Source organism: Centruroides vittatus, unplaced genomic scaffold (genome assembly GCF_030686945.1).
Source record: "Centruroides vittatus isolate TY-2023 unplaced genomic scaffold, ASM3068694v2 contig_108, whole genome shotgun sequence".
Lineage (NCBI taxonomy): Eukaryota > Metazoa > Arthropoda > Arachnida > Scorpiones > Buthidae > Centruroides > Centruroides vittatus.
The window spans coordinates 491,269-635,447 of NW_027120695.1; the positions used below are offsets into that span (position 1 = coordinate 491,269).

General features: G+C 32.1%; 3 protein-coding genes across 3 annotated transcripts; 2 read left to right on the forward strand and 1 right to left on the reverse strand.

Annotated features, from left to right (window-relative positions):
* The first annotated feature begins 6,954 nt into the window (after positions 1 to 6,954).
* LOC136975021 (uncharacterized) lies at positions 6,955 to 47,435 on the forward strand. The gene is made up of 6 exons (XM_067270014.1): positions 6,955 to 8,189; positions 8,258 to 9,032; positions 10,524 to 10,592; positions 10,668 to 10,757; positions 47,200 to 47,268; positions 47,346 to 47,435. Exons 1-6 carry the CDS (start codon positions 6,955 to 6,957, stop codon positions 47,433 to 47,435), a joined length of 2,328 nt encoding a protein of 775 aa, XP_067126115.1.
* A 15,504-nt stretch (positions 47,436 to 62,939) lies between these two features.
* On the reverse strand, positions 62,940 to 67,420 carry LOC136975030 (choline O-acetyltransferase-like). The gene is made up of 15 exons (XM_067270023.1): positions 67,326 to 67,420; positions 67,026 to 67,214; positions 66,857 to 66,975; positions 66,733 to 66,786; positions 66,502 to 66,652; positions 65,717 to 65,894; positions 65,214 to 65,416; positions 65,003 to 65,104; positions 64,802 to 64,923; positions 63,922 to 64,044; positions 63,701 to 63,839; positions 63,573 to 63,632; positions 63,355 to 63,492; positions 63,066 to 63,283; positions 62,940 to 62,995 (listed from the first exon to the last, which is right to left on the reverse strand). The coding sequence occupies exons 1-15, from the start codon at positions 67,344 to 67,346 to the stop codon at positions 62,956 to 62,958; spliced, it is 1,857 nt and encodes a 618-aa protein (XP_067126124.1). The 5' UTR covers positions 67,347 to 67,420; the 3' UTR covers positions 62,940 to 62,955.
* A 42,068-nt stretch (positions 67,421 to 109,488) lies between these two features.
* On the forward strand, positions 109,489 to 127,417 carry LOC136975089 (patched domain-containing protein 3-like). Its single transcript, XM_067270092.1, has 4 exons — positions 109,489 to 109,500; positions 122,743 to 123,750; positions 123,822 to 124,139; positions 126,033 to 127,417. Exons 2-4 carry the CDS (start codon positions 122,748 to 122,750, stop codon positions 127,250 to 127,252), a joined length of 2,541 nt encoding a protein of 846 aa, XP_067126193.1. The 5' UTR covers positions 109,489 to 109,500; positions 122,743 to 122,747; the 3' UTR covers positions 127,253 to 127,417.
* Positions 127,418 to 144,179: the final 16,762 nt, after the last annotated feature.

The following is a 144,179-nucleotide window of genomic DNA, read 5'->3' on the forward strand; positions in this document are numbered from 1 at the left end:
TATTAGCTTTTTGCCATGAAGTTACGAAATTTATTGTGGCAAAATGGCTAGCTTTGAACATTATGATTCCGGAATAAAATAACTAAAGTAGAGCGTCGTTTATCCGAATCAATTAGAGACTGTGGTTGTTCGGATAACTGATTTTTCGGATAACCGAACCGATTATGTACGAAAAACATTTTAATCTGTCCGATGTTGAAATTTTTTTCGTTGCGTGTCGCTTCGTGTTGAATTTCCGTCGATTTTAAGCCTAACGAAAATTTTTATAATAATAATCGAGGCTATTGTATCATAAAAAATTATTTCTTTATTTTGTACAAACAAAATAAATATATTGAAAAATATAAAAACAAAAAAAAATATACTTTAGAAGTTAATCTAGTATCAAAAACGTTTAATTCAGCACGACACAGTCCGACTGGAAAGCTTTCAGTTGACCGGCTTTCGGATAAACGACGCTCTACTGTATTTTATTTCCCATCTTAATTCCTATAATAATTTTATCAAGTAAAATTTATAATGAATGTTATATTTTTTGTACAGTTTACCATTTAAGATATTAAAGCAATTTTTGGATAAGTATATGGACGATTTCACTGTTTGATACAATGGGTGGGCGACAGGTGCTGAATCCTGCCCACTGACATCAAAAGGACGAAAAAAAAGTTAATTAAAATTTATCTGTTTGAATTTCTAAACGTTATTTTTTAAAATATATTTGATGAGAAATATGGTTTATCGGATCATCGCAATGCACTTGTACACACGTTAATAAATGTAATTTTTATTCTTAAGTACATTATTTCTAAATCTTTGATATTATAACTTCTTTATTGATAGACTTAATTTTTTGAGTTAGCCCCTTCCTTTGGATGCTTTTGGCTCAGCCAATGAACGGTACTTGTACCAATTCGATGGAATTTTATTTTTAAATTATAGTTTCAATTTGCTTTAAAATGTAATTTTAAGTCACATTCACATTCACATAGATTCATCTTAGTATATTACAATGGATGTCTAACGAATTCTATTTATTATAAATTTCTTATGATGTAATTCTATGAAACGATTATATTAGCGATACATACGATCTAATAAATGATTTAACTTAAAACTATATTGAAAGAGAAGTTTGTTTACCGTTTAACTGCTACAATTAACGTGCAAGCATCAAGCGTAAGAACAAAAGCGCTATTAATACAATATTTTCAGTAACAATTAAAAACACAGATCTATTACAAAGTGCAAACAAAAGGCACAATCATAATAGTTATCGATATTAGAAGAGAACAGATTTATTATTACGGTGAACAGTATGAGTTTTTCACGGCACTTTATTTCTCTATAATTTTAAAAGACACAGCTATATAATCCGGGCGGTTTGAATCGTTTTTGTAAAATTTTAGCAGTAAAGTATCAAGATGAATAACAAAAGGATTTGTTTCTCCTTTCTTCTGCGCTCCAAATTTCAAAGCCACATGAGAGCCCGATAATCACAATATAATGTACTGTGCAGACCGTGCTCCACAATGTACGCGACATACACGACATGAAATGCGTTTTACCTAAATGCTTAGTCTGGAATTTTAAGTAAACATTGTTTTGGCCTCATATTAACGAACGGCTACACGAACACTAACCGATAGCTAAACACTTTGAACACTACAGTAAACGAATGGCTTGATGACTTGACATTTGTGAAAATACAACAGGTTTGATACCGCATTTGATATTAATGCATTTCTTACAATTATGTTTCGTACCATAGTACAAGCCTACTTCTCTGACAGACTGCATCAGTTGCTCGCAGATCAGCTTTGCAGTCACTGTTAAGATAACATAGCATGTTTACCTGGCTAAACCCCCCCTATAACTTTAAAATGAAAACAATATAATTGAATTTTATATGATAATTAGTACGTATTAATCAATCAGTTGCATTTATATACTTGCAGCAATTTTGTAAGATAAAAAAGTAAATAGTATGAATCCACAATCATACAATAGTATGCATCCACAATGGATGCTACAAATAAAAATATATATAATGTAATATAGTTATTAAATTAAATTTATTAGTAGTAGAGAAATGCCGGTTCTGCCCCAAAAATTTAAATCTTAAAAATTATATGAATTTAATCAAAATCAATACTAAAATTCATTAAATTTATACAAAAATTCATTAAATTTAAAAATCTTAAAATTTAACAAAATCAACAAATGTAAACGAAATTAATTTATTTGTTATAAAAAGAAAATATAAAAAAAAGGTCAAACAAACTCAATAATATGAGCTTTATATTTATTCCCACAATCTCTCATACCCCTGTATACAAATTTAAAATTACTCATCTCATCTAAATCTTCATTCTCTAATTTTTTATTAAAACGATCAGGAAGAAAAACTTGAAATTCATCCAATTTTCTATCTCTAAGAACTACTAAATTTTTCTCACCAAAGCGAGTGCATATTGTTTTAATATATTCAATTGGATATTCGTAATCAATTTCCAATTCATATAATTTCTTTGTTGGAATATTTTGAAGTTTTCCAATATTGTTTAGTTTCTTCAATGTCTCCATTTATATAGGAAAAAAATAATCAATATTAAAACGTCATCATGTGAAAAAATAAAATAAAATAAAAACTACATATCATATACAACAAATAAATATATTAAATGTAGTTCTTCCACAAGAATGCGGTTTCCATTGGCTGGATATCTACTGAGGGTTCCAACTGTCAACAAATCTCGTGCTTTAAATGGAATGACATTACCTTCTTCTTCTGCTAATGTATTATTTAAAAATATTCCAAAATCTAAACCAGCGCTCCCCTTTTTCCGTAAAATGATTTATTTTTCTAATGTATCCATTTTCTGGTTACAGATATTCATTAATTTTTCCTTTAAATTTTTCTAGCGGGAGATAAGCCCTTCCCCTCTCTAACAAAAATTTAAATTCAATAATACTTGTATGGGGCACTTTATTTATTTCATTCGTTATTTTAGTATCAACGTAATATTTATTAACAACTTCAAATTCATAAGTAGGTTCTGAAACGTTTATTACTTTCTTATTATTAACATCAAACACGTCATTTTTTAAAACGATTGCATTATTTTCAAAATATCGTTTATTCACAACATTTTTGTCTTCCGTTGGATCATCAACATTACCAATTCTTTTGTTTCTTGCATTGAATGCGCCATTAAACATTTGCAGAGATTTACTAGTTAATTCCTGAATTCTTTTACTTGTTTCTGTTATGTAATTATTAATACTTAAATTTAAATCATTAATATTTTTTTGTAAATTAGTTTTATCAGTTATATGATCTTCTTCTAATATTTTAAATTTATTAGCAATTTCTTTTGCAAAAGTTTGAAAATCATTATTTAATTCTTCAATATTTTTTTCTGAATTAGTTTTATCTGTTATGTGATCTTCTAATATTTTTAATTTATTAGTAAAATTATTATTTAATTCTTTGATAATTTTTAACTTATTATCAATATATTCCTTGGTTGTAGCTTTTTTTTTTATCTATTGGATGTTCGCAATATTTTAAGATCTTATTTTGCATATCATAATTTCCATCATACGTTAATTTGAAACCATTACCTGGAAGACCAGGAGGACCTTCTTTTACTTCATCATAATAATGACCAAAAGGAAACCACGCCATTTAATTACTTTAAAGTTTTAATAGTTTTAAAAGTCCTGTTGTACATATTCATAATTCCTTCTCTTTTTTCAACTAAAACGAAATAAAATCTATACGGTTTAGCAGGTGTTTCTCTCAATTGCCAAAAGAATTCAACTTTCAAATTATCTACATTATTATAAGAGGGGTGATTAGAAACATCGAAATGAATTATTGGATACAGTCTCCCATAGTTTGTATAACTTACTAAACAACCAGACTCTGTGTTATTAGTATTTAATCCTCCCGCTAAGAAATCAGAATAATATCTCGAATAATCTAATTCTCCCGGTTTAAAGCTAACATTATAATCTTCTGTTGGATATTTATCATTATTAATTCTTAACCAACATCTCATCATATCTAAGTTATCAAATATCATATTATTTTGATTCTGATCGTTTTCTTTTTCTTGATATTGTGGGATTACAAAAATATTTCTGATTTCATCTGTGGTTGTATTTACAATTATTGTTCCACTAGAACCATTTTGAACATTACTTTTAATTAATCTAACAGAACACCAATTAATTTCTATATCAGATGAGGGATTTAGAGATACACTATTAAAATTAACTTGAGGTTCTGGGTATAGTTTAATATGTGGTAACCAAAGTGAAATATCAGATATTATAACTTTATAATTCGGATTGATAACATCGGTATAGATCATATCATTATTTGAATTTCTCCAGAACACAAATCTAGCATCAATGTTTGATATTATTTTCCTAAAGTCATTGAAAAATCCAAACATCTGTTTAATTGGTATCCACAGTTTGATCTTGTTACTGTTTTTAGTTAATATCCATCTTTCTGTAAATCCTTCGTTATAATTTGCATTTTTCTTTAATCCTTTTAGAAAGGTATCCATTTTTTCTTTAGTTCCGAGAGATTGATCATCAGGTCCATCAAATATCAAAACTTGCTTATCTGGTGATTCTGAGGTGTCAATGAAAAACAGCATATTGGTTGCTTCGGAAGTAGAATAATCTTTTGTAAAGTTTATAAGACCATTAATGTGATGAACTAAAGAGGGTAATTCAATTTCTTCAATTAGTGTCTTACCAATGTGTAATTCAGATCTCGAGAATAAATTTCCAGTATTTACCAAAGTTACGTTATCACTACTAATCGAAGAACCATCCTGTTTTATAATTTTTAGTTCTGGGCAGATATATCCACTGGAATATAAAATCATATCATTTACATCTTTAATATTAAATTCATATTTCGCTGATTCCTTTTCATCAACAGTAACTTTATCTTCTCTATACTGTTTGTACTCAAAACTTTCGATTTCATTGTTGTAATAATTAGGAAGAGTTAAATCCCAAATCTTTTCCATTTATTAGTATAAAAATTTCTTGAATCCTGTTCCATATAATCTTTGTTTAGTTAAAATATTTCTTACTCTATCTTCCACAGTTGGAGATTTTTTAGATAAAATACTCTCAAGTTTATTTTTAAACTGCTTCGTCTTATCCTCAACAACAGATTTAGCCTGACTTCCTAATATTTGCAATAACTTCTTACCAGCCGTTTTAATTGCATCGATAAATATATTTCCACCATAATATTTTTTACTTCGAACTAACAGTCTATGTTTATTATAATTCATTTATTTAGTCTAAAATTAAACGAAAAACAACTCTCTGTTTATTAAGGTCAATTAAATTATCATCCTGATCGGTTATCCACATTCGAATTCTATAAATATAATGATTTCTATTAATGTCAGCAAATATGGGATTAATCTCTTCAATTTTTATCAAACTTCCAGGTGGATGAGAGGGTGTGAAAGAATAAAGAATATCACTCGTGAAATCGTTGTACTCTACTCCACTGATTACATCGCAATGAATATGAATATCATCGATTCCTTTTGAAATATTTGCTATGTATTTTCCTTTCTGTTCTTCTTCTTCATATATCTTTGGTTCGAAACCTAATATCTCGTGGAGTTTTCCTTTACTCAGATCAATTTTATATCCAGGTTCTAAATGAATTATAAATCTCGTTGTTGCAAAATGAATTCCAAACTTTATAGGAGGAGCAATTCCAAAGAATTTTACTAAAAAGTTATTTAGTTCTCGAAGAGTGTAATTTCCATTTTCTATCGTTACATCATACCACTTTGTTTTATCAAAATATCTAAAGGTGTTGTTATTAAATTTTTCATCGATATTATGCCAAGAAACCCACATAGACATTGATTTCAGAGCTAATTTTGAATTATTTACAGGTATTGGAGTTTTAAACTCGATTGTAAAGTCTTCTGATTTATCAGCATTTTTCGAATCTAAGACTATTAGTTTCATTTATATAAAACAAAATTCTCATTAAACTCGCTCGGTTCTTGTGTAAATGAGTATAGAACTTCAATGGGAGATTTACCTTTATTTCTTTCTACTATATATTTCATGCAATAGTAACCACATCTAACAGATGTAGGATTCTGAAGAAAACTAGAGTTATATCTTATTTCTTTTTTAGATGTTTTTAAATATTTTATGATTTCTTTCGGAATTATCTCTCTTTTCAATCTTACATTTTTTAACTTGAATTCTTTGATCCTTTTGGAGAATATAACGAAGGGATATTTGGGATCATTATAATTAAAAAAATTTGAATATATCAGTGAATGTTTATACTTATGAAGAGCACTGTATAAAGAAAGAAGGAGAAGAAAAAAAGAACAAAGGAAAAGAAAAGAACAAAGAAGAAGAAGAAAAAAATAAGAGCTATGAAATATATCCTCTAAGATTAACAAAAAATAAATTAGATAAGCATGTAAATCTGTTATATAAAAAAAATAAAGAAAAATCACATTACTGTTTGATTAATAGTCTATCTAGATTAGTCGGATCACAAATCACAAAGAGTGAAAAAAAGATTTATATATGTGAAAGATGTCTAACGTACTACAATTCTGCTGAACAATTAACAAATCATGAGATGGATTGTAAAGAAAAAAAGATGGGAAAGATTAAAATGATGGGAGGAACTATTTTATTTGAAAACTTTAAAAAATCAATGAGGATTCCATTTGTGATATATGCTGATTTTGAGTGTTTAACTAAGAAAATGGAAACATGTCAACCAGATCCCTCTAAGTCTTTTACAATGAAATATCAACATCATGAACCAATGAGTTTTTCTTATTACATAAAGTATGTACAGTACATGGAGAATATAAGGAACCAGTTGTATATAGAGGGCCTGATGCAGTAAAAAAGTTCGTAGAGATGTTGAAAAAAGAAGTTGAGGAAATCGAAAAGATATATAAAGACATTAAACCAATAAATATGACTGCGAAAGATGAAAAACATTTTCAAAATACAAATATCTGTCATATATGTGATGGAGAGATATACGGAGATAAAGATAAAGTTAGAGACCATGATCACTTAACATCTAAATACAGGGGACCAGCCCATAATCTATGTAATTTAAAATATCAAAACCCTAACTTTATACCAGTATTCATTCATAATCTAACTGGATATGACGCTCATTTATTTGTTAAAGAACTTGGATATGATGAAGAGTCAATTGATTTGATACCGAACAATGAGGAGAGATATTTGTCATTTAGTAAGAAAATTGGAAAAATGAAACTTACGTTTATAGATTCATTTAGATTTATGGCAAGTAGTATTGATAAACTCTCTAGTAATTTGAAAAAAGAACAGTTTAGAGAAACATCTAAGTTTTTTCCTAATCACCTATTAGATTTAGTTATAAGAAAAGGTGTTTTTCCTTATGACTATATGGATTCGTGGGAGAAATGTGAAATGGATAAACTCCCTCCAAAACAAGAGTTCTATAGTATATTAAATGAATGTGGTATAACGAATAAAGATTATGAACATGCTCAAAACGTTTGGAAAGCATTTAAGATTAGGAATATGGGTGAATATTCTGATTTATATGTGAAAACAGACGTTCTAATATTGTCTGATATATTTGAGAATTTTAGAGATGTTTGCATTAAAACATATAAATTAGACCCAGCATGGTATTACACAGCACCAGGATTATCATGGGACGCGATGTTAAAAACAACAAAAGTTAAATTAGGTCTAATATTTGATTATGATATGATTTTGATGATAGAAAAAGGAATAAGAGGTGGAATCTCTCAATGTTGTAATAGATACAGAAAGGCAAATAATAAGTATATGAAAGATTATGATAAAAACAAAGAATCTAATTATTTGATGTATTTAGATGCTAATAACTTATATGGATGGGCTATGAGTCAATATTTACCATATGGAGGATTTAGATGGTCTGATACAAATATAGATGTAACACAAATACAAGATGACTCAAAGTCTGGTTACATTTTAGAAGTTGATCTGGAATATCCAAAAGAATTACATGATTATCATTCTGATCTACCTTTAGCTCCAGAGAACAGAATACCAGATGGATCAAAACAATCCAAATTATTAACCACATTATATGATAAAAAGAAGTATGTGCTTCATTATAGAAATCTTAAACAATATTTAAAAATGGGGATGAAACTCAAAAAATACATAGAGTATTAGAATTCGAACAATCAGATTGGTTAAAGAAATACATAGATCTGAATACAGAAATGAGAACTAAAGCAACTAATGATTTTGAAAAGGACTTTTTTAAGCTAATGAACAACTCTGTGTTTGGAAAGACAATGGAAAATATAAGAAATCGTGTTGACATAAGATTATGTTGTAAGGCTAAACAAGTAGAAAAATTAATTGCTAAGCCAAACTTTAAACATCGAACCATTTTTACTGAAAACCTATGTGCTATTCACATGTATAAGATAAATATAGTCTTTAATAAACCTATCTATGTGGGAATGAGTATATTAGATCTTTCAAAGCATTTGATGTATGATTTTCATTATAATATAATGAAACCTAAATATGGTGATAATATAAAACTGTTATATCAAGACACTGATTCTTACATTTATGATATAAAAACTGATGATTTCTATCAGGATATGAAGGGAATGATTGATTACTTTGATACATCCGATTATCCTGAGAATAATCAATATGGTATACCAAGAGTTAATAAGAAGGTGTTAGGAAAAATGAAGGATGAAAATAATGGAAAAATAATGAGAGAATTTGTTGGTTTAAGAGCAAAGATGTATGCTTTAAAAGTAGATCAGGTTACAAAGAAATCAAAAGGAGTAAAGAAATGTGTTGTTAAAAATAGGATATTATTTGATGATTATAAAGACTGTTTGTTTAATAAAACAGAACATTCTAGAACAATGAATCTAATTAGAAGCAAGAAACATGAACTTTATTCAATAAAAGTAAATAAGAAGGCGTTATCACTACATGATGATAAGAGATATATATTGGAGGATGGAATTAATACATTAGCATTAGGACATAAATTTTTTTTTAAATAAATGGACAAAAGAATAAAGAGGGCTATTGATTGGGATAATTTTTCAAAACGAGAGAATTTATCAGAAGATTTAATAAGAGAGTTAAAAGATGAAGTTAATTGGGATTTGATTTCAATATTTCAAAAGTTATCAGAACGTTTTATAAGAGAATTTCAAGATAGAGTTAATTGGGATTCAATATCACAAACACAAAATTATCTGAATTTTTTATTAATGAATTTAAAGATAGAGTTAATTGGATAAAAATATCAGAACATCAAATTCTCTCTGAAAATTTTATAAAACAACATGCTGAAAAAGTTAATTGGCAACTCATTTCTATACATCAATCATTATCTTCGAAATTTATCATAGAATATGCAGATAAAGTAGATTGGGATGCGATATCACGATTTCAAAATTTAGATAATGACTTTATTAGGAAAAATGCTCTAAAATTAAATTTAAAATCACTTTTAAGATATCAAACCATATCGGAACAATTACTCGATGATTTAGATCGATTAAATGTATTAGACTGGAAAACAGTTGTTAAATATCAAGAATTATCGGAAGATTTTATCATAAAACATAAAAATAAAATTGATTGGTGTGATGTGATTTTAAAGAAAAGATTCTCAAACGAATTTATTGAAAATAATTATAAAAATATAGTTGTTTCATTGTTAGCAAGAATTTGTAGTAAATAATCTAATATTGGTATTAATTCAATATGGTGGGAGAGAAATGTTTTATTATATTTGGAAGGATGAAAGAGGTAAATTTATGCATATTGATAGATAATTTCCTATATTTAATTTTTTTTTAAATAATTTTTTTCCTATATAAATGGAGACATTGAAGAAACTAAACAATATTAGAAAACTTCAAAATATTCCAACAAAGAAATTATATGAATTGGAAATTGATTACGAATATCCAATTGAATATATTAAAACAATATGCACTCGCTTTGGTGAGAAAAATTTAGTAGTTCTTAGAGATAGAGAATTGGATGAATTTCAAGTTTTTCTTCCTGATCGTTTTAATAAAAAATTAGAGAATGAAGATTTAGATGAGATGAGTAATTTTAAATTTGTATACAAGGGTATGAGAGATTGTGGGAATAAATATAAAGCTCATATTATTGAGTTTGTTTGACTTTTTTTATATTTTCTTTTTATAACAAATAAATTAATTTTGTTTACATTTGTTGATTTTGTTAAATTTTAAGATTTTTAAATTTAATGAATTTTTGTATAAATTCAATGAATTTTAGTATTGATTTTGATTAAATTCATATAATTTTTAAGATTTAAATTTTTGGGGCAGAACCGGCATTTCTCTACTACTTTTATTATAATAAACATCATATATTTAGTTGTATATTTAATGTGTTATTTACTTTAACAGCATACAGATCCATATTCTAAAATATATGATATTTATTTGGAAAGTGAAGACGATGAAAATTTACTTACGGTAATTAAATTTCATATTATATAATTTGCACTAATATACGTAAATTCTAGTAATTAAAATAGTTTGTTCTTTCAGATATATAATCTTTTGCCCATGTGTGAACTCTCTCACATGAGCATCAATTGTCTAGGATGTTTTACTATAACTAGGGCAAGTAGCATATGGGTAAGAAAATTCACTAATAACTGTCCAAATCTTATCTAGTGGGACGCACGTTACTGTTATCAGAATCAACATGCCTAAAACACGAGTTAACAGTAGTTTTGAACCTATATGTTATCATAATGATTGTTTTGAATGTGCAAATCAACTTGAGCTTTTTATTGCGCTAAGGCAACACATCATCACGCGAAACACCCCTTATTGTCAGGTTATCTGGCAGAAAGGAGAGTAAGTAAAACATGTTTGATGATGACGTAATTATCTAGACTGCGTACATCGAGGAGTTATACACGGGCTTAAACCATCTCACATACCATACAGAAATATAAAATGAAAATGTATTTGTTATTTCTTTAAACGTTGTTTTAAAAAACGTATATGAGGTAACTTAGATTTATATTTTTGATTCGCTTCTAATCGCACAGTTTATGTCGCGCATGCATAGTGTTGAAATTGTTTATATCGCGCAGCAAAATCGCTCATATATACACACATTTACATATTTTTATATTTGTGGGTACCGAGGAGGGACGACGAGGTCACACCTCTGTCGAATTTCGGCTAACAAGTCGGAGGGACTTGCCCACGTGTCAGAGATGGCTTATTTGTCGGTAGGGATCCCGTACGGACGGGACTACTTTTTCATCCGGTCGAGTGTAAGAGGGAAGGTGGAGTCGTGGTAAGGCAATAAGCGAATATTCGAGCAAACAAGACACCATTTAACAGGATAACAACGATTTAATGGAAAACAAAATATACGTTACAAAAATCTGACATAAAAGCTTTTTATATGTCACATATAAAAAGCTATATATCCCTATCACGCGCGGAGAGAGAGAGTTCACATAAGTGGGTTCCATACCTCTTGGACAATCAGTAATTCAAATATGCTGTTCATCACGATGATCGAATATTCCGTTTAAAGGGAAGGGTCGGTGGCACTTGAGGCACAAAAGTCAAATATATTCCGTAGGCACAAAAGGTATGATCGCGACTCGATCTAAATCCATGATTGACTCCCCTGAGGGGGGAAGGAAGCATCTTATATAGCTTTTTGCTGGGAAAGTTGGTCACGTGCATGTGCTTAGGCCACAGGTGTTCCCGGGATTGGAAACAATATGACGAATTCGGGCGCTAACTATAAACTTAAGTTGCAAGATAATCCGTACTCAGCGTAAGAACAATGGATAGTTGACAGTTATACGGCCGGGGACGCATATTTTCTCGTCCAGGACCGTTTTTAGGCAGGATGTTCATAATAGGAAAATTTTCGATTCAATATAGAGAACAATTTATTATAATTCGGATTATATCCGGATATAAGAAAGTGGTAATTATTAATTCGGATATAATTTATTATAATTTTACGTCAAAGGGGATTTCCAGATCTCACATATTATTTAATATAGCCTAAGTTAGGAATTTGGGTTAATGTTATCTTAGGTAGCGAAAATGGCGGTTTGTCTCTGATTCCAGCAAGGAAACAGTGAGACGCACGTTCTAACCTAACCTAACCTATTCTAATAATTTGGTTGCTAATAATTTATGGTAATTCATTAGATTAGGTTAGGTCAAAACGTGCGTCCCACTGTTTCCTTGCTGGAATCAGAGACAAACCGCCATCTCGGTTACCTAAGGTAACATCAACCGGAATTTGAATTGTATATATACTCTGAATTGCACGTAGAAAGTTGAAGTATTGAATTATTTAATATTTAATCTATTTGTGATGTAACTTTACAGGATTATAGTTTTAAAAGTTATATACTTATTATCAATAATATTAGATAGTTAAATGAATTTTATTCGGTTTGCTCTCTATAAACACAATGTAGTGACACTTTCCAAAACACTGGGCAGATTATTCACCTTTTATTTAGTTGGGATGCTAATTACAAGATGCGTTTCGGGCTTTAGCCCCTTTTCAGCCAAGTAAACAATAAAATCAAACATAAAAAATTTGTACATACAAACACGCGAATTAAAATTCAATAATGCACAAGGAACTATGCACTATGTACATATAACACATTGAAAACGTACCTCAAAAGGTTGAGATGCAGCAATTATATATATACAAACAGCATACGTAGTGGATCTTATCTCGTTTTTAGGTCGGACAAAGAACAAACAGACCAACAGCTTCCTACAAGATTTTTTACCATTCGTCTAAATAAATGAACTTTACAGAAAGGTATATTAACATCTGTTATACCTGTAATTTGTATCTTGGCGTATCATTGAAGATGCTACAACTGTTACAGATAGGTCTCATGCACTACCAGCACAACCACGTAATCTGGTTTACAAATTTGCATATATACCAATAAACTATTTTAAAAATATTTTTCAGTAATCTATAAAAACTGTATAAACTGCGACTACGAAACATAAAACTTATTAATATTAGTTAATAGTACATTCCAATTTTTACAATCATTATGCAAATGTACATCTTTGAACGTGGATGATTAATATTACGATGGTGTTTAATATTCGCTAACATATCTATAACATCTGCATCCAATTTTCAATGGTTTTAACACTTGAAATTTTATTTATACAATTTTTATTTTTAATTTCTACGCTCTATTTTTAATTTTCTGTGGTATGTCCTTTTTTATGTAAGATCTTTCTATTAGATTTATCAATGTTGCAGTTATTTAGTACACAATGATCATGAGCACAAAATTTATTCGACGGCACTTTAAATCAGATATGTGTTTTTTGACCCGTATATTAACCTCTTAACAGTGAAGGACGAGAATAGTCGTCCAAGACGATCGAGTGGCAATGGTGAAGGACGACTATAGTCGTTAAAAAATTCTTATAAAATACCTGGACCATTTCGTGAAGTCGTAGAATTTTCACGAGTAGTTGGGTTCTCCAACTTTGTTTTGGAATATCCTTTAGTTCTCGAAAAATTACAATAAAAGAGAGAAAATTAAAATAAATATGAAATTTTAGACGGCCATCTATCGACATAAATCGAATTTAAATTTCCCGCCGTCATCCGATTGGTTAAAAAAATTAATATTCCTAATTGGCTCGCGTCAGAAAAAAGTAGGTGTGACTTCTGTAAATGACGCTATGGGGAGAGCACCGATGCAACCGGAAAAAGTAAACAGCCTACGTCATTAGTCTAACGGTCCTTGTCTGACCTAATTTTCGTAGAATCAACATTAGAGTAAGCTGTAGTAAAACGTAGTAGTTTATAGTAAAACGGTCTTCTCTAATATTCATAGTACTTTGTAAAGCTTGGATTTCAATTTAATAAGTATTATTTAATTCAGAAACATTATAAATACATCATTAAGTAGGAGAATAACGAAAAAAACTTATTTTTTAGTATAATACAATTTACAAAATCGAAAGTTCGTATATCGTAATATTATAAAAAACTACATCGAAACATACAAAGTCACCTAATTTACTTAAATTCAGTTCATTATACAACTGTCGATACTCTTGCCTTCCTCAGTTTCCTCAAACAAAATTCGAAAACTTCAATTAATCCTATAAATATTTAAGCGCCATTACTATTCGAATTAACTGTAATTACAAATATAAATGAAAAATATTTTCGACATAAACCCTAGGCAATAATTATCAAAACAAAATTCTTCAAGTATAAATTTTTCTGTATAAATGTCAGCGATCCAATGTGTGACCTATTTTCTCTAACGTAGTAAAACAAAGTAAGTTGCAGTACAACAATACACATAAACACAAATAAATTAGTAGCTCAATAATACATACTTTCATTTATATCCATATGTTATATCCAAAAGTCAGTTCTCCCAAATTGTCGAAGAATAAATTATTTTCAACTTTTCTATTTGTAAAGTAGCATATTCTAAAAAACAAGTTCTATATTCAGCGTAAAATTTCCACCTTTTATCCGTTAAAAACAACGCAAAATGTATGGATCCACGTAATAAAAAATTATCGCAGTGAACTTCGAAAAAACCAGAAACACAGATACACCAGACTGCACTGTACAAAATTTTGCCACGAACTGATTCATATTTTAATGCACCTGTGAATAATTTCATCACATGACGAAAAGTTTTTGAATAAAAGCTAAAAGTTTTTAAAAATTCTTTCACAAAAACCGATGAATTTAATTAATACACAATAACTAAATCTGCTTAATAAAGGTTAATAATTTTCCATTATAATTATGCAAATTAGATATAAAAAAGATCATCGCGCAAATTCTCCCGCGAACCATGGATGACTCTTACGTCATCTGGATTGAAGTTTCCTGCAAAATAGTGAAAATTTTTATATAATTATTTTACTAATCCAGCCAAATTTAAATAATATAAAATGTCTAGATTTGTTTAATAAAGATTAGTAATGTACTATCATTAATATGCAAATTAGATATGACAAAGATCACTGTGGAAAAATTCCCGCCAAGATAAAAATAGCTTTCGGTCACGTGATCACCAAGAAATACGAAGAAATATGCCTTAAATTTAATGTTTGTGTACAAATTAATACATTTTAACTAATGTCATGGTTTAAAATTTAATGTCCCTGTAAAAATTACTAAATTGTAACAAATTTCATCACAGACAACAGAATAATTTTCAGCTTATAAAAACTCTACAATAAATGATTATTTCTTCGAAAGACGTCGATATGCACGAATAAATAATAAATATACAATAATGCTTTTATCCATTTTAAGTGGATATTGTAAAAATTAAGCTATTTAATTTGTTTGGCTTTTATAATTTAGTTTCCGAATATTTTACTGTGAAATTCCATTTAGTAAACAGAAACAAAGACAAGCTATTAATTATAAACAGGACAATAGAATAATTTTTACGTAAATTGAGTGAAAATACAGAAAAAAAAAAACAAATTATATCAAAGATGGGGACAAACAAGCTTACATCCCCAGAACAGAGCTTATAATTTGTTGTCAATTAATATATACGATACAAATAACAATATACACCCATTCAGTGACAACGTGAACTGGGGTAACTGTTTAGACGGCACACAAATATGTGATATGGGTAATAACTTCCTCACCGCAGATTCTCACAAACTCCTTTCAGGAGAAAACATTTGAATTGAAATAATGCGACTTTCAGTTTACATCAAAAATTTATATATGGTTAATCGGATGACAATGTTATATTGGTTTTTTGGTTGAAGACATGTATAATATTAATACTGTGAAACGTCTATAAAAAGTCCTGAATTCTCCTTATTATTTTTGTAAACTTCACGACAGTCTTACTTAATAATTCTATGTGAGATTGTCATCTACCCATATTTCGAGATATCTTATATTGTTTACTCTATCTTGATCTCATCTATTTCTATTTGAATTTTTATTTACGAACAGAAGTATTTCGTTTTATTTTTATTTACTTTCGAGACATTAAACTCATATAATCAGTTAATCTGCATAGAACGTAATTCAATTCATGTCACGCTGTCTGGAGATAATCGTTGGAATGTATCAGAACAATGTCATCTGCGTATGCAATCATATTGTCGTTGGGCATAACTTCAGATAGGTCGTTCAAGTAAATATTGAAAATCAACGTGAACGTAAATCGTTTCCTTTAAGAAAGTTTTTCTTTTAAATGTATTTTATATTTTCAGTTGTTTTGCTGAGAAATATTTATCAGTGAAAATTAACAACATACATAGCAAATAATCAACCAATTCACACACGGAAAAATCATTTGTGTAATAGCAATTCCAGGTGATACAGGAAAATAAAGCATTTCGTAATAATTCGATTGAGAAATTATTTATTTTACGTCGTTTTATAGTTACTTTCTCACCTTTCTGTGTCTCTATCGGGACTAATAAAAGTAAAACAAGATGGTCTGAGAATAGGTATTGGTAAATCAAGAATTTGGCTTCACAAACGTTAGGTAGCCCTATATCTAATAACGAGTGAGTTTGACTTAAATGTACTGAGCTGTGATAAATCAGTTAAAATTGTAAGATTTTCTGCCAGACAAAAATTAATTAAATCACTGGTACTGATTGAGTCGTCTTTGAGTAAATAAATATTGAGATCTACAATTATTAACAGTTTGTGGTGATTTTTATTTGCAGTTATTTTTATACGAGATCACCGTTTGTTGAAGGTTGAAAAGCCAGTTGAAGTTTGTTCCCTGTGAGCGGTATAGAATCACCAAGTATTTGTTAGAGGTTATCGTTATAATGTCTACATAGTTTTCGTGAAAGTTTAATTTGAAATTAGCCTATAATTTATAATTCTGTTGATATATAAGACGATTCCTCTTTGTTCATTTGGGGGTAATTCGATTTTTTTTTTCTGTTGGTAATCGTGCATCTTCGGTGAAGGATTTCGTTCATCAATCCATTTTTCGATCATTGTTAGTATCCAAAGTTACAATTGTAATTTTATATTATGTTCGTAATTTCTAAATAATTATTATATCGAGTTCTGAAATGGCAGTGAAAAACGATCAGATTGTTTTTGTGAAATTTGTTACCTTGTCATGTCCAAACAAATTTTTCATTATGTGTATAAACTGACCATTTGTTGTATGGTTTTTATGCGGATTGATGAAGAATCAATATCGATATATATACATATATAGCAATCGCTAGTCCATGTATTTATTACTTTTATTCTCTTATTCAAGAATGTAGTTCTGTAGTTTTGTATTGTAAAAAACTTTCTGTTATCAGGATACAAATGTTCGATAATGTAAATGTTGTGTTTTTCATTTACTATACCACACTTTTTTGCAGTAATACATAGTTTCTTTCTTTTTTTTCTTTCTTGTTTTGTTTTATGGTAGAGTTTACAAAGTCCACTATTATTGGATGTGCCGGCTTAGTTGTGGCGATTTGATTTTTCCGATCTAAATTATGAAAACTGTTCGAAAAAAATGCAATAGACTTTTGTATTTCATTATTGATTTTATTAGTGTACTAGCAGATAGGCCGGGCGTTGCTCGGGCAAAAGTAACGATAGCGAAGATTACGATTATTACGTTATAGTCAACCTTACCCGTTTTCCCAGAATGCAAGGATTCAGTGCAGGGATTCTCTAATTATTCTGGAAACAGGGGGACCAATTTGGCCCCCCTGTTTCCAGAATAATTAGAGAATTTTTAGATGGGTCTGAAAATATGTTCGATTTTCCGCAAAAACGAGAAAAACTGCATCTGCGTTTTGCACGTCGCTTTCTCTTAACAATTCGATTGTTACGTAACACTTTCATTGCGACTTTACACTTCCATTGTTGATGGAAGTGTTAAGACTTAATCGTGTCCCTCTTCCCCGTTGGGAGGAATTTCGAAAAAAATTCCTTCTTAGTGTGCGTTTTCGTGATGTACCCTAACTGTGTACCAAATTTCAATCTTCAACTCCTAACCATTTGGGCTCTGCGCTGATGATGATAAGGATTATTATTATTATTATCATCATCAACTCGTCTCGATTATATATATAGATTCTATTTCTTTGTATATCGCTTTTAATTCAAAGAAAATTTCATAGAACTTTTCTTGTACAATAGTGTCAGGTGTCGTTGAGGTGAAAGTGTTTTATCAACTTTCACAGCCAGAAGATTTAAACAGTTCGTATTTGCTAGGTTTGAGTTAAAGTTATCCAGCTCAACCGAGTAGTTTTGCGTAACAATAAAATGTGCTGACATAAGACTTCGAAAACGTTTAAATATCATTTTCTAGTACTGTAGTAGTATCAATGACAGTCTTTACTGTTGTGGCTCTTATGGCCGCAGCTGAGCAATGACAGATCGCTAGCCAAGAAATGTAAAGATTATATTTGTGCCACTGAGAGTAAATTTCTATATGTTCAATGAACTTTAATCATACGCAGTCGAACTTATCCAAAAGATACCTATATCAATATTGGTGATTTTCCGTATTTACAACACAGGAATGTTCTCTCTCCAAAATTTTCAGGGGTTTTTGGATAAAATGAATATGTTGCTATTATGAATGAAAAAAGCCATCTGACCATAGTTAGGAGCAAGTCAGTACTTTTAATCAAGTCCTGTCTACAGGTCATATATAGATTTTTATGATCAAAAAAGTGCATTGCAAATAACAGATGTCAGTGTTTTATTTAGAAAGAATGCATTTCACAGTACTGAATTAACCACTGCATGGTAAATCTTGGAATGTATGGAGTTCCTTCCAAGAAAATATTATATATTGGTGGAACTAAATACCCCACCCTGCAATATCTTAATTTTTCGCTCTATCAAAGTTGAAATTCCTTCCATAAATTTATGAAAAATATCTGACCCTGTTGTAGTTCCTTTCAACGACCTCATGCATGCTAGTTCCTTGTAATCCTCTGTAATACAAAAGTTTTCGTCAACACCTCTTATAAATATTAGCAACTGTGCAGTATCATTTATATCAGAGCTTTCATCCATAGTAATTGAGCAGAATTTAAATTGGCCAATCTTTGATTCCAACTGTGATAATATGTTTTTATCTATTGCTTCGATTCTAGAAGTCACTGTTTTCGGAGATAAGCTTATTGTTTCAAAATCTTTTCTTTTGTCAGCACATAAAATATCGCAAACTTTGAGCATGCAGTGTTTAACAAACTCTCCATCAGAGAGAGCTTTGTTACTTTTAGCAATATTGTATGCTACAACATAACTTGCATGTGTAGCTGCTTGCTGAGAACTATTTCCTTTCTTAAAAATACTTTGCTGACCTGATAGTTTTTTTGCGTAAATCTTCTGCTTTTTGTTTCCTTTCTTCTTCGGTCATGGCTCCAACCTTGACATCGTTGTGCTTAGAGTTGAAGTGTCGTGAAATGTTATATTCTTTGTAGACTGCTACAGTTTCGTTGCAGATGAGACATAGTGGTTTATCCCTGAAAACTGTGAAAAAGTACTTTCAAGTCCATTTATGTTTGAAAACACGACACTCAGAATCAACTTTACGTTTCTTAGATAACGTCTTAGGGCTAAAATTTTTTACCATATGCAGAGAAAAACTAGCAAACCACAACGCTAAGACAGGTCTGAATCAAGAAACGTGTTTCGATATCTAGCCACGTTGCCAGTTTTAATCTTCGCTACAAAGTTGCCAGCAGCCGTTGCCTCTCACTCTCAACATAACATTCCAATATCTAGGATAAGTCAATAAATTTGTATGTCGACACTGATATAAAACGAAAGAGAGGAGAAAAGAGGAAAATATTTATTTTTCTTATAGCCTGTATTCTTTTTTATTCGTCAGATTAGGAATAATGTCACGCGGGCCGGATAAAACATTTCGGGGAGCCGCATCTGGCTCGCGGGCCGTAGTTTGCCCATCACTGGTCTGGGCTGTTTCCCTCTTACAAGACAGTCCATACTAAAAGTAAGTATGCCAATAATATGTTACATATTACAGCAAATGTCTAAATATTTATTCTGCAAAAGCATTCAATAATCATTGTATTATCTAGGTAATATTGTAGAATTACAGTCATTTATGAAATATTATTCGTTGTTGTTTAGAGTTGTATTCAGTTTTACACATTGCATGTGCTTATAATAGAAATATTTTCATATAAAATTTAACAAATACAATAACATTAACTAAATTAAATGATGACATAAACATACATTCTTAGTAGAAATAATAAATTTACTTTTTGATTGAAATCCTACACTTATATTCAATCACGGATCTTCATTATAGTTCGCATACAGTAAAACCTAACGTGACCACCTGTGTGAGATGTCCATTTCGATGTGTACTGTATTCTGTATTATTCAACTATTCTATTGTAACTATTTGTGATGTTTTCACTTACAAATAATCTTATAGATAGTATTTGTCTTTGAATATTAATATTAATTACTTACACGTAATATTTAACAGTGTTTAATAACAAATTTATTTATTTATTTTGTTAACATATAATTATGTATTTTTTACTTTGTTATTCAGTTATTTCATTTTAAATTGTATGACGTAATGCAGTTACGACTGAAGTCTGTATGACTACAAGGAATAACGTTTCTGGTTATGTCTCCTGTTTCATAATGAGAACACAGGAGGTATTTGATGAACAGAATTGTTATTTGATCAAAAGAGTGTAACGTAGTTTTATTTATTTATAGATGTAGGCCTAATAAGTTGTTTGTCATACTAAACAGAAACCTCTTTGTATTAACTATGGCAAGGACACAGTGTCACTAACTTAACGTTTTCAAAATTTTAAATTGCCACCGTTAAACTTTTGAAATGCATACTTGCGATTATACTTATACACTAGTTGTATATAAAAAATAGCGTAAAAAGAGTATCCTCTATAACATGTAAATTCAAAAGATAATTTCATGAACTCAATAAACTTCGGTTTAATATTTTTCAATAATATATTTTTCTCGATCAAGAAGTTTTTCTCTATAAAAAAGCAACTTTTTCTAATTTAAGAGTCCTTCTTACATTAAATTTAAAGGTATTCAATGAGATTAGATTTAGATAGTAAAGGGGCCAACTAAAAATATTTAAATATTTTTCACTATATTAAGTTACGATACTCTACCTCTTGTTTATGCCAAAGCTCTTTTGACATACTAAGTAACTGTAAAGTAACAATAAATATTATTTAATCATATCTTTATAGAAATTTTCCAATCCAAACACTTAATTAAAAGTCATTCAAAAAGAATTTTCATTAAGTATGGAAATTTTACAAATAAAATTACCTAAATGCCATTAAATTCTATACACACTTTACTTTGTGCAATAAGTTTATTATATAATCGAATATTTACAATGTTTTTATAATGTGACGATATATGCCAGACTATAGTATTTAATTATATACAACAATCTAACTTACATAATAAAAAAATTCTGGAGAAAAAGTTATATATTTATATTCAATATTTTACGAATATTCCAAGAAACTTCACGATAGTAAAAATTCTTTACAAACTATTAATAATTCACATATGCATTTGCACTTAGAGAGAATACAAAGAACACTGCTAGATTTTAATGTCAAAACAAATAACCATTGTTGTTAAAATGAAATAAAATATTACAATTCGAATACATACATTTATACATTTAAATACATACATCAGACAATTTAAATAGTTAATTACATAATATTTTTAAGGTAGCTTCACTTGTATGTACGATATTGTTTACTGATATACAAGACGTGGCAATATAAAAATTTCAGAACATCTCTAAATATTTAAGTTTATTAATTTAGTATAACCTATCGAAAACATCGAATGGTGTAAAATAGTTAAAAGAATTACTAAGATCTCTAATGCATGTAAACAGCGGTTGAGTAATTTTTTCTACGAACAAAACTAACATATAATTTCTCTTCACGACTGTTATATAATGTAGCGTATCCAGCAAAAAACCAACAGTCCCAAAACCCCTTACCGTAGTAAATAAATAAATGAAAAACTATCAAATGTGTACATAAAAAAAGTCGATATATGTGCACTTATACACGTGTACTTACAATACATAAGGATTTACTTTTATCTAAGAGATACATAGGTAAACATAGGCTTGCACTTTTTACTGTGGGCATTCTTAATTAATATCGGTTCTAGTTATACTATTCGTTATATGTATATGTTACAGTAAAAACCCGTTTTTAGTTAAAACGCGTTTTAACTAGTTGAAACTAGTTTTTACTGGATGTCATTGTTAAAACCCGTTTTGTCTAGTTAAAACTAAAATTTACTGCTGTACAAGTTTTGATTTTAGATAAAACTAGTTTTAACTTTTAACATTAGTTAAAACTATTTTTAGCTACATAAATATGTTTGGGGGGAAATAACGTGATGATTGGGATTAAAACATTTGTATTATTTAATACAATATTTATTGAAAATATTGGTCACACATCTGTGTTATTAATATTAATCAACCCTTTGTGCCCGAAAACACCGATCGATCGGTACCCTTGCTTTTTAAGCAAAACTTCGAGGGTACCGATTCATCGTTACTTTGGTAAATATCGATTTTTTAAAATTTATTAACAAGAGATATAATCTCGTTCGATACGAAGTGAATAAAGTATAATAATTCGATATAGTTGATAGCGGTATAAAATTTTGATTTCAAACAAATGTTTGATATAATGCGCGATAATTTCACAACGAATAAACGTACACGCATAAGTGTTATATCGAATTGCACAAAACAATATTCTACGTCTTTCTGGCTCCGTGCCAGGAAACAACTATGTAAGTAGACGATGTTAATTTTCACAAAATGTTACAAATTATCAAGTTTGTGTGTCAGTTCTGAAATATATTATTTTTTTTCTTGTAAATGTTTCTAATAAAGTGCATTGAAAAATATCGTATATAAAACTAAAGATATTAATAAATGTAATTGATTTTTTCATATAGATATAATGATAATTTGATTTTTGGTAAATTTTTAAAATAATATCGCCCGACTGACCTATATTGCCTTGAAGAAATCGCAAAATAAGCATAAACAAGATGTCGGGGGAAAAGGGTTAAAGCGATATGAAATTCAGCATACTCTATAGGAACGTGTTAGCTGAATAACCTTGGTCGAAACAGTTTTTACTAAGCCATTTTGGTAAAACCCATTTTGTCTAGTTAAAACTAGTCTTAACTTAAATTCATTTTTGACTAGCAGTAAATTCTAGTTATAACAATGACATCCACTAAAAACTAGTTTCAACTAGTTAAAACGAGTTTTTACTGTAACATATATATTTGAAACGTATAATCGCAAGTCTGTATTTCAAATACGTTTAATTCGCATTATTACAATTGATAGAATCTACACTCTATAAGTAAATGCATGATCGTTACATTTACCGTGGTCTGTACAACTCAGTCACAATCACTGAATAAGTGAAAGCAACACCGACAATTGTGAAAATTAGTTCACGTTTCATAGAAAACACATTACAACCCGAAAACGAGATCCATTCGTACAAGAATTTTCCAGAAAATTTTGATACAGATTTCTGCACCGAAATAGCAGAAGTCGATTCACCTTTAAATTCTAAAATATTCCCTATTTTACCAGCTGCGTCAGATACACGAGCTGCAGACAAGCATGCATAAGAATAGGAGATGAACGGAACTACAGTCCACACGAACATTCTCGAATAAGACATAAAATCAAAATTTCGTTTCGAAAGAAAGTAACATAAGTTAAAGGTGAGTTTCATGCCCATTGCAAGTGTCCAAGCAAACAACGTCGGCGAGTATAAGTCATTGAAGTTATAAACAATTTTCTTGATTTCTGTGAATGTATTCGATAGAATATCTATGTCTTTTGAAACTAATTCGTCATCATTTAACTTTATTGATAATTGTGTGAGTTCATTTTCTAACTCTTTACATATTGATACGAAGAAAAAGAACAGAAGATGTAACGGAACACAAATAAGAAAATTGTACATTGTTACTCTAAGTATGTTAATGATTATACAAGTATTTTCACTCAAATATATGCTAAGAAGTTCTATGCTTTTTAGAATTATACATACATCTTGTCGATTCAAAGAATAAATTGAGACGAATTCAAGAACTCCGCCATAAAGCCAAACTAGTACGAATAGAAACAAAATCATTTTATTTGTATTAAGTATATTTAGTTTTGTTGATTTTGATATATTAATTAGTTGACTTAAGTTAACGCAGATATTTTTTTTATTTCTTGAAAAACTATAGAAACTGAAAGAACACGTGAATGAATATAAAAGATATTCTGAATATTTTAAGAATTGCAGTAATGATGAATTGTTTTTTATACTAATTACGAAATGAAACACGTTGAACAGAATATATAAATTAGTCAGGATGATAACAATAATATTGATAACAGAGAAAGAGTTCTTTGATAATTTCCATCCATATAACTTCATGCTGAATAAAAGTAGTTTTGGAACATATTGAGATATTTCATTATCTTCCTCCTCTGAATTTGTATGAATTTCTATTATCTTTGTAGTTTTCATAATTTCTACAATAATTTGTCAAAAGTTATTATTAAAATAAATTAAATAAGAAAACAAATGGACTTACACGTTGAAACGTTTTTCTTTGTTTGATTGCCTTGTGTAAGAAATGCAGTCCTTTTAACAGCGTTAAATGGAATGAAATGAAGAAACATTACGTTGAGGTGTTGTTCAATTGATTTTCTATAAAAATTTCATTACGTTTTTCGGAAATTGTGGCGAGTAAATTGAGTTTCTGTTTGATTTCTTAAATGTCAAGTCAAAAGTAAACATTATAAAATATTAATGTAAACAGGCATGCAATTTAGTTTCACAAAAGTTACAATTGAAGTTTGGAATAATTAGAAACATTTTAGTTTGATGGTAAACAAAAGTTTTAATTATTTTTCTGTTAGTATTTTTAATCTTTGAATGTTACTGTCGTGTCGCATTGTAATTTCTCTGTATTTCTTCAGAGTTCGGCTAGTCTAATAATGGGAGTTGTTGTGTGAAGCCCGACATATCCGAAACAGACAGACAAGAAAAGAAATTAATAATTTTGATATTCGATAATCTCGACGTTCGGGTTATAGTTGACGGAATGTTTTGTCTAATAACGAAAATGTAGGTTTATATTTCACAATGTGCGCCGTTTTTTCTGAAAGTGTTACGATTCATTCTATAAAAATATTTTATGTTGTCAAATATTCTCAGTCGTTGATGATATGATAAGCGTGATACTTTACTTAAATAGCAAGAAATATTAAACATATCAATGTCGGTTATTTTTTTATTATACCAAAATTATTTTTCGGGTAAATTGACCGTTTTTTTTCGAAACTGTTTTTTTTTCATTTTCGTGCAATTTCTTTCTTGTGTACAGTTTTTCTGTAAAAATTAGTGTTTTTTCATATATTCTCTTATTCAAAATTTAGTTAAAATTGTCTACGAAACTCTTTATATCAGTGTTTGTAACAGTGGTTTTATTTATATTTTTTTAGACACAGATAACACAATTTCATACACTATTTGTGAAAAAAGAATCACAGTCGAAAATTAGAAAATATTTTGAAATTAACATTCAGTATTATTGGAAAAGTAGTGAATTGTTAATTTTATAACATTCAGTTATTCGTAGTCAAATTTTACCCCTGAAAACTAAAAAATCAGTGAGCAAGATTCTTCACATCAATAAACTGCTTTTGTACAAAAAATTGGAGTTTAAAAAGAATTTCTGTGGTTACTTTGTGGTTTATTAGTGTAGTTTCCTATAAAGATTATTCAGAGAAAGTTCTTCAGTCAAGATTTTTGGAAAATCCTTTTCTTTATCTCTTTCTGAGTACATGTACAATTTGCTTTCAATTTGCTTAATAGTTACACGTAAGGACTTCATTCAACACGGAAACTTTAATTATAATAAACATAAAGAATTATTGAGAGATGCTCTTCATAAGTCAAAAAGTGTTTTGACTGTAATTGCAATTTAAACCAACTGCTCCATAGTTAAATACGGTTTATTTGTAAATATCTTAAGGCAGATGTCGTGACGTAGGAGAAATTTTTAAATTTCATTTATGGACTGAGATATTTGTGACCAAAATTCTCCATGTCTACGGGCTGATGCCATTTGTAAGACTAAACCATTTGCACGACCTCTTAACATTAGATTTTGCAAACATAGTATGTTACGAAATGACATAGTCTTAGTAAAATAATGAAATTAATAACGTTACAAGACGCACATCGTGTAATTGATTTTCATGAAGACTCTACTTGTTTTAATGCAACTAGTGAGAGAATTTTGAGCATCATAATTAGCATGTAATCAGTCACCCATTGGTGTAAATTCCCTAACTCGTTTTCAATTCTGAAATGAACAGTCATTTCTTGCATTTTTGTATTTGTTAACATTACAAAACAATAGGAAAAAAATTGACTATTTGTTTATTGTGATATGTAATAATAATTATGTCAAAAACCAGTAATAAAATAAAAATATAAATGAATTTTCACATGTATAGGATATACTTTTCTAATATCAATAGAAATATATTCGCTTCAGCAGTTAAATTGCAAATACAGTAGACCCCCTATAACGTTCCGCGTTATATGAATCCGTGTTGTACGAGACCTTAAATATATGAGCCAATCACAGCTTGGTACGTGCGCAGTTTAGGGGCTACGGCTGTTGGAAAGGTTTTCTTCCATAAAATTAATCGATTCTAGAATAATTTGACTCAAAATTTTTAAATCACGTAAAACTTTTTGGGAATAATCCATATAAATTATGCTATAAACAAAAAATTGTTGGATTACTTACTGAGCGTGCACCGTTTGAAGACGCAATTGCCTAAGCTTGTTTTTGTCGCGGAGCGAATCATCGAACGGCGGATGCGTCCTGATAAGTTATTCTTTCTGCGAAGAATTCGCTGAACTTTGGAGACATCATTAATAGAAATATAATTTTTATGGGTGTTGAATAATACTGTAAATGTTTTTTTTTCACAAGAACTATATTAAAATTTATCAATACTTTCTCATCTAAACTCTCCGTATATACGCCTGGCGCTGGACAGCAGCAAGTAGTTTGGCTGCTCGTCCACTATTGGTTAAGAATCGACCAATCCTGTTTCGACACGAGTCGGCGATGACATGTTACCGCATTATACGAGTCTCTTTTAGCGTGTTATACGAACCCGATCGCAATTTTTTCGCCGTTATAGGAAACTGTTATGTGAAGCCGTGTTATAGGGGGGTTTACTGTAATATGCAAAATAACACAAAGGATTCAAATTTGAATTACAAAGGTTATACAAACATAAGTTCGAGTCCTTATTTCTTTATTTTCTTCCCTTTATTCCGATCAGGAACCACCATGCAATTTGCAACTTGAAGTCAAAAAAACTTCTAAAAGAAGTTTTAGAAGTTTTTTTGACTTCAAGTTGCAAATTGCATGGTGGTTCCTGATCGGAATAAAGGGAAGAAAATAAAGAAATAAGGACTCGAACTTATTTAATCGATATCAATATCGATTAAATACACCAAAAATTGTGTATCATCACGGACGGGCTGGCCACGTGGAGTTTTCCGGGTTTAGTCCACGTCTGTAATTCCTAAATAAGGGCCGGTTTCCCTTAAAAAGACCTTTTGGAAGGCATCCTCCCTAGGCAGATCGCCCAAGCGTTGCATTGCCATAACTAAACAAAAAAACTTTCAGGTCATGAAATTACCACGTGCAATGTTTACAAAATATTGTGTGATAACCGTCATTTTAAAAATATTACTCATTGTTATTTAGTTTGTTCTATGAATTTATTCATTGAACAAACTATACATATTGATATATCAGATATTTATAGTGTGACTTGATATATGTCTGACCACAACATTTTATTATATACAACAATCTGAAAGGTATAAAAATCTCAAAGAAAGCATATTATTTTTGTTATTTAGAATATATAACATGACATTTTCTGATATTGAAAGGTACTTATACACAATTAAGAATTCACATATTCATTTGCAATTGTAGAAAATAAAAAGAAAAATGCTGGAATTTCTTGTAAAAAGAGTAAGCAGTTTTATTAACTTGATATAAAATATTACAAAATGAATATATGAATATATAACTAAATATGTTTAAACACATACTCATGTAATTGATAATTCAAATAGTTTTTTACACAGCTTTTATTATGCTAATGATTTTAAAGTAGCTGCACACGTACGAATGATATTTTAATTAAAACAAAATATGACAAAATTCAAATTTTAGAAAGTTTGTATATTATTAAAAGTATATATAGATATAGCGAATGGTATACAATACTTAAAATAATTACTGATGTTTGAAATATTTTTTATAGAGTAAAATAACGCATAAATTCACATACAATACATTTATTATGTAGCATATCCAGCGCGAGGGCCAGGAGTAAAGGACCTTTTAAATACACAAATAAAAAAATATATATATCAAATACACACACAATAACAATCCGCGTATTTTTTCTTATACACGTGAATTTACAATATATAAGGATTTACTTTTATCTAAGCGATACATGGGTAAACGTAGGCTTGCACTTTTTACTTTGGGCATTCTTAATATCGGCTCTAGCTACACAACTGTTTATATGTAGGCTATATGTTGCAAACGTATAATCGCAAGCCTGTATTTCAAATACATTTAATTCGGATTATACAATCGATAGAATATACACGCTACAAATTAATATACGATCATTATATTTACCGTGGTCTGTATAACTCAGTCACAATCACTGTATATGTGAAAGCAACACCGACTATTGTGAAAATTAATTCACGCTTCATAGAAAATACATTACAACCCGAAAACGAGATCCATTCGTACAAGAATTTTCCAGAAAATTTTGATACAGATTTCTGCACCGAAATAGCAGAAGTCGATTCACCTTTAAATTCTAAAATATTCCCTATTTTACCAGCTGCGTCAGATACACGAGCTGCAGACAAGCAAGCATAAGAAAAGAAAATGAACGGAACTACAGTCCACACGAATATTCTCAAATAAGACATAAATTCATAATTTCGTTTCGAAAGAAAGTAACATAAGTTAAAGGTGAGTTTCATGCCCATTGCAAGTGTCCAAGCAAACAACGTCGGCGAGTATAAGTCATTGAAGTTATAAACAATTTTCTTGATTTCTGTGAATGTATTCGATAGAATATCTATGTCTTTTGAAACTAATTCGTCATCATTTAACTTTATTGATAATTGTGTGAGTTCATTTTCTAACTCTTTACATATTGATACGAAGAAAAAGAACAGAAGATGTAACGGAACACAAATAAGAAAATTGTACATTGTTACTCTAAGTATGTCAATGATTATACAAGTATTTTCACTCAAATATATGCTAAGAAGTTCTATGCTTTTTAGAATTATACATACATCTTGTCGATTCAAAGAATAAATTGAGACGAATTCAAGAACTCCGCCATAAAGCCAAACTAGTACGAATAGAAACAAAATCATTTTATTTGTATTAAGTATATTTAGTTTTGTTGATTTTGATATATTAATTAGTTGACTTAAGTTAACGCAGATATTTTTTTTATTTCTTGAAAAACTATAGAAACTGAAAGAACACGTGAATGAATATAAAAGGATTTCTGAATATTTTAAGGATTGCAGTAATGATGAATTGTTTTTTATACTAATCACGAAATCGAACACGTTGAACAGAATATATAAATTAGTCAGGATGATAACAATAATATTGATAACAGAAAAAGAGTTGTTTGATAATTTCCACCCATATAACTTCATGCTGAATGAAAGTAGTTTTGGAACATATTGAAATATTTCATTATCTTTTCCTTTCGAATTTGAATGAATTTCTATTATCCTTGTAGTTTTCATAATTTCTATAATGATTTGTCAAGAGTTATTATTAAAATAAAAGAAGTTAGATAATAAGTGGACTTACGTGTTGAAACTTTTTTTCTTTGTTTGATTGCCTTGTGTAAAAAATGCAGTCTTTTTAACAGCGTTATACCGAATGGAATGAAGAAATATTACGTTTAGGTGTTGTTAGATTGATTTTCGATAAAAATTTTATTTCGTTTCTTGGAAATTGTGGCGAGTAAATTGAGTTTCTGTTTGTTTTCTTAAATGTCAACTGAAAAGTAAACATTATAAAATATTATTCTAAACAGGGATGCAATTTAGTTTCACAAAAGTTACAATTGAAGTTTGGAATAATTAGAAACATTTTAGTTTGATGATAAACAGAAGTTTTAATTATTTTTTCTGTTAGTTTTTTTCAATAATTTTTGAATGTTGCTGTCCTGTAATTTAATGGAAGAAAAAGTAATAGTTTATTTATTTAATTGTAATTGTGATCCAGCCAAAACTTATATAGTATTAACCAAAAGGAAATTAAGAACAAGAATAAAAGAGCACATACGCGCAATGAAAGGTAATTATGCAATTCTGCAGTCGCAGAACACTGTAATGATTATGGATGCCAAATAAATATAAATACAATAAAAATTAAGAAGAAAGAATTTAATAATTACAGAAGACAATTATACGAACATATAAATATAACGAAAGAAAGAAATATAATAAATAATAGTTTACGTAGAATAATCCACCAATCCTGGAACATCAACTTGATGATGTTTACAAAAAACGAAGGGAAAAAATGGTTGATAGGATCACCTTATCTTAATTTAAGAATTTAATCTTTATCAATTGTTTCATTACTATTTAGTGTTTCCTTTAAAACTTTCTCTCATTGTAACTTGATGTAGGTCAACAATAGGCGTTACTGTTTTCCACAATATTTAATAATGTAAACACAATTAATGAGATTTCAGAACAATTCTACATTAGAAAATGAAAAAACTCTCTTTGTAAACATTGCGTGAATCGAGAAAAAGTTGACGTAACTCGAAAATGTTCTGAGAATTAATAAAATGTTTGGTGAAGGTCTTTTAATTTGGAAGAGACTATTTGAAGTCTAAGACTTATCTGTGTCATTATGAGATCTCACTATATTTAAAACATAATGAAATCTAGTGTGAAGAACTGGAATATACTTCACTGGAATATGTGTCTTTGTGGATTCAACTTATATAAACGAAAATTTCATCTTCAAGCTATTGTAAATATGTTTATTTGCAAAATACTTATAGCATTATCGATGTACAAAGTTATCTTTAGCATTAAGAAAAATCATAGTTTGTTGAATGCATGCTTTGCAGCAGTTTTGCCATTCAATCAACTTGTAGCAACGATAACATTTTATAATTTTCACTTCAGTAAAGAAAAAATGCTTAAACTTTCAGAAAATATTCTTAGAATATCTTGTAACAGTGGAGTTAGAAGAAAGAAATTATATTGTAATGTTGCTTTTGTATGGCTTCAATTTGTGATTCTCAACGTTTGCAACGTGTATAATATAAACAACAGGATTGATAATTACTACTTTAGTTATACTTGTTCGAACCAAATACTGATGTCATAATAGCAGATGTACAGTACTTACAATTCTAATGATGTTTATGTTAACGATATTCTTTTGTATGCCACAGAGTATTCTTTTTCTGTATTTTGCAACTATATGCAAAGAATTAGAAAATGCTTTTAGAATGTTGCGAGAATCTATGGTTAAAAAATGCGAGAAACCAGAAAATATTAATTATTATGTTAAGACGGTTATGCTTTTGATGAAAAATTTGAATGCTCTTCAGGGAATTTACTCTTTTCTTCTGTTTCTTTGTACACTCGATGTAGGGGTTAGTACTATTGTACCAATTCAAGTTTTTTTTTTTAATATACACAGCTATACCTTGACCCGTTATTTAATGGTAATAGCTCTTTGTTTCTTTCCTTTGTATTTTTTTATGATTGTCTGTTTTTCAACTTCTCGAGTTACAGCAGTAGCAAAGGAATTTATTTCTGAATTATTTTATCAATCAATGAATTATGACGAAAAAATTCAAGAATATGTTTTTCGATTCTATGTTAAAATAATGCATGAATTACCATTATTTTCTGCCTGGGAAATGTTTCCTGTAGATAAAAATCTTATACTAAATTGTTTGAGCGTGTTACTTATGTATATTATTGTCGTATATCAGTTTAGTATAATTAAAACAATTTATCAAATTAATACGCGACATCGTTTAATTCGCTGTATATTAAAAACTTTTTCGGATAAAATATAAATATTTTTCTGTAGTAATCAGTAACTACTTTCTGTGTTTTACTAATCGCAATTATTTATATCTATAAAATTTGCAAAAAATGGGTAATTTACACTGCCTCAATAAATAGATAAATACCTGAAAATTAAAATCACTGTTTGGCACCCGGTAGCTAGAACTCTTTTTTCTTGCAGCAGACAAAATTATAGGCATTATAATGTATTTTTGTATCTTTATACTGGACACCTCTTACAGCTATTTCTTTTTACTTTTCTATATTAGACACTTTCTGGTGGCAACTCCAAGTTAGACCCTAAATGACATCTAGTGAAAGCTTAGTGCATGTTTGCATGGCCAATAGTTGGCACATGGTGACTGTTATTGTAAACGGAAGTATTTGAAAGTAAAAGTTGAAATGATAAGATTAAGATTGCTGTGTTAATGAGTATCTTTAAGTTTGTATCCATTCATTGCGAAATCAAAGTAGATTTTCTTCCCAGAAGTGAATTTTATCGTAAATACTTTACGCAAATGCATTATGTCAATATGTTTCTATAAAAAGTCATATAGACATAATTGATGTTATACAGGGTGTTTTTTTAAACTGACGGTACTCAGAGACATTTGTACAGCAATCTAACAGCCGGACTGTCGTCAAATTTGAGAGAGTGACTAAGGACGACATGGGAAAGAGATTCCGCGAAGAAAAAAAGTAGTACCCAAATTCGCCGGTAAGGGTGGATTTGGCGCTGTTGTAGCGAAACAGCTAAGAATTTGTTGAAGGTTCACAGGGGACCGTTGCTGGTAGTTAGCAGCGCCTGGGGAGTGGCACGACAATTGGAAATGACGCCTTCGACGGTATGGCAAGTTCTGCGAAAAGTTCTCAAGTTCTATCCATACAAGATAAGCCATCTGCAAGAATTAAAATCAAACGACCCTGCTATACGGTTGACATTTGCTCTGACATTTCTTGCCAGGATAGAGGTGGACGATGCTTGGCCGTGGATAATTCTCTGGGGAGATGAGGGTCACTTTTACCTGAATTTAGGTAAAATGTCAGAGCAAATGTCAACGTGTAGCATGGTCGTTTGGTTTTAATTCTTGCAGGTGGCTTATCTTGTATGGATAGAACTTGAGAACTTTTTGCAGAACTTGCCATACCATCGAAGGCGTCATTTCCAATTGTCGTGCTGCTAACGTGTCCCAAACGCTGCTAACTACCAGCAACAGTCCTCCGTGAACCTTCAACAAGTACAGTGTTAACCTTCAACAAATTCTTAGCTGTTGCGCTACAACAGCGCCAAATCCACCCTACCGGCGAATTTGGGTACTACTTTTATCTTTGCGGAATCTCTTTCCCACGTCGTCCTTAGTCACTCTCTCAAATTTGGCGACAGTCCGGCTGTTAGATTGCTCTACAGAGGTCTCTGAGTACCGTCAGTTTAAAAAAAACACCCTGTATATGTGTAGACAAGAAATTACAACTGTACAATTTTGTTTAAGGATACTTAATTTTACTATGTAATATGTACTGTACATTATTAAATCCACATGCTTTTGCGGCCAATAAAATATATTCCAGTTAATTTTAAAGGTGAATCGACGTCTGATATTTCATTACAGAAATTTGTATCAAAATTTTTGCATAAAATGATCTCGTTTTCGGGTTTTAATGCATTTTTTATGATGCGTGAATTAATTTGTACAATTGTCAGTGTTGCTTTCACGTATACAATGATGGAAGCTCAGTTTTTTTTGACAACAATAAATATTACGAACATATATTTATCAATAAAGTGTATATTCTATGAATTGTTTTAATTCAGTTTAAATGTATTTTAAATACATTCTATATGCATTTGTTCAATTTTACGTTCGCAATATAATCAGTAGTGTAACTAGAACTGATATTAGGAATACCCGAATTATAAAGTGCAATATTACGTTAAGCTTTGTGTTACTGTAGATGAATATATTACAAACACATCCGCATAAGGAAAATTGTCATATTGAAATATTGATTGTGTAGGCTACCAGAAATAAAGCTGTTTTCTAATGGTAGAAGTATCATTTGATGTTTTCAGAAACATTGTAATAAGTCTCTGATATTTCTATAACATGGATAACGTAATCATTTCTTAAATTAAAATAAGGACAAGCAGTTTCGATACGAATACAAATGAGAGGACTTCTAATCTATCCCTTAAACTAGACTGGAATTTCCATAACAATAATATTAACTACCTGACGTTCACATACATCTAAGGTGAAGAGTTGAGAATCCTTGGAAATAGATAGATGTTGGAGAACTGGGAGACAGATGACTAAACCATTGGGCGTTCAGCAGGAGCGTTAAAATGAGTGTGTTGGCTAAAGCCTTCAACATTCAATGAGAATATAGAAACGAGACCAAGTTGGAAGGTAACCTTTAACTTTTTATGCTAAATCCCATCCAATGAAATCTTTAGAATATCACTGACGTCTGACGGAAGTCGAGCGGTCTTGCGGATATACGAGTTAGACATCGCGCTGAAATTATCGCTTTAGAAGAAACTAAACTGTTTTTCTCTGTGAGTCAAAAAAAAATGCTTTCTTTAACATTGATGGATAATTTTTCTATCAAAAACAATTATAAAATATTGTTTCAACAACTTCGTTAAAATACCTACCTTATCTCAAGATTCTCACATTATCATCTCCCATAAAATAAAAGAATTGACGCACAAGGGTGCTGTGTATCTAAGATGACTACAATGGTTTTTTGTGAAATCAACAGATGGCATGGGCAGATGAATTGTTAACTGTCTTAGCATCAATTTTTTGTGTATTACAAATGTGTTGAATGGGTTAATAACTCCAAAACAAAATACTGGTGTAGCGCTGATGCGAAGAAAGTTTTAAAAATATGTTAATAACTAATAGAATACGTTATTTATAATCATCGTAGCGTATGTAATCACTAATTATGTAAAATATACTCGTTGTTATAAAGACATTGAACGGGTTGTAACTACTTAAATAAAAATGTTGGTTTAATAGAATATCTGTAATGAATTATTCTATTTATAACATATTAAATTTCTACTATTAAATCTACAGGGTGAGTATAATAAAATACATATAATAATATATAAGTAGAATAAAGTACTGAATACTCAGGTCAATAAATGCACATATTTGTAATTAATGGTCCAAGTATGGCACTCAAGAAAGTTAGTAGTTTTAGGCTCTTAACACAAAAAAGTGAAAAATAATGTATATATTATGTTTATAACAATGTATATATTATATTATGTTTATAACCCGCAACTTCGCCCACGCGGATTTTGCAATTTGATAAAAAGTAACCCTCCCTCGGTACTTCAACGAAATTCTCAATCATTAGTTCTTACTAATTTGGTAAAATTACTGGTTTCTGTTTGTTTCACACAATGGACTGCTAATACACCTAAATTCAAGTTTCAAATATTATGGGATTCCGAGATACGATCAATCTGAGTTTAATTTTTTATTCGAAACAAAAATGATGTTATTTGAAAATTTCTAAAATATAAATACTTACAGAAAAATAGAGATTTAGTTACCCCAGTACCTTTTTTTAAACTACGTTTGTGCCTTTCGGGGCTAAGACTTTTTAAGCGTTAATATTCTCCTTCTCCTCCCGTGGGGAATTTCCAAAAATCCCTTCTTGGTGTGAATTTTCATGACGTTCCCTAATTGTGTACCAATTTTCACCTCTTTAGATTCAGCGGTTTGCTATGGGCGATGTTGAATCAATCAGTCAGGACATGTAATTTTATACATATGTTACCGCTAAAGCTCGAAAGCCGTTAATGTGTACATTACCTAGCTAATCTCTAGATTAACTAGGGTGATCCGTTAAAGTTGCAAAAATTGTTCCATTTCTCAAATTACCTAGGTAATGTGCAGAGTATTTAGGTAATCCGCGCATTACGTACCAGGCACTCGGTAAAGTGAAAATAAGATCTTTGCTGGAACACAATTGCTATGCAATTCAAAGTGTCACCAATCTTTACATTGCACTAATAAGTAAGCAAAATGTTACCATATGTTTTGCAAATACATTTCCCTAATTGTAATAATATTTTAAACCGTTTGATTTTTTTGTATTACAGTTTTTGGTTAAATTTCAGATACGTATACTGTCATGGCCGCACAGTGGGGACCCACGTTCTAACCTAACCTAACCTAACCTATTCTAATAAATTACGAATAATTTGTTAATTTCGGCCGAAACCACAAAAAACTGACTACGTAATCGACGAGTGTCGTTTATCCGGGTGTCGACTGTGTATATAGATTAATTCTCTGACATTTCAGATTCTTCACTCGTTTTAAACATTATTAAATGCCTCGTAGGTATATATGGAATAATAATCTTGTGTTAGTCAATATCAATTAAGGATTAATTTCCTCAGCTATACATTACAAAGTACTAAGCGTTAAATTTTGCAAATGTTTCAAAAATTCGTGTAACAGCTTATATTTCAAACATATAGCAAGGATATTCCTGATATATCCCGTTTACTTTTTCAGAATTAAACAAAATTAACGTACTCTATTGTTAAAAGTATGATGCACAGGGTCAAGCCGCTACTGATTTGAAATAAAGAGTATATATTTTTTATTAAATAAAATATAAAATACGATTAAAAATTGCAGGCCGGCATTGTGACGATGTCACTATAAATAATTGCTCGTTTACCATTATAAAGTTTCTAATATACGCTGGCCATTGAAAAACAGACTGTACCATGTTTCTCTCAGATGCAGAAAATGGTGATAGAAATAAATGGTGAAGTTATTATCATTTAATTATTTATTGGGTCTCATTCTTTTTTTCTGATTTTATGTTCTTTATTTGTAGATTGATATATCTGAGAATAACGCTAAAATTACATTTTGTTACATCTTCGCAGTAATTACATAGCGCAACGTAGACGCGCTATATCATTGTCGAAGTAATGAATTGAACAGATTTGTTTTTTTAATAGGTTTTTTGTGTGAATAATTATACTTATCTAACTTTGAAGAATGTCAATGCAACTGCTAATTTCTTAGCAATTCTTCAAACAGCATAGAAGTGCATAGCGAACAAACAAGCAAACATCCCGATTTCTACATGTAAACGTAAATTAAAAACATTAAGTAGTTTGAATTCTCGAACATCTGCGCTTAAAATATTTGGATAAGGCTGGAGCCAACAAATTCGCATCGAGCATAGCTAGAGCTACGATCTGGTCTCCTGTTCGGAAACCCTGTATATTAATAATAATACATAAATGTTTATAATCTTGTAAAATTTATTGTCATTGTAGACTAAAATTTAATTTGTTCAAGTGAAATTCACTAATACTAATCTGGTAGGCTAGAGGAGTGTGTAGCTCATATGTGGCTTTTACTCCAGAAGAAACAGGAGAGAGATCGCTCAGGGAAAGCTGGGCCCTATCCAAGCGTCATTGGCAAGGAGGAAAACCCGGAGAAAACTCCCGCTGCCAGTTCGTCCGAGTGCGGCGCGAACCCTCGATCGAACTCCGGTGTTTAGGGTCTGGTCACCGCCAAGGGCGTCGCCAGGGAAAGGGGCAGAGGGGCAGTTGCCCTCCCCTAGAAATTCGAAAAAGTTATTTAAATGCTAAGTTTTAACTAAAATAATCTTTTTAGGCTTCTTGTAAGTTAAAGAAAACGTTTTATTTGAGATATTTCTTTTCCGGTACATAGTAAATGATTAAAACTTTATGAATCGTTTCTATTTTACCTACATACAATTGATATCCTCTATCAATTTACATTATCTTGCCCCCCCTTATCCATTGGCTGGCGTCGTCCTTGGTCATCGCCATTATGAGCGGAGTCGAAGTCCACTCGCACTAATACTAATAGTATAAATATATTTTTAAATATGAGAAAATAACAATGTTTCTAGAGTCGAATTTACCTTATTACACTACAATACTTTCCTATGTTATATATAATAAGGGAAAGTATGTCGATGGGTAAAAAATTTACGCCTCCCCGAAATTTTTACATATTTAGGCTCAGGACACCTTGAAACGGAGGGAATTTCTCTATATATGAATGATAAGCGTGCATGTGTGCGTGGGGCACGATTTTGTTCACTCTGTTTGAAGATTAATAACTCCTATACTTTTTGTCGAACACCTTCCTGAAATTTTTCAGGAAGGTTTTTATATTAGGGGGATTAAGAATATCAAATTTTGCTGATATAAAGTCAAAGGTGTAGGGAGATAATGCTGTAATAGTCGTGTGTGTCTCCAATATGGCCAAACTTAATGATGATTCTACTCGTCATTAGCATATACATAGCATATCATAGCATTAGCATAGCATTAGCATATCATAGCATTAGCATCATTAGCATATCATACATATACATGCATATATGCATGTATTTAAAAAAATTTTTGGAATTATATTCTGTTTCTTTATACGTCGTTACATAATCTAAGCTTTTTTTTCTGTATCGAAAGAAATATCCAGCTGTTTAATTACTTTAAAATTTTCATTTTTGGCAGATGATTTACGAACCTCAAGTTTTTACAAATTCTTCATTAAAGCACATCACGAAGCCCCGGATTTTTCGGATCGATAAAAATAGAGTTTCGGATCCTGAATGGGATCGAAAAGATTAGGTTTTCGGATTTAATCTCGAAACAAAAGAAATAATAAAAATAAAACAAAATTATTTAATTATCTTCGGTTATCTGTTTATTGATTTATGTAGTATACAATATTATAAACTGTTAGAGTATGACTATTCACATTTAAAAAATCTATTAATATTATTTTTTGTCAGACTGTGTCGACGGTTAGTGTAAATGATTTTATACAACGAAAAATTTCTCTCGGCCTCTACAGTAGTCACAGGACAGTATTTCAGCAAAGATACATTTGCAAGCCCTACATCCTAATGGATCCGACGATTTTACTGGTAGTTGATCGTGGGTTCCCACCTTGCAAACGAGCTAGCCACGTGGAGGTTTCGGTTTGTAACACCTAAACAAAAACTACTTTGCCATAGAAAGTACTCCCTGGAGGCAGTATGGTAATATGACAGAGAATTTCGTTGCGTATATAAACAAAAACACTCTCCATCAAAACTACATTTTTATTTCATAAATTTACTTTACATCTCATTTTCTACTATTCACGTCCACGTGTCATACTTATCCTCCATTTTACTTATTATTTTATTAACGTCACTTCAGAATATTTACTTGAAAATTTCCATTGCTTTCTTATTTTCGTCTTGTATACCTTTTATTTTATTTTCATGCTACATCTGTAAAATTAAATTCGTCTAAAATTTTATTTTATTTTTTCTCTCTAATCTCCAGATTAAGCGGGGATTTCTATTCTATAAATTGATAAATAGGAAATTGATTGATTTTATATTTTAAACTTGTCGCATATTTTGCGTTCTAAGGGTAAAAGCACCATTGCACGTACAGAAAAATATCAATTTATCGGATATCTATATTATACGTTACGTAAATCTTAAATATAAGTTTTCATACAGCAGAAGACATAATTCATACATTACAATTAATAAATTTCAATATATTCCTTTTAATGGAAATTATTATTAATTTACAATTCTTAACGTGAATATATGTGTAATTACGCAAACTTCGCTTTTAAGTTATAAAATATTTGACTATATAAAAAACAAAGGTCGTAAACGCTACTTATGTGACCTTACTATTTGAGGATTGAGTAATAACTATTTGTTATTATTGTCATAATTAAATACAACCGTTTCTTTGATCGTACTTCTGTGGACTATTTGCAAACTTAAACCCCAAACTAACATAAATATACGAACATTACTTCAAAAACTACGTATAAAAGACTAAAATGTTTTTATTTTCGTCATGTCGAGTGACCAAGAACAATAGCCTTCCATTACAGTGACGACCTTTTATTAAAGACTACACCCCTGTGAAAACGTACAAAACCATCTAAAAAGTTTACAAGTGTCAAGCAAAACAATTTAAAAATAATACATAATCATTTTTAAGAAATGGCTAATGAATTAACACATTCAAAAATACATATTAAACTTTAAAATGTCTTGATTTTCCTGATGTGTTGTCAAATCACCGGGAATCAATAAAATTATGTAATTATATAACATCAAGAGTTGATGCGATGAGGTAGACAGATGTTATTTAATATAGATATAGAAAGTAGGTTGAAAAAATGTTATGTACTATAATTACTACTCATCTCTAATTTAATACCTTCATTCACTGTTGTGCAAACAACGCTCTCCGAATTGTCAGTACACAATACAGCATTCGCAACCAAAAGAAATGTGTTCAAAGGGCAAAATCATCATATGCCTATAATCAGAGAAAGTGGATATTTAATTATAAATATATATGCCTTAATTATTATCTATTGCGTCAATTTTGACTTGATATATATTCAATAACAAATGCAGCGAATTTGTTTTTTGATCCCAATAATTTATTCAGTATCGATTTCATATTGAAATCTTGATATTACGTAATTATATAATATAACTTTCATTATCTATTCATTTGAATATTTCATAAAATCGATTCAACGTTGAACTTATGTATAATCTCGTGTAGTTGAAGAATTTTGAATTCATAGTAATTTCTATTAAAAATAATACGTTTATATCCTAATTTACTAATTGTAATGCATGAATAATATCTTTTCTACTACACGAATTCGTACGTTGAAGATTTACGTAACGTGTAATACGGATATTCGATAAATCGATATCTTTCTGTATGTGGAATTCTGTTTTTGCATTGGTAAACGAAATACGCGAATTGGACATGCAAATTTTAATGAAGCACTGAGGTTTATGTAACACAAACAATCGATTTTCTATTTAAAGCTGCCCTTAGAAAAATATAAAAGCAAACTGATATTTTCAAATTTTAAATTTAGTTGTTCGGACTTCACAGAACTTGTTCAAATCATATATATATATTCATTTAAAAAGACAAGAATGTTGTAGTTTGAATTAAGGTTCCTGAGCAAATTTGGTAATATTCCAAATTTAAATATTTTTTAATTTTTCAACAAATTACATCTTGTTTATGACGTTACTAGTTTTTTTATTAAGACAATTAATTTGTTGTGCCAAACCGATCATACAGAATGACTGAAACAAACTTGTCTCCTGATCTTCTATTCTCTCCGATATTGTTTGTGATGAAGATGAGGTGGTGTAGATATTGCTGGAGAAACAGGAAAGAAAAATAATTTATTGCATTTATACAGCCTATTTCTAAAATCATTGTTTGTTTTAAGAAGTATAAAATTTCTGGTATCGTCATTATACAATTTGGATCATACAAAATTCTTTATATGTGATCATTCTGAATATTACAAAGAACTTACGAAATATAACAGAACAATGTTGCTAGTCTTGAATCTTTCGGTCTTAATAATTCTTTTTATACGTGCATCAAAAAAATACAGACATTTATATAAAAATTGCAGATTATCGTGGGTATTCATTATAAACTTGCCAATTTTCGGGGAATCTTTTATTAATGAAGTTCTCAAACTGCAAGATCGACTTGTTCGCATTTGGGTGTTCGTTGTTACAACGTCAGGTGTGGGTTATTTAGTAATGTATCAAAGTATATATTTAATCCTTAGTAAATATCAATGGTCAATTAAAGAAACAGTTTGTTTGTTTATATCATGTACGCACGGTATATATCTATTAATTATATTAACAGGTTATATAAGTTTTCTCATCATCTTGTGCAAAGTACAAAAAGTTGCAGTAATTATTCTAGGATTAATGATGAAACAGCAGTATTTTCGAATTCGTCCTAAACATTTTCTTTATATTTTGCTTAAAATGAAAGACAATTTGAAATTCTGTACAGTCTAGGCCACTGACGTTGACGCCAGGTAGATCGATTGCGCAGCTCAGGCAGTTGATCGCTTAATATGCCTGGACGTCCTATCTGTTAGCATAGGCGTTTCAGGTGGACTGACCCGATTTCCGCCATAATAGGGGCGAGGAAATCGAGCTGGAGGGACTTACCTGTGCAGTCAAGCGTGCTACAGGTTGACAAGACTAATCGCTCATCGCTTGCCTAGCACTGGGATCGAGGCATCGGTCGTTTGTTTTTTTTTAATTGTAAATTTCCGTCACTGATCATCAGAAATATAATTTTAGCTGTTATTTTCATACGTTTCTTTCCTTATAACGTTTTATTCGCGTTTATTTTCCTGTAATTTGAGACGATACAGCTTTAAAATAAACAGATCAGGTCTCACTTGCCAATAGACTATCTCAACTTTCACAGATTGTCGTCGGTTCCTTTGTAATCGGAGAGGAAAAGATCGTGTGTCCGTGTTAAGTGTTTATTGCTTTTGCGGTAATCTGAGTAGAGCTGGAGAGGTCACTTAATAAACCGCCAAGTGTTTTATTATCCTTTAAACAACTCCTCCCCATTTGTTATTTTTAGTAATCAGAGAAGGGTAGATCGTGGGTCAAGGTCGGTGAAAGTTTATTGCTTTAGCAACAGGGTGTCATATGAGCTGCCACCCACTCCCACCCTTAATGACAACAACGCCTAAGTGTTTCATTACTAAGTAAACAAAAGCTCCTTTCTCTGTCAGAAATGGGTCAAATGTCAAGGTTACTGTTTGATTGTATTGAAAACAATGTTGTCCTTGATATTAAGAATCAGTTTTGTCAGAACTGTTCACTTTTAATACCTTTTTTTATAATTTATTTCTGCCTCGGTTATAAAATTGTTTTTATCATGTTTTAAATCCGCGCGTTTTATAATACACTTGTATAAAGTAACGAATTAAAATTGAAATGCACATTTCATTGTTTCATAAAATATTTATTGATTATACAGAGTTGAAGGTTGCAAAAATGTTTCCATATCTCTACATCTTCGTTATTACATATATATGAATAAAATATATTGCCATTTTATAAACAGATCTTATTGAATTCAATTTGTTTTATTTTCTTGTATTTATATTCGTATTGTATTCGAATTCGCCATTTTATAATTTGTAAATATGCACGTATCACATTATATTTCATTCGTTTAATTCTATACTACTTATGTAAAAACTATTTTTATATCATTTAATTTCCTTTTATATGTTTTAATTAGTTTTTTAAGCTAATGCGACCTAATCTACGAATGGCAGCTTCCCACGCATCACATAGAATTCTACGGGGAAGCCATCATTGCAGGCGTAAAGTTGCCTCTGTAAAGTTGTTTATCTGGGTAACATACCGATCAGGAATCCTTTTCGACATTTTAAAAGAAAATAAATATACACACTTGTTTAAATTTTTAATGAATACTTTTTTATTTTAACAAAGCTATACATTTTTCTGAGCACGATTTCGATAGAAGCCTTCTAATGAAGAAGTTAACATATTGGAAACAATCTGAAGATGTTTTGAACTACAATGACAATATTTATTCTAAATGGCGTAATTAAGAGCGAGTTTTGTTAACGAGTTGTTTGTAACTAGAGTTAATAAATGTATTTACTCATTTCTAATCTGATTGTTTTGCAAAGAAGTCATAAAATCGTTGCAGAATTAAATGTTATAATACTTATTATAACTGTTACTTGATATTAATGTGCATTGCTGGCAGATTGGTCGCTTATATATATTTGTGACCTCTGATTGGCGATTCTGATATAGGTCGGTAATGATTTACGGCCAATACGCTTTATGCAGGGTGTGACCAACAATAATGACCAATCAAGCAATTAGAAGAAGGTGTGGCTAAAACCATTTAACAAATCATGTTCAAGGAAATTTTCCAATGTTTTATTGGATAATAACAAACCAATAAACTTCGTGTTTTGTCTGTCAACTTTCAAAACTTAATCAGTAAGCAATACAGTGGTGTGTTTGCGAAAAGGGGAGGGGAAATAAAATTCAGAAAGAAAAAGCGATTAGGAAAGAAACGTAGATGTGGAAAAAAACAAAAGCATGTCACCTTTATAGTTGAACCTGTTTACTTAGAAAAACAAATTGGAATCTTAAAGAGTGGGTCTTCGAAGCAACACATGAGTCCCAATTTCCTGTCGTTGCTCTCCAATTAATTTCTTTTCTATATCCAGGTAACGGCAGACTAGATCAGTTGTAGAGAAAGAACAATGTTCGATATTCATCAACCGAATTGTAAGAATAAAAGTTTCATTACCTGGTTTGACATTCGTAGCATTACAAATCGTGTGTTTGTCGAGTCAACTCAGAACCCGAAAATTGATGATGACGATAATGCGATGTATCGCTCTCAATTATGCCATTTAGAATAAATATTGTCATTGTAGTTCAAAACATCTTCAGATTGTTTCCAATATGTTAACTTCTTCATTAGAAGGCTTCTATCGAAATCGTGCTCAGAAAAATGTATAGCTTTGTTAAAATAAAAAAGTATTCATTAAAAATTTAAACAAGTGTGTATATTTATTTTCTTTTAAAATGTCGAAAAGGATTCCTGATCGGTATGTTACCCAGATAAACAACTTTACAGAGGCAACTTTACGCCTGCAATGATGGCTTCCCCGTAGAATTCTATGTGATGCGTGGGAAGCTGCCATTCGTAGATTAGGTCGCATTAGCTTAAAAAACTAATTAAAACATATAAAAGGAAATTAAATGATATAAAAATAGTTTTTACATAAGTAGTATAGAATTAAACGAATGAAATATAATGTGATACGTGCATATTTACAAATTATAAAATGGCGAATTCGAATACAATACGAATATAAATACAAGAAAATAAAACAAATTGAATTCAATAAGATCTGTTTATAAAATGGCAATATATTTTATTCATATATATGTAATAACGAAGATGTAGAGATATGGAAACATTTTTGCAACCTTCAACTCTGTATAATCAATAAATATTTTATGAAACAATGAAATGTGCATTTCAATTTTAATTCGTAACTTTATACAAGTGTATTATAAAACGCGCGGATTTAAAACATGATAAAAACAATTTTATAACCGAGGCAGAAATAAATTATAAAAAAAGGTATTAAAAGTGAACAGTTCTGACAAAACTGATTCTTAATATCAAGGACAACATTGTTTTCAATACAATCAAACAGTAACCTTGACATTTGACCCATTTCTGACAGAGAAAGGAGCTTTTGTTTACTTAGTAATGAAACACTTAGGCGTTGTTGTCATTAAGGGTGGGAGTGGGTGGCAGCTCATATGACACCCTGTTGCTAAAGCAATAAACTTTCACCGACCTTGACCCACGATCTACCCTTCTCTGATTACTAAAAATAACAAATGGGGAGGAGTTGTTTAAAGGATAATAAAACACTTGGCGGTTTATTAAGTGACCTCTCCAGCTCTACTCAGATTACCGCAAAAGCAATAAACACTTAACACGGACACACGATCTTTTCCTCTCCGATTACAAAGGAACCGACGACAATCTGTGAAAGTTGAGATAGTCTATTGGCAAGTGAGACCTGATCTGTTTATTTTAAAGCTGTATCGTCTCAAATTACAGGAAAATAAACGCGAATAAAACGTTATAAGGAAAGAAACGTATGAAAATAACAGCTAAAATTATATTTCTGATGATCAGTGACGGAAATTTACAATTAAAAAAAAACAAACGACCGATGCCTCGATCCCAGTGCTAGGCAAGCGATGAGCGATTAGTCTTGTCAACCTGTAGCACGCTTGACTGCACAGGTAAGTCCCTCCAGCTCGATTTCCTCGCCCCTATTATGGCGGAAATCGGGTCAGTCCACCTGAAACGCCTATGCTAACAGATAGGACGTCCAGGCATATTAAGCGATCAACTGCCTGAGCTGCGCAATCGATCTACCTGGCGTCAACGTCAGTGGCCTAGACTGTACATTAAGTCAAAATATATATCTATCACTACTTTTCACGATTGGTGTAGTAGTGGAATTTACTTTGGGGAAAATTTTACTCTCCGATCAGCAGTTACAGAAGATAGTACACTATGTTTTTATGATTTGTTTAATTTTTCTTATTTTGATAATCTTCACTTATATATATTACCTATCTACTTTGACAACGTTAGTACAAGTAAGTTTATATTTAATATTTTTCTACAGTGTACAACATAAAATTCTTTAATATATGTTTAGAAAATCACTTTTTTATTTTTAGAATTTTTTGTTTTTTATGTACCAAGAACATTCCATATCGGTTTTATAGTAATTAATAGATTAATGCTGAATATATTATTAAATTTGTTTAATAAATCAGAGCTCATATTCATCAGAATATATCTCTTGTAAGAGTAAACATATAAATTAATTGGGATGTTCACAATCCATCCGTTTTATTCCATATATTAACAAATTTCGGTTAGTAGGAAGAGACGAGGTTTGATAGTAAAATTGAAAGGATTTTGTGTTTGTAGGATAGAAACGATAAGAATTTAAATTGTTTTATAACTATATAATAGAAAATAGATTTTATGATAAAAGAGAAATGTTATCAAATGCCTGAGTAAACCCCCTTATAGATTTAAAATGAAAAAAATATAATTGAAATTATATGATAATTAGTACATGCTAATCAATCAATTGCATTTATATACTTGCAGCAATTTTGTAAGATAAAAAAATAAATACTTAGGGCTTAATATATAATGTAATATAGTTATCAAATTAAATTTATTATAATAAACATCATATATTTACTTGTATATTTAATGTGTTATTTCCTCTAACAGCATACAGATCCATATTCTCAAATATATGATATTTGTCTCGAAAGTGAAGACGATGAAAATTTACCCATGGTAATTAAATCCAATATTATGTAATTTGCACTAATATACGTAACTTCTAGTAATTAAAATATTTTATATTCTTTCAGATATACAATCTTTTGCCCATGTGCGAAATCACCGAATTGAGCATCAATTTTCTAGGATATTTTAATATGACTAGGGCAAATAGCATATGAGTAAGATTTGGAAATACAGTTATAAGTGAATTTTCTTATCGGTCGGTTACTGTTATCAGAATTAACATGCCAAAAACACGAGTTAACGTATAGGTTCAAAACTACTGTTATCGTAATCATTGTTTTGAAAGTGGGAATCAACTTAAGCCTTTTTTTGCGCCAAGGCAACACATCATCACGTGAAACACACTCTATTGTCGAGTTATCTGGCAGAAAAAAAGAATAATAAGTAAAACATGTTTGATGATAACGTAATTATCTTTTGTTTTGTGAGTGAAAAGGTTACCGGTATATACGGGCTTTTCATTCACCAAACAAAAAATAAAATGAACATGTAATTGTTTCTACTTCGAACGTTGTTTTAAAAGACATATATGATGGCAAATTATGTTTATACTAATCTCAGTAATATCTTCGCTTGCGTGATGATAATTGGTACTCAATAATTAGATTGCAATTTTAAAAAATTGTAGGCCTATGAATCTCTACTGTCGTTTGTCCGTCCTTAATTTCGAGAAGGACGTTAGATTCATGAGCGTCAAGACTAGACGTACAGAGAGTAGAATCAGGTGGTTACGATTAACTCTGTAAAATCTTCGATATAGACCGGAGGTTTCGTTATTTCGATTCAAAGTATTTTTGCTAAAAGCAGTTAAAAGATGATCGGCACGATTCTACAGTTAATGGAAAAGTATAATGTACAGAGGCAAGCCAATACTAATATGAGTGTGGCAGCATACACTTTAAATAAAATGGATAAAAAGTATAATTAAAAATCGCAGCTCGGCACAATTACTATGTCACAATAAAATAATTTTTCGTTATTGTAATATTTTTAATTTTGGACTTAGTCCTTTGTTTATTTCTGGAACCGCCAACGGCTACGTACTGTACTATAGCCAGTTTCCACCAATATGACAAGTAAATATAGCCACACTTTGCGACGTCGTATATTTAATAGACCAGTATTTACAAAAAAAGTTCTTCCATTCCGTATCTGAGAAGCCTTATATGTCTGCCAATTTTGCAGTGGCGTGCCGTGACATTTGATGATAGGGAAGCTGTGTTTCTGTAAGAAGCCGACTTACAGGGGCAATCAATTAATTGCGCGTCAGGGCCCGTTCGTATTCGTTTGTTCGATAAGCCAGTAAAAATCGTATACTTCTTTAAACGTATTTTTAATAGATTATCCGACGTACTTAATAAATAAGAAAGTTCAATATAATTACCTCCGTTACTAGATTCAATAAATTCCCTACGCCCTCTAAATGCCAATTCTTGCTATAAGAAAAAACATATAACTTCTATTAATTTAGATATATCTATTAATCGTAATTATCTCGTTATAATTTTCAATATTTATTTTATATTGTCTACCAAAGTTAAATTCTATTCCGCTTTGAATTCCAAATTGCTTCAATTTTACGAAAGAGTCGTCATTCGTCATAAACTTTATCGTCAAAATGTCGAAATCTTTTTGTCGACGTATTTATATTTAATTTAAGCATTGGTCTTTCTCTTTTAATAACGTTTTCTTTTTCATTATACGGTTTCGAACCAAAACTTTTTTAAAATAAATTTTTGAATTACCGGCCACGATATAAGAGCTAAAATTAAAATTATAAAAAAGAACTTACTTGGTAAAACAAAACGTGTAATGAATATACATTCTTAGTAAAAAAAATTCTTCAATTGTACAAATATACTTTTAAAGAAACTTATAATTAAATATAACTTTGTGAAAAAACGTACATAAAAATAAAATATTCTTTACTTTTTAAACCTTAAAACAATCCACTTAGTGAAATACTGTAGCTCCCTACGAGTGGCTAATGAATGGAATCAGAGACGGTCCAGGTAGGTGTGTGCGTGCCAAATCCCGAGGGTGCCGATACCGTCAATGTCAAATGCCTCTTTTGTCGCGTCACTAGTATATACAGTCAAACCTGTTTTTATGCGCTCTGTTTTATGTGCGATTTTTATTTGTGCGATTTTTTTAATGCGAATTTTTAATTTATGCGGTTGTTTTTGTGCGATTTTGTATTTGTGTGGTATAGTTGGCGACTAGTTTCGTGCGATTCGTCATGTCTCACGTTGACTTATTATAGCTAAATAAACTTATTATAGCATAAATGCACTTATTATAGTAATATTATTGCATGAAATATGCGAAAAATGAAATAATTTACTTTTTAAGTCAACAAAACACCACCTGGACAAAAATATGTAAAACAGACGATAGACCAGACGATGCAGTCAAGTGCTGACATCTGTTGTCAATAAATTTTATTTCGTACGGTTTTGAGTTATTTTCTATGTGAGACTTTTTTTATGCGGTCCCTGTTGACCGCATAAAAAAAATATTTTTAAATTGTGTTGCGAAAACTATTTTTTACCACCATTCGTGAAGTTTCGTGCGATTTTTTTTAATGCGTCTTTTTTAATGCGGTCCCTATCCTCCGCATAAAAACAGGTTTGACTGTATCAAAGGACGCGACGGGGGTTGTTGTAGATTTTAAACGTTTCTCACCATAGCTGTAAAAATCTAAATATGTTAAACTTAACAGATTGTCCGTCGTTCGTTTTCTAACTGATTCGTTTTAGGACCGAGTGTTCACGGAAATTTCCAAAATTTACAACTTTTCGGTCACTCTCATTGAACTGGAGAAATTTCTGTCTTTATTACATCTAATATTACGAAGAGATCAGACTTCACTGTACTCGGCAAGAGATTGGTTCGGTTAAACTTCTGTTTAAGTAAAATGTCGGCTCTTTCATCGGGGTTTTATTTATGTTTCTAATTCCCTAATCGCTTAATTATTTAACTACTTCTTAAATAGAAATAAGTCGAAACCGGTTACTTTGTACTCGAATATCTGTAGTCTTGGGAAAGAAGTGAAAAGAAATTTTTATGACAACCGATACATAAATCGTACATTTAAAGAAAAAAAATTCTAGAACTTTTTTTGTATCATTGTACATCTCATTCATTAAATTTGGTTGTAAATGATGCTGCCAAAGTAACAGTTAATTTTTTATCAATGTACTAGAATTGTACACGTATTTTCTGCATCCCCTTACAGATGGGACATACTAAATCGTAATATCACCGGTTTAACATTGGAATCCGTAAGTAATATAAGATGGGAGAGCGGAATAAACGCGGAATAAATGTATCAAATATTTTAATGGAGTTTTTTTAAACTCCTGTCAACTATACAAAACTATCATAAAAACATGCCATTAAATTCCTATCGGTTGGGTTAAGTTATAAATCTAGTCTACGGTGGGCAACCTTTTTTATAACGTGGGCCAGAATAAATTTTACGTTTTTTCCGCGGGCCGTAGTAGTAAATTGACGCTTTCTTGTGACTCGTAATTTTTTTTAGTCTGCAAATACGAAATAAATAAATAAAAAGTTAATTACTACATTTATTTCTCTTATCGTTTTCGAAAATTACAAAGAATTGGAAAAATAACTATTAATTAGTTATTTTTCCAATTTAATAATCTATTAAAGATCTCGCGGGCCGGATAGAAACTTTTCGCCAGCCGTAGCTGGCCCGCGGGCCGGGGATTGTCTGCCGTTGATCTAGTCTGCTCATGATTCACATAATTGGGCGAGGGTGGCCGAATATCTAGCAGGCGGCTAACAGCCCACAACCGCTCCGAGATATAAAGTAGGACTTTTTATGCGTGTGTCGCTTCTGCTAGCTAAACCGAATGAGGTTGGTGCTCTGTAAACCGCATGTGACAATGCCTATATAATCTGGCTGATTGGAAACTGACCCGGTTTCGACACTTCTTCCGCTACTGAATTATTCGAATATACAATAGCAATCTTATCTTTTTTTTACACGTAGTATAGAAATTTGTAAAAGATACATAATGCAGTTATAATAAAATATTAATTTTAATTAATGCAAAGTACGTTAAAATATGAAAATTTATATTTTATAAAATACAGGGGAAGGTCATTGGAAGGTGGAATCGGCGCTTTTATCGCTTCCAATGACGGCACGCCACTGCTGTAGGAATAAAAATATTTTCATTAAATATATAAAAAAAATCGTCTAATAAAGGTAGTAAAAACATAAAATCCTTAAAATCAACAAAAACTGCTTAAAATCAAGGTGTTACAGCTTTAACTGTATGTGTATCTAGAAGTCTTACACCTTGTACGATACAGTGTGTTAAAAAGGGCAAAGAACGAGAAACATCTTAATATAGACTCTTTTTATTTTGGTAGTAATGGTTGGTAGATTTCACTAATATTAATATGAAAGATTACAGGAAGCACGTCCACAAAAATTGAACCTGCTAACCAATATTTTTTTCTTTACGAACATCGATATATTTTGTTTCTAAAGGTCATAGTTTATTTATTTCACTTTTCTTCTGCTGTAGACATGTGACGTAAGATGTAAGCGTTTCACAGGACACACAACCTTTACATTTAATCTCACGTAATTATCGTTGAGGTCTGAAGAATTGTTGCTTTGTTCCGGTGTAGACTGACAACGCGTAAGTCTGCTTTTGTACTTTTATTCCGTTTATAGAATTATTAATAATATTTTTCATTTTACTATAGTAATTAGGTTATACAATAATAAATACGGCATTCGGAATCGTAATGGGAGTGAATGTAACGTAAATCTGACACCATTTAACGTAATTCCCGGCAAGGACAGCGTTACAATGTCATCGGCGATCAAAAAGTCGCGTGATATCCACTCTGCAGTAGTGTTTAATATCGTAATGATTTAAATTGGGGTTTTTGTAACGGGACTTTGGCTATTTTTAACCAAGGAAATATCTCCAGAAATTTTTTTTATCGCGGAAAATCTGGCAAATTTCTTAATAATTCACTTTTTTAAAATTTAGTGTTGAGGTTGAAAAGGGATAAAAGTAAACAGTATAATTAACTCTACTGTAAAAGAGGAAATCACAAGAGAATCTAATTAAGAAAAATTTGAATGAACAAGACACTATTATTCACCACAGTTTTGATTGCATGAAGATGCACTTGCGTGAGCTAAAAACTCGGTTGACAGAGTATACTGCTCGCAGTCCACATTCAGGCCAGAATGGCTTCCAGACTATGGAAAGTTAAGAATCTCTTCACCAATGATGAACGTCACACCAACAACAACAAAAACAACAACATTATCTTGGATTTCCCCACCCAGTTAAAAACGGATATTCTTACCTTTGGTGTAGAATTGAAAGACACTCATACCGATCGAATTCAAGACTACCCTAGGGTGGTCAATAATCCACTGACTACGAATGGACTCAAAGATTTCTCTATTTATACAGACGGTAGCAAAGATGGTACTAATGTAGGGGCAGCTTTCGTCCTCTATAACCATCGGAATGGCAAAACCCATAGGTCAGCCTACAAGCTGGGGCCTCACTGCTCCGTTCCTCAGGCAGAAATACTCGCCATTACGAAAGCATTAGAACACATCTAAGAGGACTGGTTCCCCCCAATAAGTCTATAGCTATCTATTCGGATAGTGTAACGGCAATCCACTCCATCACTGGCCTGCGACAAAGAGGTGACAACGTTATCAGGATTCACCAACTCCTATCTAACAACTATCATAGGCACAACATTTCTATTAACTGGGTTCGTGGACACTCGGGGGTTACCGGCAATGAGGCCGCAGATCATCTAGCCAAAGAGGCTGCCGCTTCTTCTCTCCTCTCAAGCTACAACAAGATTCCAATCTCATTGTTTAAGAACTGGTACCGTCAATTAGCTCTTCAAGAATGGCAAACTGAGTGAGATAGCAGTGAGACTGGCAAGTTAACTTACAAATTTATTCCTAGTGTCTATCGACGCCTGGATTGGAACAATTTACTCCTACCTTTGCCATGACCCAACTTCTCATGGGCCATGGCAACCTCAATGCTTACCTGAAGCGCTTCTGCCTTAAGGACTCTAACGTCTGCCACTGTGATGGAATCTCGAACCAAAACAGCCTGCATTTCCTCATGGACTGTGAACTCTTCAAGAGAAACAGAGACAATCTTATCAGCAGTGTGCTCCACGCAGGCTATAATTGGCCTTGCCCCTTAGACAACCTTATAGAGAATAAAGACATCTTGAACTGGCTAAAGATGTACCTGCAGACGACTAAGGCTCTAGATCTACCACGCGGTCCATGCACCAGCGCTAATGACAACCATGGTTCAACGTAAACGGACTTTTCTTCACTTTTTGGCCTATTTATCGCTTTTCATCACCTACAGGTACTGTTTTGTCTCTGTATCACTTGTTTGCCAACTTCTCTCCACGCGTCACACCTTTGTTTCGCTTAGTGTTAATAGTCCGCATTTGTATGTGCTCACTTTACCATCAATTGGTGCTTAATGTTACTTTCACCTGTTGTTCTTAGTGTTCAGTTTTCACAGCATTATGTTACATTTGTATTATTATTTCACTGTTGTACATGAGTATACTTTGTCCTCCATGTTTGTTGCGATTTTCAATATCTGCAATGTACTTTTCTTCATGTTGCCCTGTTTTTGTATGTTATCCTATAGTTTATTTTATGTAATCACTTTGCTTTTGTTAACAACTTAATTATCGTGCCACCGAATTGTATATATTTTGTATTATTCTCATGTATGTTTTTCGATGTTTTGTATACTGTTTATTTCAATTATTGCAATGCAGGCGCTCGAGTTCTAATCTTTATGCTGATCCACTTTCATCTCCTAATCTTCTTACTTTTCTTTCTTCTTTCATCTCCTTTTCCCTCCTGGTCATACCTCTGAGTGATACTAGGAGACCCTCTCTTTCAACTAATGTAATTACTGTGTGATTTATGCTACAATTTTACCGATGAAAATACCTACTCTAAATCAATTACGATGAAATATTACTGTACTAACAATTTTTGTGTTCTATGAAGACTTTAAAATTACTTTTTTTTTAATTGAGTAATATAAACACGAAAAGTAAAAAGGAGTAGCAATTATGTGAATTGGATGTTTTTTGCCAATAAACCATACGTGGTAAATTTAAAAAATCATTTTGAAATATTCTATACATTAAATAAAAGATAAGTGATGAAATTTCAGAAAACGTTATTTTTAATGTGGCTCACTGTGCTTTTTCACTATGCATATAGAATTGAATCCGTCTGAAAGTTATACGTTATTTCACATTCTTGTCGGTTATATCGTCAGACATACGCTTCCTCTCCTGATCTTGCGGGTATTAAACTCTTTTAGAGAGAACGTTAGAAGCGTGTCACCATATTTATGTTTTCGAGTAAAACCGAAACAGACAAACCTACACCACAAAACTTAGTTTCGTTCTTCTATAAAATACCTAGCTGCTTTGAAAGAAATGCCATTATGTTGTTATGTAGATAAAAAAAGATTGTTTATATCCATATCTTTTTATTAATGATTTACCACTATTAACCCTGAAGTGTACTTGTTTCTAAATGTAAAAAATACTAAAATTACAGGTTATCTTATAAAAAATAAACGTAACAATAAATTTATTACACTGATCGGGTAACAATTTAGTAACTCTGGTCTCTATAGAAAAACAATAAAACAATTACGCAATTGTTGAAATTACCATCTTAACTGCATAAACGGTGAACGCTGCATCATCTGAACGCTGGGAAAAGTATCTAATAATTTTATCGGAGTAAAATTATAGGTTGTGGATTAAATCGAGAAAGAATATGCATGTTATTGAATTGAGAAGTTTGAAGAACTTGCCATATAGATGCGAGTATTGCGGTGCAGTGTTTAATACGAAACAAGCGTTACGAGATCATTTATTACAAGTGCATAGAAAAATACTTCAATCTACTCGTTCTGGTCTTCTTGCGATCAGAAGTTTAAAGAATCTGCCATACAGATGCGAGTATGGCGAAAAACCGTTTAATACGAAATCAGCGTTACAACAACATGTCAATAAAGAACATAGTGGAGGAAATAACCAAACTCGTTCAGGTGGATTCATTAAGTACGAAGAATGCGAATTAATGTGCGAAGAACGCTTTATATTAGACCAGAGCATTATTCTGCCTGATTCATCTTTTGAAGTACGTACTGAAATATTCATTTTATTTTTTTCAATACTGAAAAGTTATATCGTTACTTTTATTAGTGAATGTTGTGTTTATTTTTATTATTCCCATCACTCCCGATTTATTGGAGTTCAGACTGTTTACGAAACACAGTGTTACGAATTCGATAGTAAATCTGAGGAAAGTCACTTGAAAATAACTATATACACAGTAATAGGAATGTTACTAATATTCGATATATCGTAATAAATGTAAGCGATATAAATAACCAATACAATATGCAAAATTTAATTCATTACCGATCACTAAGACTTTATTCGTTTAAAAACTACACAATAGCAATTAAAATAAATTAAATTACGAAGTTATTAATCATATATAAATTATGTATAATGCTATGAAAATTATAAAATATATTAACCTAAACATCTATACTACTAAATTTAACTAGTAGAAAGTTACGATCGAAAACACTTCCACCACTCTTTTGCATATGTGTTCCTGCTGTTACCTGCTAGAGTAAATCAGTTACCCTAAATCAAAAGTTGGCTGTATAATTTTAAAATTTTTGAGAACGTAATCACTGTCAAACTATTATATTTTCTTGTGTAATAGAATTAAATATCTTGAATACAAGTAAAATCTTTCTTAGTATTAACTAAATAATTAAATTTGAAAATTAATTAAACAGGATTATATTTTTCGAGTTTATAGCTTTCTGCAATACGGAAATATTAGAAATTTTCACATAATTATAAAATATATTAAGCTATCCCATGTTATCACAGTGGTACTATATTGTCAGAAGTTTTTTCGCTGCTTTTTTGCATTATATACAGTGGTTTGGCAATATAAATTATCGAAATGTGGGCGGTCAAATTTTATACATAGGAGACTTTTAAATATTTTAAACTGTTGTTTTTGTTTTTCTTGTTTTTTTAATATATGTATCAAGCGTTGATCTGGTCTAAATTTCATCTGAAATTCAACAATATAAACATACGTGCACAGTTATCAAGTTGATTAGTGTTTTACAGGTAAACTCTAATGAACGAGTGGCTAATACCACTGAATACTAGTTAAATTTTGATACTTGACCGAGGAATTTGATTTTTTACCGAATAGTTGAAATCATGCACTTTTTCCCCTATTTTTCAAATAGAAAGTATTCCCTCCCATGGCCTATGAATTGCATTGTCTTATTATATCAATTTAATTTAATAGGATTTTCGAGTTAATTATCAAATATGTTTGTAACCTTAAAATATATTTTACTTAACTACAAAACCTTTTTTACAGTCAGTTTTTTCAGCAATTGCAAAATTCGAGGCAACAATTTCAGAAAATAATACAAAAGCAAAAAGTTTTATAGCTTCAACTAAAATTAAAGATAAAAATGAAATAAAAGTTAAAGGTCCCAGAAACAATCAGGATACTCCAGCAGGAAAAAATCAAGATCCACAAGAAGCTCATCAGGAATTCATTCCTAAAAATGCAGATGATAATTCTGACATCGGAAATTCCTCTGCCCAGTAAAAATATTTAAATGCTGTTTTTGGCGAAAAAATTCATTACTCAAAATTATGAAATTACTTCTGTTGCGTAAACATAATTTACATCAAGTCCCATGAAAAATTGTATGAATTAATTCAAAATTTAACATATATTTAAAAGGCATTTAGATACAGTAATAAAATGATTTGAATCATAATAAAAATAATTATTTTTTCTATAATTTTTTTGTATTTGTATAATGAATAAGAGTTCAGTTGTAAGTAGCAAACAATTTAAGAATATTTTGTAAAAATAATTTAAAATTCAAGATAAATTACAAATATTTAATGTCGTTTTTCGCATTAAATCAATGAATATGCTTTTACTTCAACAATACTGTTATTTGTTACGTAAAAATGGATCGCGTACAAAATAAATGAACTGTACGCATTACAATGAAGGCCGATAGGCTCCAGAGCAGCATTTAATATATAATTGCTTACTCCAAGGAATCGAATCCCGGCTATTTTGATCAGAATTCAATGTGTCAGTTAGTATTCAGTTTACATAGGTAAGTTTTCTTATGCACAGTATACAAAAGAAGCAACAGATCTACAGTCGGGTTAACATTCATACAATTATAATATTTTCTATTGTTACCAGAGACACTAATAGTATGATATATGTTCATTTATAAAAAGAATGGCAGATACAAGTGTACTTGATAGGAATATAACCAGTGGCTGTCAGTATCCTATGAAATACAAGTCTCACATAGTTTACTTTTAACAAACTATATTATCTAATAATGCATTTAAAGATGTAAAATAGTGGACCAATGCTGAGTCGGCTTAAATAGCAAAAAACGATGAATCTTATGGTGGAATTATTAGTCATTTAGCTAACAAGGTGATGAATGAATAAATAATTTCTATATCACTGAAATAATATAGAATAACAAATGTTTCTAACAATATTATTTTAAAAATAGAATATTAAGAAATCTCAAGTTATGCGAAATCATAAATTAAATTTAGTTCAGCCTTTCAGAAATTATATAAAATTTTATTGTACATAGATAATACATTCATTTTTACTGTTCTGCTCTTTTATATGTAACAGAAAAAGTATGGCCATATGTCAAAAAATGACTTCTTTCTCAAGATTCTTGCACTTTTTGGACTCGGGGAACGTTGACGCACACACTTCTCAACGTTACAACGTTGAGAAATGTGAAAAAATTCGATTGTTTTTTTCTGTATTTATGGATGTTAATGTTCAAACTCTTCAAAGCTTTATGACTCCTGTGCTTTTCTGTCGAAAATTTTTGAAATTTTGCAAAGAGGTTTATATTTTAGGAAGATTGATGCTGTTAAATTTTGGTTGTTAAACGTCTAGGGGGTGGAAAGATAACGAAGGTCGTACGTATCTCCAGTGGGGTCAGACTTAACAGCGAAGTTAAGGCCGAAGTTTTCAACGCCAAAACGTGTACGTCGGTCGTTCAGCGCCGGTTTCCTGTAAGCGTAGAAGTTTGACAATGGCGTTTGAAAAGTCAGTGGAATCATGCTCGACATTCCAAACGCCATTGTCAAATTTCTAGGCTTACAGGAAAGCGGCGCTGAACGACCAACGTAATCGTTTTCGCGTTGAAAACTTCGGCTTCAACCTCGCTATTGTCTATTTTACTTGTTACTAGCATTTACAATTATTTATGAAACCCATCCCTATCCTTAAAATTAAAGGTTTTTTTCATTTTAAAATAGTTAAAAATACAAATTTTTTAAAACAATATAATAACATACGACGCCACCAAATCAGAAAGTGTTTTGTCTGTAATCGTAGTTTAAAGTAAGATTACAATCATTGCAGAAACTGAGAAGACGGAGAACAATTAATATTTTGATGTAAGTAGGCGTGAAGATTACGTTATTTTAAAAAAATGTAAAATTTACTTTGTCAAATCAGTGACCGCTAAAGACGAGACTAATGATATACTTATGAATTAGATGGATTTTCCTTGTTATTTACATCTGCGATTGTGTTATTTTAATTGAAACTTTAAAATACACTAAAAAATAGAAATACCTGTAAACAAGAAAAAGTGAACATTAATTTCGTAAACTACAAAATTAGTTTTCTTGAAAAGAGATTCCCAACCGGTGGATCGCGTACGCTAAAGCTTCCTTTTTCCAATCTGCGGAGTACAGGAAGCATTCTAAAGAATACTCTAAATATATCTGTAATGGCTGCCAAACGTAATTTTAAAATTTCAAATATATACTTATTTATTTATTTACGGACTTCGATATACTTTACGTTTCTAAAGATCACAGTTTATTAATATTTAATTAATCTTTCTTCTCTATCCACTGACTTACCTACGTGACGATCTTCACAGATATGAACTCGTAATTCTTCCGACCTTTTGCTATAATATGGCGTAAGACGATGCGAGGGTCAGTAAAATACACACCGGAATATACACTGTAATTTCAGTTTAATTTATTTTTCTAGTTTGAAATAAAAAAATCAAATTATTTCTAATTGTTCTTTATATATGCAGAATGAAATAGAAGTATACATATCAATTGAAACAACTGATGCGTGTGAAAAAGTTTACAAAATCGAGTACAAATAACATTAGTTGAACCGTTGCACTTCATCCAGTGTTATAAACATATTTTTACAACTCTGACACTGCGTTAAATTAATATTTAAGGAATAGCACCTTCAAAAACAACTTTACATGTATTACAACAGTAGCACCTCGTTATACCGCACAATATCGTTATATCCCAACACACGTGAAGTAACGAGGACTAATGTCTTTATATAATATTACATTTTGATACTATTATACACGTTTTCTTTTTACTCTTGCATACGAGTATCTGGAAAATAAATTAAGCCATAAATTTCAGTGTAGATACGTTATCGTCTGTTTTATGATGGTAAGCAAGCGAATTGAATTTTATTGCTTGTAATGTACAATACAATTTAATAACATTTTACAGTAAAACCTGCGTAAAACGGAATTGCACGATTTGAAACTGGCAGTTGTTCAACGGGTATGCTGCAAGGAGTTTTTCAGGTGTTTGATCACTTAACATAAAGCCCGTGTGTTTCATTGCTGTATTTCATTAAATTAATTTACAAAAATATAAACGAAATTAAATAATATGATTAAAGCTAACGAAGAGTTGTTTATAAGAAACGAAACATACGTGAAATTGTAAGAACAAGTAGATAGTAATTTTACAGGGGCGTTTCAGATACATTGGCGAGGATCCAGAAGAGAAAAAGATTTAAAATTTAAAGAAATATTCGAAGAAAAATTTAAATGCCATTCTGACAATCCAGAAGCTTTCATAGCATTTTTGAGAGAAGACACTAAATTTTAAATTATTCATTTTTAAAAACTAAATATTATTCTTTAAGTTAATTTGTCAGTAAACCGAATTAGCTAATAGTGAATTTCTTATTTCATGTAACTTTTATAAATATTCAGAACAAATCATACAGGAACACACTTTTGATAAAAAAGCTGATTTTTTTTTTCTGTAATTTAAAACGGATATGCATTTCCGGCTCTATGGCCCTCTTCTGTACTTATTATATTATGTATACTAGTAGCCCGGGACGCCCCCTAGTGGGCGTTTTAGCAGTATTACAAATTTCTATGAGGCATGTTTAATGCACTTAATATATGAAAGTTGTGCGCGCTTAATTTTTAAAAGTTTGATGCACTTAATCTTCTATATATATAACCCATTCAACAGGTGTCCGTCCTTCCTTCCTCCGTCCGTCCGTTCGTGCCATGAAAGGTTTCTATTATTATATTAAAATATTAGCTTAACTATTTCACTTATTGTTTTATCGTAGCGGTTCAAATCTATCCGGTTTTTCGTTATTCGCCCCCTAGTGAACATTACAGGCATTCCGTGACAGTAATAAATTCCTATTACAAATATACTGAATTATTTATATTGTTATATTGACCAAATAATAATGTATTGGCCAAATGAAAAATAATAATTTATATTGTTAATTTAAATAATAATTAAAATTGTTAATTTAATTTGAATGTTTGAAATATGACACACGATAGGGGCGCCTCTAGTGTCGGTTATCAAAACGGTTACGGGACAGACGGAAGGACGGACGGACACCTGTTGAATGGTTATATATATAGATTGGTAAAAACTATTGTGTAAAATTATATTTATCATGCCCGTACAAAAATTTTTAATATATAATTACTTAATTATAGTGATAGCTGGAATAAATAATTATCAAAACTTTGGGGTATAATAACTAAAACTGAAATAAATTATAAAATAAGAAAATAAATAAATGTAATAAAATGTTGTTAAAAATAAGGATGATATAAAGATGTTACAGCTTTAACTGTATGTGTATCTAGAAGTCTTACACCTTGTACGATACAGTGTGTTAAAAAGGGCAAAGAACGAGAAACATCTTAATATAGACTCTTTTTATTTTGGTAGTAATGGTTGGTAGATTTCACTAATATTAATATGAAAGATTACAGGAAGCACGTCCACAAAAATTGAACCTGCTAACCAATATTTTTTTCTTTACGAACATCGATATATTTTGTTTCTAAAGGTCATAGTTTATTTATTTCACTTTTCTTCTGCTGTAGACATGTGACGTAAGATGTAAGCGTTTCACAGGACACACAACCTTTACATTTAATCTCACGTAATTATCGTTGAGGTCTGAAGAATTGTTGCTTTGTTCCGGTGTAGACTGACAACGCGTAAGTCTGCTTTTGTACTTTTATTCCGTTTATAGAATTATTAATAATATTTTTCATTTTACTATAGTAATTAGGTTATACAATAATAAATACGGCATTCGGAATCGTAATGGGAGTGAATGTAACGTAAATCTGACACCATTTAACGTAATTCCCGGCAAGGACAGCGTTACAATGTCATCGGCAATTAAAAAGTCGCGTGATATCTACTCTGCAGTAGTGTTTAATATCGTAATGATTTAAATTGGGGTTTTTGTAACGGGACCTTGGCTATTTTTAACCAAGGAAATATCCCCGGAAATTTTTTCATTCCGGAAAATCTGGCAAATTTCTTAATAGTTCACTTATTTTTTTAAATTTTGTGTTAAGGTTGAAAAGGGATAAAAATAAACAGTATAATTAACTCTACTGTAAAAGTGGAAATCACAAGCTTGAAAAACTTAACACCGAACTCCATGGAAAGCGAGAAAAGTGATATATAATAGCGACGACATACACAACAATGAGAAGGCGCATGTATAGTAAGATGTGGTGGATTAAAATGAGAACAAACTAATTTGTACTACGTAGTACTCAAAGTGTACCTGTACATTCCGAAAATGAAACTAACGATAACACCAGACAAAACGTTCGTACACCGTCATTGTATCAACTGACAAGAGAAAATAAGGTTCATAAAACACATGTTCGTCCTATCAAAGCGATTTTATTCGAATAAGCCTATTATTCATATGTATGAAATAACATCGTAAATAATTGAATTGAGCCAATGTTGATGACATCTGAGCAATAACCTACATCGTGTTCGGAATTTCCAAAACGACAGGATGTATAGTACAGTACATTTAAATAATAATGGAATTTAATTTTGATATTCTATTATAACTCACGTAGAAGATATTAATTGTCCGTGTACTTTCATGTTAATTACGAAACATTTTAATACTGTTGAATAAAAATAACAAAAACCTTAAATATCACTTTTTCTTACGTCGAACTTACTTTATATTCAATCAATTATGACTAAATGAATAAGAAGAACAACGAATGTTTTCGTGAAATTTATTAAATAAATTTTTAATCATTATTAAAGAATTTTGCTCAGTTCAATAATTTTGAAGCCGAATTTCTGCGGCATAAACCGAAAACTTCCGAATAGCATAAATTTTTCTTCGTTCCATTACTTTGCTTCAGCTTTAACTGCAGCCTTTGTCGGTGAACTAAAACAACACCATGTGAGTAATGCAATTGTCTAGAACACGAATGAATTGTTATACAACAGAAAACAACCTGATAGAAGCAGTAGCCTTAGCACTCTCACAAAGCTCCTTCAACTCCATCAAACTCGCATGCAGATTCTGTGCAAACTTCTCCGTGTCCGTCGAGGGGTCGTTTTTGAACGAAGAAATGCAAAAGACGATACGATTCTCTTCTGGATTGTATGAGCATCCGTATCCGTCGGGCACCACAGGACCGTATCCAACTTTAATGTCGTAGGTCGTTGGAAGCTACAAAAATCCATTCATTTAATTCTCTTCCACTCGCTAACACTTAGTCAATGCATAGAAAGATGCCTTACTTGACTGGTGGATAAGCGGAAATTCAGGAACTCTTTGTAATAATCAGTATTATAAAGTGCCGGTTCTTCTAAACCATACATAGCAGCCATTTCCTTTAAACACAAAAGATGGTTATCCGGTCCTTCTCCGTTGATTGTCTGCGTAATGACAGATATTATGACAATTACGGAATTGTTAATTACTTTACTCGGTTAATTTATAGCTCTTTCCTACTTACGTAACGGAGAATTTCGGTTTGTTTTTTCACGGCTTTTTGGAATTTATCCCATTTTTCTGTCTAAAGATATCGAACGAGTCAATTTGAATCGTATTTTATAACAATTGAGAAGATTCCATTCAACTGACCTGACTCAGAGAAGGATCTAACATAGACTTTGAGAATTCCAAAGCCTCTTGGCTAGAAGCGCGGATGTTGTCGATGCGACCGAATCTGAATTTTCTTAAAGCGGCACTTTCGTAAGTGGCCGTCACTTTGTTATGCATTCTGATAATAATAATAACATTGATTAACGTTTAACTACATTCAAATATGCATTAAAAGAAAGAGAAACATCGTTCAAATAAACCTGAAGTATGTCAACTGCAAACACAACTGAATGAACACATCTGGACTGATATTTTGTTTCTTCGGAAATCCTTTGCCGTAATTCTTAAATATAAAAACGTTGAGTTCGAGCGTGTCGATTAACCTGAAAATAATATTTACAGAGAGTATTTATACGTTTTCGAACAATAATTGTCTTTAAAGATCAAATAAAACACAGCTGTAAAGCTATAATGAGTGCCATAACTACGTAGGTGCAACGGGTGCACAGATATAAAGAAGCTCCTGAAATGAAGAAAAAAGATTTATTTTCAAATATTAAACTTTGCTGTGTGCGGTCCAATTTCGTAATGTTTTGACTAATATTTCAAAATGGCCAACCCTTTCTATCGTACGTATTTTTTCTTCCAAAAATGGTTAGTCAAAACTAAAATCTTATACATGGCGCATGAAAAAACTCGTTATATGATTGGCTATGATGCACAAATAACAGGAAATTATTTTAGGCTCTTAAATAAATTAAATAATAAATGTTTTCAGATGTTACATTTGTCGAAGGACTTCTTAAAAATAACAGAATATTGAGCTGAGATTGCCACAATGTTTATTTGTAATTACAATAAATTTCACTCGAGAAATAATAATAAATCGATTGATAGAATCAAAAAATCTACTAAATGGTGGATCAATATGTGCTATAGCCAATTGTCGGTTAATAAAAGTAAAAGTCTTTTCAAATCTAAACACCACAAACTTAGTGATTTTACGTGTTGCTTTACGTATCATAACTTCTAACAGTTATGATACTAAAGATAGGCAAAGCGCAAACTGACATTTTTTCTTGTTTTCTGCCTGTCAATGATAATTATTATTGGCGGAAAGTCAAAATTACAGAATCTTACGTGTCTGTGACGGCGGATGCATTTTTAATCTCTTCTGCAAGTGATTCACTGATATTCCACGTAAGTCTTTCAGCTCTCATCTCATCGTCTGATTTTCGATAGCTAACCGCTAAGTGTAGATGCTGATCATTTTCCCTGTAAGTACATCAATCACTTCACTTCTGTTTTTTTATATTTAATTCAAGAGATAACAATATCTTACAAGAAATCCAGAAATTCTTCACAGAATCTTAGAACGGTAATCCCTTCCGACACCGAATGTTCGATTACAATTCCATTTACACCATTTTTGGTCACGATAAACTACGGAACGGCAAGAGTAAATAATCTGGTATCGGTTTATGTACGATTTTATACGATTGAAAATTACCGACACTTTTTCTGTTACTTGTCAGCAATGAATAAATTTTACCTGAATAAATTTATCGAACCATCTGTTACCGGTGGAATGTTCAGTTCTATTACCGTGAAGGATGTGGTGGGCCATTTCTTCCAACCTCTCGTTCGAAAAGCTCTTCGATCTGGTTTGTTTCCTTACCCCTTTGTTCGATTCATCCATGCACACCACAAACATAGAATTTTCAATAATCCGAATGGATTCTTTATTGATTTCATCTGCGTAATCGTACATTTTAGTTAACGATCAAGGATTTTTAATAGAGAGGATGCGGTCGAAGTTTTAAACGCGAAAACGTGTACGTCGGACATTCAGCGCTGCCTTCCTGTAAGTCTAGAAGTTTGACAATGGTGTTTGGAACGTCAAAGGAATCATGCTGGACGTTCTAAATGCCATTGTCATACTTCTAAGATTACAGGAAGGCAGCGCTGAATGTTCGACGTTCACGTTTTCGCGTTGAAAACGTCGGCCGCAACCTCTCTAATATCAAAGAAATGGCTTTGGCTTTCATCTCTCACTTTCGATCATTCCTTCTCGTATCCTTGCCCATTCTTTCCGATTGAGAGCTGTGAGAATCCCCACTGGTGGATAGTGTGGTTTCAGCTTACTTAACGCTTCGATTTTCTTGAGCTCTTCTGTGAGAGTGTTTACAGTTGGATAACTATCCATAAAAGGAGTCACCCGCATTTTAAATAACTGTTGAATATTTAAACATATAATTGTGAAAACATCAGCATATATCAATCTAATATCTAATAAACGCATGTAATTAGAATTAATCAAGTACAAAATGCAAATGAAATAGAGAAAGTACTTTCTCAACACTGGAATGGTTCTGTGGTAATATAAATAATGCAAATGAAAACGTCTTCGAGAAGATACATTTACTAATTACTACAGATAAATTTAATACGGTACGTATTTACTACAATATACACTATCATATGAAAACATGCAGTTGCGGGATAGACAAAGATTACATCAGTGTCTCCACACGAAACTTGAGAATTAGACTTAAAGAACGTCAATATAATGGGATTCAATAGAAAAATGTAGCCTGAGGATGGCCTATTTAATAGGTTAAAAACGTTTGCAAATAGAACGAATCAACAGCCAAAAAGATGTTTAGTGATATATTTTGTTCTGCTGAGGTGATTTATATTATTGATTACCACTACCCTGTACTCATCAATCAATTGTACTTTTTTCCATTATTTTTATAAGAGGCAACTTCAAAATATCGGAAAGTTATAAAGACGATCAAAAGCATTGTTTTCTTCCTTATTACCTAGTTGTTGCACACCACAATGAAATATCTGCTGCCTTCACTAAAAATGTGCTCGTCTTTAATCGCGCCTGGTCTCCTGTACGCCGTGAAGAACTGATAATACGTGGCAATGGAAAGTGCATTCCCTTTTTCTTGTCCTCCAGCAAATTCCTCTTTTAATTCAACTCTACAATAATTCAAATGAACTATTTTAGTAACTGTTTCCTTCGTGTAAATAATTTGTCTCTTATTTGTGATTTCCATTACCTGTCGAGTTTTTTGTTGAAATTAAGCGAGAAGAGAATAAATTTTGCCACTAATCTGAGAAATAGTACAAAGTCATTAATAAGACAAATTTCTTAAAAATGTTTATTTTACGAGAAACCATTGCCGAAATCTTTCGTCATCCGTTTTGAATTCCCGTTTCGGCAGCAGGAAGAACGGATTGGAGTTGATTGGGAGAGGCAAAGGATTTTTCAAATACATATCGTTCAGCCAGAATTCGGTCACCTGCAAAGGCGTTTATTATTATTTCTAGCGAAACAGCTTGTCGAACTCACGTAATTTTCATTGATTTCTGCATATTTCTTCAACAATTCCTGCAGCTTTTCAATTTCCTCCGACTTTTGATATTCTTCGACCAATCTTCGAGCTTCCTCGTATTTGTTACTAGGGACAATTGCTTTTATTCTTTCCAAAAATCTGTTTAGAGTAACAGAGAGCTCGGGAACCGACGGCTTTGGCAATTTCTATAAAGGAAAGTGATTTATCAAATGAAAATGTATCATGGTTGTTGAATGCACTGTCAATTACGTTACAGAATATAAAATCCTTTATCATAATTGATGATTTCGACTCACTCTTTCTTTCCTTTTCCACATTTTCGTTTCGTTTCAGAAGAAGGAGCTCGAATTGCAACAATTTGCTGAAGACTTTTGTTAAAGTTGAAACAATGAAAGTCGGTTGTTGCACAATAATGCTTTGATAATATTAATACGTAATTGATAAAAGTAAAATCATAACCTTATTCCAAGATTTATTTTGTGCATTCAAATTTGTAATTCATGTTAATAAAATTACTTTAAATTTTTTTTGTTCGTATGTCACATGTGGGTGATCAGCAGAGGAAATGTCCCATAAAAAGTCCTCCCGGGAAAGACTTTTATGGCAAATTGATCTCAATTTGGGTGTTATAAACGTCAAGAAAAGCCGAAAAGACGTTGTTCAGCTCCACTTTTGTCATTTCCTTTGTAGTGTTATTGGAATGCAATTTGAAAAACTTGTAGACGTATGAAGTCCCACTGTCGTCTGTCTCTCTGTCCGCTTTTAATCTCGAGAACAGAGTTAGATAGATGAAAGACCAGACCAGATAGAAAGATTCGTGACTGGAAGTCCCAATTACTATATACGAACACATCCGATGCGAACCAGAGGTCGTGTTATTTCGATTCAAAATTTTCCCTGAAAGGAATTAGATAGATGACTGACACTCTATTGCTAACAGGTAAAGCATGACGTACAAGGGCAAGACACTACTAATTTGAGGTGAAGAGAATATATTTTACATTAAATACATTTTTAAAATATAATTTAAAATTGCAACCGCATTGAGACCAAGTCACAATAAATAATTTCTCGTTTATGGTTGAGTTTATATATCCGATAAATTTACTTTTAATGTACAAAAACTGTGATTAATAGGTTACTCGAGTATCAAAAATATCAAAACTAATTAATAAACTTTCTATGCATAGATTCGAATCGAGTAAAATTTATTTATTTTTTATTAAACGTTGTCTCAGCAAATTCCGTAATTCTATACTAATAGAAGTTTTAGTTTTGGGCTTTATTTTTCGTTCTCTCATATATAAATCATTGAAATTACCGACAATCTCGTGATATATTTGAGTGTTTACGTTAAGTACTACAAATTCTGCTACAATCCCGACTTCCCCGTTTACGAAAAAGTTCCACGAAAGTCGTCCAACAGCTGTTCTTAAGGTCAATAATTACTATTAACTTTATAAGCGCCTTTGATCACATTTCATGGCCTTCTATCTTGACCACATCACACACTCATCACTGCCCTCAAAATTTTTACAAACTTCTTCAATCCTACCTTGGCAACAGAAGTGCAGGTGTTTATACAATACAAAATAACATAATCATACCCATCATCCAGAATTGTTCTCAGGGATCGAGGTGTGGTCTCGGTCTCTAAAACATAGCCTATAACTCTACCTGCACTTAAGTGAAACCCTGCCTCCTGGTTCCCGCATACACCATTTATCAGTAAAGTATTAAGCGACACTATGCTCCACACTCTTATGCTTAATACTCCACTGATAAATGTCATTGAGAATGTCATATCCTGTAAGTGTTTAGTTTCCTGTGTGAATCTAAGATACTTGTGTTGTCTGCATAGCCTTGTATGCGTTCCATGAGTCTAAAAAGTGCAAGAATCTTGAGAAAGAAGTCATTTTTTGACATATGGCCATACTTTTTCTGTTACATATAAAAGAGCAGAACAGTAAAAATGAATGTATTATCTATGTACAATAAAATTTTATATAATTTCTGAAAGGCTGAACTAAATTTAATTTATGATTTCGCATAACTTGAGATTTCTTAATATTCTATTTTTAAAATAATATTATTAGAAACATTTGTTATTCTATATTATTTCAGTGATATAGAAATTATTTATTCATTCATCACCTTGTTAGCTAAATGACTGATAATTCCACCATAAGATTCATCCTTTTTTGCTATTTAAGCCGACTCGGCATTGGTCCACTATTTTACATCTTTAAATGCATTATTAGATAATATAGTTTGTTAAAAGTAAACTATGTGAGACTTGTATTTCATAGGATACTGACAGCCACTGGTTATATTCCTATCAAGTACACTTGTATTTGCCATTCTTCTTATAAATGAACATATATCATACTATTAGTGTCTCTGGTAACAATAGAAAATATTATAATTGTATGAATGTTAACCCGACTGTAGATCTGTTGCTTCTTTTGTATACTGTACATAAGAAAACTTACCTATGTAAACTGAATACTAACTGACACATTGAATTCTGATCAAAATAGCCGGGATTCGATTCCTTGGAGTAAGCAATTATATATTAAATGCTGCTCTGGAGCCTATCGGCCTTCATTGTAATGCGTACAGTTCATTTATTTTGTACGCGATCCATTTTTACGTGACAAATAACAATATTGTTGAAGTAAAAGCATATTCATTGATTTAATGCGAAAAACGACATTAAATATTTGTAATTTATCTTGAATTTTAAATTATTTTTACAAAATATTCTTAAATTGTTTGCTACTTACAACTGAAACTCTTATTCATTATACAAATACAAAAAAATTATAGAAAAAATAATTATTTTTATTATAATTCAAATCATTTTATTACTGTATCTAAATGCCTTTTAAATATATGTTAAATTTTGAATTAATTCATACAATTTTTCATGGGACTTGATGTAAATCATGTTTACGCAACAGAAGTAATTTCATAATTTTGAGTAATGAATTTTTTCGCCAAAAACAGCATTTAAATATTTTTACTGGGCAGAGGAATTTCCGATGTCAGAATTATCATCTGCACCTTTAGGAATGAATTCCTGATGAGCTTCTTGTGGATCTTGAGTTTTTCCCGCTGGAGTATCCTGATTGTTTCTGGGACCTTTAACTTTTATTTCATTTTTATCTTTAATTTTAGTTGAAGCTATAAAACTTTTTGCTTTTGTATTATTTTCTGAAATTGTTGCCTCGAATTTTGCAATTGCTGAAAAAACTGACTGTAAAAAAGGTTTTGTAGTTAAGTAAAATATATTTTAAGGTTACAAACATATTTGATAATTAACTCGAAAATCCTATTAAATTAAATTGATATAATAAGACAATGCAATTCATAGGCCATGGGAGGGAATACTTTCTATTTGAAAAATAGGGGAAAAAGTGCATGATTTCAACTATTCGGTAAAAAATCAAATTCCTCGGTCAAGTATCAAAATTTAACTAGTATTCAGTGGTATTAGCCACTCGTTCATTAGAGTTTACCTGTAAAACACTAATCAACTTGATAACTGTGCACGTATGTTTATATTGTTGAATTTCAGATGAAATTTAGACCAGATCAACGCTTGATACATATATTAAAAAAACAAGAAAAACAAAAACAACAGTTTAAAATATTTAAAAGTCTCCTATGTATAAAATTTGACCGCCCACATTTCGATAATTTATATTGCCAAACCACTGTATATAATGTAAAAAAGCAGCGAAAAAACTTCTGACAATATAGTACCACTGTGATAACATGGGATAGCTTAATATATTTTATAATTATGTGAAAATTTCTAATATTTCCGTATTGCAGAAAGCTATAAACTCGAAAAATATAATCCTGTTTAATTAATTTCAAATTTAATTATTTAGTTAATACTAAGAAAGATTTTACTTGTATTCAAGATATTTAATTCTATTACACAAGAAAATATAATAGTTTGACAGTGATTACGTTTTCAAAAATTTTAAAAATATACAGTCAACTCCTGAATATAGCCCATATACACATATGCAAAAGAGTCGTGGAAGTGTTCTCGATCGTTCTTTTTACTCGTTAAATTTAGTAGTATAGACGTTTAGGTTAATATATTTTATAATTTTCATAGCATTATACATAATTTATATATGATTAATAACTTCGTAATTTAATTTATTTTAATTGCTATTGTGTAGTTTTTAAACGAATAAAGTCTTAGTGATCGGTAATGAATTAAATTTTGCATATTGTATTGGTTATTTATATCGCTTACATTTATTACGATATATCGAATATTAGTAACATTCCTATTACTGTGTATATAGTTATTTTCAAGTGACTTTCCTCAGATTTACTATCGAATTCGTAACACTGTGTTTCGTAAACAGTCTGAACTCCAATAAATCGGGAGTGATGGGAATAATAAAAATAAACACAACATTCACTAATAAAAGTAACGATATAACTTTTCAGTATTGAAAAAAAATAAAATGAATATTTCAGTACGTACTTCAAAAGATGAATCAGGCAGAATAATGCTCTGGTCTAATATAAAGCGTTCTTCGCACATTAATTCGCATTCTTCGTACTTAAAGAATCCACCTGAACGAGTTTGGTTATTTCCTCCACTATGTTCTTTATTGACATGTTGTTGTAACGCTGATTTCGTATTAAACGTTCTTTCGCCATACTCGCATCTGTAAGGTAGATTCTTCAAACTTCTGATTTCAAGAAGACCTGAACGAGTAGATTCAATTCTTTCTCCATGCACTAAATACATATGATCTCGTAACTCTTTTCTCGTACCAAACATTTCACCGCATCGGTCGCATCTATATGTCTTTATCAGCAAACTTTTCAATTCAATAACATGCATATTCTTTGTCGATTTGATCCACAACCTATAATTTTACTCCGATAAAATTATTAGATACTTTTTCTAGCGTTCAGGTGATGCAGCGTTCACCGTTTATGCAGTTAAGATGGTAATTTCAACAATTGCGTAATTGTTTTATTGTTTTTCTATAAAGACCAGAGTTACTAAATTGTTACCCGATCAGTGTAATAAATTTATTGTTACGTTTATTTTTTATAAGATAACCTGTAATTTTAGTATTTTTTACATTTAGAAACAAGTACACTTCGGGGTTAACAGTGGTAAATCATTAATAAAAAGATATGGATATAAACAATCTTTTTTTATCTACATAACAACATAATGGCATTTCTTTCAAAGCAGCTAGGTATTTTATAGAAAAACGAAACTAAGTTTTGTGGTGTAGGTTTGTCTGTTTCGGTTTTACTCGAAAACATAAATATGGTGACACGCTTCTAACGTTCTCTCTAAAAGAGTTTAATACCCGCAAGATCAGGGGAGGAAGCGTATGTCTGACGATATAACCGACAAGAACGTGAAATAACGTATAACTTTCAGACGGATTCAATTCTATGTGCATAGTGAAAAAGCACAGTGAGCCACATTAAAAATAACGTTTTTTGAAATTTCAATCACTTATCTTTTATTTAATGTATAGAATATTTCAAAATGATTTTTTAAATTTACCACGTATGGTTTATTGGCAAAAAACATCCAATTCACATAATTGCTACTTCTTTTACTTTTCATGTTTATATTACACAATCCAGAAAGAAAGTAATTTTAAAGTCTTCATAGAACACAAAAATTGTTAGTACAGTAATAATTCATCGTAATTGATTTAGAGTAGGTATTTTTATCGGTAAAATTGTAGCATGAATCACAGACGAAAACTGGCATGTAACATGCAAAGTGCACTGTTACATTTCTGATATTCATGTCTCAAAATCCTGTTATATCAGTTTCGTTTGCACACACTGAACATTATACTCCCCGTCGCCTTCAATTGGAGAAGTGTCGCTCCTGACGGGGTTGGATCGCAACATAATGGATCCGGGAGGTTTACAGCTACGAATTCAGATCGTTTGGGCAGTGACAACTGCCGTCTTCCTGTCTAGAGGCCCGTGAAGAGCGTTACAATCCTGCCTACATTTTGGAGCGCACATCGTCAATGGGCGGCGCACCCATTGACGAGGTGATAGTCTGGAGTGTCATCACACACTACAGCCGTTCACCTGTAGTATTGATTCAAGAGACCATGACAGCCCAACAGTATTTTAGCGACATCTTGTAGCTACATATGTTACCTTTCATGGTAGGGCACCCAAGAGCCACTTTTCAACAGACTCGTGACGTATAAGTTTCTGTGTCAGTTTGACACGAAAATACATCGGTGGTGTGATGTTTCTTACATACTTTTTAAGGGAGTGTAAAACCAGAGGAGAGGATACTGATTTCTATTATCATACCCCAAATACGCGCTAATAAACAATTAAACATCCAGATGTGAGGCCATCATCTCGTCAACTACAGCAACCACCTAATAAAAAAAAATAATAAATTCATTACAAAACAATAAAAAGTAGCTGATTGCTATAATATTATATAACAGTAATTTTATCAAAAAATAACAAAAATATACAAATATAAATAAATTTTCACAATTTTGTACAGGATATATTGTCACGAAATGAGAAATTCGAATTCATAAAAATAATAAGGGCTTTTATTTATAATTAATAGACAATATTCAAAGTTGAATAATTACTCTAACTGGCATTGTTGGGCTGCAATCTATAAAAAAGGTAGACCTATCTCATATGTTATACTGTATACACCCGCTTGTTCATCCATTCCAATCGTGTCCTTATCATATGAGAACCAACAATTAGGAATTGATAAAGAATATATAGGAGTGACAAGAAGAAGCCTCAAAGTAAGAGTAAAGGAACATAAATATAATGTGAGTACGGGACTAAACAGCACGATTTTGGCGAATATGGCGCAGGCGGATGGAGCGGTAGTCAAATGGAATGAGGCAAAGATAGTTAAACAGGACATTCACCGTCCATCGCAATAGAAATGGAAAAAATAGAAATTTACAAAAGTAAAATGAGGGACAGATGCTTAAACTCAAAAGATGCAAATACATTACCATCGGCTTGGAAGTACAAAATTGAAAAGAGTATGGGATTTAATAATCCATAAAAATATGGGCTGGATTGTATAGGAATTAGTATTTACAATTAATTAATCTAGATGTAAAATTCATCGTTATTATTCAGTTATTGTATTTTATTATTTTTGTTATTATTCAGTTATTTTGTATTTTATTATTTATATTTTTTACTTTAAGTTTTTGGTTAGTTTGCAACGCGTTTTGAGAGTATGTTAATCCGTTAACTTAAAATGCAAATTCAAATAAATTCGAATGTTACCGTTTCGATCAAAAAATGAAAAGCCTGAAGATGGCCTATTATAGTAGGCTGAAAACGTTCGGAATAAAACAATAAGCTCAGCAAATATAAAACAGGTGTGTGTATTTATTTATTAATTTAAATAGTGCTGAGAAGGAGATAGTAGATAGATAGTGTCTTGTTTATTCAAATTTTTCTTAATTAGATCCGAAGCGAGTGGGAACATGTTCAAATTTTTGCTTTCAAGGCGAATAATCCAGACATCAAGTTTCTTAACGAACGCATGAAATTTATCTGTCATTAATAAAATGTTTTTATCACGTCCTTGTAAATTCACATTCGAGTCGTTTAAATGCGAAAATACGTCAGCTAAGTACGCCAACAACATACACTAATTATTCTGTAAAAACAATGATAGTGGCGTTTGTTTATCCAAGAAAAATATTATTTATTCATCTCGCAATTCCAATACCCGGGTTAACACTTTCCCTCGCGATAACCATCTAACTTCTGTATGGAAAAGAAGAAATTTTTCCTTTTTCGCCCATTTTATTGCGTAGTTTAGCAAACAGCCTGTTCTGTAACGGTCGGCTTTTAATAAAATTAACCAACTTTACAGCTTCACAAAGAATTTGATTGAAATTTTCCGGCATATTTTTTTGTGACAAGAGCGTGTCTGTGAAAGGAAGCAGTGCGTCCATTCCGCCCTTGATATAAGACGATCTCTTAATATTTTCATTAATCCACTGTTCTTCCCTGTTATCGCCTTTGCACCATCACTACATACTGCAATACATTTTGTCCAAACTATGTGAGTATAGTTTCTCGTAGCTTCATAAAAAACATCAAAAAGACATTGTCCTGTTGCATGACCCGGTACTGTTTTGTAAAACAACATATTTCCTGTATTGATTTGTCCCTATCGCATTCATACCTCACAAAACATTAGAACTGAGACATGTTTGCTACATCTGTTGATTCATCAAATTGAACACTAAGAAATTCACTCAAACTCACTTGCTAAATTATCTGATCGCGAACATCCATGTCATAGATTCGCCTTGATATTGTGTCGTTAGAAAGCGGAAGGTTTTTCAATTTTTTTTGCCTCTTCCACACCTATTAAAACACTGACCATGTCAATTGCAGCAGGAAATATGAGGTTTTCAGCGATTGTATGGGGTTTGGACATCTTAGCTATTCTTAATGCTACGAGATAAGATGCTTCGAGTACACTTTTATCAGTATGGCTTAACTTACAAATCAACAAACTTCTAGAAGTTTGTTGATTTCTCAAAGTATGTAATTTTTTTTCGAAAAATTCCAACGATTTGTTTTTATCAGCCGGATGTTTAGTTTTCAATTGTCGAACTAATTTTGATGGCTTCACGCTTTCATCGGAGAGAACTTGAGAGCAAACAACGCGTTGTTGCTTTCCATCCAATGAGGTGAAACCATAATTAAATAACTGTCATTGTACAACCTTGTCTTTTTACTAACTGATTTACTGGATGTAGATGGCTCACTTCGTTTTTATTACAAATTTATTAATTTCGCATTAGAAATTTAAAAAAAACAATTTAGTTTTACGGTTGACCGTACACTAAAAAAAAAGCACCAGACGCACGCGACGCATACGAAACTTAAAAGGATTGTAATAGTAATGAAAATAATGGAGCCAGTCAAGAAGAAGAATAGTTTTAGGAAACATAATACTTTTCGAAGCTAACAGTACCGAATATCATGAATAAATCATTATATAGATTTTATCCCGCTCAGCTTGTGTGTGAAGTTAAAAAAAAAGACTTGAAATTATACTGATTAGAATATTTTTAATGTCAAAAAGTGAAATTTGTTAATACTTCCAGATAGAATATGTGTTAATGAAATAAGTTTATGTTAACTTCATCATTTCATAATTTACTTAATAAGTTTAATTTCTTTACTTAAAACATTTATATAAACAAACCATGCCAAGATAAATGTTGACACATTACAGAAGTGTAGACATACTGTGCATGGTGATTAGAGTTGTACAGTTAAAAATCTTTGCTAATAATAATAATAATAATAATAAGCTTATCATAAACATAACTGAAAATAAAGTGTTAAGTTGATTTGGGTAGGACAACTGACAATATTACCTTCATAAATTTTATAAATATACAGTCAAACCTGTTTTTGTGCGGTCTTTTTCTGTGCGATTTTTATTTGTGCAATTTGTTTTGTGCGATTTTTTTTGTGCGGTATATGAAAATTTCAATCAAATTGGAACATAATTGACTCCTGTAAAATTTTTAAAAACTCTATTGGTTGTTTTCTATGACATCAGCAGGTTTTTTCATTTTTTATTCAGTAAAATTTTTTTCTCATACGTTTATTTCGGTCCCCTCTTATTTTAATAGCATAAAAACCATAAATATTATGTTATATTTGAACAGATGCGGTAAGTTAGCTCCTCTCCAGCTTTAGACTGCGGGTGTGAAATTTCACGCCTTGTTAAATGAAATAACACTTCCTGCAGCTATATTTATGAAATAAATTCATTATTTAACGATTATTTTTAACTTTTTAATGTTAGATTCGTATTTAAGTGCAAATAATTAATTAATATAAAAATTAAAATTCTTAGAGGATTTTTTCCCCATTAGGTGTTGCAGAAAAAGGCCCAAGGAGTTAAAAAAGCAATTCCTAGTTATTTCGTACGGTTTGGAGTTATTTTCTACGTGAGACTTTTTTTATATTCGGTCCCTATTCACCGCATAAAAAAATATTTTTTTAATTGTGTTGCGAAAAACTATTTTTTATAGCCACTCGTGAAGTTTCGCGCGATTTTTTTAATGCATTTTTTTATGCGGTCCCTATCCCCCGCATAAAAACAGGTTTGACTGTAAATGTAAGGGTATGAATTGAGCCTACTTTTATATGAGGAATTTTTATATTTATTTGACAATTTACATTTAATTTACTACTAAACTGTTATTAAATACCTTACAATATTGTATTTACATTCTCCTTGTGTAATCAGTAACAGAAAGTAAACTGTTTAAAAAATTGTAATAAATTATATGAAATATATAAGTTTATATTACTAAATATTTAAGAAATAAAATTAGTTTTGATTAAATAAATTTTAGAAAAACATTTTACAAATTGAAGTTTATTTATAGTTTAATATAGAATTTGAAATCATAATACGGGCTTAATAAGTAGCAACGTCGGGCTGCTGTGATTCGTCACAATGCACTTAAGTTTAGTAGTGTCTTGTCCGTGTTTTAGTTGACAACGAACTCGTTCCGGTTACGTATCTAACTCCGTTCGGAAGCAAATTTTGATTTGAAATAATGTGAGTTTCGGCCCAAAGCGGAAGTTCGTATATAGTTAATCAGTGTTTTCTGCCTCTAAGGTTTCCATATCTGGTCTCCATTTTTATCTATCTTACGCGATTACGAGATTACGGATTGATAGGCAGATAAGCAGCCAGACGGACGACAGTAGGAATTGATAAATGTACGATTTTTCGAATTGCAGCTCAGTAAGCAACCCTATAATAACTTTTTTTTAAAATAAATTAACATATATAGTTTTAACATAAAAATTCTTTAGGCATAGTTTAAAATATTTTCTTAGAAGAAAACTCTGGATTAAAATCATAGTATACTTCATTTAAAAAGTTTTATTCATTTAATTATTATGACCAAGACTGCCAAGAGTTATTATTTCATTCATGTGTTTGTAATAAGTGAATGCTCTGTCAATTTGGAATATCTAAGTTTTATCTGTATATTTTTAAACGGAGCAACGAGAAATATTTGTAAAATTAAATTAATGGATTCTGAAATCTTTCAAATGTTTTTTTATATCTTTTTGTACATTTTATATTTAAACTTAGTATGTTTGTGCGTAAAACATACAAAATAAAAATATTATTCAAATGAAAATCCAGTACCTACAGCAGAATTATTCGTTGGAATAAAATTATGTCTAGGTACAGCATAAAGCCATTTTATCTCTTCGTCTGTAAGAAACTTGAACACGTGTACCTTTTCTTCATTCGTATAATTTCCCTGGTATCCTGGGACACAGTATTTAAAACCAGAATAACCACTTAAAAGTGTTACATTTACTATTTTAAATATGTTCTGATAAATAAAATAGTCACCATGTACAAGTCGCAATGTATCAATATAATTGTTCTGTCTCATACATTTGGAATATTAATTTTTACTTTACTTAAAGAAGAAAGAAGAGGAGTTTCCGTGTTTCTCCAGACCCTCTCGTGTGGCTGCGGTATTCGCAGTCTTTCGAACCTCACTGGCTCTCGACAGATTTGTTCCCGAGGTTAGTTTTTCTGGCGTTTACAGCCTTCCGGAATCCTACTTTTCGCCTTTTTTTGTGGTTCATTCTTTGTTGGAGAGCGTATTCTTTCCATAACCGGTAAGCACTTCGGATTCAACGGCTCCGTTTCGTCTGGATGATTTCCGGGTCATCTGTTCTCTTTCGGAACTCGACAAACTTCGGTTCGGTGGCTTAAGTAATGATAAAATGGTTAATGTTACCTTAGGATCCAAAATGGCGGCCGGGGAAATTTTTCCCTACTTCGGAGACTGCGACGGGGAAAAAATTTTCCCTTAGAGTCGAGACGTCGACGACGTGGGGATTTTTTCCCCGTTCGGTTTCTACCCTGCGTTCGACGTTGCCGAGTATCCTGTAACCTGGAAACGGAGACGGTAGTGTGTAAATTTCCGACGGTAGAGGGAGCCTTTTCGTGACGTCGTGCGAGAGTAAAATCGGCGGGAAATTCGTAGGGGTGTTACGAACGAATATGGAAATGCATGATCTGCGACGTGATTTCCGTTCATTTCTGGGCAATTTTATGCAAATTGACTAGTTTCCTGTTGGAATCGTTTACTGCTGTGTTGCGACGAATTGCGTATTGGATTAATTGCTGTGTTTTTTTTGGTAACGATATTTCATTTGCACACAAATTGCTATCGGTAAATATTTATTATTATTAATTCCTCCAGTATTAGTAAGTATTGTTATTTCTTTTATTACAATTTAATCCTAAAAGTTAGAGAACCAAGTAATCAGAAATTAAGGAAAGACTGTGTTTTTTTTCCTCTCCTTACCTCCCTGCGTTTAGTTTATTGCCAATTGTCCGATAATGACTAGCTTTTCGCCGATTTGAGTTGCAACGACGAATTTTGGTCGAGATGCACTTCTCGTGATTTCTACAAGTTAATGGAAGACGACTTTTCGGAGCTAGGTTTGCCTCCCCGTATCGATAACGCATCGAATTTTGCTGTAAAATTAAGCATACAGCCGACCGAGTCCGTTTGCATTCATTGCGATGAAGATAAGAAATGCTTCATATGTCAGGTGAACGACAGATCAGAAAACACTGTGAATTGGATCGTTTGTAAATACGTGAATTCCGGCAGTACGATAATAACGGACTAATGGAAAGATATATGCACATTGACGACATAGAAGGAGTAGCGGTCAAACATAGAACAGTCAACCATTCGAAAAATTTCGTCGACCCCCAAACAGGAGATCATACTCAGAATATCGAACAATCGAAAAGTGGGTTAATGTGAGCTTAGATATACAAAATGACGGCCGGAATTGCCGCCATCGAAAATAACCTAAACGCGCCTGTATTTAATCGTTTTTAAAACTAAAAAATTGTTAAAACGTAAATTTGCTACTTACTTTTCCCCCTCCTTTCGGTTACTTTTCCTACTCTTGGACCAGAAACGAAAACTAAAAAAGTCCTCATACTACCTATAAATTCGATCATGGACGCTGTGAATTATGAGATTCTATACATCAGTGGTTCGAACAAAATTTACCTGTATTGTACATAATTGTACATTATTGGCTTTTAAATACTTACAGTTTGATAAATATGACATTATCCATTGTAAAAGAGCTCATCTTAAACCAATGTTAAAGAGTTTTCTTTCAAGAATCCGGTGGTCCACACAGTCAAATCCTTTGGATAAATCTAACAATAATGCTATAACTGAAAAAAAGTTATCTAATTGATTTGTGGCTACGTGTTTAAAATATAGCAATGCATTTTTTTTTGAAAAGTTTTTTGTAGGCATATTGATATTGATAAATTTAAGATATATTTTCACAGTTTTTGTGGATAATTTCTTTCCGATTTCTATCAACACAGGGATGATAATTATCGGTCGATAGTTTTCTCTGTAACTTTTAGACTCTTAATTTTTTTTATACAGGTGTTACCATGCTACAAGTTAGTTTATTTGAAAATGTTCTTTTCTCAAAACATTTATTTATTAGGAAGGAGAAAGATGTAGCAGTAATCTCTGCTATTGATTTAATTAGAACCGCATTTATATTGTCTATATCAGGTGTACTAATCTTTAATTACATAATTGTGTTATATACAGTCAAACCTGTTTTTATGCTGTCTTTTTTGTGCGATTTTTTATTTGTGCGGTATAGTCAGCGACTAGTCTCGTGCGATTTGTCATGTCTCACATTGACTTATTATAGCTAAATAAACTTATTATATAGTAATATTATTGCATGAATACGCGAAAAATGAAATAATTTATTTTTTAAGACAACAAAACACCACCTGGACAAAAATATGTAAAACAGACGATCGATGAGACGATGCAGTCAAGTGCTGACATCTGTTGTCAATAAATTCTATTTCGTACGGATTTGAGTTATTTTCTATGTGAGACTTTTTTATGCGGTTTCTATTGACCGCATAAAAAATAATTTTTTAATTGTGTTGCGAAAACAATTTTTTATAGTCACTCATGAAGTTTCGTGCGATTTTTTTATGTGTTTTTTTTTATGCGGTCCCTATCCACCGCATAAAAACAGGTTTGACTGTACTTCGTTTGCAGTAGTGGCTTCCAAGACAGAAGAATTTAAGATTCTCACAGTCCATGTTGAGATTTTTTTTCGTTTAATGATTTTTAAGTTTCATTTTCATGATTTCCTCTAAAAAACTTTTCCTTTGAAATGTATTTATTTTCAGTTGTTTTTTGAGAAGTATTTATCAGTGAAAATCAACTACATAGATAGCAAATAATCAACTAGTTCATCCACGGAATAATAATTTGTGTAATAGCAATTCAAGCAGAAACAGGAAAATAAAGCATTTCGCAGAAATTGGATTTAGAAATTATTTATTTTACGTCGTTTTATAGTTACTTTCTCACCTTTCTGTGTCTTTATCGGGAATAATAAAAGTAAAACAAGATGGTTTGTGAATAGGTATTGGTAAATCAAGAATTTGGCTTCACAAATGTTAGGTAGCTCTATATCTAATAACGAGTGAGTTTGACTGTTAAATGTACTCAGCTGTGATAAATCAGTTAAAATTGTAAAATTTTTTGCTAGACAAAAATTAATTAAATCACTGGTACTGATCGATTCGTCTTTGAGTAAATAAGTATTGAGATCTACAATTTTTAACAGTTTGTGGTTTCGTGACTTCTTTGATGCCCTGTCATGACTGACACCACCGTGTCGTAACCGACATGGAAGCCGTAGCGGTTTAAAGACCGGTCACGCGAGCGGTCGCGTTACGGAGCGATCGGATTCGGGATGGAGAGAGAGACAACACTCCGAAAGTCAGTTTGCAAAGACTTCATTTTACTAAAACACGTTTATTGACACAGAACATAATAGATCTACATTAACAAAGGAAAGAGGAAAGGCCTAATATTGCGATATTTCGAGAGAGTGTGTGTACATAGGTTCGCGTGGCGATAAGTACCTGATGTTGGCTGTTTCCTGACGGTTAATCCTATAGACGAGGCGATGAGTTTAGTCCTACAGACGAGGTTAATTCAATGGCGATGAGTTTCGCACTAACGGGAATTGAGGAACACTGAGCGGAAGAACTCTTGAGAAGGCTAGCTCCGTGCCACAACTGACGAATTTGATGTAACGTTTTTCTGAGGTACCGAACAATAGGTTAAGATGTGGTAGGGAAAGTGTTCCTTTAGTGTCTGAGAACCGAACGGGTGTTTCTCTCTCAGGCGCAAAAGTTGACAGTTAGTCGATAGGTAGTTGACAAAAAGGCGACAAACTATGATATCATGATATAACGCGGAATAAGTTGTAGGCTAATAATTCAGATCTTTACATCACCCCGGCCTTTCCAAAATCGTGCTTGTTCTTAATGGGCAAGATCGATTTTAATAAATTAGATTACTCTCTCTCCTTTAAGAATATTACAAATAATATTTTAATACATGATAAAAGATATTAATATACGACAGAAGATTTAACATGTGACTAGATATATTTAACACATGACAGGCTATACCGCGTACAATAGGGTGTTGCTGGTCGCGTATTGTTTACAGATAGGATATTTGACTCTCTCTGTTTTGTTATCGCTGTTAAGATAACACCGCTTAAAATAAACCACAAGATGCAAATATGTTTAAGTAAACATAAACGTGTATTGGCTCCGACGGTTCTTTAAAGGGTTTTATGGTTATTCGAACTAATTGTCGCGTTTTCGGTTGTTGTCGGGGCGATCTTCAGTCGGATACATTTTTTCTTTTTCTTATAGGCGGAAGAGGGTATTTTTACTGGTATGCGGCTTCGCGGCGAATGTAAGTTTGTTATGGTCGTTGCATCTAAAGTTCTCTGACTCGACGGGGACGTTGACTTCTGGGAGCGTACGAATATCGGAAAAAATGGGAAACATAAAATTGTGAGCAACATGGCGAGGAGGATTACAGTTACTGTAATTGAAGTAGGGGGACTTGCTGATTGCAGTGTTTGATGATCAGACTCCATTTGTTGTTCTCGCCGACTATCTACTTCCGGTAGACTTTGGCTCTGGTTATTTTTCGTCTCCACGTGTATCGATGTACGCTGTGTCTTCGGGATTTGTTCACCTGATAATTTTCCCCGCTTTTCGTTAGAAGAGATAAATTTGATCACATTGTTCTTCGGACGGACCAAATTCTTAATGTTTCTTTCTGTGCACCTTTGAATTTCCGGAGTCGACAGTTTGTCTACGATAAGTGTTCGGTGTTTATTTATTAGGTTTTTCTCTCCGGTTGCTTCCATGTTATATGGTTCTGAGATGCTTTTCCTTGTTCGAACTCCTCGAACGGTGATTTTTGTATTAGTCTTTTTGGGTTGGATTCGTTTCGTAGTTCCTTTGATAGTGGCTGGGTCGTGGAAGCTTAAAACTCTTCCGTCTGGAAGTTTTATCGTCTCTGCCGCCATATCTATCCTAACCCTTGGTCTGTTATTATGTCTCTTTCCAATCCGTCTGTCAAATGGCTGCGTAATTTCATCGTCCACTATATAGCATGGGTAGGAGAATTGTAAAGGGCCGATTTCGAATTGAAAGTCGGGTTTACCGTAGATGTCGATTCTATGCCCGGTGATGCTTCGGAATGGTATCTCGTTCCTGTTATTTTTTTATATCGGGATGCCTAATCTGTGCGCCAGTGATGTCGACAACAGCGTCACTTTGGAGCCTGTGTCAATAACTAGTCGCGTCGCTACGTCATCGATGAGGCAATGTAATATTGGCTCCGCATCGTGCGCTCTGAAATTACAATGAGTTGTTGGGTCCCTGAATGTAGATATTCTGACCCTGCACGTATTTTGTCTCTCTGGTCTAAAATTGCCTCTAAAATTTCGGCGGGTTCTGTTGGCTGTACTCCCGTATTGCTGTGTCTGGGTCGGTGTTGAGTTATCCGGGTTCGCCAGTTATTCCTCGCTTTGTGTCGTCTGGGTCGATACGGAGAATTACATTTTTGAGTTCGCACGCCCCCTATTATGGTTCTTGGGTTATCGAATGAATCCCGATATTTGTTTCGAGCATTGGGGAATTCTACTTGACTTCCCTGCGGACTTAGTTCCTCTAATTGCTCTTGTATTTGCCTGATTGTTTGGTCTAAAGGTCTATCGGTGTGGCTTCGCTTTCGCTTTTCATCTAGAGCTACCGAAATAAATATCCCGAGGTCTTCGGGGGTCGCCGCTCCGTCTTCCTTGTGGTTGAAATTGTTATCGGGAATCTAGATAATTTCGAGAACACCAAAATGGCGAGGATCTATGTCGACCACTTTCTAAGGCTCCTAATTGTTTTAATAGCTCTGTAATGTTCGCCAAAGTTTCCTCTAACCAGGTTTGACTTATGGTATTACATTCTTCTTTATTGTCGCTTGGCTGAGAACCGAACAGATGTTTCTCTCTCAGGCACAAAAGTTGACAGTTAGTCGATAGGTAGTTGACAAAAAGGCGACAAACTATGATGTCATGATATAACGCGGAATAAGTTGTAGGCTAATGATTCAGATCGTTACAGTTTTTTCTATTTGCTCTTATTTTTATACGAGATCAGCGTTTGTTGAAGGTTGGAAAGGTGGTTGAAGTTTGTTCCAGGAGAGCGGTATAGAATCACCAAGTATTTGTTAAAGGTTATCGTTATAATGTCTACATAGTTTTCGTGAAAGTTTAATCCGATATTAGTCTGTAATTTATAACTTTGTTGATATATTCCTTGATAGACGATTCCTCCTTGTTCATTTGGGAATAGTTGAAATTTTTCTTTTCTTATTTTTCTTTTGTTGGTAGTCGTTCATCTTTGGTGAAGGGTTTCGTTCATCAGTCCATTTTTTGTCATTGTTAGTATCCGAAGTTATAATTGTATTTTTATATTATGTTCGTAATTTCTGAATATTTATTATTTCAAGTTTTGAAATGGCAGGGAAAAACGATCAGACCGTTTTTGTGAAATTTGTTACCTTGTTATGTCTAAACAAATCTTTCATTACGTGTATAAGCTGACAATTTGTTGTATGGTTTGTATGCGGATCGATGAAGAATCAATATCTTATGTATATGTAAATGTATATATATATATATACGTATACATAGAATATATATGTATATAGCGATCGCTAGTCCATGTATTTATTACTTTTTCAAGAGTGTAGTTCTGTAGTTTTGTATTGTAAAAAAGTTTCTGTTATCAGGTTATAAATGTTCGATAATATAAATGTTGTGTTTTTCATTTACTATACGACACTTTTTTGCAGTAATACATAGTTCCTTTTTTTGATAAGTTTAATAAATTTTTGTTTTATGGTAGAGTTTACAGTCGAACAAAAGGTCTGATCGTTTTTCCCTGCCATTCCAGTGCGAAATACTCGCTTAACAAGCGCCTCGCACAGTGAGTATTTCGCATAACGAGCAAAACAAGTTGTAAAAATTTGCCTCGCTTAACGAACGATATTTCGTATAACGCGTGATGAAGAGAGGGAAAGTCCCGAATTGTGCGCATGCGGCATGCTCCATCAGTGTGTTTAGCACTCGTTCCGCTAGCATCTTAGTGTCGCTTGTGATCACATATTTTTCCAAACTTGTGTTCACACATATTACTTATAAACATCAACACCATAGCCCGTGTATATAATAAACACGCCAAACGATATGCCAAATTCTTGGGTCATTAAATTTAATGACCGATTCCAAATTAAATTTTAGCAATGTCTGAATTAAAAATTAACTATTTATAATTATTAAATTTAATACAATAGTTAATTTTTAATTCAGACATTAATTCAGACATTTAATACGAGATGTTTCCATCTCGTATTAAAATTATTAAATTTAATACGAGATGGAAACATAACTGCCTACCTCTAGTCAGATTAATTAATTTGTAATATTTAATTATAATCTTTACATAACCCAAGAATTTGGCATATCGTGTGGAGTTTCTATCAAACATATTAGATGTGATTTTTTTTGTTTCTGCAAATCGAATTCTCATTCCAGGATGGTTCATTCCGCGCTAGAAGAAAAGATGATGATTCACGCTCCTTAACAATGTATATTGTATAATTTTTTTTGAATAAACATTATGCATAAAACATTTGAGCATTTCTTCGGCGTAGAACGCATTATCGTATTTTACATTAATTTCTATGGAAAAATTGTTTTGCTTAACGAGTTTTTCGCATTACGAGTAAGACTCTGAAACGAATTAGGCTCGCTAAGCGAGGTTCCACTGTACAAAGTTCACTATTATTAAATGTGCTGGCTTAGTTGTCAGGTTTTGAATTTTCCGATCGAAATTATGAAAACAGTTTGAAATAAATGCAATAGATTTTTGTATTTAATTGTTGGTTTTATTAGCGTATTCTATTTCTTTGTATATTGCTTTTAATTTAATGACTATTTTATACAAGTTCTTTCGTACAATAGTGTTAGGTGTCGTTTAGGTGAAAGTGTTTATCAACTTTGACAGCCATAAGATTTGAATGGTTCGTATTCGCTAGGTTCGAGTTAAAGTTGTCCATCACACCCAAGTAATTGCGTGACAATGAAATGTGCTGACATAAGACTTCGAAAACGTTTAAATATCACTTTTTGGTATTGTAGTAGTATCAGTGACAGTGCTTACTGTTGTGGCTCATATGGCCGCTGCTAAAGAATGACAGATCGCTAGCCAATAAATGTAAAGATTATATTTGTGCCACTGAGAGTAAATTTCTATATGTTCAATGAACTTTAATCATACGCAGTCGAACTTATCCAAAAGATACCTATATCAATATTGGTGATTTTCCGTATTTACAACACAGGAATGTTTTCTCTCCAAAATTTTCAGAGGTTTTTGAATAAAAAATATGTTGCTATTATGAAAGAAAAAAGCCATCTGAGCATAGTTAGGGGCAAGTCTGTCACTACTACTTCTAACCAAGTCCTTTTTCTGTCCACAGATCATAGAACTTTATGATAAAAAAAGTGCATTGCAAATAGCAGACGTCAGTGTTTTATTTCGAAAGAATGCCTTTCACAGTATTAAATTAACGACTGCAAAGATGAATCTTGGAAAGTATGGAGTTTCTTCTAAGAAAATATTATATATTGGTGGAACTAAATACCCTACCCTGCAATATCTTAATTTCTTATGCCCGAAACGCATGGATTAGCGCGAAGTTATGTGTTTGAAAAGGTCATTATTGCACAGGTGTCTCCATGCCAAACCCCTGATCTTTTGTTTCCAGAAAAATTGCAAACTTCACTGGGGAGATAGAAGCATAAAAAGTTCTCACACCAATGGCAAAAGAAGAAAGCTGATGTACTACGAAGATGTCAGTTCTCGAAGCTAATAGCGAGGTTGAGGCCGAAGTTTTCAATGCAAAAACGTGTACGTCGGACGTTCGGTGCCGCCTTCCTGTAAGTCTAGCAGTTTGACACTAGAGTTTGAAACGTTGAGCATGATTCCACTGGCGTTCCAAACGCTAGTGTCAAACTTCTAGGCTTACAGGAAAGCGGCGCCGAACGTTCGACGTACACGTTTTCGCATGTAAACTTCAGCCTCAACCTCACTATTACCTCGAAATTTTTCACAATTCTTCGACATGAACTCAATTGAAACTAAAAACTTCCGAAAGTTTAACATTAAACCAGCCTCAAGTTTGGAGTGTATCTGACAGAGGTCGTCTCTCGAATTCATTATTGAAGTCAGTAACAGTTAAGATGTTTGCCATTTTTGCTTTTGAAAAGAGAATGCTTTTTATGGCTACCGGTCGTTGACATCTATTTGTAAATGCCCGTATCGGTCGAAAATGGATGGTATTAGGAACAGGAAAATAAAACAATGCATCACACAAATGGTCTGCCAAGGGAGAGTGTGTCTCCTAAACGGACATTCTGTCGAATGTTATCACTTATTTAGGTAAGTCACGAAGAAAATCAAAAAAAATCTCACATTGATAGATCATTTATCAGATGCGAAGCAGGGACCACTAATGTGAGAAAACGGGGACAAGGGAGTTCTCTATAGACCGCTTATTCGGCGACGAGTCGGTAAAACCCGGTTACGTTGTCAGTGGATGGCTATTCCATACATATTCATCGATATTGTACGATCTTTCCAACGTACGAACGTGACACCAGTTGGGATGGTAAAGGTTTACCTTATAACTCGCCAATCGTGAATAAATGTTGAGTAGAAGGGCTGGTTTGATTGTTAAGTGGGGAGGTGCCGTGGTCAAGTCGATAGGGTGTCTTGGATTGTCAGAAGTCCAACAAGGTCCGTTTTAACTAGTAAAACAATTTAATGAGTTAAAGCAAAGAGTACATAGAAGCTACAGTACTAAGTCTATATACAAATACACTATTAATCTTCGGTTGACAATACAGTTAAGATCTGCTTGATATCAACTATCTAATAACTGGTGCTTTAAAATGACTGGTTACCAAAACGAGTAAGATTATACAACTATTTTATCATGCCTCTTGTTGGAATATTATTCGTAGAGGACTGTGATAATCGACATAAGCACAGATCTCCACAACAATATAAATAATCCTTTGGAACTCTAATTATGGCGGTTATAAATAGAACTATAGGTATGTCTACTCTCGATTATGTTGGAACGAGCTTCTGTTGTCAGCTTCTCATCATGTTTGCCCTTAACGTCGCGGAGGGTGCTCGCGTAATATGTCCACTGAGTGTGGAAATCTGATCAGGTGACCTGGTAGCGATGACATATCAAAAGTGTATAGCTGGTCGATTAACACTAAACAAAGTGAAATCGAAGGTTTCGTATTTCCTTCTTGGAGGAAGGTTAAGTGTCAACTTTCTCACGTATCTACAATAATTCGCGGGTCAGTGTGACTTAATGAGAGTTATGTCCAATGGGAAACAGACGGTTAAAAAAGAAAATTTTTAAACTCATCCTTTTATTACGAGATTTTATATAGAAACATCATCAAAATCCTTACACTACTATTTAAGGATTTTAGCCATTTTGCGACTCGGGGACTACCTGTAATTCAGTTTGATAATTGTTTCATTTAAATTAATGTAACGTTAAGAAGTAAATTATTACAATGTATTGTTAAATTAATCATTTTTATTTATAAATAAATGTATTTATATTTGAAATTAACTTAAGTCTTATTTTTTATAGTATAAGAGAGAATAGTTTAATTATTTTATTCTTACAAGGCCACGAACATCTGTTTGAATTTGTACACAATACATTTTAAATACGACAATTAAAAAGGTACTATTATTGTAATTTTACAAAATTGAAATTTCTCGAATTTATTTTATATACAGTAGTAATTTGTGAAAAAGATCTTAATTATTTATATTATTTCAGTTATATAACATGATGAATAAATGCAATGAATCAGAATCAACCTTTAACTGTTTGGGCTGTTTTCTTCTTACAAGACAGTCGATACTAAAGTAAGTATGCCAATAATATGTTACATATTACAGCAAATATCTAAATATTTATTCTGAAAAAGAATTCAATAATCATCGTATTATCTAGGTAATATTGTAGAATTACAGTCATTTATTAAATATTATCCATTGTTGTTTACAGTGATATTTAGTTTTACACATTCCATGCGTTTATAATAAATATTTTCATATAAAATTTAACTAATACAACAACATTCACTAGTTTAAATGATATCATAAACATACATTCTTGATAGAAATAATAAATTTACATTTCGATTGAAATCCTACACTTATATTCAATCACGGATCTTCATTATAGTTCGCATACAGTAAAACCTAACGTGACCACCTGTGTGAGATGTCCATTTCGATGTGTACTGTATTCTGTATTACGCAACTATTGTGATGTAACTATTTGTGATGTTTTCACTTACGAATAATCTTATAGATAGTATTTGTCTCTGAATATTAATATTAATTACTTACACGCAATATTTAACAGCGTTTATTAACTGAGTAATTTATTTATTTTCTTAACATATACTTATGTTTTTTTTTTGTTATTCAGTTATTTTATTTTAAATTGTATGACGTAATGCAGTTATGACTGAAGTCTATATGACTACGAGGAATAACGTTTCTGGTTATGTCTTCTGTTTCATAATGAGAACACGGGGGGTATTCGATGAACAGAATTGCCATTTGATTAAGAGAGAATAATGTAGTTATATATATTTGTAAATGTAATAAGTTTTTGTTTGTCATACTGAACAGTAACCTCTTTGTATTAACTATGGCAAGGACACAGCGTGACTAACTTAACGTTTGCAAAATTTTAAATTGCCACCGTTAAACTTTTGAAATGCATACTTGCGATTATACTTATGCACTAGTTATACGTAAAAAATAGCGTTAAAAGAGTATCCTTGATAACATGTAAATTCAAAAGCTAATTTCATGAACTCAATAAACTTCGGTTTAATAATTTTCAATAATATATTTTTCTCGATCAAGAAGTTTTTCTCTATAAAAAAGCAACTTTTTTCCAATTTAAGAGTCCTTCTTCCATTATATTTAAAGGTATTCAATGAGGTTAGATTTAGAAAGTAAAGGGGCCAACTAAAAATATTTAAATATTTTTCACTATATTAAGTTACGATACTCTATCTCTTGTTTATGTCAAAGCTCTTTTGACATACTAAGTAACTGTAAAGTAACAATAAATATTATTTAATCATATCTTTATAGAAATTTTCCAATCCAAACACTTAATTAAAAGTCATTCAAAAAGAATTTTCATTAAGTATGGAAATTTTACAAATAAAATTACCTAAATGCTATTAAATTCTATACAAACTTTACTTTGTGCAATAAGTTTATTATATAATCAAATATTTGCAATGTTTTTATAGTGTGACGATATATGCCAGACTATGGTATTTAATTATATACAAGAATCTAACTTATATAATGAAAAATTCTGGAGAAAAAAATATATATTTATATTGAATATTTAAAGAATATTCCACGAAACTTCCTAATAGTAAAAATTCTTTATAAACTATTAATAATTCACATATGCATTTGCACTTAGAGAGAATACAAAGAACACTGCTAGATTTTAATGTCAAGACACATAACCATTGTTGTTAAAATGATATAAAATATTATAATTCAAATACATACATTTATACATTCAAATACGTATGTGAGTTTTGCCGGGGTAAAGGGAATATGAAATTATTTCTTATACCACTTACTGGACTTTGTTGTCTTAACAGTTTCTCTAAGTACAGGACGGCTTTCTAGACTTATACTTTCTGTCAGGAATTCGCAAAAACCCCTGAATGACGTTTTTTCCTAACACCAGGATATCAGTTTTATTATACGCGGATAACCACGCGTATTCAAATCTATCTCGCGGAATAACGAGTGGAAGGGGCGATGGGTAAGTTTGGAAGGTGCTGATGAATTTGAGTCAGAGATGAATCAATTTATAACGACAACAAATATACATTTAATTTAACGAAATAAGAATGGAATACAAAGGATAATATAACATAATTATAGTTGGATCTTAATGTACTATTTAACTAATCTCTAAATAACTTATGTCTATTCCAATTACACGAGAGAGAGAGTGAGTTTACAATAAAATTCTATGTTCATATACCTCATTACTGATGAATCTAGATGTTTTCTATGGCACAATATTAAATCTTTGTCTTCACTTAAAGACTGGTAAATTATTTAGATTGAGACTTATTCCAAAATTAATTTCATGCGGAACTATCGATGAGCTCTTGGTCTATATTGGAGACCTCTTTCTCGATGTGTCTTACAACGAGGACTTATAGCGGACTCCTCGATTTGGGTGCGAATTTCGATAATATTCTTCTGCTTTACCCAATCAAAACATTACAATCTTACATCATTCAGGGATAAAACCAAGGGGTAAAACACTTGACGTCACGAAGTTAAATCTACGATAACGATCTTAAAAACGGAACTTAACTTTCTTTCTAACGGTAGAAGGATAAAATCCTCTCCTTTCTTAATTTACAATATTAATATATTTATGGTCCTCTTACAATAAAATAAACATAACAGTTTGGTTAGGAATATAACCTAATAATAATTTGTATAAAAATTAGGACCTTTTATGCTCAATTTTAACAGTTGCTATGCAAAGGAGGGCAAAATGACCTCATGCCGAATCAGTCAATTTCTGTCAACACTTCCTTCGTGATTTGAACACGTTTTGGCAAGAAAATATTCCAAATAATAATTTAAATAAAGTAAACTTTTATAATTAAAATTAAATATATTAATTTTAGCTAAAACTTACGCCCCGTCTACTCTCACACATGCATAAGACAATTTAAATAGTTAATTACGTAATATTTTCAAGACAGCTTCACTCGTATGGACATAATTGTTTGCTGATATACAAAACGTGGCAATAGAAAAATTTCAGAAAAACTGTAAATATTTAAGTTTATTAACTTAATTTATTGAAAATATTGAATGGTGTACAATAGTTAAAAGAATTACTAAGATCTCTAATGCTTGTAAACAGTGGTTGGCAAATGTTTTTTACAAACAAAACTAACATTATTTCTCTTTACAACGGTTATATTATGTAGCATATTCAGTAAGACACCCAGATGCGAAGGATCGCTGACCGCAGTAAATAAATAAATGAAAAACTATCAAATGCGTAAACAAAAAAGTTGATATATGTGCACTTATACACGTGTATTTACAATATATAAGATTTTACTTCTATCTACAGTGGTATGTTTACAAATATAAGCTTGCACTTTCGAATTTCGGCAGTCCTAATATTGGTTTTAGTAACACTATTCGTTGAAGGTATCTATATGTTCTAAACATATAATCGAATAGGTGAAAATAGAATACAGTCAAACCTGTTTTTATGCGCTCTTTTTATGTGCGATTTTTATTTGTGCGATTTTTTTAATGCGAATTTTTAATTTATGCGGTTTTTTTTTGTGCGATTTTTTATTTGTGCGGTATAGTTGGCGACTAGTCTCGTGCGATTCGTCATGCCTCACGTTGACTTATTATAGCTAAATAAACTTATTATAGCATAAATGCACTTATTATAGTAATATTATTGCATGAATATGTGAAAAATGAAATAATTTACTTTTTAAGTCAACAAAACACCACCTGGACAAAAATATGTAAAACAGACGATAGACCAGACGATGCAGTCAAGTGCTGACATCTGTTGTCAATAAATTCTATTTCGTACGGTTTTGAGTTATTTTCTATGTGAGACTTTTTTTTATGCGGTCCCTGTTGACCGCATAAAAAAATATTTTTTAATTGTGTTGCGAAAACTATTTTTTACAGCCATTCGTGAAGTTTCGTGCTATTTTTTTTAATGCGTCTTTTTTAATGCGGTCCCTATCCCCCGCATAAAAACAGGTTTGACTGTATATGTAAAATTGGTTCAGCATTCGTAGAATATAAACTGTATTAATGCAGTGTACTATGCAGGACCCTTTAATTAAATAAATAAACGAAGTAAACATCAAATATTAACAAAATAAGATTCCAAGTATTTTTTCTTATACACGTGCATTTACAATATATAGGAGTTTACTTTTATCTAAGCGATACATAGGTAAACATAGGCTTGCACTTTTTACTTCGGGCATTCTTAATATCGGTTCTAGCTACACAGCTGGTTATATGTATATGTTGCGAACGTATAATCGCAAGCCTGTATTTCAAATACATATTATTCGGATTATATATGGATTGAATACACGCGCTATAAATGACTATACGATCGTTATATTTACCGTGGTCTGTATAACTCAGTCACAATCACTGTATATGTAAAAGCAACACCGACTATTGTGAAAATTAATTCACGCTTTATAGAAAACACATTACAACCCGAAAACGAAACCCATTCGTACAAGAATTTTCCAGAAAATTTTGATACAGATTTCTGCACGGAAATAGCAGACGTCGATCCATCTTTAAATTCTAAAATATTCCGTATTTTAGCAGCTGCGTCAGCAACACGAGCTGCAGACAAGCAAGCATAAGAATAGGAGATGAACGGAACTACAGTCCACACGAACATTCTCAAATAAGACATAAATTCAAAATTACGTTTGGAAAGAAAGTAACATAAGTTAAAGGTGAGTTTCATGCCCATTGCAAGTGTCCAAGCAAACAACATCGACGAGTATAAGTCATTGAAGTTATAAACGATTTTCTTGATTTCTGTGAATGTATTCGATAGAATATCTATGTCTTTTGAAACTAATTCGTCATCATTTAACTTTATTGATAATTGTGTGAGTGCATTTTCTAACTCTTTACATATTGATACGAAGAAGAAGAACAGAAGATGTAATGGAACACAAATAAGAAAATTGTACATTGTTACTCTAAGTATGTGAATGATTATACAACTATTTTCACTCAAATGAATGACAAGAAGTTCTATGCTTTTTAGAATTATACATACATCCTGTCGATTCAAAGAATAAATTGAGACAAATTCAAGAACTCCGCCATGAAGCCAAATTAATATGAACAAAAACGAAATCATTTTATTCGAATTAGGTATATTTAATTTTGCTGATTTTGATATATCGATTAATTTACTTAATTTATCGCAAATATTTTTTCTATTTCTTGAAAAACTATAGAAACTATAAGAACACATGACTGAGTATAAAAGGATTTCTGAATATTTTAAGGATTGCAACAATGATGAATTGTTTTTTATACTAATTACGAAATCGAACACGTTGAACAGAATATATAAATTAGTTAGGATGATAACAATAATATTGAAAACAGAGAAAGAGTTCTTTGATAATTTCCATCCATATAACTTCATGCTGAATGAAAGAAGTTTTGGAACATATTGAGATATTTCATTATTTTCCTTCTCCGAATCTGTATAAATTTCTATTATCTTTGTAGTTTTCATAATTTCTACAATAATTTGTCAAAAGTTATTATTAAAATAAATTAAATAACAAAATGAATGAACTTACACATTGAAACTTTTTCCTTTGTTTGATTGCCTCGTGTAAGAAATGCAGTCCTTTTAACAGCATTAAATCGAGTGGAATGAAGAAATATTACGTTGGGTGTGGTTATATTGATTTTCTATAAAAATTTAATTACGTTTTATGGAAATTGTGGCGAGTAAATTGAGTTTTCTGTTTGATTTCTTAAATGTCAACTGAAAAGTAAACATTATAAAATTTTAATCTAAACAGGCATGCAATTTAGTTTCGCAAAAGTTACAATTGAAGTTTGGAATAATTAGAAACATTTTAGTTTGATGGTGAGCAGAAGTTATAATTATTTTTCCGTTATTTTTATTTAAAAATAATTTTTGAATGTAGCAATGCTGTCCTGTGAGCATTGAAGTATTTCATGACCCATCTGTGGATTTGGCTAAGCTTTGAATGTGGTTGGTGCGTGTTGAAAGACCTGACAGATAAGTATAAAAATTGAACTTTTGAAATTCGCTAATCTCGACACATACGCGTCGTATTTGACAGATGGTTTCTTTCTAATAACGAAACACCTGTTTAATTCTAACAACATCCGCCGTCTGTTATTAAAAGATTACGACTAAATCTATAAAATTATTTGATATTGTCAAATAATCTCTTAATACGTCTGTTATTTGTGAAATGCTTTCAGAAATTTCGAGAAGAGTAAAATAATTGTACTTGCCTTACAGTTCTTACTTCAAATTTATTTTTAATTGTCTACTTGGATATTGCTCACTACTAGCACTTTATACTGGTGTTTAAATATTGGCACAAGTTTAATTCACCACACTACACCTTTATTTGTTGCTGAGATAGTTTTATTGAAAGAACTGACGTTTTCGGCTTACTCAATAGGAGTCGCATTGGAGTTCAACTACATTGGAGTCACAACAAGAAACTTAGGAATAAGACTTATAAAACACAATTATGACGTCAGAAAGGGCTCCAACGCAACGGTACTTTTTCGCAGTTCGCGCAGACTCAAGGGTCAGTAGTTAAATGGGAAGAAGTGGTTAACAATTTGCTACTATGTTTATATAAAGTATTACCATTAGATTTATTTTTATTTTTATTTTTTACTTTTTATTTTCACTAGTTTGATTTTATTGTATATTTATATTTGTATATATTATCTTGTTATTCGTGTTTTCTGTTATTGATGCTTTGAATTTTTAAACAAATGTATTCTTTTAATGGAACGCCAATGTTCAGTTTTTGAAAGTTAAGCCTGAGGATGACCTATTGAATAGTTCTTTCAATAAAACTATCTCAGCAACAAATGAAGGTATAGTGTGGTGAATTAAACTAATTATTTGCTGAGTACATATCTGCTTTATATTGACACAAGGATGAGAATTAGTTGAGAAAAAACGAAATTTCTTTATTATATCGCCTGTAGTAATTTTCCTTGTACACATTTTACATGTATTTCAGCTAACATGCCCGTTTTCAGCAGTACTACTACAAACCACTAAAACACAATAATTAAATAAATAAGTCAATGTATATTAAGTATATAATAAATTCTCAACGAGGAAATATTTTTGTTTTCGAGGATGTCACTAAAGGGAGTGGATTGGGGTCTACTTTTGTAATTTTATTTAACTTTTCATATTCTATCACGATCATATTCTTTGACTTTCATCTTGTTTCTTAATTAAGAGTGCTGCAGAACTCTAAGGGGATGTAGAATGTTCGATAATATTATGGGCTAATAGACCATCTACTATATCGTTCATTCGCTGTCGCTGTGCATAAGGAATTCCTTGGGAAGGAGAGTAAATAGGCGCGTCATCGCCTGAATTGATTTTGTGTTGCACTCTATCGCAATAGCCTAAGTTGTAATCATTTAAGGCAAAGATATGCCAATATTTATATAACAGAGCTAAAAGGGCTTGTTTCTCGTCTTTGCTAATTCTGGTCCAGTCAAAAAGTTGACTGAACTCTGCCTTAGATAGTTTCGCGGCCACACCCTCTTTGATAATATCAACAGGAGTATCCTGTTTTATCGTCTCCAAAGGGTACCTACTTTTGCGCCCTTATCTAATTTAATTGTCTTACGTGTGAGGTTGAGGAAGTGGACTGGAACTTGTCTTTTTTTGACTGGTGCAATTAACAGATTGGTTCCTGTTACTCCTTTCTGTGCTAACGAAAGTGCTTCTATTATGCCTATTTTGTTATTTTTGCTTGACCCCGAAAAATTTTGCAGTTACAATCTTTTCTGTCAAAGGGGGAAGTTCACAGGTTTCTACTAAGTCTACATCGTTTTCCTCTTTCGTTCCTACTTGTAAATGTGGTTTTTTTTTTCTAGGTCCTGCAACCTTACTGCAAGGATAAGCCTTTTTTAATAATTGATTTGCCTCTTTCCATTTCTTTTTTGGTTAACTTCTATTTCTGGTGTCCTATCCTGGCCTCTGCTGTTTCGTCTTTCCTGACTCGTCTGATAGCGTTTGCTGAGTTTAAAAACGGAAGAGTTCGCGGAAGACATGGACATTTCTTCACCCTTTACAAAATGAGGAATCCCTGTTTTGTTATTATATCCGTGCCAATTATACCGTCGCATGGATATGTGACGGCTATGTCTACTAGATAACGTGCAAATGGAAATCGTAAGCCACCGATCTGAAAGGTAGAACTTATGATGGAATACGTTTGGATAAGATTTTCCATGGCGCTTCTTAGACCTGTTTCTTTGTTATGATCAACGAGTACTTTTTATTTCATAGTGTCAGAAAAAGCTTTTGATAAAAGTGACATTTTAGCTCTGACATCTATCTGTACTATGGCTGGATTTCCTCCTATATGACAAGTAAATTTAGCCACATTTTGCGACGTTGTGTATTTAATAGACTAGTACAGTATATCCCCTATAACACGAGTTCATATAACACAAATTCGTATAACATGGCAAAAAAAAATTGTGATCCTGTTCGTATAACACGGTAAATCGTCATCGCCGACTCCTGTCGCAACCGAATTGGTCGAATCTGGACCAATAGCTGATATTGTCCCTGGAGGCAGCGTCGTAATATGACAGAGAATTTCGTTGCGTATATAAACAAAAACACTATCCATCAAAACTACATTTTTATTTCATGAATTTATTTTACATCTTATTTTCTTCTATTTACGTTCATGTGTCATACTTATCCTCCATTTTACTTATTATTTTATTAACTTCACTCCGAAGTATTTACTTGAGAATTCCCATTGCTTTCTTATTTTTGTCTTGTATATCTTTGATTTTATTTTCATGCTGCATCTGTAAAATTAAATTCGTCTAAAATTTTATTTTATTTTTTCTCTCAAATCTCCAGATTAAGCGGGGACTTTTATTTGATAAATTGACAAATTGGAAATTAGTTAATTTTGTTTTTAAATTTTAGCATATTTTCCGTTCTAAAGGTAAAGCATAATTGCACATACAGAGAAATACCAACTTATGGAATATCCATATTATACGTTACGTACAGTACATCTTCGATGTAAGCTTTCATACAGCAGAAGACATAATTCATACATTACAATTAATAAATTTCAATATATTCCTTTTAATGGAAATTATTATTAATTTACAATTCTTAACGTGAATATATGTGTAATTACGCAAACTTCGCTTTTAAGTTATAAAATATTTGACTATATAAAAAACAAAGGTCGTAAACGCTACTTATGTGACCTTACTATTTGAGGATTGAGTAATAACTATTTGTTATTATTGTCATAATTAAATGCAACCGTTTCTTTGGTCGTACTTCTGTGGACTATTTGCAAACTTAAACCCCAAACTAACATAAATATACGAAAATTACTTCAAAAACTACCTATAAATAACGAAAATGTTTTGATTTTCGTCATGTCGAATGACCAAGAACAATAGCCTTCCATTACAGTGACGACCTTTTATAAAAGACTACACCCTGTGAAAACGTGCAAAACAATCCAAAAAGTTTACAGGTGTTAAGCAGAACGATTTAAAATAATACACTATTATTTTTTAGAAATGGTTGGTGAATTACCACATTAAAAAGTACGTATTAACCCTTAACCCGTGAAGTGAAAAAAAATACATAACCCGTGAGGTGGGGTCTCTGTGACTCCAGAACTTTTGTTACAGTTTTTGTAATTCAGAAAAGGAAGATAAGGAAAAATATAATCATAAAATACTTTTTACACTTTATTTAACACATCAGAAATATAAAATAGAATTTGTAATAATCAATAATAATTTTAAAAAATCTTTAACTTTTAGAGTACTAATAACACTTCAAAAAGTTTGGCGATTAATTAATACATCTACACCTGCATTGCCGCCATTCCTATATATTTGGGAACTTAACATTACTAATAAGTAATAAAACAAGGAAAAACGTTTTTATCCAACATTTTTTTAACATTACAATTGGATTGAAAAATATTTTTACATAACCCGTGAGGTGGGGTTAGGTAGACCCCAAAGCAAAAAAGTACGGACTGACAGTGAAACAAACTTATGTTCCAACGGTTCAAGGTCAACTAACTTGAAGGTACTAGGAGTCTCCACCACTAACACTGGCTGACAGACTAGTAAAAGCCAGTCAAAGTTTTGCTGGGGTCACAGTGACCCCACCTCACGGGTTAAAGGTTAAGCTCTAAACTGTCTTGATTTTCGTCATGTCAAATCACCAGGAATCAATAAAATTATGTAATTATATAACATTAAGAGTTGATGCAACGAGGTAGAAAGATGTTATGTAATATAGATATAGAAAGTAGGTAAGAAAAATGTTATGTACTATAATTACTATTCATTTCTAATTTAATACCTTCATTCACTGTTGTGCAAACAACGCTTTTCGAATTGTCAGAACACAATACAGCATTCAGAACAAAAGAGATGTATTCAAAGAGCGAAATAATCATATGCCTATAATCACAGAAAGTAAATATTTAATTATAAATATAGGCCCTATCTGCCTTAATTATTATCTATTCTGTCAATTATTATTTTATATGTATTCAGTAAGAAATGCTGCAAATTTGTTGTTTATTTCAATAATTTATTCACTATCGATTTCATATTGAAATCTTAATATTACGTAATTATATAATATAACTTTTATTATCTATCCATTTCATAAAATCGATTCACTGTTGCTCATGTAGTTCAGCAATTTTGATTTAATAATGATTTCCATTAAAAGTAATATGTTTCTATAGAAATTTACTAATTGTAATACATCAATAATATATTCTCTACTACACGAACTCGACGTTGAAGATTTACGTAATGTACAATATGGATATTCGATAAATTGATGTTTCTGTATAAAGAATTTTGTTTTGGCATTGGTAAACGAAATATGCGAATTGGAGATATAAACTGTTTATGCGCTCTTTTTATGTGCGATTTTTATTTGTGCGATTTTTTTAATGCGAATTTTTAATTTGTGCGGTATAGTTGGCGACTAGTCTCGTGCGATTCGTCATGTCTCACGTTGACTTATTATAGCTAAATAAACTTATTGTAGCATAAATGCACTTATTATAGTAATATTATTGCATGAATATGCGAAAAATGAAATAATTTACTTTTTAAGTCAACAAAACACCACCTGGACAAAAATATGTAAAACAGACGATAGACCAGACGATGCATTCAAGTGCTGACATCTGTTGTCAATAAATTTTATTTCGTACGGTTTTGAGTTATTTTCTACGTGAGACTTCTTTTATGCGGTCCCTATTGACCGCATAAAAAAATTATTTTTTTAATTGTGTTGCGAAAACTATTATTTACAGCCATTCGTGAAGTTTCGTGAGATTTTTTTTAATGCGTTTTTTTTAATGCGGTCCCTATCCCCCGCATAAAAACAGGTTTGACTGTATGCGAATTGGAGATATAAATGTTAATGAAGCACAAACAATCGATTTGCCATTTAGTGCTGCTGCCCTTAAAGGAATAGAAACTCAAACTGATATTTTTAGATTTTAAATTTAGTTGTTCGAACTTCAGAGAACTTGTTAAAATTATATATATATTTAAAAAATACAAGAATATTGTAGTTTGAATTAAGGTTCATGAGCAAATTTGTTAATATTCAAAATTCAAATATTTTTTAATTTTTCAACAAATTACTTCCTGTTTATGACGTCACTGGTACTTTTTTATTAAGACAATTAATTTGTTGTGCCAAACCGATCACACAGAATGACTGAATCAAACTTGTCTCCTGGTCTTTTATTCTTTTTAATATTCATCGTGATGAAGATGGGTGGTGAAGATATTACTGGAGAAACAGGAAAAAAAATTATTTATTGCATTTATACAGCCTATTTCTAAAATCATTGTTTGTTTTTAGAAGTATAGAATATCTGGTACCGTTATTATACAATTTGGATCATAAAAAAATTCTTTATATATGATCATTCTGAACTTTTCAAAGAACTTGCGAATAATAACAGAATAATGATGCTAGTTTTGAATCTTTCGGTCTTAATAATTCTTTTTATGTGGGCATCGAAAAAACACAGACATTTATATCAAAATTGCAGATTATCGTGGGTATTAATTATAAACTTGCCAATTTTCGGGGAATCTTTTAATAATGAAGTTCTCAAACTGCAAGATCGACTTGTTCGCATTTGGATGTTCGTTGTTACAACGTCAGGTGTAGGTGTTTTAGTAATGTATCAGAGTACATATTTAATCCTTAGTAAACATCAATGGTCAATTAAAAAAACAATTTGTTTGTTTACATCATGTACGCACGATATATATCTAATAATTATATATATAGGTTATGCGTCTTTTCTCATCATGTTGTGCGAATTACAAAAAGTTGCATTAATTATCATCGGATCAATGATAAAACAGCAGTATTTTCGAATTCATCCTAAACATTTTCTTCATATTTTGTTTAAAATGAATGACAATTTGAAATTGTGTACATTAAGTCAAAATATATTTCTATTACTACTTTTCACAATTGATGTAGTAGTGGAGTTCACTTTGGGGAGAATTTTACTCTCCGATCACAAGTTACAGAAGATAGTACACTATGTTATCATGATTTATCTTATTTTGATTATTATGATAATATTTACATATATATATTACCTATCAAGTTTGTCAACGTTAGTACAGGTAAGTTTATATTTTATATTTTCTACACTGTAAAACATAAAATTATTTAATACACGTTGAGAAAATCACTATTTTATTGTTAGAATTTTCTGTTTATAATGTACCAAGAACATTCCATATCTGTTTTATGGTAATTGACAGATTAGTGTTAAATATGTTATTAAATATGTTTGATAAAGTAGAGCACATATTCGTCAGAATATATCTGTTGTATGAGTTCACACATAAATTAATTGAGATGTTCACAATCTATTTGTTTTATTCCATATGTTAACAAATTTCGGTCAGTAGGAAAAGACGCGCTTTGATAGTAAGATTGACAAGATTTTGTGTTTGTAGGATAGAAAACGAAAGGAATTTAAATAATTTCACAATTATGTAACATGAAACAGATTTTATGATAAAAGAGAGGTACTCAAAACAGTTTAAAAATTCTTAGTTTTGTGTTACATGCTTAAAAATCAAATTTTTAGACTTGGCTATAGCGAAGATAACTGAGGTGGCGAGATGTCGTTCTGAATTTAATTCTTGTGCCATTAAAATGAAAATAAAATGTTTATAGGAAAAGAATACAACGAATTTTACTTCGATAATATAAATTTCGTTTGTAATTTTTCATTTTCTACACGTGTAATATACACGGTGTCCAGTTCAGAGTCAAGAAAAGTTTCTTAGCATTGGTTAGGTTAGAATGCGTACAACAGTGAGCACGAGTACTTCGGATATTTCGTTATCATTGCAAGCATCCATTTCGCTGCTATCTGCTTAGAGCGCTAAATGCAAAGGATGCTTCACAGCGATGTTAAATTACAAGGATTACGTAACATAACTTTTTCAGAATATTTAATGGACTGACGAGGCACTTTTTCTTAGAATGGGGTTTCGAATAATCAGAATATAATCTACTGTGCAGACCGTGCGCCACAATGTACGCGACGTACACGACATGAAATGTGTTTTACCTTAAACGTCTAGTGTGGAATTTTAAGTAAACATTGTTTTGACCGCGTATTAACTGACGGCTCCACGAACAATATCCGATAGCTAAACACTTTGAACATTAGAGTAAACGAATGGCTTAATGACTTGACTTTTGCGCAAATACAACAGGTTTGATACGGCATTTGATTTTAATGCATTTCTTACAATTATGTTTTGTATCATGGTACAAACCTAGTTCTCTGACAGACTGCATCAGCTGCTCGCAGATCAGCTTTGTAATCACTGTTAAGATAACATTGCATGTTTACCTGACTAAACATCCCTATAGATTTAAAATAAAAATATATAACTCGAATTATATGATAATTAGTACATACTAATCAATCAATTGCATTTATATACTTGCAGCAATTTTGTAAGATAAAAAATAAATACTTAGGGCTTAATATACAATGTAATATAGTTATCAAATTAAATTTATTATAATAAACATCATATATTTACTTGTATATTCAACGTGTTATTTCCTCTAACAGCATGAAGATCTTTCTTCTGAAATATATGATATTTATTTCGAAAGAGAAGACGATGAAAATTTACTCACGGTAATTAAATCCAATATTATATAATTTGCACTAATATTCGTAACTTCTAGTAATTAAAATATTTTATATTAACTTTCAGATATACAATCTTTTGCCCATGTGCGAAATTTCTGAATTGAGCATCAATTTTCTAGGATGTTTTACTATAACTAGGATAACTACAATATAGGTAAGATTTGAAAATACAGTTATAAGTGCATTTTCTTATCGGTCGGTTACTGTTATCAGAATTAACATGCCTAAAACACGAATTAACGTATAGGTTCAAAACTACTGTTATCGTGATCATTGTTTTGAAAGTGGAATCAATTTAAGCCTTTTTTTTGCGCCAAGGCAACACATCATCACGTGAAACACACTGTATTCTCGAGTTATCTGGCAGAAAAAAAAGAATAATAAGTAAAGCACGTTTGATGGTGAAGTAATTATGTAGATAGCGTGCATCGAAAGTTAAAACAGAAAAGTTACCGGTATATACGGGCTTTAATTTTTTCACTCACCAAACAAAAAATAAAATGAACATGTAATTGTTTCTACTTCAAACGTTGTTTTAAAAGACATATATGATAGCAAATTATGTTTATACTAATCTCAGTAGTATCTTCGCTTGCGTGATAATAATTGGAACTCAATAATTAGATTACAATTTAAAAAAATTCTAGACCTATGAATCCCTACTGTCGTTTGTCCGTCCTTAATTTCGAGAAGGACGTTAGATTCATGAGCGTCAAGACTAGACGTACAGAGAGTAGAATCAGTGGTTACGATTAACTCTGTAAAACGGATACAGAACGGAGGTTCCGTTATTTCGATTTAAAATATTATTGCTAAAAGCAATTAAAAGATGATCGGCACGATTCTACAGTTAAAGGAAAAGCATTACGTACAGGGACAACCCACTACTAATTTGAGTTAGGCAGCATACATTTTAAATAAAATAAATAAAAAATATAATTAAAAATCGCAGCTCGGCACTGTTACTATGTCACAATAAAATAATTTCTCGTTATTAAAATATTTTAAATTTTTCTACTTATTCCTTTCTTTGTTTACTTCTGGAACCGCCAACGGCTACATACTTTATCTACCAGGAAAAAAACGAAATATCAATATTTCTCATGTAGCTTATGTTAGGAATTTAAATTGTATATTAACTTTGAATTGCATGCAAAGTTTTGAATTATTAAATAATTTAATATTTCATTCATTTATGTGCTCTAACCTTACACAATAATAAGCATATAAATTCACTTAACTGGTTACAATAATTATAGATAATTAAATAAAAAATTATATTAATCTTATTCCTTTACAGATGATTGCTTATTTCTTCACCCGAGTGTACGTCGTGTATAATATTTAAAAACATCTCACGAGAACTGCATTAAAACACGAATGAGAAAATTAATTTTAAATATTTACAGATAAATTCGCCCAAGTAGCGATCACCATTTATTAGTTTGTGTTCTAGACGATACATTTTCGGCGACCGACCTTTAGGATACGAGCCGTCGAAAAAAGCTAAAAAGTCCTTTTTAAAACACCAAAAAGAAAAAAGAGAAAATTAATATTAGAATGTTTTTTTTCCTATATGAAATTATTAATTAATCTTGTACTTTATGACTGTTTACTTCGCTACATTATACAGCACAGGAAATTTGTGTCTGCATTCTCTATAACTTGTACTTCTGTATCTGCACTAGTAATCCCTGTTTCGATCAGGAAATTGCAGAAAAATATAAAATTTTACAACAATTTTTAATTTATGTGTAGCGCAGAGACTGAGAGAACAATGAAGTATATACAGGTGTAAAATTAGAAAGCAATAAAAGTTCTTTAGTAAGTACATTGTAGTGGAGAAGTTATTCAAATTATAAGCAGAAATATGCCATGCACAACACGTCTGTAAATATTGAAGTATTAGAATATCAAAACTGTAATGAAATAAAAATGTGGTGTTCGTAGAGAAGTTGTAAAGTTTGTCGAGTACAGTATGTTCCGAAAGAGGAATCTAAAAAGTGACGGACAGATAAATATTCTTTTCTTTTAAATAGTGTAAAGATGTAGAAGCCGATACGATAGAATTGAAAAATATCCCTAAATACATGACAAGTAAAAAGAATATTTTAAAAAAATTAATCTAAGATGGACCAGATTGCAAGAGATTGAAAGACAACTTGAATTTACCTGTAATCTCTAATTTTGATTCGTTTCTATAGGTGAAGAATTGTTAGATATGCAATATGGATGTAAGATATTCATTGTGAAATGGAAAAATAAACACCTTTATTAACTAATGATAGTACATAAGAAATATAATTTGTTATAGAAGTTTATGCTGAATACTCAAAGTTTGGATTTGGAGATAGAACTATATATTCCTTAAAAAATTCTTCACTCTAGCTGCAGTTCCGAAACTCTGATTGCAGATGTTAGATATTATTATTGTTAAGTATAGAGTATAATCAATAATTATGTAAAATATACATACTTAATATTGTACACAGATGTTGTTCACTTTGTATCAGATTACACTGTTATATCTATATTAAAACACGTTATTTACAACTTATTACTGAAATAGTTCGTAATGCACTAAATGTAATCAGTAGTCTTGTTTCAGAATTGCTGTTAAACAAATAACTTATATGAACAGAGTCTTGAATCAATAATAAGTATATTACTAATCAATATTTGTATACATCGTTTCTACAAATATATATGATATATTTGTGGAAACGAGTCATTGAGAAATTGCTATATATTTTGTAAATTTAAACAATTATAATAACGTTTGTGCTTCGATGTGCAGCAAATAAAAGAATTCTATATTTCCTGATTCACTTTTGTGGATAATGAAAAAGAGAGGCTGCACGCGCAATGGCAATAAACATGACCGATGACTTTTCTGTCCAGGATCTGACGCAAATTACTGCATATTATGAGATTAGGCAATCGGTCTTGTTGTGCAGAACAGTAGCGTTTGGTGAAGAGATATCGTGCCATAATCCATCCGGAAATAACTAATAATTGCCATTCGAAGCTAAAACGACGATGGGTTCAGTTGCATACGAAGAGAGAAGTGACTATCTATTCACATCACAAAGTGAGAGTAATGTGTTATTCAAAGAATTTCTGAAAAATTCAGTTGCCAAATATTTTATAAGAGGTTACAACGTTCCAATCTTACGTAATTGTATTATAGAAAAATACACGAAAATTCAAATTTCCTTTATTTTCAGACTTAAGGAGGATAAGCAACTTCCAATATTTAAAGCATTACGTTAATAATGAAATAAAATTAAAGTTAAAAAGCAAACCAACTGTGCAGAGAGAAATACTTTAATTATTTTGGTATATCACATAAATGCATTTCGCCAGTAAACTCGGCCTCTTCAGTAGGGTTATCGCGCTCGTATTTAAATTAGCAATATTTTTTTTCATAATTATAGCAAAGTTTTCTTTGAAATTTCTTTTTACAATATTTTTCTCTTTTCAAACATTTTTTGCATTATTAACGTTATTCTGACAATACAACAATGTTGGAATATAGACAAAGTATTAACTTTGAATCTTACCGCTGCTAGATGTTACGATAATCTAATCTTCAATTTCCGCTTCGTTTCCTTAATGTAGAAACTTCGATCAGTACACGTACACTGTAGTTCGTAGACTACTCCTTTTTCTAATGGGTCCTTTTTAATACCTTCTATTACCATAAGTTCCGATATCCTATTATTTTGAGTTGGAGCCAGTTTAATTAAAGCTTGATTAAGGATATTGTTATATTTTTCAAATAGACCTTTTATGTAAGGAAATGCTACGTGCTTTTTAATTTCTTGTTTTTCTTTCACCTTAAATCTATTTAATACGAAATAATTATACCAGTTATTGAGAATTCTTTGGGGTATATATAAGCAGTAAATTAAAATGGAAACCCATGATGGGTAATTGTCGGAATTTCAGCTGTGTACGAAATAATCCAACTGATGAGGCCGAGTTTACTGGCGAAATGCATTTACGGGATATACAAAGTGTTTCTCTCTGCACTTTGCCTTATACTTTTTTAACTTTAATTTTACTTCATTATTAACATTTTCTTCACTTTTCCTTCTTCTCTATTTTAATAATAGATCTTGCGTGAGTTCCCTCCTGACAGTTTATTATATCCTGCTAAACAACTCAACTTTTTTGACTTTACTGTCGCTAAACGTGTTCTATCGGGGATTCCCCGAAAAATGTTTTTCTAAGCGAGGTAGCATGACATTTATTGATTTAATTCTATGCAGGTTTGGGTAAATTTCGAAAACCCAACCATCGTATTAGTGTTTTACTTGCAAGATTATGTGTGATTATTTGCTTTCAAATACGCTAGAATTAACTAATTCAAACGCAAATTTCGTAAAAAATAACTGGAAGAATTGTTACTTTCTAATTAATCAGATTCGACAAGGATTAAATTTAATAATTCCAAAACACTCCTTATACAGTGTGATTCTACTTCATTTTATATGAACAGAACTACTACAGTATATTTAACACCGATTTAATTTTTAAATTTTAATCTACAGATATTAAACAAAAACTTACTGATAAATTCGAATTGTCTATTAATTACAAAAATTATAGTTTTAAAAATTTAAGAATAAAAATGTAGTTTTTTAATGGTTTTTTTTCTGGCAAATACTTTCATTATCAGCAATTTTGAGTATTAAATAGCCGATTAATTCTCAGAAGTTTACCATTCAGATCTACAACCTTGATGTTAATAAATGATTCATTGTTTTAGAAATCAAATCTATCGCTTCGGGTAAACTTTTAAGGTTGATTGCTTCTAATTTTTTTTATATCGAAAGCTTTGTTTTCAATGGCGATCGTTACGATTGATACCGAAAAACAAGCTGTCTAGTTGATAGAGAAAATTGGGTTCTCGAAACCATTGCGAAGTGGTCTTAAATGATCCGGATGCAAGTCCGACTTTGTATCCGATAAAGGTGCTCTTATATCGATTTGACAACATCCATTAGTAACATCTATTTATTATGTAGCTGTTACTAATTGGAGGTTGGTTGCTGAAACCATTAGTGAGCATGAACTGAATATGTTTGAATACAAGATGGAAAGGCTACGTATTTTATATTAATTTTATAGTATAGGGAATACATTTGTATCGGTTTATGTCTACAATTCATTTCCACGAGAGATATTAAATTTTAATTATTATATAGTTTATATAATACGTTTGGTTTTATCTTATACAAGTTATTTTTTAACATCTTGTATATTTACCTATTATATTATGATTTTAACTGCCCTTCGATAGCTTAAGATAAGATTTATTTCCTCTTCAATAAGAATGTAAATGATCACAGACGTTTCCATATTATTGCGACTAAAAAGCGATGATAATATATAAAATATTTGTTAAATTTCCATTAAATCAAGCTTGGAGTAGTGCAATTTTTTTCCTGTGACTATGCAAATTCAGAGTTGGGAAATGCAACATAATTAAGATCAGATAAATGCTTACGTTGTTACCATGTACTTGTTTGACTATTCTCGTTTCAAACAGGTTCTGAATTTAATGATTTTAGCACGTGACGAATTCAGGAAAAAGTTATTTTATTGTGATATTTGTATGGATAAAGAGTGAGGCGTTCCGTTTCTCACCAGAAATAGGTAAAAAACAAATGATAAATTCGTATGTAATTTTTTAATCCTTAGTGATTAATTGTAAATTTTCACATAATCTGAAAGTATTTATTTATATATAAAATTTTATAATTATCGATTAATTAATTAGAATAATAATTTGTGTTATGATTTAAGTTTTTTATTACGCTATAAGTACGTGTTAATTTATTATATGTGTTGGAAAAAATTACAGGTACTTAATTACTGTATGCATTTAAATATTTTAATAGTAATTGGTTTTAAAAAACATTATTTATCGTAATTTATTTTAAACGACAAAATGTCCTTCTTTAAGAGATGTAAATTAGTTTCTTTATAAAAACTGCATGATTTGTACTTGAAGTTAGTTGATAAAATTTGAACATTTTAATTTATTATGGTTCAGTGGGTTTTCTGTAACTCGTGCGCAGACACGGGAAATAAAGGTGTGTTTTTAAGAAAAACTTTATATGGAAAACCGACCCTTCTATAGGAACTTGCCTATCTATTGATGTTACTAACATGAAAAAAACCCGTAAAAACCCACGTGGCCGCCCCCCACGATTAGGTAACTACGAGAATTCAGTGGTTTTATGCACTCGGCAAGTGTAGGGCGTTTATTACAATTAATTAAGAAAGTACCATTTAGAAATGAGAAAACACGAGTCGATAGATTAGGTAAATTACATCTATATCTATATATATAATCGAGACGAATTGATAATAATAATAATAATACATCAACAAGGGAAATGTTAAGTAACAATGGAAGTGTTAAGAGAAAGCGACGTGCAAGACGCAGATGCAGTTTTTTTCGTTTTTGCGGGAAATCAAACATATTTTTAGATTCAACTAAAAATTCTCTAATTAATCTGGAAACAGGGGGACCCAATTGTTGAGTTCTGTGAAAACGAGTAACGTAATAATCTTAATCTTCGGTGGTATTGTTACTTTCGCCCGAGTAACGCCGGACCCACCCGCTAGTATATATATAATTGAGACGAGTTGATAGTAATAATTATAATCAGCGCAGAGCCCAAACGGTTAGGAGTTGAAAGTTGAAATTTGGTACACAGTTAGGGCAAGTCACGAGAACGCACACTAAGACGGGATTTTTCGAAATTCCTCTCCACGGGGGAGAAAGACAGGATTAAATCTTAACACTTTCATTGTTGATGGAAGTGTTAAGTAACAATGGAAGTGTCAACAATGGAAGTGTTACGTAACAACGGAAGTGTTAAGAGAAAGCGTCGTGAAAGACGCAGATACAGTTTTTTTCGTTTTTGCGGGAAATCAAACATATTTTTAGATTCAACTAAAAATTCTCTAATTAATCTGGAAACAGGGGGACCCAATTGTTGAGTTCTGTGAAAACGAGTAACGTAATAATCTTAATCTTCGGTGGTATTGTTACTTTCGCCCGAGCAACGCCGGACCCACCCGCTAGTATATATATAATTGAGACGAGTTGATAGTAATAATTATAATCAGCGCAGAGCCCAAACGGTTAGGAGTTGAAAGTTGAAATTTGGTACACAGTTAGGGCAAGTCACGAGAACGCACACTAAGACGGGATTTTTCGAAATTCCTCTCCACGGTGGAGAAAGACAGGATTAAATCTTAACACTTTCATTGTTGATGGAAGTGTTAAGTAACAATGGAAGTGTCAACAATGGAAGTGTTACGTAACAACGGAAGTGTTAAGAGAAAGCGTCGTGAAAGACGCAGATGCAGTTTTTTTCGTTTTTGCGGGAAATCAAACATATTTTTAGATTCAACTAAAAATTCTCTAATTAATCTGGAAACAGGGGGACCCAATTGTTGAGTTCTGTGAAAACGAGTAACGTAATAATCTTAATCTTCGGTGGTATTGTTACTTTCGCCCGAGTAACGCCGGACCCACCCGCTAGTATATATATAATTGAGACGAGTTGATAGTAATAATTATAATCAGCGCAGAGCCCAAACGGTTAGGAGTTGAAAGTTGAAATTTGGTACACAGTTAGGGCAAGTCACGAGAACGCACACTAAGACGGGATTTTTCGAAATTCCTCTCCACGGGGGAGAAAGACAGGATTAAATCTTAACACTTTCATTGTTGATGGAAGTGTTAAGTAACAATGGAAGTGTCAACAATGGAAGTGTTACGTAACAACGGAAGTGTTAAGAGAAAGCGTCGTGAAAGACGCAGATGCAGTTTTTTTCGTTTTTGCGGGAAATCAAACATATTTTTAGATTCAACTAAAAATTCTCTAATTAATCTGGAAACAGGGGGACCCAATTGTTGAGTTCTGTGAAAACGAGTAACGTAATAATCTTAATCTTCGGTGGTATTGTTACTTTCGCCCGAGTAACGCCGGACCCACCCGCTAGTATATATATAATTGAGACGAGTTGATAGTAATAATTATAATCAGCGCAGAGCCCAAACGGTTAGGAGTTGAAAGTTGAAATTTGGTACACAGTTAGGGCAAGTCACGAGAACGCACACTAAGACGGGATTTTTCGAAATTCCTCTCCACGGGGGAGAAAGACAGGATTAAATCTTAACACTTTCATTGTTGATGGAAGTGTTAAGTAACAATGGAAGTGTCAACAATGGAAGTGTTACGTAACAACGGAAGTGTTAAGAGAAAGCGTCGTGAAAGACGCAGATGCAGTTTTTTTCGTTTTTGCGGGAAATCAAACATATTTTTAGATTCAACTAAAAATTCTCTAATTAATCTGGAAACAGGGGGACCCAATTGTTGAGTTCTGTGAAAACGAGTAACGTAATAATCTTAATCTTCGGTGGTATTGTTACTTTCGCCCGAGTAACGCCGGACCCACCCGCTAGTATATATATAATTGAGACGAGTTGATAGTAATAATTATAATCAGCGCAGAGCCCAAACGGTTAGGAGTTGAAAGTTGAAATTTGGTACACAGTTAGGGCAAGTCACGAGAACGCACACTAAGACGGGATTTTTCGAAATTCCTCTCCACGGGGGAGAAAGACAGGATTAAATCTTAACACTTTCATTGTTGATGGAAGTGTTAAGTAACAATGGAAGTGTCAACAATGGAAGTGTTACGTAACAACGGAAGTGTTAAGAGAAAGCGTCGTGAAAGACGCAGATGCAGTTTTTTTCGTTTTTGCGGGAAATCAAACATATTTTTAGATTCAACTAAAAATTCTCTAATTAATCTGGAAACAGGGGGACCCAATTGTTGAGTTCTGTGAAAACGAGTAACGTAATAATCTTAATCTTCGGTGGTATTGTTACTTTCGCCCGAGCAACGCCGGACCCACCCGCTAGTATATATATAATTGAGACGAGTTGATAGTAATAATTATAATCAGCGCAGAGCCCAAACGGTTAGGAGTTGAAAGTTGAAATTTGGTACACAGTTAGGGCAAGTCACGAGAACGCACACTAAGACGGGATTTTTCGAAATTCCTCTCCACGGTGGAGAAAGACAGGATTAAATCTTAACACTTTCATTGTTGATGGAAGTGTTAAGTAACAATGGAAGTGTCAACAATGGAAGTGTTACGTAACAACGGAAGTGTTAAGAGAAAGCGTCGTGAAAGACGCAGATGCAGTTTTTTTCGTTTTTGCGGGAAATCAAACATATTTTTAGATTCAACTAAAAATTCTCTAATTAATCTGGAAACAGGGGGACCCAATTGTTGAGTTCTGTGAAAACGAGTAACGTAATAATCTTAATCTTCGGTGGTATTGTTACTTTCGCCCGAGTAACGCCGGACCCACCCGCTAGTATATATATAATTGAGACGAGTTGATAGTAATAATTATAATCAGCGCAGAGCCCAAACGGTTAGGAGTTGAAAGTTGAAATTTGGTACACAGTTAGGGCAAGTCACGAGAACGCACACTAAGACGGGATTTTTCGAAATTCCTCTCCACGGGGGAGAAAGACAGGATTAAATCTTAACACTTTCATTGTTGATGGAAGTGTTAAGTAACAATGGAAGTGTCAACAATGGAAGTGTTACGTAACAACGGAAGTGTTAAGAGAAAGCGTCGTGAAAGACGCAGATGCAGTTTTTTTCGTTTTTGCGGGAAATCAAACATATTTTTAGATTCAACTAAAAATTCTCTAATTAATCTGGAAACAGGGGGACCCAATTGTTGAGTTCTGTGAAAACGAGTAACGTAATAATCTTAATCTTCGGTGGTATTGTTACTTTCGCCCGAGTAACGCCGGACCCACCCGCTAGTATATATATAATTGAGACGAGTTGATAGTAATAATTATAATCAGCGCAGAGCCCAAACGGTTAGGAGTTGAAAGTTGAAATTTGGTACACAGTTAGGGCAAGTCACGAGAACGCACACTAAGACGGGATTTTTCGAAATTCCTCTCCACGGGGGAGAAAGACAGGATTAAATCTTAACACTTTCATTGTTGATGGAAGTGTTAAGTAACAATGGAAGTGTCAACAATGGAAGTGTTACGTAACAACGGAAGTGTTAAGAGAAAGCGTCGTGAAAGACGCAGATGCAGTTTTTTTCGTTTTTGCGGGAAATCAAACATATTTTTAGATTCAACTAAAAATTCTCTAATTAATCTGGAAACAGGGGGACCCAATTGTTGAGTTCTGTGAAAACGAGTAACGTAATAATCTTAATCTTCGGTGGTATTGTTACTTTCGCCCGAGTAACGCCGGACCCACCCGCTAGTATATATATAATTGAGACGAGTTGATAGTAATAATTATAATCAGCGCAGAGCCCAAACGGTTAGGAGTTGAAAGTTGAAATTTGGTACACAGTTAGGGCAAGTCACGAGAACGCACACTAAGACGGGATTTTTCGAAATTCCTCTCCACGGGGGAGAAAGACAGGATTAAATCTTAACACTTTCATTGTTGATGGAAGTGTTAAGTAACAATGGAAGTGTCAACAATGGAAGTGTTACGTAACAACGGAAGTGTTAAGAGAAAGCGTCGTGAAAGACGCAGATGCAGTTTTTTTCGTTTTTGCGGGAAATCAAACATATTTTTAGATTCAACTAAAAATTCTCTAATTAATCTGGAAACAGGGGGACCCAATTGTTGAGTTCTGTGAAAACGAGTAACGTAATAATCTTAATCTTCGGTGGTATTGTTACTTTCGCCCGAGCAACGCCGGACCCACCCGCTAGTATATATATAATTGAGACGAGTTGATAGTAATAATTATAATCAGCGCAGAGCCCAAACGGTTAGGAGTTGAAAGTTGAAATTTGGTACACAGTTAGGGCAAGTCACGAGAACGCACACTAAGACGGGATTTTTCGAAATTCCTCTCCACGGGGGAGAAAGACAGGATTAAATCTTAACACTTTCATTGTTGATGGAAGTGTTAAGTAACAATGGAAGTGTCAACAATGGAAGTGTTACGTAACAACGGAAGTGTTAAGAGAAAGCGACGTGAAAGACGCAGATGCAGTTTTTTTCGTTTTTGCGGGAAATCAAACATATTTTTAGATTCAACTAAAAATTCTCTAATTAATCTGGAAACAGGGGGACCCAATTGTTGAGTTCTGTGAAAACGAGTAACGTAATAATCTTAATCTTCGGTGGTATTGTTACTTTCGCCCGAGTAACGCCGGACCCACCCGCTAGTATATATATAATTGAGACGAGTTGATAGTAATAATTATAATCAGCGCAGAGCCCAAACGGTTAGGAGTTGAAAGTTGAAATTTGGTACACAGTTAGGGCAAGTCACGAGAACGCACACTAAGACGGGATTTTTCGAAATTCCTCTCCACGGGGGAGAAAGACAGGATTAAATCTTAACACTTTCATTGTTGATGGAAGTGTTAAGTAACAATGGAAGTGTCAACAATGGAAGTGTTACGTAACAACGGAAGTGTTAAGAGAAAGCGTCGTGAAAGACGCAGATGCAGTTTTTTTCGTTTTTGCGGGAAATCAAACATATTTTTAGATTCAACTAAAAATTCTCTAATTAATCTGGAAACAGGGGGACCCAATTGTTGAGTTCTGTGAAAACGAGTAACGTAATAATCTTAATCTTCGGTGGTATTGTTACTTTCGCCCGAGCAACGCCGGACCCACCCGCTAGTATATATATAATTGAGACGAGTTGATAGTAATAATTATAATCAGCGCAGAGCCCAAACGGTTAGGAGTTGAAAGTTGAAATTTGGTACACAGTTAGGGCAAGTCACGAGAACGCACACTAAGACGGGATTTTTCGAAATTCCTCTCCACGGTGGAGAAAGACAGGATTAAATCTTAACACTTTCATTGTTGATGGAAGTGTTAAGTAACAATGGAAGTGTCAACAATGGAAGTGTTACGTAACAACGGAAGTGTTAAGAGAAAGCGACGTGAAAGACGCAGATGCAGTTTTTTTCGTTTTTGCGGGAAATCAAACATATTTTTAGATTCAACTAAAAATTCTCTAATTAATCTGGAAACAGGGGGACCCAATTGTTGAGTTCTGTGAAAACGAGTAACGTAATAATCTTAATCTTCGGTGGTATTGTTACTTTCGCCCGAGCAACGCCGGACCCACCCGCTAGTATATATATAATTGAGACGAGTTGATAGTAATAATTATAATCAGCGCAGAGCCCAAACGGTTAGGAGTTGAAAGTTGAAATTTGGTACACAGTTAGGGCAAGTCACGAGAACGCACACTAAGACGGGATTTTTCGAAATTCCTCTCCACGGTGGAGAAAGACAGGATTAAATCTTAACACTTTCATTGTTGATGGAAGTGTTAAGTAACAATGGAAGTGTCAACAATGGAAGTGTTACGTAACAACGGAAGTGTTAAGAGAAAGCGACGTGAAAGACGCAGATGCAGTTTTTTTCGTTTTTGCGGGAAATCAAACATATTTTTAGATTCAACTAAAAATTCTCTAATTAATCTGGAAACAGGGGGACCCAATTGTTGAGTTCTGTGAAAACGAGTAACGTAATAATCTTAATCTTCGGTGGTATTGTTACTTTCGCCCGAGCAACGCCGGACCCACCCGCTAGTATATATATAATTGAGACGAGTTGATAGTAATAATTATAATCAGCGCAGAGCCCAAACGGTTAGGAGTTGAAAGTTGAAATTTGGTACACAGTTAGGGCAAGTCACGAGAACGCACACTAAGACGGGATTTTTCGAAATTCCTCTCCACGGGGGAGAAAGACAGGATTAAATCTTAACACTTTCATTGTTGATGGAAGTGTTAAGTAACAATGGAAGTGTCAACAATGGAAGTGTTACGTAACAACGGAAGTGTTAAGAGAAAGCGTCGTGAAAGACGCAGATGCAGTTTTTTTCGTTTTTGCGGGAAATCGAACATATTTTTAGACCATCTAAAAATTCTGTAATTAGTCTAGAAACAGGAGGACCCAATTCTTGCATTCTGTGAAAACGGGTAAGGTTGACTATAACGTAATAATCTTCGCTATCGTTACTTTTCCCGAGCAACACCGGGCCTACCTGCTAGTAGAAAAGGATGGGGCAGGATGAGGTTGTTAAGGTTTGAAAAGTCGTAATATGGCAACCACTTTAATGAGAACAATAATTTTTTTATTCTCAGCAACTACAATATTTGGTTATACATAATAGAAAATTTAATTTTTAAAAAACGTTTTTAAAAACAAGAAAATTTAATATTTTAAAATTATATGTAAATGCACCATCTTGCCCCGCCCACAGGGTAAGATGGGGATATTATTTTTATATATAAGAAGGACAAATTAAAATGGTTAAGCTGTCGTTTTCTTCAATATTCACACAAGAACAGTGTGCCCATTTATCGCAACGGCTACATTTATTATTATTTTCCTATTCGGAAAATAATTTTAATAAATATAAAAGTTTTAACTTACTCGTATTTACTTTACCAGACGACACTGTAACTTTGCGCATGCTCGGTTTCGCTATTTTGTAAACAGACGATATTTTCTGTGGAAAAAATTTTTATTTCGATTGTTATCTCGCATTTTATTTCTTGTTAAGATAGTATTTAAATTAAAAAAATGTTTTCATAAATAAAATGGAACTTAAAAACATAAATAATAAAGTAATACAGTATATACTGTATAAATATATTACAGTTAGATATGATTTAAATGTGGAATATTTCATTTTCTGTAAAAAGATCATTTTTAAAATTATTATTTTATATATTCGAAAAGGTAATATAGAATTATCAATGACAACGAATTTAAAACTAGTTCATCGGACTATATTGCAGTGCCTCTAGCCAGCAGCAGAATTCGTGGCCAATCTTGGGCAAGATGGGGGTACCCCATCTTGTACCTACCATCTTGCTCCAACGTGCACTTTTCATACTGACTGCAAACACGGGTCAACTTTATTTCAAAACTAAACAATTTCAGTCTTAAAGGTTACTTTGAATACCATAATATCTTTATCTAAAAGGTAATGTAAAAGTTCACAATAATACTTATTTTGTAGAAACTTTGTAGCGGGCGTAAAATTAGACGAAGTATTGCTGAAACGTGGAAAACTGTCTTCCTTCCGATTCGGACGTTCTCTCATCCCGTGATCCCTTTTGAGGTTGACATTTAGTTTTCCAAATAACAGCTAGATGAAAGCGCGTTAACCACGAATAAACGGACGTCCCCATCTTACCCCATGGCCCCACCTTGCACTGCCTTTCCCTACTTATATAACTACTATAGACTCTCCCTGTATACTTCCTGTTGCAGCAATGCTATAGCGTGTCTATTTCGCGCTATATCATTGTCGCAATATTTAAGTGAATAAAGTATATATAGATATGTTTTTTAAAATTATAAGTCAGAAAATTGAACGTAAGTAAAAATTAATCGATTTTCGGAAATCCAATTAATATTTTGATGTGCAATGTACTGTACATCGTTATCTAAATTATAAGCGTGTAAATGTCTCTGTTGAGTTTTTGTATCAATTTGTCGAACGGTTTAGGAATGTATAGCGAACAAACAAATAAACGATCAAACAACTATCCTCATTTACATATATAAATTTACAGAGCATATTAAAACACAATTACTTCAGAATGTTATATCTTAAAAAATTTTTTATAGTAAAGTGTTAACAAGTCAGCATTTTGTCACTTCTGATTTACCCGAGCCCTTTCAACGTCATTTCGGATACCTCCACGGAACCTGGTTCTTTGTCTTCATTCCATGTTAGTATTATTTTCACATCATTTCATTAGTGTGAAGGATTAATACTATAATACTGTAGTCCGTACAATCTTTGGCATTCTCTTTGCTTAGTATAGATACTACGCCGAACTCTTCTAGTTCAATGGCCACACGGTTTTATTCCATATCTGTAGGCATAATACTGTTATCAATTTATTACCTCTTGACCATCAGCTTTAAAAAATTCCATGGAAATTGAGTCAACTACAGGTACTTTTCTGTCTTATAATTAAAGTGTCGTAACTGCGAGAGAGTTTACAATGGACAGCGAGTAGGTATTTACCAAGGTCCTAGAATATAAGGTTAGCACATACACCCGGTTTAGCCACTTCCTGCCAGATTCCGGATATACGTCATCTGTAGTCGAGCCGTGGTCGAGGGACCGCTTCACAACAGTTAGCGAGGGAAGAAAGTTTTGGAATTTCACTATTTTTGTTACTCTGTTAAGAATTTTTAGACTCTTAATTTTCAAAGTTAAATATATCTATCGTTATTACTATTATTAAACATAATTATGTTGAAAATTATATCGATAAAAATTGTACGGAAGTAAAAAAAATCTTCCTAGAACCGTTTGATATTCTGTCGTAGTCTTTAACCTTCGTTTTGTAGAAATTACAGAATATGATTACGGATAATATATATTTTTTACTAAAATATTTTAAAATGCTAAGGATAGTTTTTTGCGTGTATAAAAATAGTATCTGCAAGATGAAATGACGACTACAAATAATAAACTGGGTTCCTTAACAGGATGGTAACACTTTTAAGATAACTTGAGATGTAAAATGAAAAATATTGTTTATTATTAATTAATATAACTTTACTCGACATTGTTTAAAGGTTCGTTCACATCTACAGACACCGTACGTGGCAGACACGTAACAGCAGAGACATAAAAATATTATTACATACATTTTCAATGGGCATATTTACATATACCGCGCCTGAGCGGATCGTGTCCGCACGGACACGGGCCGGCACCGGCCAGCATTGTCTGCGAAAATGTTTTGTCTGCCGGCGCGCGTCTGTACAACTCTGTGGGAGTCGGCGCGGTTAGTATGAATGCCATCGTCGAACGCACAGACAGTGCTTGGTTAAAATGATAAATCAAGAAAAATTAATTGAATTAGTTCGGGAATATACATTTCTTTGTGATTTAAGTGCGTTCACACCCTAGTATGTCTGAATGCTTCTGTGCATGCTGGGTTGTAGATGTGAAAACTATTGTCTGTGCTGTCTGCCACGTACGGTGTCCGTAGATGCGAACGAACCTTAACTCGTCACCACTGGATAAATCAACATACTTTTTCTGTTTCACACATTTTAGAATTCTGATAACTCGACTCCCCCCTGAAAAATGAGTTCACACCACACAGTTTATTGTACGGTGTAAGCTCATTTTTTCAGGAGAGGAGTCGACTTATCAGAATTATAAAAAGTGTGTTGATTTATCCAGTGGTGACGAGTTAAACGATGTCGAGTAAACCGAGTTATGTCCGGCTATGTCCGTCGGCCGGGACCACAGAAATCTCACTACCTACGGTGTCCAGTTATCCGGGTGTCGACTTACGCGGAGTCGACTGTAGTATAAATTTATTCCGAAAACTCCGACTCCGAAAAAGTCCGGGTGTCGACTTTTTCGGAGTCGACAAATTCAATCCCGATTCTTGTCATGTTCGCCCTGATCATTTCACAGAAAATGATTGTGAGAGAAATTTAAAAGCAGAGTTATTATGTTTGTTAGCAAAACTTAAACTAAAGAACACTTTACTACCGACGGTAAATATAGGAAATATAGAAAATGCACCTGATTTCTTTTAATTCTGTTTCTATGTAACACTTAATTTGTATATAGTATTGATATTAAAAATATGTTTATAACATAAAAAATTGTACTTTTGACAAAGTTATTTTTGTATATGTATGAGTAAATAATATCGTTTTTGGTACATGAATATTAAAAATTAAACAAAAAAATAGACCAATATAATTTTTAGTTTTAAGAAAGAACTTGTTTGACGATATAAATTAAATTAATTCATTTATATATAAATCACCTACGTAGGTTTTTATGATTTACCAAAATTAATCTTTTAAGAAACTATTGTTGTTATAATATCATAAAATAGATAGAATCGACTTCATTTACAAAGTGGAAAAACGCATTTTAATTTCAACTTTACACGTAAAAATTACGAAGATTTGCTCAATATTCCGGATTTTTCTTATTTATAATCCATTTTTATTTACATTTAATAATATATAAGTCGTAATTAATAAAATATTAGCGTGTAATTAAAGCTACGAGCCTCTAATCGGTAATGTTTTTACCATAAGGACATAGTAAGATATTTCGTTTTCGACTAGGAGTGACGTCAAATAAGCAACCAATGAGAAGCGTTTCTTCTCTATGAGCTAACCTTATATTCTAGGACCTTGGGTATTTACCTCATTGACAAGTGGAGTCTTCTGAAGATCCTTATAGAATAAAATGGGTAAATGGTCGCAATTCTAATGGTGAGAGGAACGACGATCAGCTTGACCAGTCGAGTATGTAAGAAAAACAATTAATCGGGTTTGACTTGGCATTTGACGAACTATCAGATGAATGGCTAGGAGGATGACTGAATCGGCCTGCTAACAGGAACTGGGGACCTATTCTGAGCTCTTCCGATAACTGAACGAGAGCAATACACGGGACATTCGATAAGTCCCCTTAGCGAAAGGCAGTTAACGAACCTTAGACAAATCGCTATTCTGTGCTCCACGTTAAGTGGGTTTCTCTACGGGTAGTCGGTCGAGATGCGTCTGGGTTCCACGCTATCGATAGCTATTACGCTTTAACCAATCACAGTTTAGTTAACATTGTATTTTGTCACGTGACTGCGATCCGCCATTTTCTAAGCGAAGCACGTGCTTTTAGCAATGTCGTGTACTTACGCTAGTGATATAATTTTGTTTAGTTTTAAAATGTCTGGGTCTATTACTGGGTCTATTTTGTCAGCCCATCCGTTAAGCAAATATTTGTTTTTAAAAATTATAATTTATGTGATAGATAGTCATTTATGTATAGTGTATAGTTTACTGTTAAGTTACGTATATAGAATGTTTTTTTTTTTTTTTTTAACTAAAACTAATGAATTAAAGCCGACATTAAACTTAGATAAAATCTACAAAATAAAGATTTCTATTATTACATAATGCTAACATTTTACAATTATACAAAGTATGTCTAAGTTTCTTTGTATATTTCTATATAACTTCATGTAATTAATGTATTTTTTAATTCATTCATTAAGAATAAAATGACAAACTTAATTTTGCCACAAGTTCTACTTCTATAAACCTTATAACTGAATTAGTATTATGATTAAATGTCAATTGCAATACGTCTTATTAAATGTAGATATTATTTGCATAGACACGGAGTGACTGGAAAGCAAACATTAAAAGTAAAGCCTCACAAATAAAAAAATTCAATGTTTCAAACAGGAGGTGGGCCTTCGGTTAATCAAAAATTAACTGAAGTTGAAGAAAGAGTATTAAATTTAATCGGTGTTACTGCTGTCCCCTCTCTCCAATTGCTCGTGAAGTAAAATCATTCTTACACGAAAAGATGCCATGTTGTTTTCAATTTCGTTACGTTCCTAACGGCAGCTCGAGAGTGACCGGTAACAAAAGCTTAGTTATCGCAAGTTACTACTCAGAATAGGTCCCCTGGTCTGCACTCACGAACCGGAACACTTCTAGATCTTTAATTGGCCTTTTGTATCTTTTTGGCTGTTTCTTGAGTTAGAACGTTTCCAAAAATAGTAAAATCGGATAGAAACTTTGTTGGGAACCGATCCAAATTTTTATCTTCTTCCTCCTGGGGTGATTACGATTTCAGAAAGAGTTAGAAAGGAAATGATGACTCGTTACTTTTTGCCAGGTTTTTTCATCCCAAAAATCTAGCCTTGTTAGCTTGATTTAACAAAATACTTTTCTTAAAAGATTAATTTTAACGAATTTTAACCCGGGTTCTCACATTTTATTCTCAAAAACTAATATTTCATTTTTTGCAGGAAAGATGGAGAAAAAGGAGAAATTTACTCGTTTAAGTGAAATCCTGACTATTAACATTGGGAAGTTTGCAAAAATTATTGGAACACATCCGTTTTACTTTATCTTTTCTTCTGTTCTTCTTAGTGGTCTACTTTCTATTGGAATGATCAATATCAAAACAAAATACCACAACGAATATTTGTTAACTCCGGACAGAGGGAGAGTGTTCGATGTTATGCAGTTTATTGACAAGACATTTCCCATGAATTCTTCGAGTTCATTTGATTTCCTGAGAATGTCCAAACGTCCCCTTTCACCCATCATCTATTTGAGAAATAAGAAAGGAGACAGCATTTTCCATAAGAAAGTGTTAGAAGAAATCAAAATAATAGACAAAATCGCAAAAAATGTTACTATTTCGGTTAATAGAAATATTATTCGTTATCGGGACGTGTGTGGAATTGTGGATGAAAAATGTTTCGAAAATCTTCTCATCCCACTAATCAATAATACAGACGAATCTAATATATTACGACACAAGTATCCGTTAGATCTGGATCCTCTGACTTTTGTACATAAAATCCTTTGCATTAATTTGGGTGGAGTGAAGACGGATGATAAAAGCTACATCAAAGATGCAAAAGCAATTCGCTTGATATATCCGGTAGACGAATTCAATAGTAGAAAAAAAGAATTGAGTACATTATGGACAGAAGCGCTGTACAACCGGATGAAAGATTATTCTTCTGATTATGTTGAAGTACTTCAGGAACCATTTCAAGCTACCGAGTCAGAAATGAAAATAATTTCCTATAAAATGATACCTTTGATAAATGCGTCGGCGTTAATAATAATAATTATTTGCGTAATAACGTACATGACTAACAGCTGGGTGAGATCCAAACCCTGGATGGGTGTGGCTAGTGTTGTTTCAACTGGTATGGCTACTGCAGCTTCGTTTGGTTTGCTTTGTGCTTGCGGAGTGGAAAATGTTAGCTTCAACTTTGGAATTCCTTTAATTATATTAGGTAATGAAAGGTTGTACATTTTTTAATAACTTTTATGTAATTCTTTAAATGTTTTCTTCTTTTCATTTTAGCAACAGAAGTAGACAATGCTTTCGTAGTAATTTCTTTCTGGAGGCAGACGAATCTCTGTGACAGCGTAGTAAAACGGATGGAAGAAACTTACTCGAATGCAGCTGTGTCGATTACCACAACCAGTCTGATGAAATTCTCTACTTACTGCATTGGCATGACTTTACCTTTTCCTGGAGTAAGGACATTTTCTCTGTATGCTGCAATATGCGTATTCTTCAACTATTTGTTTCAGTTATGCTTCTTCGGTGGATGTTTGGCGTTGAGCGGATACAGAGAAGAGAAAGGTCTTCACTCGTTCACATGTAGGCCAGCTTTGGGTAAGAAAAAGTTCCGTAAAAATTTTAAAACAATAAATTAATTTTGAATTTGAGCATTTTATTTGTAAGAATGACTTACAATTTTGAAGTATTGTAAATCTTAAGTACAACTTATAGTGATTGTTTTACTGCATTGTGTTATAAACCTCGATGTATTGCAAGACAGAAAAGAAAGTAGACTCTTGCGTATCGAAATTTACGTGGACCGGGTTGTTTAATAAAATCTGGATTAGGGAGTGTGATGAATTTGAAATAAGACTGTAATATAGGGGAGGGTAGAGGAATGGGGCCCACCTAAAGTATTTTGCAAATTTTTAAGAAAACTTAACAATATTGTGAGAAGTTATTTTAATGGTGCAAACAGTGTACTCTGAGAAATAAAGTGCATGTGTCAAAACTTGAGTATTTTTCTCCATACTGTTTTAATTATAAAAAACAAAAAACATTACATTGAGCGCCATTACCCAACCATGTAGAGTAATGGAAACCACCATATAAAAACATCAAAAAAAGACTGAAACGTTAGAAATGTTTTGAATACATCACTAATCGATCGAGAGAGACAGCGTATCGTTATAAATACCTGATGCACTGTGTTCGGGTTTCCAAATGGTGGTGGAGTCACTAGGGGAAGCCCGGAAAGGCCTTTGGGAAATGTCTCTGTAGCCTTAAACGGCGGTTAAAGTCCATCGGAAGTTGAAATCCGTCGGTACTTCGAAGGTGTCCCTGGAGAAACACAGGATATTCGGGGAGGAACGGGCGGCGACGGGCGGCGACGGGCGACGACGATAAACCTTTTCGGTCGGCACTAAGGGATACTCTCGCGGACTCTGGACGACCTCTGTTCCTTGAGTTCTCTTTTTTTTTTTTTTTTTTTCAAGTCACGTTGTCCCTTTTCACCAATGGATAATTTTTTTGTTTTAGTTTCTAGTGACGCATTCTGAGTTCCCTGGGGAAAAAATGACTCCGGGGTAGAGAAATACACTCATCCTCCGGTAATAAAACAGAAAAAGTCTTTTTTTTTTAGATTTAAGTAAATTTCCGTTTTAAGGTGAAAAATAATTTTTCTTTCGAACATTTCGTCGAATTCAATCTCTCACATAATAGTTAAGGGAATAGTAGGCATTAATATATATTATTGAAACAATAAGTTATAAACAAGGGTACATACAGTCGAACAAAACGAGTGTCCCAATTAGAAGAAAAATGCACAAAATAGTTTTTTTACTCACACAATCAAGCGTGTGCACAGAACAGCCACCATATTCAGAATTCGAAGTTGGTTCTGCAGCTGATAGATGCAAGCATCCGTTGGGATTGAAAATTCTGAACCGTTTAGCTAAACAACAGGTGGGCCGCATTATCCTACTCTCTACTCTCCCCTATGTGCCTGCTGTATGTCTAAAACGTTTATTTTGACATTAACGCTTATGTTTGACAATTACAATTACCATTAATTTTGAAAGTATTGTGTTCAAGTTGTTTTGAACTTCTCGATTTGATGGCGAGCTGCAACACCAACCAATGTCTTACTATCATCGTGTCGACAATTTTTTTGTTAGTGCATTTCGTCCTTCTATGAACTTGCAGGAAACTTTAATAAATAATTTTTAAAAATGTACACAGTTCAATATGGAAATGACGATTCGGTGTAGTGTACAATTTTTTCGAAAATTTTTGCTTGCCTTTGATCAATCCGTATAAGAAAGACTTCGGAAGTGAGAAAGCTGGAAGCGGGAGAGTCATATTAGACTCTCCCGCTTTCTGCTTTATTTTCAAAATTGTAAACATTTACATCAATTAACCTATGAATTTAGTAGATATTATTATCACTTGGTTTTATTACTTTTATATTAATTGTAATACCTATATAAAATAATTTTCCTTTTATAGAATCTTCAGAAATTTACGAAGAATACGACGAAGAACCCAAAGAAGACTCACTTATGGCATTTTTCAGAAATAAATTTGCTACTTTTATTTTGCATTCACGTACTCAAATCATCATCACTTTTGTTTACTTAACATTATTGTCAATTGGAATATGGAGGGTTTTGGTGATAGACGAAGGCTTCGATGTTTTTAAGTTCCACGATAATAATTACAAAATTACACAAGCCTATCGAGTTTACTACGATGATTTTACAGAATATCCATACACAGTGCACGTTGTTATTAATGAAATTTTAGATTATTCTGATCCTCAGGTACAAAATAAAGTACAAAAAATCATACAAAATTTTCACAGTCTTCCGAACATTGCAGGACCCGAACTCGATATATTCTGGTTAAAATACTTTAAAATATTTCAAGACCATCCAATCTCCAAATATTCTCTGATGGGATATGACATTACTCAGAAAAAAGACTTTATGGATGCTCTCAGAAATGTCTTTTTGAATTTCAAAGGTGCACAACAGTTCCAAAACGATATACATTTTAATCACAATGGCACTGAAATTATTTCCAGCCGCTTTTTATTAATTGCCAAAAATGTCTCCGATAGAATCGCAGAAGTTAATGTAATGAACGATTTGTGGAAAATTGCCGACGAAGCGCCATTTAAAGTTAGTGTTCACATGTTAGCATCACCTCTAATCGAACAGGCAATTATCGTCAAAACAGAAACTTTTCAACTCATCTGTATAACTGCATTGTTAACATTTGTAATTTTCATTTGTTTTATATCAAATTTTATTTGTGCTGGTGTCGTTGCTGTTTCCGTCGTGTCCATTTCTGTACAAACAATCGGGTATATATCTCTGTGGGGGATTAACCTGGACATTATATCTATGATAACGTTAATACTCTGCATTGGATTCTCTGTGAATTATCCTACTCACGTGTGTTATTCTTTTGTTAAATCCGAGAAGACAACCGCTAAAGGAAAATTAAAGGACAGTTTATTTCACGTGGGATTTCCGGTGTGTCAGGGTTCACTATCGACCGATTTTGGTTTAGTAATTGTGTTATCTTACGACTACTTTATAAATAAAGTTTTTGTTATAATTGTTGCTATAATTACAGCACAAACGGCATTTCATGCTATATTTGTTATTCCTGTAATGCTCTCAGTTATCTCATTTTTGATGGAAAAATGTAAAAGACTATGATGTAAAAAAATACTTACAATTGTTTTCATTTACTAAGTATTATTCTAATTAATAGTACATCAAATATAATCTTACCGTTTAAAATGTATCAAATATTTTATACTTTTGCAATTTCTGTGTTTTATTCAATAACTGAAATATTGTTGTATATGAAAGATTGTTTATTTCTATCATTAGGGGTAAATAAATACTTTTTGTTCGGTTTTTTTAGTTTTTAAATACAGTCAGTAATATGTATTACTCCTATATAGACTTATTGATTATAATAAACATACACTATGTCTAAAATTACATTAAAATAACACTGTGTAATTAACATGTGAAATGATGAAGTAATTGAATCGAGTCCCGTCGCCATCTTAAATGACGCGCGACGGTAATTAATCGATTCTGCGCGCGTTGCGATGCATCAATTTAAATAGTTTATAAAAATTAAAATAATAAGTATGTTTACAAAATAATTGACTACATCTGTTCGCAATAGTGCTGTAAAACAAACTGTACTCATAGTTTAGCATTTTCGATAACATTTAATTAATTTTTGAATTTTATTATATTCTATATATAAAAATCGAAGAAAAACATATAAAAGCGTAAAACGTAATTTAAAAAATACCTGCAACTTCAGAACACACATAAATATGAGAATCCATGAAAAAAAGATAGTTAATGATAACTAAAATCTAGAAAAAAAATAAAACTTTCAAGCTAAGGAAATTTCTGTGGTGAAATGCGAGGTAAGCGATCACGTGACGCCCGTCTCCCCATCTTAAGTAACCAAAGCTAGATCCTCTGTGTCTTCCCGAAGGTCCTCCTTGTTAATGAGAATCTTGAAACTGTTCATATCAATGTGATTGTAGGCCAGTTTGTATAGGTTGTAATTAATCCAGATCTCCTTGATCCTAAGATCAATAGGGAGAGTGTTGGTTATGAATAAAGAGGGGATCGGTAGGAGCCGTTTTGTAGACTTTGGCTGTAATGATTGACGAGAGCCTTTGAATGGAAAACAATTTTCTCCTAATGTGTACTTTAGCCACAGAAGAGCCCCAGATCCCAGACACATAGGTGATGATGGGCTGAATAGCTACAATGTAGTGTCCTGCTGGCAGTAGGCCCATAACCCAAGCGGTTCCTTAAGATTGACCTGAGGGCATGTGCAATCTTGATAGCCTTCTCGTGAACGTAGTGCACGTGCTCATTCCAGTTTAGCTTCTGGTCAAGAATCACACTTAGATATTTCACCAAAGTACTGTTTTTGATCCTGTTGTTATTAATCTTGATTGAAGGGCGTTTTTTCAGATGGTTGTTTTTCGGAAAAACTATGGCCTGGCATTTAGAGTAATTAATCTTAACCGAACTGTTCGTTAACCGATCACCCACTGTATATAATATAACATTGTATAATATATAATATATAATATTTAAGGCAAGCGCACACGTACAGTACAACACTCAGTCGTACAACTATCATGCCTATTAAAATCGGTTTTGGTTAGTTAGTTTGGTTAATTTTTATATTTTCTCACATTAAAAAATTCACGAACAAAAACTATACAAAAGAAAAATGATAAAATTAATACATACTTAGTATTTTTTAATGTAATGTTAATGAAAGAAAACCATCTTTTTTTAATTGTCTATTAGTTTTAATTCGTAATTGTACTTGATTTTTTATGTACAAAAAATTATGTGTGATTAAGATGGCTTTTTAAAATAAATAAACACATTTTTTAAACGTAATGTTGGATGTAGTTAATAATAAAAAATATCCTAACATATTTTTTAAAACATGTTTAACAATTAAGTTTAAATACCATTGTTTGCTAGCGTTTCTCTGTTCGTATGTGACGTCATAAAGCATACGCAATTGTATCTGTACACGTGTCCAATTGTGTCGTTGCTGATTGGCCGAGACTTGCATTACGTGTTCGGTTGCTTTTCTCTCCGCCGGGCAAAATGTACGCTTCCGCAGTTTCTTATACTTGTAACATGACGGGTCAGTGGCGTGCCGTCATTGGAAGCGATGGAAGCGCCGCTTCCACCTTCCAATGACCTTCTCTTGTATTTTATAAAATATAAATTTTCATATTTTAACGTACTGTACTTTGAATTAATTAAAATTAATATTTTATTATAACTGCATTATGTATCTTTTACAAATTTCTACACTACATGTGAAAAAAAACGATAAGATTGCTATTATATATTCGAATAATTCGGTGACGGAAGGAATGTCGAAACTGGGTCAGTTTCCAATCAGCCAGGTTATATAGGCACATGCGGTTTACCGGGTGAGGTTGGTATGCACCACCCTCACCCGGTTTAGCTGGTAGAAGCAACACACGCGTATAGCATCCAATTTTATATCCCGGACCGGTTCTGAGCTGTTAGCAGCTAGCCTGCTAGATATTCGGCCACCCTCGCCCGATTATGTGAATCACGAGCAGACTAGATCAACGGCGGGCAACCCCCGGCTCGCGAAAAGTTTCTATCCGGCCCGCGAGATCTTTAATAGATTATTAAATTGAAAAAATAACAAATTAATAGTTATTTTTCCAATTCTTTGTAATTTTCGAAAACGATAAGAGAAATAAATGTAGTAATTATTTATTTATTTATTTATTTCGTATTTGCAGACTAAAAAAATTACGAGTCACAAGAAGGCGTCAATTTACTACTACGGCCCGCGGAAAAACGTAAAATTTATTCTGGCCCGTGTTATAAAAAAGGTTGCCCACCGTAGACTAGATTTATAACTTAACCCAACCGATAGGAGTTTACTGGCATGTTTTTAGAATAGTTCTGTATAGTTGACAGGAGTTTTAAAAAACTCCATTAAAATATTTGATATATTTATTCCGCGTTTATTCCGCTCTCCCATCTTATATTACTTACGGATTTCGATGTTAAACCGATGATATTACGATTTAGTATGTCCCATCTGTAAGGGGATGCAGAAAAAACGTGTGCAATTCTAATACAGTGTTAAAAAAATTAACTGTTACTTTGGCAGCATCATTTACAACCAAATTTAATGAATGAGACGTACAGTACAATGGTACAAAAAAAGCTCGAGAATTTATTTTCCTTAAATTTACGATTTATATATTCGTTGTAATAAAAATTTGTCTTTCCAATGTTTTCCCAAGACTACAGATATTCGAGTACAAAGTAACCGGTTTCGACTTATTTCTACTAAGAAGTAGTTAAATAATTAAGAGATTAGGGAATGGGGACATAAATAAAACCCTGCCGAGAGCCAGAATTTTACTTAAACAAAAGCTTAACCGAACCAATCACTAGCTCAGTACAGTGGGGAACTGATTTTCGTGTACGCCTGGTATTAAAATGAATTAGTTAGAAAACAAATGACTATTAACTTTAACATATTTAGATTTTTACAGCTATGGTGAGAAACGTTTAAAATTTACAACGGTCCCGTGGCGTCCTTTGAGATATACTAGTGATGTGACAAAAGAGGCATTTGACATCGACCGGTACCGGCACCCTCGGGATTTGGCAACCTGCCTGCATGCACGCGCCGCACACCTACCAGGACCAGTAGCGTAGCGAGCGGGGTGCAAGGGGGTATATCATGCTCCGGGCGTCACTCGCAGAGGGGCGCTCAAATGGTCTCCAAGACAAACTATACTTTTTTCTGGAAGGGGGAGGGAGCGCCAATAAAGTGTCGTGCCCCGGGCGCCAGTTATGTTCGCTACGCCACTGACCAGGACGTCTCTGATTCCATTCATTAGCCACTCGTAGGAAGCTATTTCACTAAGTGGATTGTTTTAAGATTTAAAAAGTAAAGAATACTTTGTTATTTTTATGTACGTTTCTTCACAAAGTTATATTTAATTGTAAGTTTCTTTAAAAGTATATTCATACAATTGAAGAAGTACTAGGTATGTATATTCATCACACATTTTGTTTTACCAAGTGTCGGGGTGGAATCGAGTAGACATGATTCCCGCCCTTTTCTTTTGGACTGGTAACGATGATCGTTACAAGAAGACGGTTGAGGGAGAGACTGATGGAATGTGGACGGGTAAACACCGGTTGGTCATCCGACCCGTTGCCGACGAGTGTAGAGGGTAAAGGTCGAGGCGGGAAGAGGGGAGTTGACTCTCGGAATGTGAGAGAAAGGACAGATAGACGCGGGTTGTGAAGGAGTTCGCCCACGCTACGCTTACGGGACGTTACGCTATTCGGACGGTTGGTGAGCAGCAGAAGATTCAACGATCGGTTTTGGACCCGAGTGAACCCATCAAGTACCTAAATCGTCGCAAGGTGTCTTTCCGACGAACCTGATCAACGGTGTTTTCTGACCGAACTTACGGAACTTCATCTGATGTTATTGGCGCACCGGGTCGGTCGCCAATAGTGTACGCATCGGATGTTTTGAACTTTACTGGAGGTAATTATATTGAACTTTCTTATTTATTAAGTACGTCAGATAATCTATTAAAAATACATTTAAAGAAGTATACGGTTTTTATTGGCTTATCGAACAAACGAATACGAACGGGCCCTGACGCGCAATTAATTGATTGCCCCTGTAAGTCGGCTTCTTACAGAAACACAGCTTCCCTATCATCAAATGTCGCGGCACGCCACTGTGACGGGTCGAAAACTTAGTGAAAATAAGTAAACATCGAAGACGTTTTACGTTAAGACATTATAATATTTATTCACCCGAACAATTAATTAAATTCGTGTAATCGGTTTCCAACTAAATCCTTCGCTCGTATCGCTAAGTCGGCCATATTAACTGTCAAAAACGAAGAAGACGGAGCGTGTTACTATTAGACCAATCATCGAAAACATGGTTAATCGAAATACTACTACTAAAGATGAAATAAATTCGAAACACTTCACTTTCTCTTACGAATTTAAAGTTTTAGGGGGGAACTATTTCTCGCGGAAGAACAAGGTTAGAATAAACGGACTATAGAAACACGTCATCACAACGGTAGAGACAGAAGAACGTATTGTTCGTAGTGTGTCGTTTATTATCTAAGAAATACGCGAATCAGTCGGAGAGAAACTTTTTAAAGTGGTTAATTAAGCAATATTATTATCTTTTGAAGAGGATTTGACGTAAATGTAAGTATCAAAGTTTAATTCTGAAATTCATTTCGCATTGTAATGTAGTCAAAGAGAAACTGCAGACGCCATTTTGCTGTTTACTACTTCGTCGTTGTCTGTAGAGCGGTTTCCGGGTTAGACCGAAGCGAACGTTTTCCATTCCGTAAACGGGTCTTATCCTTTATTAATGGGAGTATTTAGACGTATTCTGACGTCATTTCGCACGCAGAATCGAATGGTATATATAAAAAATGCGTACTAACTGTTTCGTACTTGAGTATATTTATTGCGTTTAAGAGCGACTTTATTAAAAAATACACTGGCGTTCTTCGACGGTAGCGAAGTGCAGTAATTTGATTTGCCGTATTTCATTTTGTTTACGAGAAAAAAGGACTGTTAAGAATGGTGTCGTTGATGCAGAGTAACTAACCACTTGGAGAGGAAAACGTCATTTTGACGTCACTTTAAAATTGTTTTGTAAACGGTAAAAAGGAGTAATAGGTACGAAAGTGTAATTCAAATTATATAATATAAAATAATTATAAGTATGGAGTATCACAATTAAAGATTTACTGAAAAGTTTAATTTTTTCCATATTTTCATGCCAGTTTGTTAAACAAAATTACCGTATTTACTTGAATGTAAGACGAGGTTTTTATTCATTTATCACTGCTTCAAATTCAAATAATGAATAACTTACTCATTATTTTGGAGATTGCAGGACATCAAGTTACTTAAAAATGAACGAATTATATCATTCGATTTTAAGATTTATCTTAAAAATAATTAATTATATCCTGGGATTTCCTGGGAAACAGTTTACTTTTTCCCTGGAATCCCAGGACAAGTGAAAGACTGGAAAATGAAAAACTCTAGTTGACATTCATCTATATACGGTAAAGAGTCCTTAATCCGAACCCCGGTTATCCGAATGATTTTCGGTCGGACCGTGTCGTGCCGAATCGAACGTTTTTAATACTAGATTTACTTCTAAAGTATAATTTTCATGTTTTTATATTCTTTAATATATTTATTTTGTTTGTACAAAGTAAAGAAATAATTTTTAATGAGACAATAGCCTCGATTATTATTATAAAAATTTTCGTTAGGCTTAAAATCGACAAAAATTCAACACGAAGCGACACGCAACGGAGAAAAATTTGAACGTCGGACAGGTTAATATATTTTTTTGTACCTAATGGTTATCCGAACAACCCCGGTCCCCAATTGATTCGGATTAACGACCCTCAACTGTAACTACCCTGTCCCATACCTAGAAAATTACTTAATGCTCCATCTGCAAGTGCAACATTTGTTATTTGTCATTTGTGAACTGCATTTTTAAGTTGGCGAAAACATTAATTATAAATTAAGAACGAAATCGTAGGACTGGATCCACAAATTTAACCTTTTACAAAACATGCCACCTTAGTAAACTTTAAAATTACACATTCTGATTTTGTTGTTACATCGCACCCCAGAGAAGGCAATGGGGAACCACTCTGGATGTAATTTCCCCCAGGATACACCTCTGTGCATTACTAACCATCTATTAACCTACATCGGGAGTCCTGGGGTTGTATTCTGGTCACCCGTCTCTGATCTCGTCTCTCGTAAGCTGGTCGCCGATTGGCTAATTCGAACGATTAGTCAGTCGGCGACCGGCTTGTGAGAGACCAGAGACGGTTACAAAAATATGGCCCTTGATATGGTACGTAGAGAGAGAGAGATTTTGTTAGTCATAATGTTTCTGTTGATGGAGAAAATGCAATTATTTCACAGTGAGTGAGAAATGTATGAATGAATGGGAGACAATAGGTAATTTTCTAGTTGGGTAGGGGTTACCATTGTATTGACATTAAAACTTCAATAGTTTTTTGTGTTTTTAACTAAAACCTGGACTTTTGTAATTGGATTCACTTTTGGATGACGACGACAGATTTTGAAATTCGGAACAATAACTGAGATTAGTCTCTTTTCTAATGTTTGAAGCAGCAAGTATGTTTTGCTGTTTGGACATTTTTAAAGCAACATATATTTATTTTGTGTACAGATGCTCCCTTACAAACGGATTAAGTTTTTGAGGTCTTGTCATAACTTGAAAACTAACCTAGAAAGTACATTTGTACACAGTGGTATCACTTATTGTTAGTGTTTGATTATTCAGTGTACTTAATAGAACACATTACACTCATTTATCTGCTTTCTACTGCTTAGTAGTGGGTGTTTTGAAATTTTTTTTTTCCCCTATCTAATGCATTTAGCTTAGTTTTACAGTAACAGAGTCAGACTTGCATTTATCTCCATTGCTAGATTTAATAGTTTTTGGATGCATTTTTGAAGCAGTAATTGTATAAAAATTGCAAACAATAGTGAGAAATGCCATTATTTTAATGTTACAGATTTTGATACCACTTTACAAGTGGAGATGGAATGTCACAATAAACACGAAAATGAAAAAAGTGATGATACACAACAGAAAGAAATTCAAATTAATTATTAAAAATTGTTTATTACTTGCTAAAGGCGGACTTTGACACTACCCGTCGTGTCAAGAGAACTTCGGAATTTGTGTAAAATTTAAATTTTAGCCAATTATTTGTAAGTCTGAACATTCCTAAATAAGGGGGGCGCCTGTATTTGTAATATAAAAATAAAATGTTGAAATATCTTAATTATACCTAGTTGTATGGCAGAACATTTGGCTATTTGGTTAATGTTACCTTAGGTTGCCAAGATGGTGGCTCGTCTCTAATTCCAGCAAGGAAACAGTAGGTCGCGTGTTCTAACCTAACCCAACCTATTCTAATAAATTACCATAATTATTAGCAACCAAATTATTAGAATAGGTTAGGTTAGAACGTGCGTCCCACTGTTTCCTTGCTGGAATTAGAGACGAGCTGCCATCTTGGCTACCTAAGGTAACATTAACCGGCTAGGTTAACAGGAATCTTTGTGATACTGCATTAATTCTATTCAGAATTGCATATTGTATATGAAACAATATTTTTTTGATTCAATTCTTAAAGTTTTTTAAGATAAATAGGTCTAATTCTTGTTAAAATTGTTTTTAAATAAATTTTATGAATTGTATAAGTCATTAATGTAGAATTCTGCATAAATTACATAATGCTATTTTTTATATTTCAACTACCACTTTAGTTTTGATTATAATACAGGAAACTAGGGACAACATCTAGGGAGAAATACCTAAATTGATGTCAATTCAATAGCAAATGAATATAGGAAAAAAATACATTTTTCAGTAAATTTCTATTATTTCAATTATGATGTTTTATACTTGTTATAATATATAATAATTGTGTTTCTATACTGAATTTTGTTTACTGTTTAAATGATTTATGGAATTTTAAGTGATTTATTCATTGAATGTTTGCACCAGTAAACAGTTGGGAGAGTTTTCCTGCATCGGATGTTCCTGCACAGTTGTAAGTTTTTCTTTGTGTTAATGACATCATTTGTAAATGCTTTAGTTTTTCATAATGGAATGTTTTATAGTGAATAAAAGTAATTTAAGTAATTTATTTTTGTTAATATGAACAAAAAACAATTAATTTTTTACTAAAATTGTTCTTAAATGGAACAGATATATAAAAGTACAAAATTGTTTAACTTCTAAATTGTTGATTGTATTAACGTTTTTTATACTATATCAGACGTGGGCAAATGCGGCTCTTTTTGAGTTACGTGCGGCTCTTGCCGAAAGTGTTAATTTCTGCTATTATTATTATTATTATTTTTACAATTTTATTTCCACAATTATGTGAAAATATGTAATTATATATATGTAATATTTAGTAATTTATTTCCAAGTTGGTGCAATAAATTAAATTGATATTTCAAATCTATTCTTTTAAAACAAGTTCTCGACACCGAATGGGGGGACGCTGTATCCTTCCTTGCCTTACAATACTATCTGCCACGACTGTACAGAACTGCGGCTCCCGCGCATTTGCAAAACCTACATTTTGGCTCCCACCGAACTCTTGCTTGCCCACCTCTGTACTATATCTACTGTGTCTGAAAGTATCAATATGCGTAAATCGATTTATGAAAAACAAGACTAATGGTTGTTTTCTGTAAGCATAAAGTCTGAGAACATGACTTGTTATTCTGTTCTAAATGTTCTGAATTTGCTCATTTTTATTGTTTTGGAATCTACGCTGTTAACTTTCGCAAAATTAGTAAGTCGTATAAAGGAACTTGGAAATGTGAGAACTGTAAATTGACAGACTGTTAAGAATAATGTGAATTTGACATGGGACTTAGAAGACGACAAAGATTTAGGTGAGTGTGAGGAAATAAATGTCTTTACATAAATATAACGAGAACACGGATAGAACACCAAATAATTTGACTCTCATCCCAACGTCACCTCGACGCGTCGATACTAATAATTTTGAAAGGCTTCTAAATGAAACTGATACCTTTAGAATTGGGAAATATAAAGGAAACGAACGTAGAAATCCAAAAATTGATAGAATTTTTAACAAACAAGTTTGATAAAATGGAAGAGAAAATGTTTTAGAAAAAAGTTACATAACACTGAGTGATAAAATTTCATGATTAAAAGAAAAAAATAAACATATAAAAGTAGAATTAAAGTCCTTGCAAGAGCAACTATGAATGTTGGAACAAAAGCTTAAGCAATTCAAGCTTGGAGATTGTTGGCATTTCGACACTTCAGAATGAGAATTTAATTCATATTGCAAATAAAATCTCATATGTTGATGAGAATTTTAATCGATCGTTCGTACTGAATGTATATAGAATCAAACATAATATAATTTTGTCTCTTGAACGCTAAATAATGCAAATACACAAACACTTGGCAGTTTTCATTTTTGAGTTTATTCAATTCAGTTGATACAAGTACCTATTGTTTGTATGTGTTTCGGGCTTTATAACACCCCTTTTCAGCCAACTAAAAATTACAGAATACATATGGATTACAGATTTTGATGTATACATATATAAAAAAAAATCTCTCTATAATTAACATACCTTGAGATAACAAATTTCTAAAATCTTAAAAGGCTCTCTTTTTTAAAAATCTTTTTACATATTTTTGCCTAATGGGTAGGTGATATACCTCTAATCATTTCCTATTTATTTAACAAAGTATTTATTAGTTTTCTTGCTAATAAACTAAAGTTTGTTCTACACATATGTGACCATACTTTCACGTGGTTATGGTTTTAGCATCCCGCTCACTCGAAGTGAACTTTTACCTGCGATATCTATTTTATCCCGCAAAGTAGTGTTGGTCCATCCATTTTTTTCTTTCCAAGAATGGTATAACTAAGGTTGTAAACCTATTTTTCAGCATTAAATTGAGTAATAATTTATGAGCAAATAATGCAACATATCTTGTTATTTCCTTATTATTTAATTTGTTCTTTTAACTCCAACAAGTTCTTGAGATTGTGATAGCTCATGAAGACTGTGTACCAGAGTATTTTCCTGATAAATTTTATGAACCAGTATTGCTGATACATATAAAAGTTTGTTCATTGTAGAAATAATAAGTTCTATAGTTTCGTGACAACGTACCTAGTTGTTATTTTTTTACTTTAAAATCCAAGAAGTTCCATCACACAAACAGGTTTCCTACTACTTATTTTCCTCTATATTAAATTTTGATTTTATTGCACAAAACTTCACTCATTTCAAGATTATTTTGTTGTAGATATGCCACCTTGTGACTAACTATTATTTAGCCGGGTCTGTATAGAGCCCTATATAAACAGAGTATGGCCACTCTAACGTATGGATGCCATTTTGAGGCCAAAGTTGCAGTGTCACAGTACTGCTTAGCATTTAAATGAGCAATGTTAGTTAAAAACAGGAATTAGATTCAGAAGGAAGTTAGATTAAGTTAAACATTTTTAGAAATAATTTTTAATTATGTTCGGAATAATTGTAATTTATACACTCAAACCTGTTTTTGTGCAGTATTTTTTTGTGCGATTTTTTTATATGTGCAATGTGTTTTGTGCAATTATTTTTGTGCAGTATACCAATTTGATTGAAATTCATATACCACACACAAAAATCACACAAAACAAATCGCACAAATAAAAAATCGCACAAAAAAAGACTGCACAAAAACACGTTTGAGTGTAAGTGATGGACAAAATATATAACAATAACAGGGCTAGAAGCAAAAAAGTGAAAATAATAAAAAAATTATATTTAGTGGATCACATTTATTGACAGCACTATTGCAATATAAATAATCTGAAAAATATGTATTTAAATTTAAAAATATAATAACTAAAGACAAAAGTTATAAAAAAAAAATCAATAAAGTTTATTTTTCAACAAGAAAAACTCAAGTAACATAGTGTAACATAGTAACAAATAGTAATGCTCTGCATTGTTTGCAAGGAATGCAGATAATTACTAAATATCAATCATTTATTAATAAAAAGGGTAATTTCCCCGTTACAGGGGGTGTTCTGTAGTCGTCTTTACAATGTCCGTAAAGAGGGAAGAGGGAAGCCTTGTTCAATTAACATTTCATAGCCTGATCTTCCACAAGCAAATTTTAACTGCAGAGCCTTTTTTATTGTATTATTTTGCCATTTTATTTTCCGTGTTGACACGTTTCCAAGGGCTGTTATTTGACTAGTATTGAAAATTAATTTTATGTTTGTACTCTGTGTGTTGACTCTAGACTTTAATTTTCTTATCTCTTCATACAGATTCTTATTCTTTTCTGCACTCTTTTAATTCTATGTAATGCATTATGCAATTGAGATTACAATTCATTAATTTGTTTTGATTTTGGTGACAGTGGCTGGCTAACAAGATTACCGGAGTCTTGAAATACCGGACCAGATGTCTCATTGTCTTCATCTTCATTCGTGCTTTTACATTCTTCAGCATTTTCTTCAAAAAGAATTGAAGTATGCAATAAAAGAAAAAATAGAATATTTAGTAAGAATATTTTAAATTTATATTATAAATACACCTGTACTGGGCTGCATAGATGTCATAGGAGATAATTTGTAGCATAACTGCAGTCCAAGGTCGGATCTATATGCTCACAATCGTTTCTATGCCTTGTTTTTGATTCAGAGCATCTTCTCTTAGGTGCAAGTCTGTGAGAAAAAAGTGTAGGACGGCATCAAGCTTCGGCAATCTTCTTCCATCCTTCCTGTGATTCTCACACTGATCTTTCTCAAAATGAACCTATGAGAGTTAATTGTAAATATTCACATCACTAAACCAATATACTTATAAAGGTTGAAATGTATTAACAGACTTAATACTCTTTAGCTTTAGTTTATTAATGTGCAATGTACAATTAAATAGGTAGACAAAGCAGAAGTCCTTTCTCATAAAAATTCTGATTCTTACCTCATAAAATTCTGATTCTTTCTCATAAAAATTCTGACAAAGTAATGCATGTTTTCCAGGAATCCATAATTTCTTATTTTTATCCAGCCTGTTTACTTTAATCGCTAATGCTTTTTTTCCTAGCTTTATCACTTGGAAATCAACACAGTTTGAATTTAGGAGCTCTATTTTGAGCAATTAATGGCTGATCAACCCGGCATGATCTATTTTTATGTGGTAGCTTTAAGAGCGATATAGATGTATCGATAGATCTAAAGGCTAAAATAATGATTTCTAACGTCAGTATAGCAAAGTAAGAACTAACTTGATGTTTAGAATCTATTTTAGATTGGAACTACCTGGTATATAAAGTTTCGAATCCTGTTATTTATCGTAATAAATAGCTGATTGACACTCACTTGTCATAAGCGGATCGGAAGCTGGCTTCATATCGGTGTCTACAAACCACGTAATCGGCAGTAGCCAATCATATTTTGACCCCCCCAGTTGACCATACTCTGTTTATAGAGGGCTCTAGGTCTGTAGTAACAACTTGTTCATAAAAGGTATTTTTGTCTCTTAATTTGAAGTTTAATTTTATGAATTTTGAATATTATTTAAATAAATATTTTACCAGAGGATTATTCATCCTATATGATGATCTCAGCATGAGCATCATCAACTGGTAACAGTTTTTATTACATTTCGTGTTGTACTGTATGAGTGTTTTACCTAATTCCCGAACCGTGTTAGAGTGAATCCGTGTTATAGAAGTGCTGTGTTATACGGGGGTTACCTGTATGTTTCTTTTTCTCTATGTAGGATTTTTACCTTATCTTAGGTTGCAATCATTTATCATACAATGGTCGTGGAAAGCAGAGTTAATTCTATGATATTTAAGGTCCGCAATATGTTCTTTTAATCTAACTTTCATTTTTCTCTTGGTTTCATCTATATAATATTTCTTATTACTACAATTATGAGGAATTTGATATACTATGTTTTTGATCTCAGATGATATTTGCTGATCTTATAAGGGACTATGGTGTTTTAACCTAGTAGATATTTTTTCGTACTTTGGTGCGAGCTTAAAATTTGTTTTCTTTATTTCGTTATTAATTTCTTCGTACAGACCCTTAACGTGAGGAAAGGCGGTATACTTTACGTTTGTTTTTTGCTTATCTTTATCTTGATTCTTTGGGCTGTTTATTTTACTTTTCCATGGATTTAGTAATCTTTGTGGGTATCTATCTAGGAGAAATTTCTTTCTTAACTCTGCTAATTCTTTATGTACATACGTCTCTTGGCTTGTTTTATTTTTTATTTTATGATATTCCATTTTAAATGTATTTTCTTTAACTTGTAATGGTATATTAGAATGGTATTTGACAGTGTTTTTACTGAACCGGGCTTTCTGAAAGTTTTAAATTGTAAGCTGTTTTTTATTCTCTTTATTGCAGTATCTAGATAACTTAGTTTTTGATCAGTTATATCTTCTGTTTTAAATTTCAATGATTCATGTATGGTATTTACTTGTTTATTAATATCTTCTATTGTAGTTTTTCTTTTGTTATATATTATCAAAATATCATCTACGTATTTTTAATAAAACTATATCCCTTATATTTCGTTGATTTGTTTGTGTATATCTATCGTTATTAATTCTGCTAACTTCCGTCCTATTACAGACCCATACTTATTCCTTTCTTCTGTATATAATAATCTTCAATTTCAAAATAATTAAGTCTATTATTTTATGTTTTACTTTATGTTGTTGTAATTTGTTTTCTATTATTTGCCATGTTATTGATGGATACATTTCAACTATATCTAAACTATTTATCCTATGTGTTTCTTCAATATTAATTTTATTTAATTCTTCTATCAGGTTGTCTGTATTCTTAATTGAAAATTGCAAATTTTGATATTGCTTGAGCTGTTGTTTGAAAAACTTTTCTAATTTGTAAAACAGACCAACAGTGGATTTTATTGGGTTGTTCGGAAAGTAATTTCGTTATTTTACCACTAGACGGATTAGTCGTATTTTTCCCGCCATTTTCATTCTAAACTGTATTATCGTTATATATTTTGATATGTGGCATTTTAAGGCTTATTTTTAAAAAAATTTATTTTATGCAATTGCTTGTTTTGGCGTGTCTCGTCGGATATGGAAGATCAAAAGCAGCGTTTTCGGCATATTTTGCTCTTTTATTACCGAAAAGGTAAGAATGCTGTTCAAGCGAGAAAAAAATTGTGTGATGTGTATGGAGAAGACGTATTTACAGAACGACAATGCCAAAACTGGTTTGCAAAATTTCGTTCTGGCAATTTTGATATTGAAGATGCACTACGATCTGGAAGGCCAGTTGAAGCTGACGAAGACAAAATAAAGGCACCGATTGGAGCAAACTGCCGAATAACAACACGAGAAATCGCTAACAGATTAAATATGTCCAATTCAACCTGTTTATGACCGCTTGAAACATCTCGGTTTTGTTTCGGAGCTTGATATATGGATTCCACGTGATCTTACAGAAAGAGATTTTCTCAATCGCATTAACATCTGTGATTTGCTCCTCAAACGTCAAGAAAATGATCCATTTTTGAAGCAAATCATAACTGGCGACGAGAAGTGGATTGTATACAACAATGTCAAACGCAAGCGATCATGGAGTAGAAAAGATGAGCCAGCTCAAAGCACTTCAAAAGCCAATATTCATCAAAAAAAGTGATGCTCTCTGTTTGGTAGGATTTTAAGGCAATTGATTCGAATGTCTACTGCCGTCAACTGGACAAATTGAGTGATATTATCAAACAGAAAAGGCCAGAATTGATCAATAGAAAAGGTGTAGTGTTTCACCATGATAATGCCAGACCTCACACAAGTTTGCTAACTTGTCAGAAGCTGTTACAGCTTGGATGGGATGTGCTACCACATCCACCGTATTCGCCAGATCTGGCACTCTCGGATTATTACTTATTATGATCATTACAAAATTTTTTAATGGTAAAACATTTACTTTAAATGAGGATGTCAAAAATCACTTGAATCAGTTTTTTGCAAGCAAAGATCAGAAATTTTATGAGCATGGAATCATGCTACTACCAGAAAGATGGCAAAAGGTATTGGACCAAAATGGTCAATATATAATTGAATAAAATATTTGTATATTATAAGAAAGTTGTTTTCTTTTTCAGGAAAAAAAACGAAATTACTTTCTCAACAACCCAATAAATACTCTAACTTTTTTCCTATCTTGTGGGTTTTTAGTTGTATATTTAGCTTTGGAGTGCGATCATTCTCTTCATTTAAAATAAACCATTTTTCTGTTTTGTTGATTTTGTTCAGTTGTTGTAATTTGGTAATCTGTTTTTTGAATTCTAAATATATAAGAAGTTATATACAGTAGAGCAGGGGTGGCCAACTTTTGTGCACATAAGATCTACTTTTTATTGTAAAAATGTGTTGCGATCGACTTGTTGTCATAGGCATAGTCTAAGTGGGGAGGGGGAGTGTGAAATACATACTACGTTTATACACTGTGTTTCAGTATGAAGTGCACTCACTGCTTATGAGTCAAGTCATAACTGCATGCATACAGTTGTGTTCGGTTACAAATATAATACATTAAGTCAAGACATCGCTGGCGATCAACCAAAATTGGCTTGGCGATCGACTTGTTGGCCACCCCTGCAGTAGAGCGTTGTTTATCTGAAAGCCAGTCAACCGAAAGCTTTCCAGTCTGACTGTGTCCTGCTGAATCGAACGTTTTTGATACTAGATTAACATCCAAAATATAATTTTTTTGTTTTTATATTTTTCAATATATTTATTTTGTTTGTACAAAATAAAGAAATAATTTTTAACCATACAATAGCCTCGATTATTGTTATAAAAATTTTCGTTAGGCTTAAAATCGACGAAAATTCAACACGAAGCGACACGCAACGGAGAAAAATTTCGACATCGGATAGGTTAATATATTTTTTCGTACATAATCGGTTATCCGAACAACCCCAAGTCCCCAATTGATTCGGATAAACGACGCTCTATTGTATTTTCTAAGATGGATCTGTAATTTGCGGAACTTTACATTATTTACTGTTTCTTGTTTTTTTTTCTTTTTAACCCATTCCTGGATATCTAATATAGTTTGTTTTGATTGATTTATCTGCTTTTATGATCCATATTCTTTTAAATAATTATTTAGTACCTTGATTTGATTTTTTTATTGAAAGAAGTTTTTATCTCTTATGATTACACTTCCTTTCTCTGTAGTTATGTATTTTTTAATTTTATTATTAAGTTTCATTTTTGTTCTATTTGAAGGTCAATGCATATTTTCTCTAAGTTCGGTATTATGTCTAAAACTTTCCATTTATATGGGCCATTAAAGTCTAGCCCTTTGTATAGTATTTCCTTAATTTTTTCTGGAATCTCAACTTGTGTTTTATTTACTATAAGGGAGGGTCT

Coding starts and splice junctions, on each gene's coding strand:
- LOC136975021 (XM_067270014.1), top strand. CDS start 6,955: ATGTTGAAAAAAGAAGTTGAGGAAATCGAAAAGATATATAAAGACATT. Junction 9,033..10,523: donor ATGAACTTTATTCAATAAAA/GTAAATAAGAAG, acceptor TTACTTTAACAG/CATACAGATCCATATTCTAA. Junction 47,269..47,345: donor ACGATGAAAATTTACCCATG/GTAATTAAATCC, acceptor ATATTCTTTCAG/ATATACAATCTTTTGCCCAT.
- LOC136975030 (XM_067270023.1), bottom strand. CDS start 67,346: ATGTGGAAAAGGAAAGAAAGA. Junction 66,976..67,025: donor CAGAAATCAATGAAAATTAC/GTGAGTTCGACA, acceptor ACGCCTTTGCAG/GTGACCGAATTCTGGCTGAA. Junction 65,895..66,501: donor GCAGCAGATATTTCATTGTG/GTGTGCAACAAC, acceptor AATATTCAACAG/TTATTTAAAATGCGGGTGAC.
- LOC136975089 (XM_067270092.1), top strand. CDS start 122,748: ATGGAGAAAAAGGAGAAATTTACTCGTTTAAGTGAAATCCTGACTATT. Junction 123,751..123,821: donor AATTCCTTTAATTATATTAG/GTAATGAAAGGT, acceptor TTTTCATTTTAG/CAACAGAAGTAGACAATGCT. Junction 124,140..126,032: donor CACATGTAGGCCAGCTTTGG/GTAAGAAAAAGT, acceptor TTCCTTTTATAG/AATCTTCAGAAATTTACGAA.